This window comes from Dendropsophus ebraccatus, chromosome 7, assembly GCF_027789765.1.
Source record: "Dendropsophus ebraccatus isolate aDenEbr1 chromosome 7, aDenEbr1.pat, whole genome shotgun sequence".
Lineage (NCBI taxonomy): Eukaryota > Metazoa > Chordata > Amphibia > Anura > Hylidae > Dendropsophus > Dendropsophus ebraccatus.
This window is the reverse complement of record NC_091460.1, coordinates 69,943,732-70,070,498: the sequence shown is the minus strand read 5'-3', so window position 1 is coordinate 70,070,498 and position 126,767 is coordinate 69,943,732. Positions and strand designations below refer to the sequence as shown.

Here is a 126,767-nt window from a genome sequence, read left to right as displayed (position 1 = left end):
GTTTACTGTGCAGACAAAACATACATATAAATATAAATAGATATGTATAAACGTACAATATATAATATTCCAGGTGTGAGCCTTTCTTCCTGCAAGCTTAAGGTCATTCAACTGTGCCCAGCCTACTGTGTCTCTCAGAGTCAATGATGACTATTGTATTGATTACTTTATAAGACGCACCTGGCTATAAGACGCAGATGCAGTAAAGGGGGTCAAAGTTTATTGAAATGACAGGGTCATTTTAACACTTTCCATGGGTGCATTATACCCACACATACACAGTTTGCTGCATCATGCACATCCAGCTCTGCTACATAAACATACTCAGACACATACTGCTACTACATCAATATACAGACACGTGTGCTAAAATCACCACACACAAACAGCGCTGCTACATACAGAAACACACACATTTTAATACAGATTGTCCCTACTGTACCTGTATCTACATCTCATATCTGCATTAGGGCAGCAGTCAGGGTGGTCTGACACTTAGGGCCCTATTACACGAAACGATTATCATGCAGAAGATTGTTATATTGTTTGAATTTAAAGGATAATCGTCCAAGGTAATTGCAGGCAAGGATCGAAAAACCGTTTGTGTTTTGTTGATCGTTAATTTAGATCTGACCCTAAACTCATCGTTAACTGTTCACTGTAATTCCCCATTTGTACACTGTAATTAGGCATTCGTTTAGTAATTGTTCAGTGTAATGCTGGGTTTACACGGAACGATTATTGTGCGAATTTGCACAATAACGATCGAATTCGAACGATAATCGTACGTGTTAACGCGGCGAACGATCGATAAAGCGTTCATTTTGATCTTTTAACATGTTCATAAATCGTCGTTCGCAAAAAAATCGCTGATCGTTCCATATAAACAGTCGTTGCGCGATAGTCCGCAAATCTGAGGCTTTCCTTTACGACCTGATCTCTGTTTATAGTCTGTTTCTGGCTTTGGCTTCAAATCTTTGGCAGATAATCTGTCAGATAATCTCTCTGTGTAAATGGACCCTAATTCCAAATCGTTCCTTCTTTTGCTGGGATCAGATGGAGTAAACGATCGTAGTAACAATCATTGTAATGATCTTAACTTAAGGTCCATTTACACAGAAAGATTATCTGCCAAAGATTTGAAGCCAAAGCCAGAAACAAACTATAAACAGAGATCAGGTCATAAAGGAAAGCCTGAGATTTTTCCTCTTTTCAAATCCATTCCTGGCTTTGGCTTAAAAATGTTGGCAGATAATCTGTCAGATAATCTTTCTGTGTAAATGGACCCTAACAACTATGATTCTGTGTAATATAGTGAAGGATTTCAGGTTAACAATAAACAATCTTGTTTATGTTAAATCTTTAAAAATCTTTCGTCTAATAGTACCTTTAAAAAGGAAAACAAATTGTTAGGTCCCACCCCCTCTAAAGAACTTGCAGTTATAGCAGCATTAGACACAATTGATACCAGCAAGTCTACAGTCAAAGATGGAAGAGCTGTCAGGAAAGGGCTCCCTCAATGCCTGCCAAATTTCAATTTGCTGCAATCCATAGGGAGGCCTCTTTATCTATATTTGTTTCAAGTTTTTAATAAGATTTCAGCATCCCTTTAAGGATTTTATAAAATATATAAACACAAGAGAATCTGTGTAAGGCCCCCTTCACAGATCCGGAAAAAGTATGCGGATTTCCTATCAGGACCCATAGACTTTAATTGGTCACGGACACCCTTCTGGATTTTTCCGGAAGGGTGTCCGTTCCGGAAAAAATAGGATATGTCCTATTTTTGTCCGGAATTCCGGCCCGGACGCCCCCATAGTCTATGGGAGCGCCGGAATCACGGGCACTTTCCTGATGTACAGGAATTTGCTCTTAAAGGGACTGTACCAAAGTCGCTCTTAAAGGGAGAGTATAAAGGGTTAAAGTTTCTCTTAAAGGAAAGTCACTGTTAAAGGGGCACTCTTTTCAAGCACTATGTATTTCCCTGGAAATGCAAATCTAGTTCTTATTAATTTCCCTTATTCTGCAAGTAAGATGTTTACTCATATTGATCACACTGCGCATGACCGGATATAATCACATGACTTCATCTATGGAAAATACCTAAAGATTCTGTGTTAATGTTTAATGAAGTGTACACCCCGTGAGGGGTATAAAAGAAGATGACTGTTGCAATAAACATGCTGCTACTCAGAACCGTCTCGAGTTGTCTGCATCCTTCTCGGCCGAGTCGCCCCTCCAATCTGGCTACCATCCAATATACCTGAAGGTCTTACCTGAAGACCAGCCTAACACACCCACCAGGCTTCAAACATTTTCTTTACCTTCAGGTAGGTTCTTTAGACAGTTGTGGCTCTGGACTGCAGAAGAGTGGTCACCACTTTGACAGCATATCAATTTTCATCTTGTTGATGGCAGTCAAGGTTCGGACAAGCCTGCCCTCGAGTTATTAACTGAGGGTATACAGAAGCCTCCAGATTATTCCTATGGAATTAGCATCAGGAGAGAACGCCATGCTTTTAGATAATAAGAGGCCATCATGCAAGATTTTTAGACTCTGCCCACACCTAGCAGGGATGCTGGGAGTAATCTCTGCTACTCTGAGTCAGTAGCTGAGGAGACTGGGGGAGTTCCCAGAAGATTCTTAGGCAGGGGGCTCAACATTGTGAACCATGCCCTCTTGGGTCAATAGGGGCAAATGAGGCTGACCAAGGTCCAATCTTGTCTCAGATTCTGCAAGACTCTGGGCTTTATAGGAGTGAGGAAAAAAGGTTTCCCAATTTGAACCTTCAATAGGAAGAATAGGCTGTCTATCCTCCATGCGATTTTCCAGAAAGCTTCTGGTTCAGAGACCCTTCCTCCGACAGGGTTAAAGCCCAGTATATCTTGTCAGCAAACAAAATGCTTCTGCCTCCAGTAGTAATGCTACTGATTTAGTGCCCCTATAAAGATCGATATGTGCCATACTAGATGCGGTTTTGATCTTATACTGATAGCTTTCCATAGATTGATGTGCTGGAGTGGACTAGTATTCCCTTCATATGTTGGATGCCAGCAACATTTCCGATGGGGATTAAGGCTCCTTCGCTCGTTGCTCCTGCATACAAGCGCCCCACTGTGTGCTTGATACATCAATGGTTTTCTCTACCCACTTCATTGGGAGACTGCTGCCATTGAGCAGGAAAAGCTATCCTTGTCTCTGGGTGTTATTTCCAGTGTAGACAAAAGACCCAAGGGTATCAGATGAAGTGACAGCAACTGGTTAGTACGGAGAACCCCGACTTGTGTCAACTTCTGTAATCTCTCTGGAGGAAGAGAGAATGTCACAGACTGGGTATCTATTCTCCTCCCTAGGAATTGTCCCATGACAGAAACAATGATGAGCTTCAATTTTCTCAAACAGTCAAAGTACAATAGACTTCACCTTGGTGACTGTAGATGGAGCCAAGATGATTCCAAACAGAAGGGCTGTAAATTGAAAAGGATGCCACTTGCCTCATACAAAAGGTCTTAATGTAAAGGAATATTCAGCTTTTGTCTGCAGACAGGTATATGCAGGTACACAGGTACATAATGTCCTTCTTCTAGGAGGGACCTACAGATCATAGATCCCACATACAGCACCTTCCTCAGATTGTGAAATTCAATATGGTAGCCTTTCCTATCCTGGTACATACCTCTCTCATTATGGAAACAAATTGTCAGAAAAGACGTTGTCACAAGTTCTTGTCCCCATCCCCAAGGCCTCCGAGACGTCTGGTCCTTCTTGTGCAGGATTCTTTCCTTTACCTTCCGTACTAGAATTCCTACGGAATGTGGACCAAAGTAGAAGTTCCTTCTCTTCTTATTAGACTGGGACAGATAATGGACCTGATCATAAGAAAAAGGACTTTCATGAGAACGTCCAATACAGATCCAACTATCTTTATTTTGGAGTGAACATCTGCCCCCTTTCAACGAAGGACCTGTCTCCAAACTGTGGGGATCGGGCAGCCAACTATACTGCCCAACTGTAGTAATAGACAATTTATTTTTTTTATCTATTTTTCTTGAAAATTACTAGGAAAAAACTTTGAACAAGGTCTTCGTTCATCTGAAGGAGCCATAACCTCGGACTCCATCCAGTTCAGCCTGTAGATGATCATTCAGATGTAAAATATTAAGTTGTCATTGTCTCTTCTGACAAGTTGCAATCCACAAATGAATTCCCTGCCACCTGAAAGTGGAATCTTGAGCTTTTCCAAAGCTTTCTCCCCTCCAGAAGTTCTGTCAGCAGAATCCTGCTACATCTAAGGATGTAAATTGTGCCAGACTTACCGGCCGACTAACAGACTACTGCATAGTGCCAGGAATCAGACACACAGGTCCACTGTTTACACAACCAGCAATCCTAAGGCAGTGTTCACACATAGCAGCTTCATTGCTTTACTGCATCCTTCAGTAGCAGTACTGGAGCGGCACACAGAAGCTCCATAGGGTCACTGCATCATCTGATAGCAGTATTACAGAGAGTAACTAGACAGCAGGTGTACACAGTATTACAGAGCGTAACTAGACAGCAGGTGTGCACAGTACACATCCAGCATCTCTAAGCATGTAGCCTCATAGGTCACTGCATCATCTGATAACAGTACTAAAGTAATCAAACAGTACACAGATGTACACAGTACACACCTACAATCCTAAGGCCGTGTTCACACACAGTAGCTTTACTGCATTCTTAAATAGCAGCACTGGAGCAGCGCACAAAAGCTCTATAGAACAACTGCACCATCTGATGGCAGTATTAGGGTACAAACACAACGTATACGCTGCGTATTTACTGCTGCGATACGCAGCAGATTAGATCTATATAACTGAACACAGCATCAAATCTGCTGCAGATCTGCTGTGTATACGGTGTGTGTGTTTGTACCCTTAGGGAAAGTAATCAGATAGCAGGTGTACACATCCAGCAGCTCCAAGCATGTGCTCTCACACATAGCTCCATATGGTCACTACAGTATATCATCTGATGGCGGTATTAGGGTACAAACACACACACCATATACGCAGCAGATACGCAGCAAATACGCAGCAGATTTGATGGTACAGATTTGATGCTGTGTTCAGTTATTTCATGTTCATTCTTCAGCGCGGACAGGGCAGGAGCGCGTGCCTCCCATAGACTCCCATTATGAGCGGGAGGCTAACGGCATTCCACGGCGGACAATTCTGTCGCGGAATTCCGCTACCTTTGCTCAGTGGGAACGGGGCCTTACACATATATTTATAGTTTACCATAGATGGGCATTATGCAATAGAACCACACAGGTTCTGTTTATTAGTCACTAGCCTTGGGATTGTTCAATTGATGTATTTACCCAGATTCATGATTCTGCCCTTGTTTCTATTTATGTGTTGCTGCTAATTTATGTTATTAAATTATTACATTCATTGTTTAGTATTGTCATCCCCACATTGTCTTATTGTACCTCGTCTGAGCTTGTTATGTCCCTGATCTCCTCCCTGATGTTTTTAAACCTGTCTGTAGTGTTTATGTTTTTATGGGGTTTTGTCTAAATAAAATGTATGAATTATTCAGGAATATTGTGTTTTGGATATTTGAGATTTAGCATGTAGGATTATTTATGGAAATTGGTTCGGTCCACTGGGTCATTTTGGGCCTAGTCCTCAAAGGGTTAAAGCGTCATGCTCCTTTATTAACACAGCCGTGTTAGTTCATCAGCATAGAAATTTAGCTGTTTCGGAGCTCCCAGCATCATAATAAATGTCAAAAGTTTCCGAAGAGGTCAAGAGTTCAGTCCAAAGTATACAGTCCACTTACGGACTGTATATCACAGACGTGTGCATGCCCCCTTGCTGAAGCTTCAGTGAGAGTCATGGTCATTTGACTATTTCATTGGTAGACTATACTGTACACACCTGTTCAAGCAACAGACTATGTAAAATAGTTGTCAATTGGCGGTTTATTAACTTTACAGAATAGCAAATTACTACAATATAAAATATATATAACAGTTAAAACAAATGGTATGAAGGATATATACATGCACCCTTATAACTGACGGTATTATTGGGTAATGATAAACGATATTATATGAACTTGATGCTCTGATGTGTTTTGTTTTAGAATTTATGATTCTGTGGATAATAAGGTTCCAAACAAAAAAACAGTTCCGTGTGAATGTGTTACATTTACTAACTGTAACAGACATACATCTACAAGCATGTTATAATAGATTTATTAACAATTAGTCAAATCTATCAACCTACCTTGTACAGCAGGTATAAGAAGATATGTTTTAGATGTATGTAACCAAGTAGGGTGAGAAGAACTGTTGTGAAAAAAGGCACTGCATCTCAAAAAGAGCACATTCAGTCTATACCATGCAATGGTCTCTTTCTAGCCATCTCTTTTATCTAGGTTAATAAAAGACTGTAGCTGGCTGTTTACAATATGAAAATGCTGCTCAGCTTTCATAATATTTTCTGCTTCCAGGCACAACGCTGGGAGACTGGACATCCCATACTGGAAAAAAAAAAAAAAAAAAAAAAAAAAAAAAAAGTAGACATAATGTTTAACCAACAAATAGGTTCAACAACAAATTACAACAATAGCAAATGTGCATCTGATAAAGATAGATTCAACTATTACACATAAATTAATTTTTATATTGCTACGTATAGAAGAGTCTGAACACATTATATCATGCATTATATCATACTAGAGGAATGATATTAGCCAACAGTAAATAATAACCGCAGCTATGATTTTACAAGGGATATTTATGTGAATTAAAATTAGCACTTAGATTTATATTTTAGCCAAGTTGGGGGTCCAACTTCTGAGACTTCCACTAATACTAAAACACAGTACACAGCAGGTCTCCATCTAAATGAATGTGTACAGGACACTGTCTGAGGACTTTTGTGTATGACTAACCAAGATTTTGACAAAATACTTACAGTTTCCTTAATGTGGTTTTTTTTAGTCTTGAGTTTCATGTAATTATCCTTAAGATGTGAGAGGTTGTCAAGGAAATTTCTTCCATTCTTCAGGGATTCCTGCTTTTTCTTCAGCTCTGAATATTCTTTTTGTAACGCTTTCAATTTAGGCAGTTTTCTAGAAAAGCAAGGAAGAATCTAAACTGTGCTGTTATTGGCAGGCTAAAGGCCCTATTATACACAGCGATATGAAAAGCAAATGAGCGCTTGCTTGTTTCTCGGTCCCGGTACTATTGCATGCACAGACAGCAAGTGGGGGAAGGGTGGGGCGGTTTAACAGGGAGCTACGCGAAAGATCCAGGTAGTCCATAGCAGATGGTGGTTATCTGCTGCTGTCGCCACAGACTGCACGGACCGATGGCCAGCAGACCGTCACTAGTGACAGGTTCATTTTAAGTTCTCAGACATCAGCAGTGCAAATGTAGGAGGGAGGGAAAATACTGGGCCATCTTAGCCTGCTTGCTATAGAAACTGCAAGCTCCTTACTGTATATGTAAAAAACTTCAGCGACTGGTCCATGCAAATTCCATTCCCCAATAAATTCTTATACATCGCAATTAAAATTACTCACGTTATAACTTCATTTCTCACTTCAAGTAAACGTCTTCTTTTTCTTCCTACTTCTGACTTTATCTGTGAAATAGAATAAGTCTTTTATATAACTACAGTAACTACATTTTCTTAACGGCTCTTGGTTTTTTAAACAAGCACTCATACCCAGTTTAAAACCAAAAACAAAAGGGTCGCCATTTTTGTATTTAAAAGAAAAAGTCACAGAATTTTATTAAAGGGGTATTTCAGGGAAACAAAACCATTACTATTATTTTTTCACATTTCTTCATAACTTCGTAATCTTTCTTCTCATGTTGCCACCTGACCCCATCCCGCATATTTTTCAACAAGTCTTGTTATAATATGCTCATACCATGACTAAGGGCCTGTGAGCCTGAAACATATTGGCCTGAAGATGTTGGAATGTGTGTTTTTATACAATAAAGGAGTATTGGTTAGACGACTAAACAGAGTTGCTGGACATCTCTTCCATTCGTGTTCAAGTTGAGCCGTTCCAGACAGACAGCAGATCCGAGCACAGGTGAATGGTTCCCGGCAGTAGTGGTGAGTGATTAACTTTTCTCATTAGACAAGAACTTGGGCTGCCAAGTCAACTGGTGAGCACCCAGAATTACACCACAGGGGTCCCGACTGCTAAATTGCACCACCAATAACACACCTCAAAACTTTATAGATGCTATGATTGCTATTGATTGTGGCATCTATACAGTTACATGGCCGGCATCAGATGGATCCTGCTGGCAAAACACAGTAATCACTGAACTCAAGGAGAACAGTGAAAAAAAAATCCAATGAAGTACTCAATCAAGAGTCTCCACTGATGTCCCCAAAAATTTAAATATGCAAAACAAGAATCCGTGGAGTCTTGGTTGCGAGTCTCAAAACACGGGATAGCCAGATATCTCTAGCCTGTTGCCACGGGGTGCCTCCATGACGGGGAAACCACCACACCACCCTGATAAATAGCCCCTTAAGTCCGACTCGGTTGCGAGTATTGGAACATAAATAGGGAAATACCAGGGTGGCCCCTTTTTGTCAATGTCTAACTCAAGGTACGAGTATTGCGATCGTGACAAGGGCTTGCCAAGGCAGGCTTCCATCCACAGACAGCCGTTTCGTGGGTATTTGCCCCTAGTCAGTGTGGAGTAGGATTCTGGCTAGTTGGGGCAATGATCCTCATGCTGGTCATTAAAGGCAGGTGTCGGCTGCAGATAGACTGCATCCATGGCAGAGTACATGGCAGGTGCAGGGTAATGCATGTGTAATGTTCACTTTAGTATGTGGTTTCAATACCTTTTTCAACAATTTTTTGTTGCTGTGGATTAGTCTGATTTAGCGGGCTACTGTGTCATTTATTTTCGCAGTTCACAGGAAAATAAATCATGCACACACACTGCAAATAATGGGGACCACAATGCACACGGTTTTCAGCACATATATTGGTTTCTAAAATAAGCCAAAATAGGCGTAGAAAAATGCTGTGTAAAGTTGACATAACAAGTGTGGGGAACTGCCTTTGTGACTTATGAATGTATTTCATTGATACCATATAGTATACTGTTCATAATAAATAATTTACCTTTGCATTTTTCCTTTTGAGATCATTCAGCTTCTGTAGATCTGATATCTGTTAAAGACAGGTTATTTTAGAGTGCTAATATACAAGTACAGTATATTAAGACACAAAGATGAACAAGTCTTAAAAACTAGGACTGGGCATAACACCACCCACAGATGCCACTTGACCGCTTCCACAAGCCACCTGGCAGTACTTCCTTGCTATATAGATACATGACTAAATTTAGTAGCAGTCCTAGCCCAAAGGGTTTTGAGCAGTAAGGGCCTGGGTGTTCAGACCCCTCCTGATTACTAGTATGAGCTGGAAGAGGAGTGGCCCAAACCCTTCATTCCCGTTTGCTGCAGGAGAAAAGTCTCCCTAGACCTACAATGGAAACCATCTCCTGCAAGATAGAAAAAGCAGAAAGGCCCTGGCTCTATCTAACTTTTGACACATCTACAAATTAATCATAACACTTTTACATGTCTTATGTATACCTCCATTTCTGGGCCTATATCCTGACAGAATCCACCCAAATTGAGTGAATGATGCAACTGAATGGAATATTTAAAAAAAGGGAATTGCAGCAAAAGAAATGCTTCTTTTTAGGGTCTGTTCACACCTACCGACTCGCAGCGTAAATCTCGCTGTCACTACATACTTGCAGCGGTCTGAAAGATGTAAGCATGTAATTCTGCCGCCCCCTTAACCCCTTCGGCTCCTGCTCGGCTGTGTCTGTATACATTACCTCTTCCGCTGCACGGGGTCCCAGCGTCCTGCTCTCCCACCCAGCCAGTCAGTGTGTTGCCCAGCCGCAGCCACTGATTGGCCAGGCGGGAGAGCAGGAGGCCGGGACCCTGTGCAGCAAAGAAACAGGTAATGTATACAGACACAGCGGAGTAGGAGCCGAAGGAGTTAAGGCCCTATTCCACATACAGATCTGACGACAGATTATCTGCCAAAGATTTGAAGCCAAACCCAGGAACAGACTATAATCAGAGAACAGGTCATAAAGAAAAGACTGGATTTCTCCTCTTTTCAAATCCACTCCTGAGTTTGGCTTCAAATCTTTGATGTAGGTGGATTTAATCCTATGTAAATTACTGGGCAGAAACATCTATATAGGGCAAACCAGATACTTACTGTTGTGGACAACTCTTCTTTAAAATCATGACAAAAAACATCAAGTGCTTTTTTGCAGACATCTTTTTCAACCCCTTCCCTATAAAGAAACAGATGATTGCTTTTTATTGTGCAAAAACAGGAAGTCAATGCCAATGTCAAGTCCACATCTTCCTAAAGCTCCCCTCCGTTCAGGCAGGATTCTTTAATAGCGGATTATCTTAGGTACATACTGTAGGATGTCTGTAACAAGACCAGTTGTTCCTAATCATGGCATGTTTCTTGAAGTGCTGCTGCGATACAGCCATCATTCATGCAGCTCTCCCCTGCAGGGTTACCAAACTATATAATAAGCTCTTCAAACAAGCAAGATCGATGATCCTTTACAATGTGGAGGAGAAGCAGCAAGTGACATATATGGCTCTGCTTTGGCAGATAATTAGTTACAAATACAAAATGTTATGCCTTCTGTTACATAATATTATCTTCTATGCAAAACTGCAAAAAGGTTACAATATTGAAAAGTGATGGGGGGGGGGGGGATTTTGATATTGTTTTAGGTCCACTTTCAAAAAATATATAGGTATGGAAATATTTTACTTTTTTAGTGTGCATCTAATGTGCTAATTTACAGTGCTTATTGATTTTACTCTATTTAATCATCTGTATTTATAGAGTGTTGCGATAATGGAACCAGTCAGATGTTTCATGCTGCCCAAACCACAAGCAGCATGAAACCACGATCCCTTATTACAACTAGAGATAAGCAACTTTACAGTAGGAACAAGCAAAGCTCTTCATTGCTATCTGCATTCTGCTCATCCGGCTGTGGGCTTTCAAGACTACTCCACTCCCTGAGGCTCCTCCACGGGTTATAAGAAAAGATGGATCCAGTTTCCCAGCACCAGGGGAGGAGAGTATCCATAGTTACCCAAACTTCCAGCAGCTGGAGCAACTACACGCCAATCGAGTGAGGAATAAGAATGACAGGCTCACTTTAACTCTCAACATTTCTTTGCAATTTTAGATAGTGGCCTAAAAGTAGTTTCACTGTAAATGAAACATACCTATAGAGTTCAATAACTTTCCCACATTCAGAGAGCACATCCTCTAGTTCGCTCACACGTCTGACAGACTTGGGCACATTTTCTGGACTCAAGATGCCTCCTGGGGTTGTTTCCATTTTGACTAAAATCAAATATAAAAAGATCATAATGTGGTGATCTACAGACATAGTAGTATTGGCTGCGTGGGCAATAAAAATTGGCAGTATTCTAGCAGCTGCATTCTTGCAGTAGAAGCTAAAACAAGCAAACATTTTACCTGAGGCTTATTGCTGTGTTATCATTTAGTAAAAAGAGGTGAACTCTTAACATGTAAGATTGTGGGAGTCTGTATGTAAGCCTGAAGAAGTGAACATGGTGGCAATAATGCCAAAACAGCATCATCATAAAAAACTACCTATAGTATCTAATGGGGAAGAGGTGCCCTACAAATCATAGTAAACACATCATAGAGCTTAAACTTACCTACAACCACAATAAGTGGTGCTTATTGGCTTTCTACCGGAAACAGCACCACTCTTCCTCAGTATGTGTGTCCGACTGAAGTGAATAGTTGTAATACCACACACAACCTAAGGACTTAGTGGTGCTCATTAAGAAAATTGTTTTTCCAATCCCAGATAACCCCTTTTTATTAGTGATTACTCTGAACTTTTCAGACTATGTAAATATTGTAACTATTCACCTTTTCTTGATTTCTTTTTATCTGAGGTATTCTGATTCTTCTTTCGAGTCTTTGACTTCTCAGCTGATACCTGGTGAACAGCAGCATACTGGTTACTCTCAGGAAGATGATAAACAGATTAACAGGGGTTCTTGCAGATGTCTCAAATGTCAGAGATATAAAAGATAATGCAGCAAATTTATTAAGTTTCAAATTCAGACTATAGGACTAAAAAAGGAAGATCATCTTATTTATTAGATTTATGATCATAGCCCCAAAAAATGGTGGATATCCATGGAGACCGTTCATCAATATAATACACTGCCTGTAAGAACCACCTAATGTTATTGTAAATGCACACCTTTGTAGACACATGTCAGATAGATGTCGAGTCACTTACATGTCTACAGTACCTACTGCTTAAAGGACAACTCCGGCCAAAACTATTTTTTAATCGGTTATTACTTACGGAAAGTTAGGCAAATTTCTAATGTACATTATTTATGGGAAATGCACATATAGGGCTATTTCCCTTAATTTAGTAGATCAGGGAGACTTCAGATTCTCTAAAAAAAAGTAGGGGGTAAGCCAGCTACTACTCCCATCACCTGCTTACACTATTAGCAGGTGATGAGATTTGTAGTTCAGTGTATATACACCAGTCCAGGGCGGTGGCGGCAGATGATGGGAGGAATAGTACTGTGTATATGTGGCGGCGGCAGCAGCACCGAGCAGGGAGGGGGGGGGGGGGGAGTAGATACACCTCTCTCCCTCCCTGCTCGGGGCCCTCCAAACGTGCTGGTTAAATACATTTATGGATTACTTTGGGGAGCAAGGACACTTGCTCCCCAAAGTATTCCATAAATGTATTCAATCAAAAACACTGTATATTACACTTACATACACATCCATTGTAATTCCAATGGAGTGTCCAGCAGGGGCGCACTATATATAGAAGTCAATGGTACTCATTGACTTCTATTTATAGTGCACCCCTGCTGGACAATCCATTGTAATTACACCCCCGTTTCGTGACGTCGCGGTTTTTTTGTCTCACTGATCTACTAAATTTTGTCTCACTGATCTACTAAATTAAGGGAAACAGTCCTATATGTGCATTTCCCATAATTAATGTACAGTACAAATTTGTCTAACTTTCTAACATATTAAAAAATAGTTTTGGCCAGACTTCTCCTTTAAAGGGACTTTCTCCTCCAAAACACCCGCTAAACTTAAGTTATTAGTTGATTATACATCAGTATACAACACTGATTCTATATCTGCAATTTTTTTCTATGTTCTTGCATTCCTTTGCTATAAGCCACAAATAAAAGAGTCCAAGTAGTCCTCTCCATTATATTCTTAAAGGACAACTCCCACAGGACCTGAAAAAAAAAAAAAAAAAAAAAAAAACACAGAAAAAAAAAACACACACACACACACACACACACACACACACCATACTCACCATCCCCCCAGCGAAGATCGCCACTTGAATCTCCTGCTGTCCGTGTCTCAGTCACCGTCCTGTGATCTCCCTCACTTCCAGGTCCATGGGAGAGAATAGGCTGCCAGTGCGCTTGTGCACCGGCAGCCTTTTCATTTGCTGGAGCGCATCACATGGCTTCCAGCAAGCTGAGCCAATCAGGTGCACCAGCAACCTTTTCTCTCCCATTCAATTCACATGAAGACACCGGAGGAGTAAGAAGACTTGGCCCAACCCCCGACTTGGGGGGTTGGGCCGTTATTGTCAAAAGATGGCGCCCGGGAGAAGAGGACGGTGATGATAGTAATTGGTAATGTATACTTTATTTAATTTCCGGGGTGGGGGGGGGGGGGGTATATAACTTTGTAATGTGTGTTAAATAAGCTAAAAAAATAATAATTTGTGGGAGTTGTCCTTTAAGCTAAGTAGTCCTCTCTGTGCATCAACATGCCCAGTTTGTAGGCTTACAACAGGGAAATATAAAGGAGTAGAAAGCTACCGGTTTGGAAACAGCATCTTTTATGCTACTTACAGACTATGTAACTATGTTGCTTGATGACAAAAATATGTATAGCTGCTCAAAAGAGTTACCCACCACATTCCTGTATGAGGGCGTTTTCAAAGCTTGTGAGGAGGGCGATGCTGCATCAGACAGATTTCTGGAAGGCCCATGCTTCTTAGAAGGCCCTGGTTCTGGTACATGTGCCTTCTTCATTGGAGACTGAAGATACATAACATTTAATGTATTATTTTAGCATATTGTTTAGTGTCAGTGAAAGGAATGTAGACAGATCCTCATTCTATCTTCAAACTAACATGGTACCTTGCAGATGTCTTAAACGTAATGGTGTGTTTACACAGAGATTTATCTGAAAGATTTTTAAACCAAAGCCAGACCATAACCAGGGATCAGGTCATAAAGGAAAGACTGAAATATCTCCTCTTGTGAAATTTATTCCTGGCTTTGGCTTCAAAAATCCTTCAGATAAATCTCTGTGTAAACAAACCATTACAGCAATGCTGAAGATATCCGACACTTCAGGGCTAAAGGATGAATATAAAGGTTGGTGCACCCTCATTCATCAGTTTTATTATAGCGGTCAAAATATGGCAACTACCCATGAAGACAAGAAGTTTGCGAGTCTCAGTTAGGCATATCTTTGAATGATACTACCTATTGATATGTTTGGGTAATTTGGTAACAACTAAACTATGAGATGGGCATCACAATTGTTTACTACATACAAAACAACAGAGAAGTTATATAGCAGCTGAGAAAAGTTACCCACCTTTCTTTTATTTGGGGTAATTTTTGGAGCTTGTGATAAGGGTGGTGCTTCTTGTGCCAGATTTCTGGAAGTGCCATGCTTCTTTGTGGACAATAGATCTGGAACTTGGGCTTTATTTTGTGAAGTCTGAAAATATATAACATTTAATATGTTTATTTTTAAGTTGTACATACATCTTATTGTAACATATCTATGTGTAAGTGCATTTCTCCATGTGAAAGCATGGAACACTGACAGGCTTACACAGTACACACAGTGGTAACTTTGGTTAAGAAGGGGGCTCCTAGTTATCAGGGTGATCTGCTGGGAGGTTGACAGCTGAATATAAATACATATGGGATACCTCAAATGCGTATCTTAGAGGTTTATTAACAAGGGATGTGGCTAGAGCAAGAAGGAAGTTCCAAGATCAAGAGGAGGCCTGGAGATACCTGGAGTTACAGACAACGAGTACAGCAGTGGAGGCCCTTAAGGAATACAGACAGATTAAGGTCAATTAGAGTAGGTTTAGAGGGGCACAGTGGTATTCTCAGGGGGGAGGGAAGACCAGGTATACTGGCTAACTTAGTTAAAAGGGAAAGGCCCGCGGAGAGTAATATCTGAGATCAGGGTGGAAAATGGGGTTGTGGTTAGAGAGACCAAAAAATATAGGAAGAGTTTGCTGGCTTTTATGAGAATCTATGACACTAAATTAGATCAGGAGAAATGTGATTCTGACACATATTTGCAGAGCCTGGAGCTCCCCAGACTACTGGATACACAAAGGGAGTGGTTACATTGTCCAATAGAGAGGGAGGAGTTGCTGAATACTCTGAGAGGTATTCCTAAGGAGAAGACACCAGGGCCAGACGGACTGCAGTCAGAAGTATTGATAGATTCACATATAAAGGGATATTTGCCAGACTCAATGTATGAAGCAGAAATTGTGTTGATTCTTAAGGAGGGGAAAGACCCAAGGGACCCAGAATCTTTTAGACCTATTTCCCTGGTTAATTTAGATATGCAATTATTGTCCAAAGTGCAAGCAAATAGGTTGGCTAAAGTAAGGCAGACTTTGATTGGTAAAGATCAGTGTGGGTTCATTTCGGGTCGATCAACCCATGATAATGTAAGATGAGTAGAGGCTAACATCCTGATAGGTAAAGAGGATGGGGGTCACTCCATACTGTCATTAGACGCAGCGAAAGTGTTTGACAGTGTGGAGTGGCCCCATCTATGGAGTGCTCAGAAATTTTGGTTTTGAGAAGCTTTTATTAAGGTGGATGGAATTGATCTATTTGAGGCCGAGGGCTAAAGTGTGAATTAATGGTGCCTCCTCTGAGATCTTTGGGTTGAGGAGGGGCACCAGACATGGTTGTCCTCTCTCCCCCCTGCTCTTTGTTTGGCTATTGAGCCACTTGCTAGGGTTTTGAATAAGAAGAAGATCGAGGGCTTTGGAGCTGGGGGGGACAGAGGAAAAGGAGGCATTGCATGCCGATGATTTGCTCCTGTTTCTGGGAAATACCAGGGTGGGTCTGGTGGAGGTCATGAGATTTGGGTAACACTCTGGGTTGGGTATTAATTGAAACAAATCAGTGATGCCGTTGTTGGATCCAGAGATTGAGGTTGAGTCAGGCCTTGAGTTACAGGTATTAAAACCAGAGGGCTCCTTTAAATATCTGGGAATTATGATTACAGTAGACATACAGAGATTTGAAGAGCTGAATATTTCCCCTAGATTAAATAAAATGAAACAACAAGCCCAGATATGGAATAAGTTGCCCTTATCGAGAGCGGACAGAATTGGGTTAATTGGAATGATATGGTTACTGTACGTACTGGCAGGAGCGTCACTATGGCTGGGTAAACAGGTGTTTCGGACGATAGAAGCTGTATTTAACATGCTTATTTGGAGAGGTAGAAGAACGCGTATTAGAATGAAACACTTAACTCAACCTGAAGAAAACAGAGGGCTAGCTATGCCTGATGTGTTTAGATATTATGTGGCAATGGTACTGACATGGTTGACTAAATGGAAAGAGGTGCAGCTACTGGCAAATTTGGTGGAAGAACAAAAGGGAGCAGCTGGTAATATATTTGGGGTACTGGAAATCAAAGTTCAGTCAGGGTACCCTAAATACTCCATACAGAGGATGCTGTTAAACGCATGGTGTTTTGTGAAAAAAGGAGAGGGGGTGGTTGGGGCTCTTAATTTTACACCTCTGCTTCGAAACAATCACTATCCAGAATTGGAGGGGTTAATAGACCCAGAATATTGGTTACATAGTGGTTTTAGGTATGTGGACCAGTTTTTTTACAGATGAGTCTTGAATAAATATGAAGATCCATGTAAACCCATTGATAAGAAGCTGTGTAAATTAAGATACCTCCAGTTATATTTTTCAGTAAGAATAGTAACAGGTGTACATAAATGGCGGGTGATGAGCTTCAAAGTGTTTACACAAGTCATCCAGATGGATGGTAAGGCTAGAGGGAGAGTCACACAAATGTAGAAAATATTGGGGGCACTAGAAGATGGGAAATTTACAATGAAATAAGAAAAATTGGGAAAAAAACACTAGGTGTTAAAGAGCCGGATTTTTGGGAGGAATGGTATAAATCTGCAAGGGATCATATCACAAATAGTTGTGATAAGGTGAAACAGTTTTTTGTAAATCAGACTATATTATTCATTAAAAGATATTGTGAAGTGGAAAAGAAATAATAGTCAAAAGTGTATAAGATGTGAAGACACAAACACAGATTTAGATCACCACTGGTGGTTTTGTCGAAAGGTGGTAACTTATTGGCACAATATTTTTTTAGTTATGACAAAGATTTTTGAGTTAAAAGGTTGAAAAAGAATATGAGTGTGCAATATTGGGGGTGATGGAGGTGGAACTTACACCTAAAATTAGAAAAGGAATCATTTATAAATTGTTCTTTGCTGCACGGTTAGTGATTTTGAGAAGTCGGATTTCGCCAAAGGCACCAACATTAGCAGAGTGGAAGGAAGTAGCAAGCAATATGTTGGGACATGAGCTGTGGCATCAAAGGGGAAGGCTGGGGTACAATACTGTGAATGTGTACAAGGATGGAAGCAATATTGGAGAAATGATGGTTAGTAAGAGCGTTCTGTGAATGTAGAAAGAGCTATTAATCAGTTGTTGTGTATTTTTTTTTTTCCCCCTTTCTTTCCTCCCGCCATGGTGTCCGAGGGAGTGGGGTATAGTTAACAGAATGGCGCACTCCATAATATACCCGATAATAATTAAAAGATTCTTGTCTAGGTAAGCTCGAATTATGCTCACAGTTAATTCAGTTTCCGCGAATCCCTCACAACGGCACCAAAATGGAGGATGCCCCTCCCCTTCACTGTAGGGACAGGAAGAACAAAGAGGTTAAAAGGCAGCCCCTCCACAACCACCTCAGTGATTTTCCACATTAAAACCAAGGAGATTATTATATAACCGCCACCAATAACGAGAGGGGTATACGGTGGTGCTGTTGTGAGGGATTCGCGGAAACCAAATTAACAGTGAGCATAATTCGAGCTTTCCTCCGCATCCCCCCTCACAACGGCACCAGAATGGAAATATACCAGATAAGTAGATTAGGGTGGAACGACTGCTTGAAGGACTTTACGCCCAAACGAGCAGTCCCTAGCAGCCAGAACATCCAACCGGTAATGTTTAGCAAAGGTATGGATGGAAGACCCTGTTGACCCTGTCTAATGATAGTTAAATTATGACCGGGTACCAATTTCTTTTTGGCAATTGAGGGACCAGGAGAATTAGTCGTCCTTTCTGCTCGCAGTTTCCTTATCGTTGCAGGGATTAGAGGAAAGGGGGAAAATGCATAGCAGAGCATAGATAGAGCGTCTATCTCCACTGCTCTCTCTCTGGGATTCAGGGAAAAAAATCTTGGTACCTTTGTGTTCCCGATTCGCAAAGAGGTCTATGGACGGATAGCCCCATTTCTGAACTATCAGGTAGAAGAATTCCGGGTTTAGTTCCCATTCTTCTGGGTCTATTTGGGTTTGACTTAAAAAGTCAGCTACCTGATTTTCTGTCCCCTTCAGATGTAAGGCTGTGAGGGACATAACAGACCTTCTGCCTACCGGACAATCCTGTGTTTGAGATTCTGAAGATTGGGGTGTCTTGTAACTTCTTGATGTTTCAGCAAGGATACCACTTTCATGTTGTCCGAAAAATATAAGTTACTAACCGGCGTTTCCTTTTCTTTGAGCCCATGACGGCACCCCTGGATAGAACCACCTGCTACTCCTATTGGACAGGAAACAGGACCACTGGACTATAAAAGAAAACGCCCCACCAGCACCAGTTCTCAGCAAGGTACCTAGGAGCTAAGCTTATGAAGACAACAGAAAAAAAAATATATACATATACACACACACACACACACCTTCTTGTAATTATCTGTATATTTTATTTTTATTATTATTTTTTTTTATAGTTATAAATATTTTTATCTTTTTTTTTTTTTTTTTTTTTAACATAATTCAGAATAAAGTTTACCACTGACATCAATACTTAACTTATACTAAGGGTGGGTATTAGGCGGGGTGCCGTCATGGGCTCAAAGAAAAGGAATTATTAGGGTTAGTAATTTATATTTTCTCTTATTGCCCTATGACGGCACCCCTGGAGACTAGAGTAGGAATAACCCACCTGGGGGGGGGGAGACCACCGAATGCAAAAATCTACGGCCGAAGGTGAGATCTTCGGTAGAAGACAGTTACAACCTATAATGCTTGAAGAAGGTATGGGGAGTACTCCATGTGGCAGTTCTGCGAATCTGTTCTATAGGGACAGAAGCTCTCTCAGCCCAGGTAGTGCCTAAGGCCCTAGTGGAATGAGTCCCAAACCAGGCCGGAATGTCTTTCCCACGGATCTTATAGCATTCACCAATAGTGTGCTTAACCCATCTAGCTATTGTCTGGAATGTGGCAGCCTTCCCCTTATTCTTCCCCTAAAAGAAAACGAGAAGACTGTCACTACTTCTCCACTCTTTAGTGAATTCTAGATAGTGGAGGAGGATCTGTCTAACGTCGAGTGTATGGAAAGATGACTATCGTTAGAAGGGTTGTCACAGAAAGAGGGAAGAATCACTTTCTATGATCTATGAAAGTCAGACAACTTTTGGGAGGAAGGCAGGGTCAGGAGAGAGAATGATTCTGTCATCCCTAACAGACAAATAGGGGGAGATGATAGAAAAGGCCCGAATCTCGCTCACCCTCCTGGCTGACGTTACGGCCAATAGAAATGCTAACTTACAAGAGAGGAATTTAATGTGACAACTATCCATAGGTTCAAATGGAGACATGGTAAGGCCAGAGAGTACTATGTTCAGATCCCATGGAGGAAGTCTGGATTTTATGGAAGGACACAGTCTGCCTGAAGCCTTGGTGAACCTCCTGATCCAAGGGTGGTCTGCCAACTTGTAATCGAACAATGCACTCAGAGCGGACATCTGGACCTTAATAGTGCTAGGTCTAAGTCCTTTGTTGAGGCCTTCCTGTAAAAAAATCTAAAGTAAACGGATTAGGAGGGATAAGCACATTAATAGGCTGGCTGACAAATCTAACAAAAGGCCTTCCATGTTCTGAGGTATATGGCTGAAGTTACTCTCTTCCGGCTTGCAAGAAGGGTAGAAATAACGTTTGTGGATAAGCCCCGATCTATCAGAAGCTGCCTTTCACATGCCAAGCTATCAGATGGAGGTTCCCGGCTGTCGGATGGAATATTGGCCCCTGGCTGAGGAGATCCTCCCTCTCTGGGGGAACCAAAGGTTCTGAGATCGACATCCTTCTCAACCAGGAAAACCACACCCTCCTTAGCCAGAAGGGTGCAATCAGAATAAGATGAGCTCTGTCCTCTCTGATCTTTCGAATCACCCGAGGCAACATCCTGATTGGGGGGGAAAGGCATAAAGGAGACCCCCTCCCCATTTCTGGGCTAAGGCGTCTAGGGCTGCTGGATTGTCCGCTGGGCACAGAGAAAAGAATCTTTGGACCTTTCTGTTTGTCCGGGTCGCAAAAGGTCCATTGTGGGGTAACCCCAAAGCCTGCAGATCTGAAGGAAAACTTCTTGCGACAGTTCCCATTCTCCCTGATTGAGTTGATTGCGACTAAGGTAGCCTGCTCTGTAATTGTTTATCCCATTTAGATGGAGTGCTGTGAGGGACAAAAAGTGAGGCCCTGCTAGTCGGAAGATGTGATGTGATATTCTTATTAGTTCTGGTGATCTTGAGCCCCCTTGATGAATGATGTAAGCGACTGCTGAGGTGTTGTCTGTCATCACTCTTAAATTTCTGCCCTGCAGATGGGGGAAGGGCCTGGGCTAAAGATAGAAAAATGGCTCTTAATTCTCATATGTTTTGAGAGTCCTTTGTCTCCTCTGGATTCCACACTCCTTGCAGTAAGAGGGAGCCCAAGTGACTCCTGCAGATTCCAGGGGAGACCCCTGTTGACGTGTTCTTCCACTGTCCACCAGGAAAGGGATCTTAGGCTCTAGAGAGAGGGGAAGAAAAAAAAAAAAAAAAAAAAAAAGAAAAAAAAAAGAAAAAAGGGGAATCTAGGGAATCCACAAGTCCATCCCATTCAGATAAAATCTGAGCCTAAAATTGTCTAGAATGATACTGAGCCCATGGTACAGCCTGTATAGAGGAAGTGAATAACCCTAAAAGGGACATGGCAGATCTAAAGGTAGTGAGAGGCTGAGTGGTCATTTCCTGAGTCTTAGCAATAATTTGGGAGTTTATATAAATCAGGTAGATAGGACCGTTGAGAGAGGGAATCCAAGCAGATACCTAGGAATTTACCCAGAAATTTTCAAACCAGATTTTATTTTCTCCAAAACAAAACGTGCTACCAGAAATGTTACACCATTAAGAGAAGTCATAGGACAAACGACCCCCCACCGGGACCTCACGTCATTGCGAAGGTTATTTGGTTTCGGTGCTAGGAAAAAGGAAACTGTTCCCTTTTTTTTTTTTTTTTTTTTTTTTTTATAGTAGGCCTCCAATCCCTCCTAGAGGTAGAGGTTCCCCCTCTGGTCTTCCTACCTTTGCCCCTGAAAGATCTATTAGGCTGTTGTTGCGGAATGAGGGGGAAACCTTTCTTTCTGTCTGAGGCTTTTTCCAAGACAGCATCCATAGCCGAGCAGAAGTGGAATTTTTCCTCACAAGGTACTCCGCACAGCTTTGCCTTGGATGTTACGTCCCCTTTCCATTCTTTAAGCCACAAGGTTCTTCTGGCGGAATTTGATAGGGCCGCGGAATGGGCTGATAGCCTTAGAGCGTCCGCAATAAATTATACTGCATTTTCAATTGTACTAAATGCTGAGGAGAAATCCTGTTCAGGGATACCCTCATAGACTTTGTCCTTAAGTTCCGTCATCAAAATCTGTAAGGACCTGGCCACAGAGGTGGTAGCTATGAGAGGTTTAAAGGTTGAGGTAGAAGCCTCCCAGTTTTTTCTTAAGTAGACCTCCGCTCTCTTGTCCATAGGGTCTTTCATGACATTTTTGCCACCGGTGGGTCAATATATATATATATATATATATATATATACTGTATGTGTGTGTATGTATGTATATATATATATATATATATATATATATATATATATATATACATACATACACACACATACAGTAACTAATAAGGTTATAATTAAAAACCACCAGGAGTTAAGAAAACCAGACTTATAGCTTGAGGTACGAAAAATTTACAGTCTGGCTTGGACCATTCATGGCTTATGAGTGTCTTAATGCTTTGGTGCACTGGAAAAAGAGGTTGTTTCTTAGGAGCTAGGCCCTCAAACATAAGGTCTTGCACCGACTTAGGCTGGGGGGTATCCTCTATCTCCATAGTACCGCGTACAGCTCATCAAGGACCAATAATTGCTCCTGATTCTCCTAAATGGATGGGGAGGAGGGAGCCGGTCTACTGGGTCCCGGCAATTCAACAGAAGGGGCCCAGTAGGAGCTGCTGGGGCAGAGCCACCGGAGCGGGAGGGTTAACAGCCTCAGCGGTTGAAGGTCGGGAGGGCAACGAGTTCTGGAAGAAGATATGGAGGAAAAAAAATTCGTACTATAACAAAGACACATAAAACACAAGAAGGCCGGTAAAAAATTCTAAGCACATACCTTGATTTTGTGTCTAATCATGTCCCCATTTCTCATAAAAGAAGGACCCTGATCTTCAAGTACACGATTCATACATCTGCCACATAGGGCAATCTCTATTTTTCGGTTTCTCTTTTTCTTTTCTAGCAGTTTCCTCCTGCTGGTATCATACAAAAAAATGCATTTTTAATATATAATGAAGCAAAATCTTTAGGGGAAGCCCCTCTTACCCCACCGTACCACAGTAGATTCAGTCTGTTGGGCTCCTTCAGAGTCAGCGCCTTGGGCTTCAATCCTGGCTCAGAGAATGGAAGCTGCCAGCGGCAGCAGCCAGCAGTACAAAAATTTTCCTGGAAGCAGCACACACTGGCACCACCAGACAGGAACACTACTAGCTGATTAGTGCAGAGCACACTTCCTGGTGCTCTGCATCTTTTTGAATCTGGCGGCGAAAACGCGGGAGACCGGCTGGCTCCGACCCTCCGCCGCGGCGCTGATGCGGCACACCCTTCCACTGACTGGACGTAGTCCCCGACAGGCCGGGGCCCGGACGCTGTCGAACACGGCCCGCAGCTTAGTCCCGCCTCCGGAGACACCCCGGCCACGTCGTCAACCCGCACCCCTCCCCGCCAGAGCGCACGCTACGGCCAGGGAGAGCGGGAAGAGGACCATGTAGCCGGAACCCTGAGAGGCCAGGGGAGCAGGGAGGACCCTCTCCAGGAGGTGCCAGGGCGGAAACCAGACTGGACTGCAGCTCAAGATGCCTTACGCAGTCCGGGAAGCTGGTGAGAGTTTCTGCACCGGGGATCCCCAGTCCCAATCTTCTAGGTTCATGAGGAATCCTGAGTATTCCTGCTCCTATGGGACAGGAAACAGTAGCTGGTGCTGGTGGGGCGTTTTGCTTCTTTTATGGTCCAGTTTCATGTCCTATCCAGAGGTGGTCCTATCCAGAGGTGCAGTCATAGGGCGATAAGAGAAAAATCCTTATGGTGATTGTTCGACAGGTGACACTCTAGGGACTTGATTGCTTCCCATACAGCCTGAAGCTCCCTGAAGTTGGAGGATTTTGATTTTATCTGTGGGTGCTAGGTCCCCTGACACATGTGTCCTGGGATATGAGCACCCCTCCAGACTGGCGTCCGAGGTCAGACACAGGATTGGGTCCTGAATCTACTTTACACCCCTTGAGAGATTTGCAGGATTTATTCACCACGCTAGGGACCTCTTCACCTGCAATGCAATCAACAGAATCTTGTCCAGGGAAAGGGGAGTTCTGTTACATGATGCAAGGGTCAGACTTTGTAACTTTTGGGTATGTGCCCGACTCCAGGCCACAGCCTGAATACAAGAGGTCATCAGGCCTAGTACTTCCATGCACTCTCGAACTGAAGATGTTTCTCTCTGTGAAATCCTTGAATTTCTTTATCAGATTTCTCTTCTTCTGATCTGGAAGAAGAGAAATCTGTAGATAGGAATCTAATATGATTCCTAGAAAGATCTTTTGAGGGGATGGAGCAAGAGCTGACTTTTTGAATAATAATAATAATAATAATAATAATTTTATTTGTACAGCCCACACAGATTCCGCAGCACTTCACATAGTTTTTGCCAATTATTGCTCCCTGTCCCCAATAGGGCTCTAAATCTAAATTCTGTATGTTTTTGGGTGTGGGAAGAAACTAAAATACCCAGAGGAAACCCACGCAAACACGGCGAGAGCATACAAACTCAGTGCTCACAACTGAGCCATCGTGCTGCCCAATTCTTGGAATAGGCCCTAGACTAAGGAGAGATGATCCTGACACGATTGGATGAAGTTTGCTACAATGAGAAAATTGTCCAGGTAGGGAAATATCACTATTCCTCTTCTCCTTAGGTAGGCCACCATCTCTATGACTACTTTTGAGAATACCCTTGGGGCCGAAGAGATCCTGAAGGGTAGACATTGAAACTGATAATGTGTCACAACGTCCTCCATCTCCACCGCAAACCTCAGGATACCACTGATGGATTGGCACATGGTAGTATGCGTCCTTGAGGTCGATGGAGCACATCAAGGAGTCTTGATGAATTAGGGGAACTATAGTTTTTATAGATTCCATCTTAAATCTCCTGTACAGGATCCATTGGTTCAGGAAATTCAGATTTATAAATGGTCCTGTGGGATCAGTTTTTTTTTTTTTTTACGAGAAACAAGGTAGAGTAAAGTCCCAATCCCCTCTGAGGAGGGGGAACCGGAATTAGCACTCCCCGAGAAATGAGCTCTCAAACTCCCTGCTGAATTAGAATTAAATCCGAGGGGGAGGAGGGCCTCGGGACCAGGAATTTGTCGGTAGGAAGACTCCTGAATTCTATTTTGTATCCAGTCTCCAAAATCTGGAGAACCCAGGGATTTAATATTATGGACCCCCAGGCCCCATGGAAATTCAGGAGTCTTCCTCCGACCAGCCCGTCATTTTTTGTCGGAGGTGGATGTGGTGTTAGAGCTGTAATTGGAGTTAAGGATAAATCCTTTCCCCTTACCGCCTTTGGGGTAGCATCAACTCTCCCTCCTTTACCCTTCATTTGGAATCTTTGTTTCTGGTGGTCTTACAAAATGGTTGACTCTTCTTAGGGTTTCTTTCAAATGGAAAATCTTTTTTCTTATCTGCAGCATATTCTAAGATCTTGTCCAGTTCAGAAGACATGGTCACAATGCAATTTTATGGAAAATATTTATTTTTAGACAAAGTGTTACCAGACCATAGTTTCATCCAAAGTGCTCTTCTAACAGAGTTACTTCGTTTTTTGCTGCAAATTTGACAGACTACACAGAGGTGTTTGCCAGAAACCCTGTGGCCATTTTTAACAAAGGAAAGGTTTGAAGTATTTTTGCTCTTTTTTTCTCCCTTTTTGAGATGCTCTTCAACCTGTTGCAACCACTTAAAAAGGGCTCTTGCTACTGACATAGTGGCAATATTAGCAGAAATGGTGTTTGCTGAGGCTTCCCATACTTTCTTGAGGAGGCCCTCAGCCTTACGGTCCATTGGATCCTGACGCTGTGTTGCATCCATAAAGGGAACAGATGTACATTTTACTACCTTTGCCACCTGGATGTCAACTAGAGGGACCTCATTCCATAATTTAGAATCCTCCTCCTCAAAAGGCAGTCTTTTCCTGAATTCTCTTGGAATAGACAGCCTTTTTTCAGCTTCCTTCCATTCATCTAAGATCATTTCCTTTATAATTGGATTTACTGGAAAGACCTAGCGTTTTTTGGCACATAAGCCCCCAAACAATTCATCCTGGACGGTTTTTGCCTGTTTGACTTCTTCAATGTCAAGGGTATCATAGATTGCCATTAACAAGGTGTCAGTATCACCTGAATCAAAGTAGTATTTCCTTTCCAGTACTTCATCAATTACATCAAGTATTTCACCTTCTTCTAATTCTGCATCAGAGATAGCTGCAGTGGAGAAAAAGCTATCTGAGTCAGATGATGATCTCTCTAGTTGTCTGGCTCTTTTACGCGGGGGGAGAACCCGTCGGTAATCTATTAGCCAGGGAGGAATTAACTTAATCTTTAATCATAATTTATCAGAAATGGTGGATGAGACCCTTCCAGGAGCTTAGTAGACTGTATGGAGCATAAGTGGTCTGCCTGAGTGGGCTTGCCCGTGTTCCAGAAGGGAATGGCTGGTTGGGTAGGGTTCGCTGAATGGATGGAATTACCAGGAGGATAAAGAACAAAAGTAAATCTCTGTAACTTGTAAATTTAATTTTTTCCTTTTGTTTGTTTTTTTTTGCTTCTTCTGGGGGTGAAATGTACGCAAGGGGAGCGGAGATCTGCTGAGGGACAACCGAGACTGCTGGCTAAGAGTTAATGTTATAAGTTTTAAATTAAGCTAGTTTGTTGTGCTCTCCTGGCGGTGTCTGGATTCTGCAGTTAGTATAGTAAGATATAGTGGTGGTGTTAGTAAACTGTGATACAGTGATGGTAAGGGGAAGATTTTAGATGTTTAAAAATTGCATAGTACCTGGTAAAGGGATGGATTGAGCCCCCTGGTGAAATCCCCTCCGGAGAATAATGTTGTTTGGTTATGTTTTATAATGGATGGTAAGGAGCCAGGTATATTTAGCAAATGGAGATTGCATGGGGTAGGATGTGGATAATTGAAGGTTTTAAAGGACAACTCCGGCGACAATTTTTTTGGCTTATTTAACACACATTACAAACCTATATAACTTTGTAATGTGGTTAAATACCCGGTCTGGCCCCCTTCCCCCACTTTCCGACCCCCGACCCCCCACCCCGGAAGTTAAAGAATGTATACATTACCTATTACGGTCGTCCCGGTCCTCTTCTCCCGGGCGGCATCTGGTGACGGGTGACGTCAGAGCTGGGGGCGGTCCGGGTCTTCTTCCTCTTCGGCGTCTTCATTGAGAGTGAATGGGAGAGAAAAGGCTGCTGGTGCACATGCGCACCAGCAGCCTTTTCATTGGCTGGAGCGCATCACATGGCTTCCAGCTTGCTCAGCCCTGATTGGCTGAGCTTGCTGGAAGCCATGTGATGCGCTCCAGCCAATGAAAAGGCTGCCGGTGCGCAAGCGCACTGGCAGCCTTTTCTCTCTCATGGACCCGGAAGCAAGAGACTTCGCTGGACGGCGGACGCAGGTGACGGTGAGGTGGACGGCGGGCAAATGGAGTAGCGATCGTCACAGGAGGGATGGTGAGTATGGTGTCTGTGTGTGTCTGTGATTTTTTTTTTGGGGGGGGGGGGGGGGGGGGGTCCCGCCGGAGTTGTCCTTCATTTATTTTCCATAATACAAAATAATGTTAACCCTTTGAGGACCAGGCCCAAAATGACCCAGTGGGCCGCGCAAATTTTGATCTTAGTGTTTCCGTTTTTCCCTCCTCCCCTTCTAAGAGCTCTAGCACTTTCAGTTTTTTATCTACAAGGCCATGTAATGGCTTATTTGTTACAGGAATAGTTGTACTGTGTAATGGCGTCATTCATTTTACCATAACATGTATGACGGAATTCCAAATATATTATTTATGAAGATATAAATTGGTGAAATCGCAAAAAAGAATGCAATATGGTAACGTTTGGGGGGTTCCTGTGTCTACGTAATGCACTATATGGTAAAAGCGACATGATACTATTACTCTATAGGTCAGTCCGAACACAACCATATGCAGGTTACACAGATTCTCTAATGTTATATATTTTTTTTAAATGAAATCCTTTTTTTTGGCAATTAATTATAAATAAAATGGGACTATTGTGACGCTTATAACGGTTTTATTTTTTCACCTACGGGGCTGTATGGGGTGTCATTTTTTCCACCATGATCTCTAGTTTTTATTAATACCATATTTGTGAAGATCGGACGTTTTGATCACTTTTTATAAATATTTTTTTATATATAATGTAACATAAAATCGGTAATCCACGCACTTTTTTCCCTCTTTTCGTGCACGCCGTTTACCGTTCGCAATGACGCTTGTTATATTTTAATAGATCGGACAATTACGCACGCTACGGTATATTATATGTTTATTTGTTTTTATATGTTTTATTTATATAATGGGAAAGGGGGGTGATTTCAACTTTTATTGGGGGAGGGGTTTTGGGGTTGTGTGTTAGTGTTTTTAACTTTTTTTTTTTTTTACACATTTGAAGTCCCTTTGGGGGACTTTTACATCCAGTACTTGGATTTCTACACTGATGAACGCTATGCCATAGGCATAGCATTGATCAGTGTTATCGGCGATCTGCTCATTGAGCCTGCCTGTGCAGGCTCAGTGTAGCAGATCGCCGATCAGACCGCACGGAGGCAGGTGAGAGACCTCCGGCGGCCCGTTTTACCGATCGGGACACCCGCAGTCACACTGCGGGGGTCCCGATCGGTAAGTGACAGGGGACTCCCCCTGTCACTTACACTTAAACGCCGCGGCGCTTAAGGTCGCGGCGTTTAAGGAGTTAATGACACGCGGCAGCGCGATCGCTGCAGCGTGTCATTGCCGGTGAGGTCCCGGCTGCTGATTGCAGCCGGCCCCCACCTGCTATGAAGCGCGCTCCGCTCCGGAGCACTCTTCATAGCCGGAGAAACACCCAGGGTGTACAGTTACGCCCTAGGTCGTCTGGGGACAGACTTCCATGGCGTAACTATACGCCCTGGGTCGTCTAGGGGTTAAAGAAAAAAAAAAAAAAACACAACAAAAAAAACCATGTTGCTTGACAACAAAAATATGTATAGCTGCTCAAAAGAGTTACCCACCACATTCCTATATGAGGTCGTTTTCAAAGCTTGTGAGAAGGGCGATGCTGCATCAGACAGATTTCTGGAAGGCCCATGCTTCTTAGAAGGCCCTGGTTCTGGAACATGTGCCTTCTTTCGTGGAGACTGAAGATACATAACATTTTAACGTATTATTTTAGCATATTGTTTTCTATCCTCAAACTAACATGGTATCTTGCAGAGGTCATAAAAGTAGTGGTGTGTTCACACAGATTTATCTGACAGATTTTTAAACCAAAGCCGGACTATAACCAGGGAACGGGTCATAAAGGAAAGAATGAAATATCTCCTCTTCTAAAATCCCTTCCTGGCTTTGGCTTCAAAAATCTGTCAGATAAAACTCCATGTCAACAAACCATTACAGCAATGCTGAAGATATCTGACACTTCAGGACTAAAGGATGAATATAAATGATGGTGCAGCTTCATTCATCAGTCTTATTATAGAGGTCAGAAATAATGGCAATTATCCATGAAGACAAGAAGTTTGTGAGTCTCAGTTAGGCATATCTTTGAATGATACTATGAGATGAGGCATCACAATTGTTTACTACATACAAAACAACAGAGAAGTTATATAGCAGCTGAGAAAAGTTGCCCACCTTTCTTTTATTTGGGGTAATTTTTGGAGCTTGTGATGAGGGTGGTGCTCCTTGTGCCAGATTTCTGGAGGTGCCATGCTTCTTTGAGGACAATAGATCTGGAACTTGTGCTTTCTTTTGTGAAGTCTGAAAAAGTTGTACATGCATCTTATTGTAACATATCTATGTGCAAGTGCATTTCCCCATGTGTAAGCTACTAGTTTCATGCTGCCTAAACAGTTGTCAGCATGGAACACTGACAGGCTTACACAGTACACATAGTGGTAACTTTGGTTAAGGAGGAATCTCCTAGTCATCTGCTGGGAGGCTGACAGCTGAATAAAAATACATATTGGATACCTCAAATGCGTATCTTAGAGGTTTATTAACAAGGGATGTGGCTAGAGCATGAAGGAAGTTTCAAGAGTAAGAGGAGGCCTTGAGAAGAGAGGCGAGGGGGACAGAAAAAAGATACCTGGAGTTACAGACAACTGAGGCAAAGAAAGAACGGAGTACAGCAGTGGAGGCCCTTAAGGAATACAGACAGATTAAGGTACTGAATTAGGATAGGTTTAGAGGGGCACAGTGGTATTCTCAGGGGGGAAGACCAGGTAGACTACTGGCTAATTTAGTTAAAGGGAAAGGTCTGAGATTAGGGCGGAAAACGGGATGGTAGTAAGGGTCCTATTCCACCGGACGATTATCGTTCAGATTATCGTTAAATCGTTCGGTTGAAATGCAGTTAAGGATTATCGACCGAACGAGAAATCGTTGATCGCTTTATAAGACCTGGACCTATTTTTATCATTGCTCGTTCACAAAACGTTCGCATTGAATAAGACATCGTTCGGTCGTTCGCAATAGATACGAACGCAATAGCGAATAAATAGCGAAGAAAAACGAACGCAATTACGATCATAAGTAACGGTTATCGTTCCATGAAAATGAGTGAACGTTTTCATGTCTTTCGCAATAGCGGTCGATCAACCCATGATAATGTAAGATGAGTAGAGGTTAAAATCCTGATAGGTAAAGAGGATGGGGGTTACTCCATACTGTCATTAGTTGCAACAAAAGCATTTGACAGTGTGGAGTGGCCCTATCTATGGAGTGTGCTCAGGAATTTTTGTTTTGGGAAGGTTGTTTTTTTTTTTTTAAGTGACTGGCCCAGGCTGAAGCAATGGAGGCGGGCCGACCCACCCTTAGTGGGAGGAAACCCTAGCCCCTCTATGATAGGGTTCCATTGATTCTAATGGAGTCACATCATGGAGGGGCTGGAGTTTCTTCCCACTAAGGGTGGGTCGGCCCTGGCTATTGAGCCACTTGCTAGAGCTTTGAATTAGAATAAGAAGATCGAGGGCTTTGGACAGAGGACAAGGTGGCATTGTATGCCGATGATTTGCTCCTGTTTCTGGGAAATACCGGGGTGGGTCTGGAGGAGGCAATGAGGGAGGTCTTCAGATTTGGGGAATACTCTGGGTTGGTTATTAAATGGAACAAATCAGTGCTGCTGGTGGATCCAGAGATTGAGGTTGAGCCAGGCCTTGAGTTACAGGTATTAAAACTGGAGGGCTCATTTAAATATCTGGAAATTATGATGACGGCAGACATACGGAGATTTGAAGAGCTGAATATTTCCCCTAGATAACCGCCTAGATGACCCTGGGTGTACAGGTACGTCCTGGGTCGCCTAGGGGAGTTCAGAGTTCTGAACCGCCGCGGTCCCAGGTGCTGTATGTAGCCCGGGACCGCTGGTCTGATCGCCGTGACCGCTAATAAAGTAATCAGATGCAGCTGTCAAAGTTGACAGCTGCATCCGATTACAGTATGCAGCCGTTCCCTGGTGTCTAGTGGCGGAGATCGCCCCCCGGGACGTTGTCCCAGAGGAGCGATCTCAGTGACTGATGCCGGCCGGGGTCTCCGCCAAGATGGCACTGATCCCGGCTCGGCACTCTTTGTTTTCGGCTGCAGCAGCCGAAAGCAAACGAGTGCCGATTTCATTGATCTATGCTGAATATCTATGCAGCATAGTTCTAAATGAGAGATCAGAGTGTATATACTAGAAGTCCCCCACATAAAGTGTTGTTTTCAATAAAAAGCCCCCTCACCTAATAAAAGTCTGAATCACCCCCCTTTTCCCAGGTTATAAATAAAAATAAACAAACAAGTTTGCTATCGCCGCGTGCGCAATCGCCCAAACTATTAATTTATAACATTCCTGATCTCGCACGGTAGTGCCCAAAGTGCAAAATTGCGCATTTTTGGTTGCATCAAATCCAGAAAAATTGTAATAAAAAGCGATCAAAAAGTTGCATATGCGCAATCAAGGTACCGATAGAAAGTAAACATCATGCAAAAAAATGACACCTCACACAGCCCCATAGACCAAAGGATAAAAGCGTTATAAGCCTGGGAATAGAGCGATTTTAAGGAACATATATTTGTTAACAATGGTTTGAATTTTTTACATGCCATCAGATAAAGAAAAGTTATACATGTTACATATCGTTTTAATCTTAACGACTTGAGGAACATGCATAACAAGTCAGTTTTACCCCAGGGCGAATGGTGTAAAAACAAATACCCCCCAAATAAACAAAATGCGTTTTTTTTTTTTCAATTTCACAACACATTTTTTTTTCTGGTTTTGCAGTGTACTTTATGAAAAAATTCAGCCTGTCATTGCAAAGTACAATTAGTGGCGCAAAAAAATAAGGGCTCATTTGGGTTTCTAGGTGGAAAAATGTTAAGTGCTATGGCCTTTTAAGCACAAGGAGGTAAAAACGAAAACGCAAAAATCGAAAATGGCTCTGTCCTTAAGGGGTTAATGTATTATTTTAGCATATTGTTTAGTGTCAGTAAAAAAAAAAAAAAATGTAAAAATATAAAGGTTGGTGCATCTTCATTCATCAGTTTTATTGTAGTGGTCAGAAATAATGGCAATTATCCATGAAGACAAGAAGTTTGTGAGTCTCAGTTAGGCATATCTTTGAATGATACTATGAGATGAGGCATCACAATTGTTTACTACATACAAAACAACAGAGAAGTTATACAGCAGTTGAGAAAAGTTACCCACCTTGCTTTTATTTGGAGTAATTTTTGGAACTTGTGATGAGGGTGGTGCTTCTTGTGCCAGATTTCTGGAAGTGCCATGCTTCTTTGAGGACAATAGATCTGGAACTAGTGCTTTCTTTTGTGAAGTCTGAAAATATATAAGATTTAATATGTTTATTTTAAGTTGTACATACATCTTATTGTAACATATCTATGTGTAAGTGCATTTCTCCATGTGAGAGCTACTAGTTTCATGCTGCCTAAACAGTTGGAAGCATGGAACGCTGACTTACACAGTACAAACAGTGGTAACTTTGGGTAACAAGGGGGTTCCTAGTTATCAGGGTGATCTGCTGGGAGGCTGACAGATCAGGGGGGAGATTTGTCAATGATGTCTCTCAGAGACCCGTGCCTTTCAAAACTAATAATTATTATGGTCACAGTCATTTAGAATGAACCCTTTATTACTGTGATAAGGGAGCCTACCAGTGGTTTATACTATCCACAGCTCAAGAAACTAGATATTTTATATTAAATGACCTCATAAATGGCTAATCACTGGTTAATCCGTTATAGGTGGATTTTGAGTTAGTACAGCCGCACGGCTCTGTCATTACACAAGTGCAAACTTTTAAACTGTTTAAGAGTTCCCATCATCATAAATAATCATGATGCTAGGAGCATCTAGGTCCAGTCTGCAGAACACCTTTGGTGTCCTTGTACGGACGGAATTCTATGGATGTGTGAACGACCCCTAAGCCGTACACTTCATAGTGTTTTGGAAAAGTGGCCAGAAAAAATTGTTTATTTATGGCCAAAAATAAAGAGGCTCATATGAGATTGCCAAAAAGCATGTGGGGGACACCCCAAATGTATGGAGGAAGGTGCTATGCTCAGGTGAGACCAAAATTTAACTTTTCGGCCACAAAGGAAAACACTATGGCTGGTGCAAAACTAACATATCTCATTACTCCGAGAGCACCATCCCAAAAGTAAAACACGGTGGTGGCAGCATCATGCTGTGGGGATATTTTACAGCAGCAGGGAAGAGAAAACTGGTTGGAGACAAGGGGAACATGGATGGTGCTAAATACTGGGATACTCTTGAGCAAAACCTGTTTGGGTCTGTCAGTGATTTGAGACTGGAATGGAGGTTCACCTTCCAACAGAATGATTGAGTACTGCTAAGGCAATACTAAAGTGGTTCAAGGGGAAAGGTGTAAATGTATTTAATGGCTTAGTCAAAGCCTAGACCTAGACCGTACCACCCTGTCCGCCGCACAGTTCTCTGGGTAATTGCGCCTGCGCCACCTCCTGACCCCACCCTGGCGCAATGATGTAGCGATGTCCCCGCCCAGTCACACACGAACGATCCCGCTCAGGCGCAATGACGCACCAGGATAGTGGGAGAAAGTCGGTCGCGTCACTGCGCAGCTGATTCCTGGATCCGTGTCGGCGCTACGTCATTGCATCGGCGCCGGAGGGGGGGGGGGGGTTGGTAAGGAGGTGGCACAGGCGCAATTACACAGTACTGTGCGGTGGACAGAGGGCGGTACGAGAGGCAGGGAGAGGCTGAACACTACCAAAAAGGCAGCGCTGGCCTTGGGCACGAGCACTCTAGGGCACAGCTGCACCTCAACTAAAGTCTTATTTTCTCCCTCAGGAAAGAACAAGCGTGGACAAAGACACTATCTGAAAGAACTGAAAGAGTTGCTTTAAACAATTAGTTAATAGCCTGCAGACTGAAAACCAAATAACACAATTTCCACTAATTTTATGCTGTAGAAAAGCTGCAAATAGCGCTACATGCCACTTTCATAATAGCACAGATCTACACCTGCTCATAGCAGGTGCAGATTTAATTTTCGGTTCGTAGGAAGGTACAAAATGCCACCAAAAGGATCTATGTGAATTGAGGGTCATCTTTCTATTACTTAAAGGAGTACTCTGGTGGACTGATTAAAAAAAAAAAAAAATACAGACACGCACAGCTTATACTTACCATTCCTTCGGTGCCGATCACCAATTGAATCTCTCACGCCGGCCACGTCCCACCATATCTGGCCTCAGTCCTCAGATCTCCCTCCCTTCCGGGTTGCGGAGCAGTGAATGGGAGTGTAAAGGCTGCTGATGCGCATGCATACCAGCAGCTAGGGATGGTCCGAACCTGCCGAGGTTCGGGTTCGTACAAACCCGGACTCTCGGCAATGATTCCCGCTGTCTTAAACCTCCGTGGAGAGGGTGGATAAAGCGGGAAGACCGCCTGGAAAACTGGAATACAGCCTATGGCTGTGGCTGTATTCCAGTTTTTGAGGCTGTCCTCCCGCTGTATCCACCCTCTGCACGGAGGTTTAAGACAGCGGGAATCATTGCCAAGAGTCCAGGTTTGTACGAACCCGAACCTCGTCAGGTTCGGACCATCCCTACCAGCAGCCTTTTCATTGGCTGGAGTGCATCACATGGCTTGCTCAGCCAATCAGGGCTAGATAGCTTATTGACGCACATTAAATAGTTATGTAATGTGTGTTAATTAAGCAAAAAAAGTAAATTGGCGGAGTACTCCTTTAAATTTACAAATTACCATTTGGTACATCTATACTGTTTTACTATTCACCAAATAATATTTTAAAACTTTTGGGAGTTCATGGTTCTTGTCGCTTATGTTTAGAGGGGAAGTGCAGGAAAAATAATTTTAAGATACGTTATTGTCCAACAAAAGTCATGAAAATTACTAACAAACACTTAAGGGAGATGCATCTATAGTGCATAGTGTGTTCAGGTCTCTGTAAAGTTGGTGATGTCACATCACAAACTGCCGACACCTGCTCAGCAGTGGGACAGACTGGAGTAGCAGGAGTCTGTAGTTTATGTGACGTGACATCACCAACTTTACAGAGACCTGAACAGGCCATGCTGTAGTAAGTGCAGGGAAAATGCACTATAGGTGCTTTCCAAAAATAAGTGTCTATTAGTAATTTTCATAACTTTTGTTGCGCAATAACGTATCTTAAAATTATTTTGCCCGGGCTTCCCCTTTAAGAAATTGCTTACTTGTGCAAAAACTTGTAACCTTTCCTGTGCATTCTACAATTTTTACACAAATTGTTCCTGGTGAAAGCACTGATGCCCCCCTTTAATTTTATTTGTATTGTGTTAGGAACACACAATGGACTCACTAAACTCTCTCCTGTGATTTAAAAGGGTTTTATATCAAAGACCCCCCCCCCCAAATATATTTCACCATGTTAATATATCACCTTCAGGGGCAAGGAAAATGCCAGCAGAAACATTGTGGATCTTCTCCGATACACACTGAACCCCTGCTGGGATTTAAAGGGGTTATCCAGCACTACAAAAACATGGCCACTTTCCCTCTACTGTTGTCTCCAATTTGGGTGGGGTTTTGAAACTCATTTGTTTCATTGAAGTAAATGGCGCTTAATTGCAAACCGCACCTGAACTGGAGACAACAGTAGGGGGAAACGTGGCCATGTTTTTGTAGCGCTGGATAACCCCTTTAACCCCTTAAGGACAGAGCCTGAAATGGCCTTAATGACAGAGACAAATTTTATGAATATGACCAGTGTCACTTTATTCATTAATAACTTCGGGATGCTTTTACCTATCCGGCTGATTCTGAGATTGTTTTCTCGTGACATATTGTACTTTACATTTCTGGTAAATTGGAGTCGATACTCATAACAAATCTTTATGAAAAAAAACCAAATAATGTGAAAAAATGCATTTTTCCAACTTTGAAACTTTTTTACGTATACAGAAAGTGGTTATACCACATAAATTATATATTAAATAGCATTAGCAACATGTCTACTTTATGTTGGCGGCATTTATTAAACTATCTTTCATTTTTTTTAGACGATAGGAAGCTTAAAACATTAGCAGCAAATTTCCAAATTTTCAGTAAAATTTCAAAATCAGATATTTTTAGGGACCTGTTCAGGTTTAAAGTGTATTTGAGGGGCCTGTATGTTAGAAAGCCCCACAAAGCACCCCATTTCAGAAACTGCACCCCCCAAACTCTGCAAAAGCACATCCAGAAAGTGTTTTAACCCTTTAGGGGAGTCACAGAAATAAAAGCTAAGTGTGTAAGGAATTTGAAAATTTTAATTTTCTGTGCAGAGATTTTATTGTAATCCAATATTTTTCATAATTATAAACCTATTACCAGAGAAATGTACCCCAATATTGATTGCCCCGTTTCTGCAGTTTATAGAAATACCCCATATGTGGCCCTATTGCGCTATTTGACGCAACCACAAGCCTCAGATATAAAGGAGCGCCTAGTGAATTTGAACGCCTCCGTTATATTTGGTCATTTTTGACTGTACCACTTCAGGTTGGCAGAGGCTCTGGGGTGCCAAAACCTAAAAAACACCCCTAAAGGGACACCATTTAGAAAACTACACCCCTCAAGGAATGTAACAAGGGGTGCGGTGAGCATCTGGACCCCACAGGTGCTTCACAGATTTTCCAAACAATATGGCGTGAAAAAAGAAAAATTTATTTTTTACACTAAAACGTTGTTCTAGCCTTCAATTTTTCATTTTCTTAAAGGGATAAGAGGCAAAAAAAGACAAAAAATGTGTAGCGCAGTTTCTCCCGAGTACGGAAATACCCCACATGTGGCGATAGAGTGCCAAGGGGGCGCAGGACGAGCCTCCAAAGGGAAGGAGCGCCAATTGGCTTTTGGAAGCTGAATTTCACTGAAAAGGATTTCAAGGGCCATGTCGCATTTACAGAGCCCTCGTGCTGCCAAGACACTGGAAACCCCCCACAAGTGACTCCATTCTGGAAACTACACCCCTCAATGAATCTAACAAGGGGTGCAGTGAGCATATGGACCCCACTGGTGACGAGCACAAATGTGGAACAATGTGACGTGAAAGGGAAAAATTTCATTTTTTCACTTTCATGGCACAAATGTGCCCGTCATCAAGGGGTCCATATCCTCACTGCACCCCTTGTTAGATTCCTTGAGGGGTGCAGTTTCCAGAATGGGGTCACTTGTGGGGGGTTTCCAGTGTTTTGGCAGCACGAGGGCTCTGTAAATGCGACATGGCGTTCATCATCCATTCTAGCCAAATCCAACCTCCAAAATCCAAATGGCGCTCCTTCCCTTCGGAGGCTTGCCCTGCGCCCACATGGCGCTTTATGTCCACATGTGGGGTAATTACGGACTCGGGGGAAATTGCTCTACACATTTTGTTTTTTTTTCCTCTTTTAACCCCTTGTGAAAATGATAAATTCAAGGCTAAACCAACATTATAGTGTAAAAAATGTAATATTTCATTTTCACGCCACATTGTTCCACATTTGTGCCCGTCACCAGTGGGGTCCATATGCTCACTACACCCCTTGTTACATTCCTTGAGGGGTGCAGTTTCCATAATGGGGTCACTTGTGGGGGGTTTCAACTGTCTTGGCAACACAGGGGCCTTTTGAATGCAACATGGCCCCTCGAAATCCATTCCATCCAAATCCAGCCTTCAAAAACCAAATGGCGCTCCTTCCCTTCGGAGGCTTACCCTGCACCCGCATGGCGCTTTATGTCCACATGTGGGGTATTTCCGTACTCAGGGGAAATTGCTCTACACATTAAATGTTTTTTTTTTATCTTTTAACCCCTTGTGAAAATGAAAAAATCATGACAAGATTAATGATTTAGAGTAAAAATTTTAAAAAAATTACACTAAATGTTGGTCTAGCCTTGATTTTTTCCCATTTCCACAAGGGGTTAAAAAAGAAAGTGAACACAAAACGTGTAGGGTAGTGTCCCCTGAGTACGAAAATACCCCACATGTGGGCATAATGTGCCATATGGGCACAGGGCAAGTCACCAAAGGGACAGAGCGCCATTTAGAGGCTGGAATGGAGGATGGAGGCCATGTCGCAATTACAAAGCTCCTGTGCTGCCAGGACAGTAGATACCCCCGACAAGTGACCCCATTCTGGAAACTACACCCCATAAGGAATCTAACAAGGGGTGCAGTGAGCATATGGACCCCACTGGTGACGGGCACTTACGTAGAACATGTGCCGAGAAAATAAAAAATACAATTTTTTTCATTTTCACGTCCCAAATGTGGCCGTCACCAGGGGGCCATATCCCCGCTGCCCCACTTGTTAGATTCCTTATGGGGTGTAGTTTCCAGAATGGGGTCACTTGTGGGGGGTTTCTACTGTCCTGGCCGCACAGAGGCTTTGTAATTGCATCATGGCATCCTCTAATGGGAATGGCGGCCATACCTACTTAGCTGGGGAAAAGGGACAATTCTAATTTATTTGGGGGTATTAGGCCAATTATTAGTTTATAAGGTTGAAAATGACAGGTGTCCATCAAATTCAACCTGTGTTGATCCAGAGGAAGGCAAAAAACCCTCGTAAGGCAGACGACAGTAGCCTCATCACAGGGGAAAAATTCCTTCCTGACTCCATAATGGCGATCAGAATAATCCCTGGACCAACGTGACCCCTGAAATAGGAATAAGGGACAGAATTTAGATAATGTAGAACCCCAGTGACGTGTGGTGCGCCTTGGAGCGATCCAGTATGCAGAGGCCAGGGTGATCAGGACAGGCGTCACACTGGAAAATGGTGTCCTTCCTGATCCCCCTGTTAAGCCACACTCTGCACTTCTTCTGGGGTCTCCTGTTTTCCAGTGTGGGGGTTGTCACCTGGAAAATGTTGTCCTGGTGCGATACGGGGTCCTTCATATCCAGAAGCGCTGGGTCCGCTCCATGGCTGCTAAATATTAGGGCTCTATTACTGCTTCTGATATTTTTGGATCGTGCCGCAAGCTACAGTAGCTCGGGCAGCGAGAGACCAGAGGAGGGGGTGCTGGTATAAAAGTTATCCCCGTACAGGTGGTGACCTTTATCCAGCAGTGGGAAGATCAGTTCCCGGACGATCTTCCCACTAACTCCGAGGATGGGGTGAGGGGGCATCTGGGGGCTGCATTCGGGTGTCCCTTCCTACATACACTCTAAGGGTACGTGCACACTGCGGAATCGCGACAGATAACCCTTTGTGCATTCCACAGCTGGCACCCACCGGCGGACTGATGCAGGCGCACATCTCTACACGTGTCATAGACTCCATTCTATGCACGGGCGGATTCCGCTCTCCGTCCAACGTGTTCATTCTTTGGATGGACGACGGATTCCGCCCGTGCATAGAATGGAGTCTATGACACGGGTAGAGACATGCGCCCGCATCAGTCCGCCGGCGGGTGCCAGCTGCGGAATGCACAAAGGGTTATCCTTCGCCATTCCGCAGTGTGCACGTACCCTAAATCTGTAAGAGTACCCAGAGGTACGCTCACAGAGTGTGTAGAATTTCACTCCATACCGTAATCTCTTATTGGGACGGTACTGGCGGAAAAGACGTGTCTGGGGGGCAGCGTACGCTATGCTACCCCCAGACACGTCACTGGATGATGAGGATGATGAGGATGAATGGAGGAAAGAAGGATCCCCCCCATTCATCCTCACTGGCTGTTTCGGTGTCAGAGGCAATAACGTATGCGTCCGACACCGAAAACACTCTGGGGGCCATCTTTATACGGGGATTGGTATATTGGGTATGTAGTGGTGTAGTGTCAAACTTTATTCAATGTAGTGTGGTGTAATGTGGTGTAATGTAGTGTTTTTTACGTGTTTTTTTACAGTAAGTATAAAAAAAAAACCTACGCCAACAAAGGAGTTGCTGATAAATGCCGCACTTATGTGCGGCACTTATTAGCAGACTGTGGCAGTAGAATATAGAAAAAAAAAACACCCTACGCCAAAAAGGAGGAGTTGCTGATTAGCAGCGCACTTTCGTGCGATGCTGATCAACACTCAGCGGCGATAGGGTGCGGAAAATAGAAAAAAAAAAAATTTGAAAAAAAAAAACATTTTCTACATTCTGAACATCCCTGTAGCTGCTGATATGTGTATTACACTTATCAGCAGCTACAGGGCAGCAGAGCGCAAAATACGGAAAAAGCCGACGCTGGAGCCGAAAATAGCCGAGAGAAGCCGAACGTGACGTCACGGAAGAAGCCGAAGACCCGAACGAAGACGAGGACGCCGCGAACCCGGAAGACGCCGATCAGGAGCCCGGGACAGGTGAGTAATGTACAAATACCTGCTCTGGACCCCTCGGCTACTTAGCTGAGGGGTCCAGGGCAGGTATTTACTATTTTGTGGGACTCTGATCGCCGTGCCACCGGCCCGATCGCCGTGAACGGCCGTTCACGGCGATCGGGCCGGTGGCACTCGATCACCATTACTTTTTACAGTAATGGCGGTCGGTGCCGTCCTCGGACAGCACCGACCGCCATTTTTTTCCGGGTCATCGGGTCAAGGTTCCGATCGCCGCTATTGGCTGATCTGAATTGATCAGCCTATAGCGGCGATCGTAAGCACGGGGGGTGTTAACCACCCCCCGTGCCGAGAAGCTAAGATGGCCTGCTATGATTTATAGCAGGCCATCTTCCCCGGTCGCTGTGTGCGAACACGCAGCGATCGGGGAAACATCGGGCGTAAATTTACGCCCTGATGCGCCAAGTACCAGGGCGCGAGGGCGTAAGTTTACGCCCGATGTCGTTAAGGGGTTAAAAGGGAACCAATCAACAGAAAATCATGTCGGCAGCTCTACATACAGTTCTATATACCCTGTAGTAATGTTCTGAACCATATAAGTAATCGCTATGAGCGTTACTGTGACCTCCGAAAAAACACTTTATAAATGACACTTATGTAGACACTGCGGCGGTCCTCAGTGGGTAAATAGTCCTGGCTGGTGGTAAACATCCGGTGTAATTCTTAGCATAGAAGCTGGCAGTGTCGCAGAGAGCCAAAACATCCAGAAAGGCGAAACAAGACAGGATGTTTCCTGCCAGCCCTGACTAGTTACTCAATAAGGACCACCCCCATGCCTACATAGATAGTTTTCGGGGGGAAATAGCAGTAACGGTCATAGCAAATACTATATGGTTGGGAACAGTGCTACAGGCTATATAGCACATTTGCGAGCATGATTTTCAGGTGATTGGTTCACTTTAAAACTTTAATAGGGAACCAATCAGCCCAATTGGGCAGATTCAATTCCCTGCCACACTGTACAACACTCCTGTGCAACTTGCGGCGCACCGGCCACAACTGAAACTTTATACCGAAGAAAATTATGTTTAATCCCCTGACAGGCAGCAGATAGTCATTGGGGCAGCTACCCGCCCATGTCTAGTCACCGTTCTCTCTTTGTCAGTGTGCTTGGCGGGGTTGATCGACAGGGAGAGGTGTCAGTAACGGGCCAGTATCAGTAACACTCTGCCTGTCACTCATCCTGAGCGTGCTGACAGGGAGACAGCAGAGACTGAACACGGGCGGGGAGGCGCCCCGATGACTACCTGCTGCGCACTGGGGTATTAAACTTTTCATTTTCTACAGTATAAAGCTGCTGCTGAAGCCCTAACGTGCCGCGAGCTGCACAGGAGCTTTAGGGTAGCATCACACATACCGGATCCGCAGTGGATTTCACGCTGCGAGTTTGCAGCGAAATCAGCTGCGGATCCTGGTAGTGTGAATTTTAACTGATTTTCATTCCGCTGCCTGTATGTGACCCAGCCCCTTTAACCCCCCCCGCAGCATACATTAACTGCTCAGCGCCGCGGCTGTGTCAGGCTCCCGGCTGCCCTCGCTCTCCATCAGCCAATCAGTGCACGGCAGCACTGATTGGCTGATGAATAGCGACGGAAGCTGGGAGCCTCATACAGTCGCGGCACCTAGAAGGTAAATGTATGCTCCGGGCCAGGGGGCAGCCCTGGAGCATACATCACCTGCTCCAGGGTCCTGCTTGCTTCTGAGCCTCCCGGTATCTCCTGGCGGTCAGCCAATCAGTGCGCTGCGGCGGGGAAGCGCACTGATTGGCCGACCGCCGGGAGAAACCGGGAGGCCCCTAAGCAAGCAGGAGCAGGTGATGTATGCTCGAGGCCAGGGGTGCGGGGGTTAAAGGGACCGGGTTACATATTTGCAGTGGAATGAAAACTTGCAGCGAGTAATCCGCTGCGGATCCGGTACGCGTGAAGGCACCCTTATACAGTGCAGCAGAGAACCAAATGAGCCCAATTGGGCTGACTGGTTCCCTTTAATTCTGCAGGACAATATAAAACATTCTAAACGTATTAATATATTATCAGCTCTATTTAAATTTGCAGCATTTTATTCCAATGCACTTCAGTTTGAGACTGGCCTATGAAATGCCAAACCTGATAAATCTCCCCAAGTGTAATTTTTTTTTCTACTGAGCAAAACAAACAAAACAGATTTACTCTTTCACTTTTAGTCTTGTGAAATCTTACATTATTAGGTATCAGGATACATATAAATAAAGTTAAAAGCTTCTTTAAAAACATTAATTAACACAAAAATATAAAAAATATAATAAAAGGGGGGAAAAAAAAAGTCACACACCCTCATTGGTTTGGCAATGTCAGACCGGGGGGCACCGTGATCTGTATTGGCTGCAGGCTGGATCTTTGACTTCTTGCTGTTAGACAATAGAGAATAAATAGTATTGATTACATACAGATCAACACAAACAATGTTATGGCCCTCCCTGTGTAACGTTTGTCACATCCAAACATTCACAAACGTTCTCTGTAGGTAATCCACTGCCAAACTACTCCGGCGCAGGCTTATCTCTCTGAGAACAAAGGGGTAATGACTTTGAATCAATTTAGAATAAAGCCTATGAGGGCCTTTATACAGGCAGTTGAACCTGTAAAGGTTTACTGGGGACTTAAGGCATTAATGTTATCTGCAGTTAATTTTACCAATCTTACTCCCGAGACCTACTGCAATACCAAAAAACAGGTGGAAGGAGTGCAGAGCAGTGCACTTCTGTCAATCAAATTAAACTGGTTCCCTTCATTACAATGTATGGAGTAAAAGAGTTGGATGTTCTGCAGCCGGGGAATGGGGCGCACTGCCACACATTCCCTGCACTGTATTTCAGGACTGCAATGGGTCTGAGGAGTGACGTCAAAAGCTACTGTAAAAGTAACAAATATAAAGAGAACTCCGGTGAAAAAAGAAAAAGTACAGTGTGGGCAGGGGATGAGGGTGAGATAATAAAGAATATATACTTCCCGTTCCCTGAGCACTCACAGCGCCGCATATCCCTGCTCCTGCACCCCTACGACCCTGATGATAGATGCCCCAATCAGCCAGTCAGTGACTAGGGTGAGACACCGCTGCAGTCACTGATTGGCTGGGCCGATACTTTTCCCTGGGTAAGGGCTGTGGAGTCGGTAAGCTGACTCAGACTACAGCTCCTTCCTCAATGGCCAGACATCAGGATGGTTATTTATCAAACTAGTGTAAAGTAGATCTGGCTCAGCAGCTTCTTCCTAATGTCCTACATGATCCTGGGGTGACTTCTGAAAGAATAAAGCAAAGATAAGATATAAAGCAGATTTTCCTTGATGTGTGTGCGGTGGATGCAGCTAGTCTCCAGCCATGTCCTGGTGGTGATAGAACATAGAATATATTGATGAGGAACATGTATAAAACTCCAACTCCAGCCAAAACTAGATCCAACTCCACAGCCCTAGTTGTGACCTACCAGGAAGCTGGGAGAAAATTATATCAGGCAGGGGTTTGAAGCCTGTTGACTTGGCACTGTGGGGGCATGGGGACTGGTAAGTACACATTCTTTATTATGTTCCCTCCACCCACTGCCTGCACGTTTTTGTTTTTTTTGACAGATCTCTTTCAAGGCCAGGTTCTTTTTTAGCATTGTGATAATTCATTGAGAGGGGACTCAAGTCTTATATCATGTTAGTAATTATTTGTTTTTGTTGGCCCTATGTATAGGCTGTAGGTTGCTCTTTACACATTTCAGCAGTTCTAGTGTTATAAAAGCAGCAAATTAAAAAAACAGGTTAAAACAAAGGTGTCTGGTTGATCATGCACAGTGAAACTATGATCAAATTGGTTAGCTGCAACAACAGCCATCATGTACAGCATTATGTGTATTTATCATTGAGTCAACTAACATTCTATGATGCCATTTCAGTCAATTCTACCAATTCTACCTTTTCTCCTGGATTACAGGTAAACTAGGAGTAACAAGCTTTGCTGGACCAATACAAGGATTTTCATTAGTCTGCAGGAGCTCATCATCATCAGTATAGACTGCTGTACTGTGCAAGGGAGGATCTACAAAAACAACAACAAAATATAGATCACCATCTAATAATTTGTGCATATTTAATCAATCATTATCTTTTTAAGGAAACATGAGATACTATACAGGGATGAGATACTCTATTACACCCTTATCAGCCAAAACAGGAAGATATCACCATGTGTAATAGGGCCAGCGATCAGCTTGTCTGTTCACCTAATTCGGACATGTTTCAAAATCACTGGCTGACGCCCATATGTCTCCCTGTGTAGAAGGGGATGTGTGCCAGGCAACTGTTTAAAAGCACTGGGTACATGATTATCGAGCTGTGAGATAGGCTCAAGCAGGGTTGGATGGCAGGGTACGCCCTCTCTTTTTGTAAGTTAAAAGCTTTTTGAAAAAAGAACTTCAATAAAAAGCAGTTGATACAAGAGGAAAAAAAATAAAAAAACACAAGCTGATTGCTGAATGTTGGATCGCCAGGACTTCCACCAATCCCAAACGCGGGGATGCAATAGCCCCACAATGGATGGAGCTCTCAGTGCCCTTTAATCTAAATCATGGTCACTCACTAAATGAGTCTTCCCCAACATCTTCTTGCAGTGCATCTCCTGGCTCCTTCAAGATGCTGGAGATGTCAGCATGAGCCAAGATTTCTTTCAGTAAGGGAGACTTTACTTTCCTGTTCATTAGCTCCTTCACCTTATCTCCATTTCCCTACAAGAGAAAGTACAAGAACACTCACAGCTGACATATCAATATGGGCCTGACTGCAATCAGGAAACAACGAATACACAGAAAAAAATACTCCAGAAACTCACATGACTCCACAGAGACTTCGGACACAGCAAAAAGCATGAAATGGCGAAGAGGATACAGGCAGGAGACATAGCTTCATCCTCAGGGCCCAGATCAGCAGAGCTTCAGGGATCCCCGGCACAGTCAGTGTATGTCACACTGCCTGCGCCAGGAACGGACCAGGAGGCGTGCAGAGGCCGGGAACGGGCCCCAGGTGAGTTAACAGTGGGGATGCGGCCATTTTTGAGCTCCCCCTATATATGCGGCGACCATACCCGGCATATAAGACAACCCCCGACTTCTAAGAAGATTTTTTTGAGGATAAAAAGTCGTCTTATACGCCAGAAAATACGATATATTTTTTTTTATTTTAATGATATTTTACAGGGTTTTTTTTCACTTTTGTCCCACTAGTGTACATTAATCAGTGATGTGCTGATCACAATACATATACACAACACAATACAATACACTGCACTACTACTGTAATATACATGTCAGCATTATGCTGACAGGCAATCTATACAGGATGGCTGTGTAAAGGCATATATGTATGGCAGGCCTGGGGGCCTTCAGAAAGACCCTGGGATTGCCGTGGAAACCGATGTTAGTCCAAACCTTACGGCTGGACTTCTGATGGTGTCACACTTGCCCATCAAAACCCATTAAATGCTGCTGTCATGATTTGACAGCAGCAAGTAACAGGGTAAACTAACTGGAGGATAGGATTTCTCACTCCAAATGTTAAGACTGCTGTAAGGGCAGGCAGGCACATGAGAGATTTATTGTGCGGTCTTATAGTAAGATTCTCTCTGTTGCCTACAGCAATCTATCACAGCTCAGCTTTCATGTCTCATATTGCTCTGGTAAACGCCGAGCTGTGATTGGTTGTTCCATGGGCAACAATGAAAATCTTACTACAAGGAAGCTTGAGAAACGCCACATGGTACCTTTCATGTATCTTTCCGCGCTTCCATTGTCAGCAGTAAGGAACGGAATTGCAGACGACGAGATTATGTTCACATGAAGGTACAGCATACTATATGACCGAACTCTCCGATGTGACACAAAAATATAAATCCTGTGTGTTTCAAGTGAAAGAATACAAGAGAATGGCAGGGAAACTTACTTGTCTGGTGACGCCTCTGTTTCTAATATTTTGACTTCTGGGGCTTCTTGTTCTACAAAATACCAATAAAATCCCAATGAGTGAAAAGGGTGAAAATATATATGGGAATATGTAGGACTAATAACATGTAAGACCAGGCAGGAGAATGGGGTCTCTATAGGCCACACAGCAGCCTATTCTTAAAGAGAACCAATCATGGGCGGAAATTAAAAATTTTTTTTTCGATAATTAGATTAAAATTGTTATTTTATTAATATTTGTATTTTAAATTAATTACTTTTAGGGCCGCGTTTTCGCAATATACCTATTTTCTTTTCGTGTCTCGCGCCGGCTCTTTTGAAAAGAGCCGGCGCGCGACAGGAAGCTCCCGGCATGCCGAGCGGAGGAAGGGCTCCCATGAGCCTTTGCCACCGCTCTGTAAGTACACAGTGATCCCGCGCTATACAGCGCGAGATCGCTGTGTATAAATATCCTAACTGGGCCTATTAGTCTATTCCTGAAGATACAGACTGCCTGTGCAGTCTGTATCTTATTCTCTTACCTATAGCTGTATAGCGGAACGGAGCAGTAAGGCGGGGGCGGCCATCTTGATGACGTCAGCGGTGCGTTCCAGCGCTGGAACGCAAGGGACGTAATCAAGATGGCGCCCGGCTTTACTGCACCGCTACAGAGGAGTGGGTAAAGTATAAGATACAGACTGCAAAGGCAGTCTGTATCTTCATGAAGTTTATTTCTGAAGATACAGACTGCCTGTGCAGTCTGTATCTTATACTTTACCCACTCCTCTGTAGCGGTGCAGTAAAGCCGGGCGCCATCTTGATGACGTCCCTTGCGTTCCAGCGTTGGAACGCACCACTGTGACGTCATCAAGATGGCCGCCCCCGTCCTTACTGCTCCGCTTTACAGGATTAGGTAAAAGCATAAGATACAGACTGCACAGGCAGTCTGTATCTTCAGGAATAGACTTAGGGACAGAGAATCTTTTATTATAGGGACAGTTAATTTCAGGTGATTGGTTCTCTTTAAGGGTGCTAACACACACGACCGATGCGCAGCAGATCTGCAGCAGATTTGATGCTGTGTTCAGTTATTTACATCAAATCTGCTGCGTATCCGCAGCAGAAAATTCACTGCGATATGGTGTGTGTGTGTGTGAAGCTACCCTAAGGGTAGCTTCACACACACCGTATCCGCAGCTGATTTGATCTAAATAACTGAACACAGCATCAAATCTGCACCATCAAATCTGCTGCGGATCCGGTATGAGTAAAGGCACCCTAAGGCTACAAACACACTTGGCGTATGTGGATCCCGGCCCTATGCTGTCAATGGCAGATAAACTCGCAGCAGGGATGTACATCCCTGCTGCGAGTTTGTCCACAGCCCGCCCTGTCAAAGTACCGGCTCGGCTGCAGTGAGGCTCCCGGGAGCCTCACTGCAGCCGAGCAGGTACTTATGCGGCGGGTACTCGGCGGCGGGCTGCTGGATGCGGCCGGAGATGGGCTAATGCAGCGGCGGGGCTGCGGACAGCGAGGGGTTAAAGCACATATTAACAGCGGCATTCGCTTCAATCGCAGAAGTGAGACCCGCTGTGGATCCGGTAGGTTCGAAGGCACCCTAAGGGCAGGTTCACACTACGGAATTCTCGCGGACAATGTCATGTTACTTCTTTCAGCGGATCGCGGAATACGCCGGCCCATAGAATGGTGTCTATGGGGCCGGCGGAAAGGCACCCAGATGTGCGGGCGGACAGCTGACGGAATTCCGCGGACATTGTCCGCGAGAATTCCGTAGTGTGAACCCGCCCTAAGAGTATAAACCCACACACCGTATACGCAGCAAATACGCAGCAGATGTGATGGTGAAGATTTGATGCTGTTTTCAGTTATTTAGATCTAATTTGCTGCGTATTTGCTGAGTATCACAGTAATAAATACGCTGCATATGCGGTGTGTGGGTTTATACCCTAAGGGTACAAACACACACACCGTATACACAGCGTATTTACTGCTGCGATACGCAGCAGATTAGATCTAAATAACTGAACACACCATCAAATCTGCTGCAGATCTGTTGCGTATACGGTGTGTGTGTTTGTACCCTTAGGGTAGCTTCACACGTACCGTATCGCTGTGTTTTTATCACTGCGTTTTTGGTGCGATTTTTACATGTGTGTTTTAATTTTTACGTGAAAATCAAAACACGCATGTAAAAACGCAGCGTTACGGTAAGTGTGAAGGCACCCTTAGGGTGTGTTCACACCTACAGGATCCGCAGCAGATTTGATGCTGTGTTCAGTTAATTAAATGAAATCTGCTGCGGGTCTGCAGCAGAAAATAGGCTGCGGATCCGGTAAGTGTGAACGTACCTAGGGTACGTTCCCACTTACCGAAAATCTGCTGCAGATCCGCAGCAGATTTCATTTAAATAACCGAACACAGCATCAAATCTGCAGCGGATCCTGTAGGTGTGAACGCACCCTTAGGCTACAAACACACTTGGAGTATCCGCAGCTAGACTCGCTGCGTATCCCGGCCCTATGCTGTCAATGGCAGACAAACTCGCCATGTTAACCCCCCAGTCACCGGAGACTATATGTCACCTGATCCCGGGCTTCGCTGATTCCCGGCACGTCTCACTTGTCCAATCAGTGCGCTGCCCGCCGCAGCGCACAGATTGGCTGAGCGGGCCGTGAAGACTTTGGAAGCCCCGAAGGAAGCCGGAGCCGGGATCAGGTAACGCAGCAGCGCACTGATTGGCCGGGCGGGCAATGAAGACACCGGGAGCCCCGAAGCAAGCAGGAACGGGAACCAGGTAATGTATAATGTCCGGCGGCTAGGGGGTTAATGGGGAGGGCTGCAGACAATTAAAGTATAGGGCTGGGATCTGCAGCGAGTCTCTCTGCAAAAACGCAGCAAGGAGACTCGCTGCAGATCCGGCAAGTGGGTTTGAACCCTTAGGGTGCCTTCACACCTACCGTATCGCAGCAGATTTAACTAAATGAATGTACACAGCATCAAATCCGCACTTAGAAATCTGCTGCGGATCCGCAGCGGATTTGACAGTGCGTATTTAATGCTGTATTCATTCATTTAGTTAAATCAGCTGCGGATTTTCTGCTGCGATACGGTAGGTGTGAAGGCACCCGAAGATTTCCTTGCGGAATGAGACTGTTGGAGACAGAATATAGCACTGGGCTATCAATGTCATAGAGAGTGAACGGTGGGGTGGTCACTTCATTCACACAGAGCAGCATGAAGTGTGCATTTACTAATACAGACAGGGATACCTCTACTGCCCACACAGCACCCCAGCTACATGTGCGCAGTGTCTATAACTCAGTGTAGCTGTAGCACTCCACCAGATCTGGTCACCGGACGTAACGTACGAAGTGACACGGGCGCCCTCCAGTGTCAGATTGTAGGTATAGCAGGCGTCAATGATGGAACTATGAGGGGGACTTGTACTAAGTATCTTGGACACTAGAGAAGACCTGCTGGGACTCGTGGCTCACCACCAGCCCGGGGGACATGGACCACCACTCTTCTAATGTTTTCCTCACCTTCGTGTACACATTAAAAAACAAGTTATACACGATTACTGTATGGACACATAAGCGCTCATGCAGATGGCGGAGGTCTAGGACAAACACTGGAATCTATATAACATGCTCCTCATTACCTGTCCCGATCCATGAAAACGCCACTTTGAATATCACGTCAACCATTGGTTTCCGTCCATTTTTACGTCATCAAACAGCGTTTCGGCGCCAAACAGAAAGGGAGGCTTGGAACGCAAACAAAGTACGTATTTCCGCTGTTGATTACGCCAGTTGAAGAACTTCCTGCTCCGTGGATCTACATAGATGTAATGTATTCCAATGAGGATCCATCTGAAGTGTCGTATCGCTGTGGCTGCCTGATGTAGGACGTACAGTGACTGCACAATCCTAGTATTTATAGATGTGAAATCAACAAGAGTCTACTGCGCATGTCTTATCTGCTCTGGCAGGTAAACAGTGACATCATTGTACCATAGCCTGTGGGGGCCTGACAAAGGATCCCAGGTCTGCCCCGTATTGCCTGACAGAATAACGCAAATTATTTTCCTGACACAATTATTGCAATCAGAAGATAGTAGCTCTATGCTCATGTGGAATGATTTTTATATAATATTATATTATTTTTATAGTAAGAAAACAAGTCTCATCTCAATTTTTTTTTTTTTTTGAACTTTTTCCCCCTAACTTAAAATACTTTAACCCTTTAAGAATGCACAGTTTTTGCATTTTTTTTCCTTCTTCTGGCTTAGTTTTTTTTTTTACATTGATAGAGCACACTTTCATTAGAAATAAAGGCAGGACATACAAATCCTTATTGCAAAATTCTTTCTTAGTAGAATAAAATAATCAAATAGTTTTATTACGAATGTACATAAAACATCACCACAGTGCATAGGACGACAGGATCTGGTCTTCACGCCGCAGTCCTCCCCAGGTCTACATGTCCATGGAGAAGGACTTAAAAGCATGAACAAAAAGTATTAAGAAAAAGAATGAACATTATTTCCAATGGGGAAACATGTAAAACCAATTAAAACTTTATTTTACATGTTTCCCCATTAGAAATAATGTTCCTGCTTTTTAGTATGTCCCCCATGGTGACATCAGGCGCTATGTTTCAGGGTCCTCCCCTTTCTCATGCGCTACTGAAGTGTGCACCCTACACCATATTTAAACCATTAGGTAACCATGACAATATCACAATAAAGACATAAATAAACATATATAGGAAGATTACACAGAAAGATCACCTGAAATGGTTAATATTGGAGGAGATTATTGGAACAAAATGTTGGGGAAATAAAAAGGTTATTGCTGAAAGAAACCTATTGGATTCATTGTTTGCACTGCATGGACCCCAAAGGGTTAAAGGGGTTATCCAGCGCTACAAAAACATGGCCACTTTATTCCAGAGATAACATGACTCTTGTCTCCAGTTCAGGTGCGGTTTGCAATTAGGCTCCATTCACTTCAATGTAACCAAGTGGCAAACCCCACCCAAACTGGAGACAAGAGTGGTGCTGTCTCTGGAAGAAAGTGGCCATGTTTTTGTAGCGCTGGATAACCCCTTTAAATTAGTTGTGTAATTTTGCTCCATTTTTGTAAAATAAGGGTCGTATATAACATCTTGCGATTTATTGTGATGTTTGTAACAATGTTTTTATGCAGTTTATGCTAGTAACAATGACTTTTATTGTTACAAGTGTGATCTTCCTATATACATTTATTTATGTCTTTATAGTGATATGTCGTCATGGTTACCTAATGGTTTAAATATGGTTGGGGGTGCACACTTCAGTAGCAACTGAGAAAGGGGAAGACCCCAAAATATAGTGTCTGACGTCACTGACCTGTTTCTCCGGGAGTTTCCATGGACATGTGGACCTGAGGAGCACTGCAGCCATGACATGAAGACCAGATCCTATTGTCCTGTGCACTATGGTGAGGTTTTATGTACATTTGTGATGGAGTTGTCTATATGATTATTCTATTCTACTAAGAAACTATTTTGCAATAAGGATTAGTGTGTCCTGCATGGGACTAGAGACTTGGTTTGCTGGACATAGCGCGACAGCTGGCACAATGGCTGCATGTAGTTGGAGAACACCCTTCATTATAGCACAATTTACTTCTGGGGATCAGTACAATTACTGTGATGTTCAATTACTTGTTTTTTGTTGTGTTTTACTACTGTTAAAAAAGAAACACTACCCCTATGATTTTTTTTCCATCTACCAGGCTTTGTGAAGGGTCTTGTCCTCTGCAATGTCAAGATCAAGTGACAAGATGGATATAGGACCTTGCACATTATACCACTTGTGGTCTCCTCCTGATCATCATAAGTTCCACTATTCTATGTATTCAGTGGGTGAGGCCTTGTGGTAGGAGGTGTGGCCTCTCATATCCTAATACATTTACTATATTACCAGACACTGGTGTAAAGTGTTACTCCACAGGGGTTGGTACTAAAGCCATCAGTGCACCGATCTGCCTCACTGGAGGCCTCCTCATGAATATTAAGGTGGCACTATGCAGTAACATCACTTATCACTGCAGAGCACCAGATGAGGAGGGGCTAGCGGGTGAGTGAGATCGGTGCACTGACAGTGGTAGTCCCGCCCCCCCCCCAGGGCACCAAACTGCCTAATTTACATACTAATTAATCTGAAGATTTAAAGAATAAGGCACTGAGGATAAAGTAAGTAAACAACCTTTTTCCTCAGCATCCCCAGCTCTATGGGAAGATAACAGCAGGGTAAGAGACATTTTAGATCCTGGTTAAGCAGCAAGATTTATTCATTTGTCCTATTTACAAACTGAGATGGATGAGCGTAGCAGGCTCTCATTTCTGGAGCAACATGCCAGTACCTTCTAGATTGGCCTTTTTTTGTTGGTTTTTTAAAGTGTCACCATCATTTTCATGTAAAAAAACAAAACAAGCTTTCTTACCTATTAGCTCACCCCCTGTAGAGTTTACGCTTCACATTTGGCGCCATTCTGCCGTTTCTAAGTCAAGATATAGCCCAGTTTTTGCTACTTATTGATGTGCAGTTTGTTGTTCTGGAGGAGGCGTGCTTGCCCTCTGAAGACGTCACCTGTCGGCTGATGCTGAACAGGAGACTCTGGTTCCCGGGAGAGTGCATGGCCAGCCAGCCCCAAGTATACGCTCTTATAAGGTTCTTTAGCCAATAAGCTGTCAGCAATGCTGTAGAACCTTCCCCTGCTTTTGCACGTGATTTTTACATCGGGACCGCAGTGCTGCTGAATGTTCTTACACCTGCCCCTGCATCCCACCATACCCAATCAGTCGCTGTACTCTGTCTCTGGCCGCCTACTATCTCCCTCCGTCCCCTGTCCATGTCCGCTTGATGTTTCCCCCCCCCCCCCCCCCCCCCCCCCCCGTTTCTGCACTTGATGCCTCCCTCCCTGTGCTCTGTCCAGGGCTGTGGAGTCGGAGCTAGTTTTGGCTGAAGTCAGAAAAAAATGTACCGACTCAGACTTAAAAAAAATCTTTAAAAAATTTAGAATTGAATTTTGATATGAATTTTACAAGTTTTGCTCATGAATATATATTATAAGCAATATTCTAATAGGACAGTGGCCCTATTACATAAGGGTGGTGATGGAAAAAAATGTCGGTCACTATTTGGCAGCTTGTTTCTGAGCTAGAGTCCATTGTGTGGGGGGAGATCTGTGCTGTTCTCTTCCTGAATGCCTGTATATGAGCAGCATTGTAATGTGAAGATATACTGTGTAATATAGGAGGCGGAGAAGACATAAGTAGTGTAACAGTAACCTCTGTCCTCAGTGTGGTGTTTTCTCTCTGGGAGAAGATTGTGTGTTTTTCTTCAGTGTTCTATGGCTGCAGCTGTATGTGCATGCGTGCTATGGCTGCAGTAGGCTGTGTGTGTGTTATGGCAGCAGCAGGCTGTGTGTGTGTGTGTGTGTGTGTGTGCGCACGCGCGCTATGGCTGCAGCAGGCTGTATGTGTACTATGGCTGCAGCAAGCTGTGTGTGTGTGCACTATGGCTGCAGCAGGCTGTGTGGGTGTGTGTGCGCATGCTATGGCTGCAGCAGGCTGTGTGGGTGTGCCCCCACAGTGACCTTCTATATCACTGTAGAACGTCTATTTCACCATGTGTGACCCCCTCTATATCACTATGGCTGACCTCTATATTACAGCTATCTGGCATTGTTAGCAGTGTTTATGTGTATGGTGAATATTTAGTTAGAAACATAGACTGTCAGCAGGAAAAGACTATCTGCCCCATCTAGTCTAGTTGTGAGTAGTTCAGGACATGGAGACTGGCTGCATCCACTGCACAAACAGAAGCTGCTTTATATACAGTATTCCTTTATTCACTCAGAAGTCGCCCCAGGATCATGTAGGACATTAGGGAGAAGCTGCTGAGCCAGTGTGATAAATAACTTCCCTGGTATATGACCAGCCATTTATAAAGGAGCAGGAGTGGGAGTGGGGATTCGGTCCTGATAAAATTCAGGAGTCGGCGTTTGAGTCGAAACTGCGGCTTACCGACTCCACAGCCCTGGCTCTGTCTGCGTCCTCCTAACTCCCTCCCTCCCTGCACTCTGTCTCTACTATCTCCCTCCGTTCCCGGTCCACTTGATGTCCCCCCTCCGTTTCTGCACTTGATGCCTCCCTCCCTGTGCTCTGTCTGCGTCCTAACTCCCTGCGTCTTTAATTAGTTTTTACCCTTCATAGGTCAGGTGCAGAGCACCCAGGCCACAGAGTGTAGAGACTAGCAGTAAGTAGCATCACTTACTGTAAAGGAGCAGGGATTCTCTGCTTCTTTACAATGAGTTCCCCACAGTTTAGGCAGAGAGAGAGGGAGGGGAGTGGGCAGCTATTTAAACTTGCCCTGCCGTCCTTGCTTCTCCCTGCTGTGTTAAACAGCTCCTCCAGTACATGGATCCTTCTAAAGGCCTGTCCATCCAACCCTCGCTAGCCCGGCAGCTGTCGCCAGAACATACACTGCCCGTAGCTGCCGCTTCTCCCCGACAGGGCTCACCCTCGTCGGCCTTCCCAACCTCCTGAGACCTGTTACCAGGCCCAGGTATTACTGTACAGCTATAATTTTGAGTTAAAATTACTTAGATGGGGCAGATAACTGTAGTGGTACCAGGCTGAATCATAGCTGATAGCAGTTACCTAGCAGTGGTAGGGCACCTATCAACACTACAGGGATACCAAGGGTGGCAAACTCCAAAAGAAGCAATTTTTTTTAATGCAAAGCATTTGCAAAATTGCTTTGTTTTGCATTCCTGGTCACCTAACAAAATGTAGGCGACTGAAATACCCCTTTAAATTGTCATAAAACCAGAAAATACATGTAAAATACCTGTAAAAGACATGACTAACAGACATGACTAAACTTTTTCATTATAGGATTTACCTCTTTAGCCCAGTGTTCTTTCCATTCTACAGCAGAGTTTTAGTTCACTCACCCCCCTTTTTGAGCACTTTGTGTTGGCATGCTGCTCACGGCTGGTGCTGGCTCCTGAGGACAGTGCTGAGATCAGGGTCAGGGAGGTCAAAATAAAAACGTCTGCACGTGAAATAGAGAAACAGCAGATTCCATTCCACAGTTTTCACCCTGGCAGCTGCTAAAGGTTGTCTTTAACCTTCACTCCTACAGATTGTCATTGTTAGTGCAAATGTCAAATTCTAGGTTATTTACCAGTGAAGCCAAATTAAGCCAATGTTTCCTATGGAGCTCTGTGAATTGCACAGAGGGCATAATGTGCAGCACAGTATGTATGCTCAGAGTACCTGTATAGGGTAACTATCACCTCTCCTGATATGTTGTTAAATGTGCGTGTAAAAGTACACTTATACATGGATTTACTGACAGATTTTTGAACCCAAAGCCAGGAATGGATTTGAAAAGGAGAAACCTCAGCCATTCCGCAGTGTGCATGCACCCTTACTTTTGCACTGCAGCATGAGTAATTTACCTGTGTATCACCAATATGCTGAAGTACATGAATGGTTAAACCGCAGTTTTCCCTTCGGTTCCTGCTCTGATGGATTCTAGGTCCCGCCATGAACATTTTCGTACTTGCTGGTGAGAACGGAGGCTGCGCAGCAGTGCATTGATAACTTCTGCATTTGCTCCCCACAAGTGGGGAAATGTGCGAGACGGGACCACAAGTCATCAGAGCAAACCGAGAAAACAGTGCAGTTTAACTCCTCTAACTCCTGTAAGTGATTTGCAGCAGCAGATGGGGTACAACACGAGGAGGAGAACTTCTAATGAGCCATACGTCAGTTGAGTTGGTGTAGCCAAGCCTGTCTTACTTAGCTTATCTTATGTAAAGCTGTACAGGTCTGGGTATCTAAGCATATAATGTATGAATCTATTTGCTGAGCCAGTGTATCTAAGCTTTTAATGTTTGATACAGTCTGCAGAGCTGGTGTATCAAATAGAGATGAGCAAAGCAAATTGCTTCATTAGCTCAGCGGTCAGCTCATCAGCCAGCTGCCTTTGAAGTCAGTGCCGCTCCTCCCCAGGTGCTGGGAAAAGCTGGATCCAGTCCCAGTCTCAGAACTGGATCTAGCTTTTCTTAGCACCCGCAGTGGAGCAGCACTGACTTCAATAGGCAGCTGGCTGATAAGCCAACTGTCAAGCTAATTAAGCGATTCACCTTTATTCAAGATAATCTTTACTTGTATAATGTCTTGTGAAGTTACTTTATTTTTCCTCTTGGGAATATATGAATTAAAGTCCTCAACATCTTAGACAAAATAGATATTTCCTCTTGGGAATATATGAATTAAAGTCCTCAACATCTTAGACAAAATAGATAAAGTATGAATAATCATTTATTTTGGTTTCCTTCATTTTTGGAAGGGTTTGAAAAGGGAACTGGAACAGACACATTTTGGTTCCTACAAGATCAAAAACCTTTAAGCAAACATTTAAATTCAGTTTAACAAGTCACATTTGGATAAAAATTATTTTTTACCATTTATATATCATATTGTTTCATCAAGCAGCTATAAATGATCTCAGCCTAGAATACAGTGCATCATCGTAGATCACGGTCTTTACATAGTGCAAACCATTTTTGTGCTTGTTATATACAACTCCCTTGTGCCAAAAAATAAAATAAAAATAAGATACTGTACACCTAAAAAGGCTTAAAATGTGTGGTTCTGACAATATTCCTTTTACCCTCCCTCCCAAAAAGTAGACATGCCCTTCATGACTTAAAATCCCATCCCTTCCACAGATCTCTGCATTAATTGCACTTTAAGTTCCTATAGGACCGTTAGACAAGAAAAAAGAAAAAAAAAAAGAGCAAAAAAAAACAACAAAAAACACACATGTATCCCAGGCCTCTAGCAGCTTTCTGACAACATTGACACACTCCTTCAGAATAAAGGAGCAATTCCTTTAAGAGGTGGTATATACAGTGCATAATCAAGTCTCATTTACATTTAGAAAAACATGGTAAAATATTACAGGTCACCACATTAAAACACTCCTAATCGGACTTGTATACATTCCATAACATGTTACAATGATAAATCTCTGTGCATTGTGTTTTAGGTATAAGAGGTTAGAAAAGTGATCTGATTTGGCAAGCAAGAAGCTGTGGTTTTGGAGTTGAAGTGTAAAACGTCCTGTGGAAGAAAAATCCAAATTGACTTGATCCAGAAGTTGTAGAGGTTGCCATTCGTAGTAGGGATGTCCAAATTCTTCACAATTATAAGGCTTAATTTGGAGATTATAAGTCACAGTACAAAAAACAACAATACAGGAGACCTGTAAGGCATTGTATTGAGGTCGTCATTGTTATTCCTATGACCAGTCATTGTTTTCTTGGTGGTTGTGTATAGATGACTATGAAGGTGGACCTCTTATACTTTGTTATTCGCATAAAGTTCTTCAATTTGGGCTTGGAAAAATTTTCTCAGTTCTGGTCTCTTTGCTTTCAATGTGGGAGTGAGCAGACCATTCTGAATAGAAAACATTTCTGGGTACAGAACAATGTCTTTTACCTGCAAGACAGTCCAAATCCACAACATAAGAGGGAACCAAACAGAACCCCCCAAAGCACAGGAAACCATTTACCCCCTGCCCCTTAGCAAAAGATGTTTGGTAAATAGTGCTTAGTACTTGTTCACACTGGGATATAAATACTGCCCAAAGTGCAGATGTACTTGTTTTATACTGCATTAGCACTTTATGAAGCACACACCAGCTATTACCTACTATACATAATATAATTTGTTCACATTCCTTCTTGTATATTTTCATCCATTAATTGTTATTGAATGGTGGACTAAGACCTTTTAGACTTTAGTTGCATATTATTTAAAGGGAACCAATCACCATCAGCCATGGGGGTATGCTCTGCAAGCTGCACAGTAGATCTCTACAATTGCTGCTGGGAACCATATCAGCACAATAGTGCTGGTTGGTTAACTTTAAAGGGGTACTACAGGGGATAAAATGTTTTTAAGTTAACTGGTATCAGAAAGTTATACAGATTTGTAAATGACTAATTAAAAATCTAAAGCCTTCCAGAACTTATCAGCTAGTGTATGTCCTGCAGAAAGTGGTGTACTCTGTCCATGGCCAGACCCTGTCCAGTTGGCTGCAATTTCCATTACTGGTGGATGGCCAAGACCACTGATTTATGGTAAGACCCAGAAGAAGCCACAGCATGAAGGTTTTCTCATGATTAATGTGAGTCCCAGAGAATATACTCCCACCAAAGTCATGGCATATCTAGGTGATACGCCATTACTTTATGAGATAGGAACACCCTCTTTTAAAGTTATTTTAAAGGGAAAAAACAGGTGACCACAGCAGCAATTGTTTGCATCAATGACACCATGTAAAGAAACAATATTCTTACTTGTTCAAAAGTTTTCAAACCAGATTCTTTCCCCAGTCTTATTAAATCTTCCAGAATTGCATTTTTAAAGTCCTGTGAACAGAAAAAAAATAAAGAGATGCATGAATTAACAAATGCAGAAGTACATGTTCTGGGGTTGACATATCTGAAAGTTGTGAGGAATTTCAAGTGCCCTTCATATCTTTACTCAGCAATGAAAACTGAAATCCACATAAGTGTTCAGTCCTAATAACTTTCTCCCCCCCCCCTCCCCCATATCAGTAACATAAAAAAAACAACAAAGCAGATATTTATTTTTAAAGGTTTCCACTAAAATAAATGTAACCACAGGCGGTTCTGCTCCTTGAGACCCAGACTATTGATTGGAGGGGTGCCAACACCCAGCACCCACACTACACAGTGAACAGGGCCAGAAGCAGTTGTCTGAGTAATAGCGTTGACATGTATCTGCAGCTAAGCTCCAATGCAAAGAAACAGCAGATTAATTTTAGAGAAACTGGGTTCAGCAACTACAGTCAATGAAGCTAACCTCTTCTGGACCAGAACAGAGTCACTAGGTCAAAAGCAGCCCTGGTCTAAGCGGAGAGATTTTGATAATGATTCTGACAAGCTGCGAGACTGAAGGAGGTGGATTACATTAAAGAGGACCTGTCACCCCCCGTGCCGGGGTGACAGGCTCCCGACCCCCCGTTACAGCCCCCTATACTCACCTGATCCCGCCGGGCCCCGCTTTTGGATCCGGTCGGGTCACGGAGATATCAGCTCCCGAAGCGCGCGCTGACAGGAGAGTCTGGCGCTCATAGAGAATGAATGGGGAGTCTGATGCTTCACCATTCTCTATGGGCATCGGATACTCCTGTGAGCACGCGCGCCGGGCTTCGGGAGCTGATAGCTCCGTGAACGGATCCAAAAGCGGGACCCGGCGGGATCAGGTGAGTATAGGGGGCTGTAATGGGGGGTCAGGAGCCTGTCACCCCGGCACGGGGAGTGACAGGTCTCCTTTAAGGAGGTGGCACTATGTAAAGTAGTAGGAACACAAGTAGTTTGTCAAGGGACAGCTGTCCAGAGCTTTATGGGTGAGAGAGAGAGAGAAAATAAAAGGACTGCTTGATTTCACAGTATGGACCGTAATGTGGCCGAAACCTTGTCTCATTTCTTCACTAACAGACTCATGATGTAGCTTGGATTACTGGGAACATTACGCAGCTTTTGATAAATAAATGGGAGTGTGGTTTTGCCTGGAAACCTAACAGTGTCACAATGCTCAAAGATATGGGTAACTCCATTTTGTTAGGCAGACTTTTCGAATTTTTAAAACCCCCTTAAAGCAGTACTGCCAAACTAACTTTTGACAAGTTGTCAGTCATATCTAAAGTTAGACATCACATCGGGTCTTGCTTTCGAGATCAACGTTTCAACATTCACGAGATAAGGCCGTGTAAAGAGTGTGTCAACATGCATTGCTTTCGATCTGGCTGCAAGATACAACTTTATTTGCTTCATAGACTATAATGGAGCAAAAAGAGTACTGATTGCAATGGGTCACAGAAGTGAGAACCAGAGTAATCTTTAACTTCTGATGTCGGATGACTAATGCCAAAAGTTAACTTATTGGACAGGGGCACTTTTGAAAAAAGGACCACAATCTACCTTATTCTTGCAGAGATCCTCATAAGTACCATCAAAATTCTTCTTTTTTGCCCAGTTGAGTACATTATCAGGATCTGGAACCACAATTCCCACAAGGAAGGCCTGTAGAGAGTAGAAATATTAACATGTATACAGTTTCCAGTCAACAATCCATCATGCTCTTCAGGTAGTTCCAGTTACCTGTAAACTCTCTCCATGTACAAAGATCTGCACCACTGCTTCACTTCTTGTGTAAATGTTCTCAATTTTCTCTGGTGCGATGTATTCACCCTGGGCTAATTTAAATATATGTTTTTTCCGATCTATGATCTTTAAAGTACCATTCTAGGAAAGAAAAAAAAAAAAAAAAAAAAGTCAAGTTACATTTAACTAGCACTAAGTCCACTTTGAATATGCATACTACATATGGCACAAGTTTTCCCCTGTGGGTATCACCACATATTTGTCAAAATTCTACAGCAAAATCTGAATGGGTTTGATACCTTGTTGTTGATTTCCAAGTACACCATATCTAAACTCATCTTTGGGTTTGAAAGAAAAGAATGTAAACAATTTAATACAGACTTGGCCTCAGAGTCAAAAAGTTTTGATGGTTTAGATGTAAACATCTGGAAAATGACCCTTCTACCCAGGCTACTCCACTTGTTGCAGACCATACCTGTCCACATCCCTATTTCCTTTTGGAAACGACTACAACATACCTTTAGCTTCTTTGTCTGGTCCTTCGGGTACCCGAGAATCAGATGGGAAGTACTCTTATGTTTGAAAGATGTGGGCGGGGTTGGTCTGCCTGATGGACGCCTATACTAATACCTGAGTACTGGATATGTTCCATCAATTTTGCACAGGCCATTTTTCCTAGGCCTTTTACCAGCCTCCTGTGGACATGGTCCCCTTCATTACAGGATCTCACCCCTTTGTCCTTTAACATATGACATTGGCATCTGCACATCTAGCGGGGAGATAGGCTTGGACCCCTGACAATCCAGTTTTCCCTCCAGGGACTTTCCCTTCTTTCCTTGAGACACCTAAGGAGCAGCCACTTTGATTCTATCAAACAGTCAAACAAGACAAGCTGTTGCCTCTTTCAACCATTTTACATTCTACGCCCCAAACCGCTAAGCATACATTCAAATACGCCCAATTACAACACTATCATCTCACATTCTCACGTACGCAAATTACACCATTGTCTGATTTTGAACTGTATGTAAGGTCGTCCTGCCCCCGCTTCATTGCCATCATTTACCAAACACTACTCTCCCTCTGGTCCCAGCAACTGCCTCCTTTTTGTGCTGCATGGGAGGTGGAATTGGGAAAACAGTTTATACCACTGCAATGGGCAAAAAACTCTCTCTCACATAAGGCTGCAGTAGCCTGCAAGGCTCAGGAAACGAGTGGTACCCCACAGTCCTAGAAGAGTGTTGGTGGTGTGGGGGAGCAGCAGGAACTATGGACATATCTGGTGGGGATGCCCACTTCTGCTGAATTTCTGGAAGACAATCCTGCGTTCTTATTCAAGAGATAACAGGAATTACAATACCCCAGAAGCCATACTTCTTTTCTTGTCCCTTATGTCTCAATTCTATTTTTAAAAAAATGTAGTGTAGATGCTGCCTTCTCTCCCTCCCCATTTTTCCTTTTTACAACAGATCTGTGACCATACTTTGTACTATTATGGGTCATGCTTTTTCAGTATGTAATTTCCGTTTACACTTTCATTTGTTCCCTCCTACTGGAGAACAGAACTATATATTATAAAGGCCAGAAACACTATTATAACAGAGGATAATTACTGAAATTGTTCACTCCCTTCTACAGAAGTTGCCCCAACTGTTATATTTATAATTTGTATCAAACAACTGTAGGTGGTGGAATGTTAGTGCCCTTAGGGGCTTTGCTTAAGGGTGTCTTCACACGTAACGGATCTGCAGGGGATTTCACGCTGCTGATTCGCAGCGAAATCCGCTGCGGATCCAGAGCCATTCATGCCTATGAGAGCACATACTCGCAGTGGGATTGACACCTGTTATCTAAATAGACAGATTAGCAAGAGAGGTTATTGTTACCTTTCTCCTATACTGCTCAGGAGGCTGTCACTGTTCTATTGTTTCCCTGACCCTTGGCCAGGTGCTCACTGATTGGTTTGAGGTCAGTGGCAGGCGGGGTTGCATCTGCAGGTGTTCAATCAGATTAGGTTCTTACACCACCAAAATATAACAACATACTGTTCTTGAGGGGAGGGAGTAATTATACACATATAGTATAATATATAGAATAATATAATTCTATATAGTATAATATAATTATATAGTATATTTAGTTCTCGACAATCCCTGGCTCCAGCATAAGAAAAAGCACAGCTACTTTCTTGAAAAATCAGCACCACCCTTAGCCTTAGGTTTAGAGATGAGCGAACCGGGTTCGGGTTAGATTCCAGCCGAACCCAAACAATCGGCATTTGATTAGCGGTGGCTGCTGAACTTAGATAAAGCTCTAAGGTTGTCTGGAAAATATGGATACAGCCAATGACTATATCCACGTTTTCTACATAGCCTTAGGGCTTTATCCAAGTTCAGCAGCCACCGCTAATCGAATGCCGATCGTTCGGGTTCACCTGGACTCAAACCCAGAACCCGGTGTGCTCATCTCTACTTAGGTTGTGTGTGGTATTACAGTTCTGCTCCATTCACTTCAATGGAATTTGGCTACAAAACCACACCCAAAAAGTTGTGCTGTTTCTGGAAGAAAGCAGACATGTTTTTTGCGCCTGGACCCCTTTAAAAGGTTATGACCATCATTAACAAATGGGACAATTCAGTCTTACAATGATGCTGCACTCTTAGATATGAAATACATTGCATTTTTACTTACAGGCAACCATTTCCCAATATCCCCTGTATGCAGCCAGCCATCCTTGTCCAAAGCCTCAGCAGTTTTCTCATCATCCTTCAAGTACCCTTGAAAAACATTTGACCCTCTCACACAAACCTGTTAAAACAAATATTGATGTTACACTTCTTGCTGAAGCTCTAAAGACTTTAATGATCAACATAGTTTAAAAAAAAGGGACTTACCTCACCCTCTCCCTTTGCTGCAAAATAGTTCATTTCTTCCACATCCACCAACTTTATATAATTGCAGGGCATAGGTGCCCCAACGTGACCTAGCATGGTGATACACAATAAGCATCAGGGACAACTTATAAATTAGATCTCCCCATAACACTTAATTTTTAAATCAGATTTTTATTGAAAATATTTTATTTGTACAAACAATAAAACATTCCCCCCCCCTCCCACTCAGAGATCCCATATTCACACCGAATACATTACAAGGCACTTGTAGAACATGCAGTGTAAAAAATATATTCTAGGAAATAAGCCAAATAGCAAAATAAATATATATATATATATATATATATATATATATATATATATATATATATATATAAATTCACCATAACTCATTTCACGGCCTTCCTCTCATAGCTGCCCTATTACAATCAGCCAACAGTAGAAACGCCTCCATTGGGTTGCGTTTGAGAAATCGAGGCGGCAGTCCTGGGGTATCTACCCATGGACCCCAAATAGCTTCATACTTCATTGCTTTCCTCTTTTTGTATACACCCTTTTCTAATCTAATAATAGCACTCAGCTTGTTTGTTAACTCAGCCAGCATGAGAGGCTCATCTTGTATCAATTGCAGAGCAATTAAAGCGACCCTGTACCCATAATCTGACCCCCGCCAAACCGCTTGTACCGTCAGATAGCGGCTTTTAATCCAAGATCTGTCCTGTGGTCCGTTCGGCAGGTGATGCAGTTATTGTCCAAAAAAAAAACAACTTTTAAGCTTGCAGCCCTGCGTCAAATTGGCGTGGCCTAGTTTCTGTGCATTAGACTTGCACCACCCCTCTGTCCCTCTTCCCCGCCTTCTTCAACATTAGCAATGCCCCAGGTAGGATTTCTTCTAATCATCACCTGTCTGAACACTGCACAGGTGCCTTAACAATCCAGCTCATGTGCAGTGTTTACACAGGTCAGGAATAGGAAAAATCCTGCACAGGGCATTCCTAATGAGGAGGAAGGGAAGGAGGGACATAGGCGGTGCAAACTAGGGCATAGATACGCTCAGCCATGCCAATTCGACACAGGGCTGCAAGTTTAAATGTTGTTTTTTAGGACAATAACTACATCACCTGCCGAACGGACCCCAGGACAGATCTTTGATTAAAAGCAGCTATTCGAAGGTACAAGTGGATGGGGGGACAAATTGTGGGTACAGAATCACTTTAATTTATGGGCTTGATATAGAATCCCACACTTTGCAAATTCCACCCCTGTAGGACCCGGCAAACTAACCACCAGACCCAATACACACTTAAGTGGCTCCCCCCTCCAGTATTCTTCCAGGTCTGGACAGCTCCCCATAACATGTATAATATGAGCATCATTCATATGACACTGTATTCATATGACCACTGTATATAGAGAGGCGATCACATCAAGTATAGGCCAATATATCAAGTACCTATATTATCTGCATTACATATAAATGTTCTTTGTATTCTGCAGAGCTGTCCAATAAGCACTAGCTACTAGGATCTACTAGATGGAGATTAGACTCCTTTTCAGGTCCACCAGAAGGGCTAATCGGAGGACATTTGAAGGTACTTTTGTTAAGTTTTTTTGGCCCCACCTATTTTTAAAGGCTCTTACTACTTTCCCCTAAATGTACTCCTTGGAGGAAATGTACTCCTTTTTCAAAAGATTTGACCATAATGATGAACGTGGGTTTCCAATTTCTCCTCTTTTTAGCATTTTTTTTTTGGGTACACTCTTCCTGGGTAAAGAGAGACCATCAGGGTCGCAGTTGCATTGCAGTTTATAACTGCAATATGTCCAGTTTCCAACAGTAAAGTGATAAAAACTGCAATGCAATGCACACTTATTGCCGGTCTTCACCCTTAGTTCTGTATGGGGTATTCACTTCTCTGTATACTGCATGGGGTATTCACTTCTCTGTATACTGCATTTCCTACCTGCTGTCCAGTCCCCAGGAATTGTTAATGAACAACCAGCAGTACATTCAGTCTGTCCATAACCTTCATAGAACTGATAAGGAAAGAAAATCAGATATTTTATATTGTCATGGTACAATGAATACAAGACCGAATATCTGTATAGACAGAACATAAGATACAGTAGGAGTGTAAATCGAAGCTATAGACAGATGATAATATATTGTCCAAATACCAAAGTTCTAGGGAACCTGTCATACAGTGACTCATGAGTGACTGGGGCAGTCCTCGGCAGCTTCTCTTGTCCCTCCGGCCTTGATTGATAAATACTTCCCTATTCTCAAACAAGGAGATATCTATCATTCAAAGATGAGGCGGGGAAAATTTTCTGGGAACTGCCCAGATGAATCCACTGCTGATTAAAAACACAATATGCCAAAAATCACTGTGTATGAAACCTATGTCTAGGAGAGAAAAAAGCCAGCTTTTCTACACAGAAACAGGACTAGGCTGTGTTGCATACTGCAGCCGAGCCATGTCGTCACATACAAACCATGGAATGGACAAGAGTGATGCTGGGGGGGGGGGTGTCATGAAGAAAATGTGGACTATTTTAGTAATCCTGGACAACACCTTTAAGTAATTTCTATTTTTTGAATAGGGTCAACATATACATTACAGCTTTGAGGACAACCCTCAAAGTGCTCTACAAAAGCTGTATGTACCCACCTGACAGCCAAGGGCCGCCCTTAAGAACGTTAGTACAGTAGGGGAAACTGGCGCCGCACCAGTAACCATTAGTCGTACTCTTCCCCCAAGACTCGCCTATAATCAAAGGGGAAATAAAATATGGTTAGTGTGCAGGAATATACAGGTGCTGACAACACCTTTTGAAATACTGTATGTAAAGGGGTTATCCAGCACTATAAAAACATGGCCACTTTCTTCCAGAAACTGCTCCACTCCTATATCTAGTTTGAATGGGGTTTTACAACTTATGGTCCTTTTACACGGAACGATTATCATTCGAATTTGCACGATAACAATCACATTTGAGCGATTATCGTTAGGTGTAAACACAGCGAACGATCAAGCAGCAAGCAAGAAATCGTTCATTTTGATCTTTCAACAAGTTCTCAAATCATCGTTGGTCGTTCGCAAAAAATTTGCTAATCGTTCCGTGTAAACAGTTTTTCACCGATTTAAGCTATGTTTATCACTCCGTGTAAAAAGTAGCATTAGTTCCATTGAAGTGAATGGCGCTTAATTGCAAACCCCACCTGAACTGGAGATAAAAAAAGAGTTGTGTTGTCTATGGAAGAAAGTGGCTATGTTTTTGCAGCGCTGGATAACCCCTTTAATTATAAAAGTAGTAATCCAAATATTGCTAAAGGAAAGGAACGGCTCTCTTTTATCATGAGCCAAGAACAACACAATGAAGACAAACAAAGTATAGAAGCCATAAAAATATGTAAGATTGTGTAACAACTGATCCATGTATGCATGCAAGTCACATTTTCTGTCTGCATTAGTCCTTTCAATATGTAAATTCAGTCATTATGTTTATGTTCTGTGTATCGGAGAGCATTGCAAGTCGTTATAGTATTTGTACACTTTCACTTTGTTTGGTTAGTTAAAGGTTTTACTACCCTAGCTAGACTATGCCCACCATATAGAATTGTGTGAAAAAAAAATAAAGAAAAGAAATATAGGCTACACTCAATCCTTAAAGAGGTTTTCACACAAAACAGATTGATAGCCTTTCCTCAGGAAGACCATCAATAGCTGACTGGTAAGGTGCCGACGCCCATCAGCTGTCTGGGAGAGACTGGGCGCCTGCATGTAATCATAGTGTACAGAATTGAGGCTTCTGGTGCCATACACTGTGCTTAAACTGGCAGCTTAGCCAAGCAGCTGATTTGAGAGGGGGATGCGCTGTAGATATAGCTGGGAGAAGTGCACACTAAGAAAATTTTTCCCAGTTCTGTTTGCACAGACATGTCTCTATGTCTATGGGGCCGATCTCCTGCCGCACCCACAGAGCCGTGAGAAGCAGTGCTCATACCCTATACAGATTATTAAGTGGGGGCCTGAACACGCAAATCCCACTGGTAAAAGCATCTGACATGAAGTTATTTTTACAGTTACAGGTAAATTAAAGAACTGAAGACACCTGAAGTCTCAGCTTTTGCTTATGTCTACTACCTTTTGTTGGGATGCTGTCCAAGTTTTCTGTGTGGTACACATCTTTATATTTGCAAGTGTATTATAAAACCCTAAAACACACATGCCTCACCCTGCAGTAAAATACCTGATCCTGACATCTCAAGGTCCAGTAAGACATCTTACAAAAGAAAAAAATAAAATAAAATTGTGTCCCTACCTGAACTTTTTTAAATATAAGCTTGTCCCAAACACTATCCTGTCGGATAATTCCACTACGGAGTTCTGCTTCTTTTCTTTTGGAAGCAAATTCCAACAGCCAGCGTTTTAAAGTAGTGTTTGCTTGTCCAAAGATCTGGATACCAAGGGGGGGGGGGGAAGAAGATTAATGTTATAAACCAAAGTGGGAAGGAAAAAAAAAATAAAGTGGTGTAACAATATTTACCCGGTCAAACATCCTATTTAACAGACGGGGAACAACTGGGAAAATAGTGGGTTGCAAAACTTTTAAGTCATCCATTAACAATCGAATGTCTCCTTGGAAGAAGCCAATTCTTGCTCCATGGCAAAGTATTACACACTGAAAAGGGAAGATTTATGGTTCAAGAAATATTAGTAATCACAATTCTCCATGTAAAAAAAAGGCTTGTGCTATACCAAATATTCTATTAGGAAATAGTCTTTATGTGAAAGTTTATTTTTTAATGAGGAATCCATATAGCTGTCCCTAAAGGCAGCCCTGATAATGCATCCAGGAGGACAAAGTGAAGTAGCACTGGGGACAGACAGTATGCTACATAGGGAAAAGTATTTACACACATACAGGAACTTTTCATTCTAAATCCATTGGCATTAATATACAGCTGGTCTCCCCTCTGCAGTTATAACCGCTTTCAATAACCTGGGAAGACTTTCTACGTTTCAGAGTGAATACAGAAAGGTTTGCCTATTCATAATGGAAGAGCACTTATAATTTAAGCAACGAAAAAAGGGCCTGACTCGCAGTCTCCATTCTAGTTTTTTCCAAATGTGTTGGATGGGGTTACAGCAGCGGTGGGGAACCTCTGGCCTGCGGGCCGCATTAGGCCCCTGAGACCTCCCGATGTGGCCCGCAGCTCCCTTGAAGTGCGCCGCTCTGGTGGGGCAGAAGACGGCATACACAGCATCTTCCTGTGTCTGTGGCGGCTGCCAGACACAGGAGGATGCTGTGAGTGCCGGCTCCTTCCCCACCAGAGCGGCGCACGTCTGTTCACCTGCGGGGGTTAACTAGGCTACCAGGGAAATCACTGGGGGGATAACTAGACTACAAGGGGCATCATTGGGGGTTAACTACAATAGCAGGGGCATTAGAATACTTTGCCTTGCCCCGGGTGCTGCAAACCCACGCTACTAACTGCTGCGCCCAGTATGTGGCCCTCGAATGATTTTATTAATGCCCGATGTGGAAAAGGTTCCCCACCCCTGGGTTAAAGGTTCTGTAAGAACCATACAAGTTTTTCTACACCATACTGCTGAAAAAAAAAAAAAAAAAAAAATACTGACCCCAAACAACATATAACTGTACAAAATGTATGTTTAGGCAGTGGCGTAGCCACCATGGTCGCGGGGGTCGCCGCCGCGACCAGGCCCGCCACAAAGGGCCCTCCCTTTCAATCACTCTTGTGACCGCAAGCATTGTTTTGCTTGCGGTCACAAGAGTCCGACTCTGTCTTCCCCCGGCTGCTGCGCAGCTGCCGGGGATGTCGCGTCTTATCCCCGGCAGCGCACGCATCCCAGAGCTCCCTGCGTGCCTTGGGCCCTGACTTCCGGTTCTGGCGCGCAGGGAGCTCTGGGATGCGCGCGCTGCCGGGGATAAGACGCGACACCCCCAGCAGCCGCGCAGCAGCCGGGGACAGACCGAAGGAGTGAGGATCAACGTGGGAGCGCGTTGTCAGGTGAGTTAAGTTTTGTTTTTTATCAGCCTGTACGGGTGGGGGGAAAGAGGGGGGCATCTATAAGGAAGGAGGGGGGGGGTGAAGGGGACCATCTATAAGGGAGGAGGGGGGGGTGAAGGGGACCATCTATAAGGGAGGAGGGGGGGGGGGTGAAGGGGACCATCTATAAGGGAGGGGGGGTAAAGGGGGCCAAGGGGACCATCTATAAGGGAGGGGGGGGGGTGAAGGGGACCATCTATAAGGGAGGGGGGGGAGAGGGGGCCATCTATAAGGGAGGGGGGGGGGTGAAGGGGACCATCTATAAGGGAGGGGGGGGAGAGGGGGCCATCTATAAGGGAGGGGGGGGTGAAGGGGACCATCTATAAGGGAGGGGGTAAAGGGGGGCATCTATATGGAGGGGGGAGAGGAGGCCATCTATATGGAGGGGGGAGAGGAGGCCATCTATAAGGGAGGGTGGGGGGAGAGGGGGCCATCTATAAGGAGGGCAACATGGGGGGAGAGGGGCCATCTATTTGGGGGGGCAACATAGGGGGAGAGGGAATACACAGAGGGGGGCATATATTATTAGGGGGTCACAGAGTCAGGGCTACCCACTAAAGGAGTGTGTAAAGGGGACAATACAGATGTGCAGTGTGTATATAGATGAGGATGGTGCCAGAGTGAGGAGACTAATATGTCTGTCTGGCAGATTCTGTGGATTCGTGGCTCGGAGAAGTTCTTATAACGGCCCAGGGCAAATGGAGAAGAAGATGAAAAGTGAAGAACTCCGATCAGAGAAGACGTCCCCCTGTGAGTCACCTGATATATCTGCACTGTAATGTATATGGTGTATAGAGCCTGTGTAGAGCTGGGGCCACCTCTATATGACTGGATGAGGTGATTTAGTATACTGGATTTGGTCAGTAACAATATGGTGGTGATGGTAGTGGTTGTGGTGTGGCAGTAATGTTTCCTTCCTATATACTGGTATTACTGGTAATATAGGTCTCAGTATACAGGATTTGGTCGGTAACAGTATGGCGGTAATATGTACGGTGATAATACTTTCTCTTCCAATATGCTGGTGTTAGTGGTAATATCTGTCTTGGTGTGTGTGTGTGTGTGTGTGTATATATTATATATATATATATGTATATATATAATATATACACACACACACACACACATACACACACCAATAGCATCACTTGGTCGTGAAAGGAGGGGGGGGGGCCCCAAGTTGGCCTCTCGCACCAGGGCCCAGGAGACATTAGCTACGCCCCTGTGTTTAGGCATTAAGATTTCTCTTCAGTAAAACTAAGGAACCTAGGTAAACCCCTGAGGAACACCATAGCATTAAATACACCATAAACCTAACTATATTTGCAATATGTTCCAAGTTATCTGCATGCAAAGTCAGTCAGTCTTAGGATGAGTCCCCTGTGAGTTGTCTTTGTGTGGAGCTGCCTATGTAATAAATATTTTGAGAAGTACAATTTTATCTTTCTATGTGTATGGGTGGGAGTATGAATAGGCAATACTTCCTGGAACAAGATACGCAGGAATTATATTAAAGTGGATTTCCCTACACAATTTAAAACTCACTATATTTAAGGAAATGAGAAGTCTGAATATGAAACTAAGTTTGGTGACTAGCACTCATTTGCATATGTTGCAAGCGCCACTCTAAGCTGTTTTTTTTATTTGTAGTATCAGATGAAGCATAGGTAAATAGTGTCTGACCACTGTTCTCCACATCTATAAGGCCATCGCTGGTGGTGGTGGTATTGGTGGTGGTGGGCTGCTTTGAAATGAATGGGAGCTGAGCTGCAGTAACATATACATATTATATATATACATACATACATACATACATACATACATACATACATACACACCAGTGTTGTGGCTCCCCCGAGCAGCTGATCACTGTTGGATATCAAACATTAATGGCTTGGGGCTCGACAATTACTCTATATCAGGTACATTGTTTTTTTTATTTTTACATTAGCCAATCGGTGACTGTGCCGGGATCCCAGTGTTTTTTTTTTGTTTTGTTTTTTTAAATTCTGGTTCCAGTGTTTGGCGCCATTCTTTTGCCAGGCACCAGCCCAGCTCTATGCACTTGAGGGCCCGCTCCCCCCAGTGTCACGATATCCCCTCCCGACGCAACTCCATTGATTCTATTTTAGCCATGTCACAAAGAGAAGGGGATATCACCACACTTGGGGGAAGTGGCATGGGGCACGGCTCTAGTGAATCGAGCCGGGCTGGGGCACGGCAAAAGAACACTGAGCGCAGAAACCAAGCCACCCTGATCCCTGCACCATACATTTACTTTAAATACTGACCTTTTCTTCATATTTTATTGGGGGTGGGCAGACTGCATACACAATATGCCTGGTTATACAATAAAAGGGGATAAACGGTGGGGGGGGGGGACCCACAAATCTGACCTACACAACAAAATATTAATGGCTTATCATAATCATAAGACTAAGCTATAAAAAAAAAAAAAACACTACAAAAGTAGAGGATTTATGAAAGGTCTTTATATGCTTTACAAAATGTATTTGTTTCTTTAGTAAAAGAAAGTCAAAAGGTTGCACTATGAGCTCACTAGTTTGCCTTTTTCTTCTTTAGATAGACAGAACTTTCATAAATGTCCACCGTTTTCACACATTGCTACTCACATATACTATGGAATCTACTTACGACCTACCTTCTATCTAGGTCTAGGCTACCGGAACATCCGCAAAGAAACTATATGTGATCTTACCTCTACCAGTCTTTCGAACATGTGCGCCAGAGGCAAATAGGAAATGTGTGTATCACTGGCGTTGAGTGTAAGCAAGCTCTGGAAAATATGACAAAAAAGTTCTGAGCACATAGAACATACGCCCTGCTTTGTGCCTACCTCCACAACTCTCTCAAACATATGCGCCAGCGGCAAGAAAGAGATGAGAACATCTTGCGTAGAAGGAAACGCCAATTCCTGGACACCGAAAGAGACGGCACAGCACAAAAGATGGTTTTCAATTAAAAGTTAATTATATCATATAGATTAGTAAGAGGATTAGTCTATTGGCATGCACCATTCCCAAGGGAAAAAAACAACTAGTTTTGCAGCAGCCCAAGTTAACTAAATGAAATGGGGGATACACTACCAATACTGCTCTGTTTATAGTTGCCTTTAAAGGGAATGTCAGAAAAGTCAATTTACATCAAGGCATGTACAGGACAGTAATTGAGTGCTATATAACCTCTAAATATTTCCCAGAAGGCTGAAGTACAAAATAAGAAATTACACACTGTATTACAAGGTGTTCAGTGGATGCTACTGGATTTGTAATATGTGTCTTACTTTACAAAAAAAAAATGCATAACAAAATTCCTAGCTAATAAAGGGTTAAATTAAAGTCTAGAATGGTTATTTGCATGAAAACAAACAAAACATACAATGTCGGTAAAAACTTGGCTTTTTATCTTTACGTTTTCCTAATGACCATAAATGGCACTGGTGATTCATTCACTTTCTGGGTCATTGGGGTGCAGGTTACCATAAACCAAATACTGGCATTACTGTATTAGTTTATGCAAACCCTAGGTATGACTACAAGCATGACAAGCTTGTTTAATGTAGATCATGAGATACTAACTGTAATATAAATGTGTCAACAGGTTAACTCTGCAGCAGGTTATCTGGGAATACGCTATAGCTTTGGTTTCCGACACAAATGTTTTTGGAAAAAAGCTGTGGCAGGTTGATGCAGTTTGAGCCAGAAGTGAACATAGGAAGTAGTCACATATGTCCTTCTTTTATATTTTTCTCTCTTTTTGAGCCAAAGCCAGTATTTGATTCAAAAGTCAGAAAGAAAAATCTACAATAACTGTATGTTCTTAGGATAAGGGCTGGAATACCCTGCCTTGTAGTGCTTGGACCATGCTGCAAATATTGAAGCTGTGTCACACAATATGCATGCAAAAGGTGTTCATAGTCCTTAAAGGGGTTGGCCACTTTACAGCTGTTTTAAAGGGGTTATCAAGGCAAAAACACAGCTGCTTTCTTCTAGAAACCACACAAATCTTTCTCAGTTTGGGAGTCAGTTGAACTGAAGTGCATTTTTCCCCCAATCCTGGATAACCCCTATAATTCTATTACCACTGATAATATTACACTTACTCATGATAGATCGATAGATAGATAGATAAAGAATTAGCGGCACTTCCATGCAGTGAAAAATCAGCAAGTGCAACGTTTCGGTCTCATCACGAGACCTTTCTCGCTTGAGAAAAAAAAAGTCTCGTGATGAGACAAATGTTGAACTTGCTGATTGATGAAATGAAATAAACACTACGATTTTTTTAACCATATGGAAGTGCCGCAAATTCTTGGATTTATTTAGTTGGAGATGTTAATCCAATCTCCGTTGCTTGGCATTTCAACACTGGAACTGGGAGTGCGCTCCATTGCAAAGATTAGATAGATAGATAGATCCAGCACTGCTATGCTGCATAATGTCCCCCTCATCCCCTATCCCCAGCTAACAGCTGAACGGCTCCTCCATCCATAAGATGCCTTCCAATAACAGAACATGTGACCAGTACTTTATACTGCGTCCAGGAAGCAATTGTATTGGAGGACTCAGAGTGATGTATAATTGTCACATGCCCCTTCATTGGAAGCTACCTTATAAAATGGAGAAGCAATCTAGTTAGCTGAGCGGGACAAGTGTGCTGAACTAACAGCTCTATATTAGGAGTAAAGCGCAATGGTATCAGAAGCACCTAATTAAACAGCTGTAAAGTAACCAAAGTAAAGTAGCTGTAAAGTAAGTAAGATGAATATTGCTCTTTTTAAAGAGAACCTGTCACACTGAATGTGCGTTATCTCCAGGGAGCAGGCTATGGAGTAGGAGTAGCTTGGCAGAGTGATGTATAGTTTTATGAAAAAAAGATTTCATATAACTTATTCCTTTAAGTTAAGCATCATCAATTGATGCTTAGGTGTCCAGTAGGCAGACCTCCTCTGACTGACAGATACCTGTGTGTAACTTTATATGTGATCAAGCTGTCAATCATTTGTGAGGACTGCCCACTGGGTTCCTTAAATTATAGTAATGGGGATCCAACTAAATAAATGACAAGTTGTACTGAATCTTTTCTTAAAAATCTATACATAAATCTACCTAGGTCCTACTACTTTCTAACATGCTGCTCTTAAAGATTAGCATTTTAAAAGGTCACAGGTTCACTTTAAAGTTGACAGAAGACACAATTTAAATGCATGCAAGTTAGTAAAGCAGTAGTAGACACATGCACACATGGTTCAGCCAAACAATGCTGAACAACAGAAAGCCCTGGAAAAAAATTACCTCTGTTACTTTAAGAAAAGCAGCACTGTTGCTCACAATATTCTTGTGAGAAAGCATTGCACCCTTTGGATTTCCTATTCAGGGGATAAAATAAACTAATTATCGTTGTATACAAAACCACACATTTCCTGTATACTGGTCTAACAATATTACAAGTTGCATGCATCACATAAGATCTAAGAGACACAGAATGAATTTTACACCTACCTTATGCACAGTGGAATATATTGGTGCTATATAACATTCATTACTTTGTCTAATAAATAATCAGATAAGCTTAGGTTTCCTCATGATTTGTCACTTGGCATGCATAGTGACCACCATAGCCACCTACACGGAACAGTCTTTACTCTTCATGTTCCTTGTTCCCCCCACTAGCCACCAAGCTGTGCAAATATTTTCACAGAGTATTTAGTATCTGTGCTATTAAACACAGACACTAAGCTTATTGCTAAGAAACTCAATTGACAACTGGCTTTAGTCTTCTGAAGTTATGTTATAATCATGTTTTTTTTTTTTTTTTTTACGATGCTGGAATGGAGGGGTGAGGGTCAGGAAAGAGTCACCTGTTGTTCCACTTGTGAAGCAAACTACTGCAAGGTCTTCTGGCTGTGGTGGCTACAAGAAATGGAAGCACATTTAGTATACAGATTCCAAAACTATTTAAGTCTTGAAAGAATTGCCTGGGAAATACACTTTTACAATTAAATTGGCCAGGGTAGGGTAAAAAGAAATGCTCCTTTTCTACACTGCTTTAATAGAGCCTGGCTGCTCAGAACTTCCTGGTGACCCACCTTACCTAATGATTGGCTGTATGATTTGTGCACAGACAAGGAAGTACTGCAACGCTAGATCGGGCTATATCTGAATAGCAGTAGCACGGGTAGGAGAGTACACATTTTTGCAATTACCTCATCAAAGCTGGGTTATTACACAGACAAACCTTAACCAATCCAGGGGGCCGATGCTCCCACAGTCCTGTGAAAGTCTGCCACAGTGCTGGTGTCACATACCTGCAGGTTGCCACAACGGTGATGCCTTGTTTGCACTGCTACAGTAAATGATTGGCTGCAGGTCAAGTGTCAGTATTTCACATTATAGCTGTTAAAGTGAAAGACCTCTGGGGGACCACTGATGCACTAAAGGGGCTGGTAATTTAACAAAGTACTATATGCTATTTTGTTAACTCCCTTTAAAGGAAAATTGATGCTATGCACAATTACACACTCTCCCTTTAAAGATGATTAATTTAAGACATCATATTTACTTGGAAACTAAATGCATCTTTTTGCTACGATTAAAACAGATAAATAATAATGCATTTATACTATATTATATATAGTATAAATATATATTATATTTATTTATAATATATATGTACATCCCTCTACTGACCTTAGGTTTCTGATGATGATTCCGTCCTTCTTCCTGGATTGGAGAACAAACAGCATTAAAAATAATGAATGCCTTCTGAAAGGCGTTCAGCATGTAGCACACATTAATAATGTAATTTAGTCTGCCCAAAAGGATACCAGTTGTTTAAAACTAAAATTACTTCTGTCCTATAGAACAGTGCTAAGACATGGGCAATATAGGGAAAAATAACTCCTCCATGATCGGAAAAAGTCATAATCCAATGCAGATGATTACTTGGAATACGTTTGCCTGTTCTATATATCTATTCTGGAATTATGTTTGTTTAGTTTTTTTTTCCAAAACAATAACATACAAATCAGACAGTATTTTAGAATTAGGTTTTTGAGTAGATTTAGGGGACCACTGTTAGTTATAAGGGAACCTCAAGGACAAACTCTATTCACTAATTTCTGTGTATACATATTGAAGTAACTAGATGTTAAATCTATATGCTCATAAAATGGTCCGTTCCCAACTACAATCTCAAGCCCAGCTATCAGTGACTAATGAGCAGATGCTCATTTTTGGTCAACCACATATTGTGTGGGCATAACATATCTCTGTCTTGCTGCCAACCATTATGGCCACACAAACGATTAAGCAATTGTTCATTTCTGACAATTGGCCCCATGGTAAATGGTCCTTTGAATAAGTGCTAATCTACTTGTATATTGCCAATCAATGCACATTAAAGGGGTATTCCATAACTAGTGTAAACGCCGATATGCTTCTGGGGTATGTAATGTAATGAACACTGACCTCAATGTCTCTCAGGCTGACTACTTCAACACCGCACTTCTTGCCTCTCTCCACAAGCTCCTCATCAAAGGGATCCATCAGAACCACTGTACGAAGGCCTGGGGTGTCTCCATTTTCCACATTGTCCAGTAGTAACTTTGCTTTTTCAGTATTGTCACAGAACACCAGAGAAATATCAGCTGGAAGAAGTAACATGCGCTCTAAACAACTTCACCATTGTCTACCGTAGTACAACACTTAATATGGTTTTAGAACACCCAGCCAAAAAAATGCAAAGAAGAATTTTAAGTATTCTCCCAGAAGCCACAGCAATGAGGTAATTCAAAAAGTATTTAATCAAAGGAAAGGGGGGGGGGGGGGAGCCATCACATAGCACCGGAACAGATCGCATTACAACAACCATATTCTAATACAATGAAGCCTCAATTAGAAAATCAGAATGGCTCTGCATGTAGAAACATAAGCCAGAAAGTCAGGTACCTTTGTTAATAATGTAGGTAATCGCCTCAGCTCCGAGGGTATCATACAGAGGCACAGCCACCATGGAGTAGGTGTAGCAGCCCAGTTCTGTGATTATCCACTGTAAACAGAGGATTTATGGATTAATTCTTCACTTCATTGTTCCTAATGCTGGCAAGATACAACTTGATAGACCTTTTAATGCAATAATAAAACATTGGAACGCACCAGCGTTTCTCAACTTCAGCCCTCAGGTTCCCCCCAATGGGTCATTTTTTAAGGATTTACTTAGTATATAACAGGTGATACAATTATAGTTTGTGCATTAGGTATCACCACTAGGGTACTTTGTATAGGATATCCTCAAATCACGACCTTCTGGGGGTACTTGAGGACTGGAGTTGAGAAACACTGGAATACACTAGAGGGCACACTATATTATACATTTTAATATATTTTCAGTGATCAATATAGCCTAAAAATGTGATGTAGACAGGGCTGTAATTCTTTGATCGGATCGAGGGTCTGACATCCGGCAGCTTCACTGGATCAGTTGTTTGAAGAGGTGCAGTGCCAGATTTTTGTGTACTTTTAGTGCTGGTGGTACAGGGTACTGCTGCATTGACCCATTCAGTTAAACTGAGGTATCTTGCACTGCTGCTACTGAAAGTACAGTAATTTAGGTAGAAGAAGCATGTCACAGCTGATCCACTGGAGTGTCAGGCGTTTGACCCCCACCTATCTAATAAAAGATAGTAAGTTATTAAGACTGAGGGATAGATTTTTCAAACATGGTGTAAAGTAGAATTGTCTTAGTTGCCCCTGGCAACCAGATTCCACCTTTCATTTCCCAAATCTGTGAGGAATGAAAAACGGAATCTGATTGGTTGCTAGGGGCAACTGTGCCAGTGCTACTTTACGCCAGTTTGATAATCTCCCCCTGAATCTTTACTAGGCAAAAAAAGGGGGGGTTAAAAGGTGTATTTTTCCTTGTTTTAGATGCAAACTACCCCTCTAGATAGCCTGTATAATGCAATTCTAGTGTGTTTTTTGCGCAGAAAAAAAAAAGTCACAAAAAACAGGCAACATTGTTCAGTGTTAACTACGATGCATATTACAATCAACATTGAAAATCATGTTGTAAACATTTATAAGACTCATTTTCCTGTGCAAAAAGTAAAAAAAGGTGACACGTGAGAATAGCCCAAAAAAAAAAAAAATAAAATAAAATAAAATACTGTAAGTTGTGTGTGACTTTGTAACCATACTACATCAGATTTATTGCCCCATGGGAATCCCCAGTTAGAACAGTTCCAAACCAGACCTCACAGGACAGCAAATAGGAGCGAAAATCTCTCACCTCTGGCCTGTTTTGTGCAAAAATGCCAATGAACTGTTCCGAGCTTGGCTTACAGCCCCTGTGCAGCAAGGCAGATCCAAGATACTCTGCCCTATCTGACGCCTTTGAGGGAAAGGGGGGAAAAAAAATTACAATTGCACACAATACAACAGGGTGTTTATCATATAGCCATTTTAAATACAGTTTAAATTCAAAGTAATTTATTAAACTGAAAACTGCAGTAAAGTGATATACACAAGATAAGTGTGAGGGTCTTATAGTGTCTGCATGAGATGAAAATCTGAGAAAAACGTTATGCATTACCTCTTTATAGGATATCCACTGATAGGGCTGATTAGGTTTCCGATGTCCCAAACAAGGTCCATTATCTAAAAAATGCAAATAACAAATGCTACAATCCAAAGTATCTTCATCCAGCATGTAAAGTAACAAACCGGTAAACACACGTAGATTTACTTAAGTGGTGTTGTAATGCACACAGAGAGGGGACAAATAAAGATCATCAAATATTAAAATAGTCGTTTCAAACTTTGCTCACATTCATAGTCTAAGACAAGAGCGTCAAACTCAAATACACAGCCGTAGGCAGACTAATATTTATTGAAGCACGTATGCAGCGTTTCTGCCACTGTCACAGCAGCACGCATCTCCCAGCATTTTGCACTATGATAAATTGCTATAGCATGTCAAGTATAGGATAGAAGGTGGATGCTCCCCCATTTCATGTATACAATTAAATGGGTTATCTGGAGTTTATAAAACTTTTGATCCTGCAGTTATAAAGATAATAAACTTTTCTCACCTTTTTAGGCCCCATTCACACGTCCATGTCAGTTTTTACTGTCAGGAAATCCTGATCAGGAGACCTCAAATGTCATCAGGAAAGTATCAGGATTTCCTGACAGTAATCCGTTTTTACCATCAGGAAAAACCCTCAGGATTTCCTGATGAGAAAAAAAAAAAAATGGTCTAGTATGCCAACACACAGCCCCTAGTGTACCTGGATGGCCACAGGCTGCAGAACTACAACTCCCATCATAACCTGTCAGCAAGGCATGATGGGAGTTGTACTTCTGCAACCTGGATGGCCACAGGCTGCAGAACTACAACTCCCATCATGGCCTGTCAGCAGGGCATGATGGGAGTCATACTTCTGCAGCCTGTGGCCATCCAGGTTGCAGGGCATGATGGGAGTTGTAGTTCTGTAACGTGGGTGGCCACAGACTGCAGAAGTTCAACTTCGATCATGGTCTGTCAGCAGGGCATGATGGGAGTTGTACTTCTGCAGTCTGGCCATCCTGGTTGCGGGTGGTGGGGATGTGCCGCGGGGGGAGGGGGGGGGGGACAAGTGCCGCGGGCGGAGGGGGTTCGAGGGTCTCTCGGGGTGCTGTGGCGCTGCTCAGGTCCAAGAGGGGAGAAGGCAGTGGAACTCCGGACGCTTTCCTGATGTGCATCAGGAAAGCGTCCGGGGCTCGGGCGCTCCCATAGACTTCTATGGGGGCGTCCGGGACGGAATTCCGGATGAAGATAGGACCGGTTGTAAATAATCTGGTCCTGTTTTCCGGAACGGACACCCTTCCGGAAAAATCCGGAAGGGTGTCCGTGTGTAATGAAAGTCAATGCGTCTGGAAATCCGTGTGGTTTTTCCGGACGTGTGAAGGGGGCCTTACACTGCCCTGGTGTCCTCCTTAGGTAAAAAGGTTGCTTTAATATTTTCCTTATAACTGCGGCACATCATCAAAAGTTTTTAAGCACCAAATAACCCCTTTAACCTCATTACCCCCACATCTGAAATTAAGCCCTTGCATCCCTGTCTGCAACTAACCATATCTGCTATTAACCCCCACCACCCGCTAACATCTGCTATTAACTCTTTGCTTCCCACTTCTAATAACCCCCTTCGCCCTTCCAAGTCTGCTATTTGCCAGCCCGTTCTTCTTCAAAGCATAAAAGTGAAAAAGTGTGCGCTTTGACTGGCCAGGGAAGTAAGGGAAAATAAGTCCCTTGTGTGTACTACTAGCAAACAACCTTGCACTACTGCCCCCCCCTGGAGGGGGCTCTACAAAAAAGAGTGAGAGCACTAAAATCACTAAAAAATTAAAAACTATACAAATGTTGTGCAACGTAGTCTGACGCCATTATAATCTTTGAAAACGTTATTGTTATGTGAAACAATTGTTGTATGTAAAATTAGTAGGAAGTGGGAATTATTAGGTGACAGGTAAGGTACAGTGTAAAAAAAAAAAAAAACCTAGGTTGGGCAGGGTCGTGTTAGTTGAGTGTTGTAGGGTCAGTGGTATTTTTCAAAATGCATCATATCCTGGGTACAGCATATTCCAGTAGTATTCTCTGTAGGATTTTAAAATGCTAAAATTAATATGCTCCAAAAACTAAAAGAAAAAGGACTATAAAATGCTTTAGATTTACCAAGCTGACAAAAAATCTCAAATGGTTACCCTTTTGAAGCCCCGAGAAAGCAGGGGGTCCTAGCTAAGTCTGCAAACCTAGTGGTGCTTCTGTGCCCTAGTGAAAGGGTATTCAACCTGCCAAGACAGTTATATACTTGTATGATACCTTTTTATATGCTGTCAGAGCACAACATACCTCAGGCCTTGCCTCTCTGACACTTCAGGCTAGGTGAGATATGCACTTAAATAAATCCATAGTGGGGAATTTACTTGTATCTGCAGGATAGGGGATAACTAGATGATTGGTAGGGGGTCTGACTGTTGGAACCCTGATGATCACAAGAATGCAGGGAAACAGTCCCCTGTAATGAAGAGTGCATGCATTGCCAGTGCTTTATTCATTCTCTTTTGTGCTTCTGAATATTACCAAGCACCAGGGATACAAAATACATTTCCTTTCCTTACATTACAGATAAAGTGGCAATTGTGCAAGTACACATCTCACAGTCTCTCCTCAAATATATTTCCGGGAACCTGTGTGGGTGGCCACTGGCTAAAATGGTTCCCCATGCAGCTGATGGGAAAAAGCAAAGCAGAACAGAGAACCAGAATCAAGAAAAGGCAAAGTTCTAGTAAGTGTAATCCACAGTGTATGATGAAACAAACTTTAATTTAGAGCAGAGGGGAAGAAGGAAAAAAAAAAGAAAAAAAAAAAAAAGACAACCCTGATCAATTTCAAATGCAGGAAAAACCATGGTCACAATTTAATAGAGAAGTAGTTGTAAGAAAAGTGCTCCATCCATGTCACCATCTCTATCATTGTCAAGTCTTCGTAAATATCTTAGGGTCCTATTACATGGAGCGATTTTTAAGGACTAACTATAAACGATCGCAAACCAGATTGTTTATGGTTAACCTGAAATCGTTCACCATTTTTTTTTTTAAACTGAGTTTTATTGAAAGTTGCACATAAGATGATACACAGAATATCAGCAGTTAAATAGCAGGAGAGGAGAACATTCAGACAAAGATTACTACAGAGTATAAGCTCAGATGCATGCCTTGTACAACATACCTTGTACAACATATTTTAAAATAGTGATAAATAGGTCCAAACCCTGGGCTAACGGAACATAACTTGCATCCTCTATATCCTGTCCAACAAGTGCAATGCATGCCTCCACCTGTCACCATACAATGTAGTCATGATAGACGATTACAGTGTATATTAGACTAATCGCGCCCTCAAGTTGTCCCGCTGACTAGTGTAATGCGCCGGTGAATCGCACCATGTTCCCCAGACTTTGCGAAATTTAGAGGGGGCACCCCCTATGTTTAAACACAATATTTTCATAAGAAATTGCCGTGTTTACCAGAATCAACCATTAGGGGATTGTTGGAGACCTTGAGTCCATCCATCGAAGTGCGATGGCCTTACGGGCAAGGAACATAGTTTCTCTGATAAATATCATCTGATGATGAGTCCATGCGTCCTCATCCAATATACCCAGTAGACCGCATTTAGGTGAACGGTCAATAGGTCTCGGCAGATGTTTATCCATTATTTCCCACACTTGCAGCCAAAAAGCATTAAATCAGGGAGTAGTCCCAGATCATATGAATAAAGTCAGATCTAGGATGCTTCCATCTATGGCACTTCGTGGTGGGGCATGAAATCGTTCACCATATTACACAGAACGATAACAGTTATTGCGATCGTTTATTCCTTCTGATCTCAGGATAACAATGGGCAATGTGCTATCATACTGAACGATTAGTGAAAAAATGCGGAACTTGAGCGAATGTGGAATTATAGCGAACAATTAACGATAATTTTAGGTTCAGATCTAAATTAACGATTAATGACATACGAACGATTTTTCGATCGTTGCCTGCAGTTACACAGAACGATTATTGTTTAAATTCAAACGATATAATGATTTTTCACACGATAATCGTCCCGTGTAATAAGGCCCTAAGTCTGATAGGGCCAGAAAGTCTCAAATCAGACTGTCCACAGATGTAAAATTACTATTAGTTGAGGCACCAGAGTATAATACATAAGGAATTAAGCATTCAGGAGCATACAGACAATGAGACAGGCTTCTTACTTGACACTTTCAATCCTCTTTGAAACACTTCATATATTGTTCTGACATCATCATAGTAGTATGTGATGATCTCATCACTATCCAGCAGAGTGGATCTCCGAGCGTTTTCATGTCCCTAAATAAGGAAACAGAAAATCATTAGATTAGCAAATTATGCTGGAAAAATTTATTGACAACTTCAGTATGGAAGACTCTGAACTGTTCAGAGAGTTCACTGCACTCTAAAGCAGTTGCAGGCAAACATTGAGGTACATCGGGTTTCAGTCTATGTTTACACTCCGTAAAATAAAAGTAATATACAGCCGTATGTTGAAGGTAATAATGTTCTCCATTGAAGCCAATGGGAAATTGTCTGGCAGTGCCCACACCATGTAGAATGGCGTCCATAATTGATTGCAACCATCCAAATAATGAATGTGCTCATTATTTACACCTGCTTTTGCAAAAAAAATTTTTTAATCCTTTCACGCATTATATGGCTAGCTTTCAGCCTTTGATGTTTTTTTCTGGAGACTATTCTATTTATTACATTAGATGCCAGTTTTGAACCCATTCAAGGGACTAAGGGGGAGATTTATCAAACTGGTGTAACGTAGAATTGTCCTAGTTTCCCCTAGCAACCAATCAGATTTCACCTTTCATTTTTCAAAGAATCTGTGAGGAATGAAAGGTAGAATCTGATTGGTTGCTAGGGGCAACTGAGAGTTTTATTTTACACCAGTTTGATAAATCTCTCCCTAAGGGTAGCTTCACACACACCGTATCGCAGCGGACTTTATGCTGCAGATCCGATGCTGCTGTGGATCCTGTACCTGTGAATGCACCCCAAGTCTTTCGTTTGACCAAACTCACAAAGCACCATGCGCCAAGTGCTGTTCACCCAAGATCTCTCCCCTTCTCCAAACCAAGTTAGTCATACACATAAAATAGCTGTCAGCCATCTCATCCTATTGCCCTATACACAAGCAAACTCTTCTAAGACTCCAGTAGCAGCAGCTGCTGTCTCAGATTCTGAGGAGACAGTCCCGGCAAAACCATGTCCTGAGAAGCCCCCCCCCCCCAGGGGCAGGAGGATGAAGGGGGTAGTAGTATGATGATGGAAGGGCAGGAGGATGAAGGGGGTAGTAATATGATATGTGGTGCAGCTGCATCATATGAGTCTCTGCCTGCTCTGGGTGGGGTGTGTAATATACTGGGGACCTAATACTGGGGTGTGTAATGCTCCTTTTGTGTTGTTATGACTAAGTTCTAACTAGAAAATTTTAAACCCACACCCATGATAGGCCACACCACACCAAGACCACACCCACAATAAGCCACACCCGTTTTTAACGCTAAAATGTCCCTGTGCACTTGAAATTCTGCACAAATTCTTTAGTGTAAATGGGCCCTAAGGAAATATTGACCTGTCCCTCAAAATAAGAATCAAAAACTCAAAAAGCACATAATAGCCTCTACAGAACATTGTTCATGTGAACATTAGATATACAGTATATAATAATCAAAATGATATGACTGTCTGCTGATCTAAAAATCATACAATTTGCCAAGGACACCCCAGTATTAACATGCAAATCGAGTGAGGGGCCCACTGGTTAGAATGCACCATTCTTGCCAAGCACGACACCAACCATTGTCACCCAATAAAGAGGCATCGCTTTCTGAGTGCATCCAATTTATTTAGCTCTGAAATAAAAGTACCAGGTCACTTATCTGTGGGTTTCCACATGGAAGAGCTTTACACTTTTCATTCTATTAACATAAACAATGCCGTGCATTGTAAACTTTAATCCTCCAAGTCATGTACATAGGGCTGGGCAATTTGGGCAAAAAAAAAAAAAAAAAAAAATCTTGATTTTCTTGAATCTCCCTGTAGGTCAGCAAAAGAGAAAAAAAAAAAAAAAAAAAGAGAAGAAAAATTATTGGCCAGTGCTATGGTGCGTTTACAAGTAATGATTATCGTGCGAATGAGCGATCATATGTGTAATTGCAGCGAACGATCAAACGATGAGCGAGAAATTGTTCATTTTGATCTTTAAACAAGTTCTCAACTCATCGTTGGTTGATCGAGCCGGCGCAGGGAGCTGTAGGATGCGGGGCCGGGCTGCGGAGGAGCGGGGGCCGGGCGGGCTTTCGGCTGGCTTAAATGATCTTAAAACTATCGCAAAACGAATTTCCGTACGATATATCGTACCGTCTAAACGCTGATCGTTATGAAAACAAAACGTTACTCCGACATAGTTAATCGTATGATCGGGCGAATTATCGTTCCGTGTAAACATAGCATTACTTCGAACAATCTTTGAACAGCAAGTATTGCCTAGATTTTCTACTAATTAGAACCAGATACTGAAACAAGTTCCTAGAGTGGTAGCTGTGGGCAAACTGCTAAGATTTTGCAATGCATTTTTGGTTGCACAGCTTTAAACAGGTGAAACAAATGCTCTTACTTCCACCTGCACAAGCTGGGCCAGCTCAAAAACTACATTAGGCTGCTCTTACACAGTGCAGTACTGCATCAAAAGGCACAGTACAGCTAATTCAATACATGCTTCACTTAGGTAAATTCCCTTTTTTGAATAAGTTCTAATGCACACATCTGCAGAATTCCGCCAGTGCACTGGACCTTGGAGCTCCCAGTGATTAATTAGGATGTTGGGAGCTCAGATACTGTTTAAAAGTTTGCGGCCGTGTCAGTACACTAGTAAAAACTTTCAAACAGTATCGGAGCTCCCATCATCATAATTAATCATGATACTGGGAGTTCCGAGGTCCAGGCTGCAGAACACAGTCTGTGCACGGACGGGTTTCTGCAGATGTGTGCATTAGCCCTAAGGGTGCTCCTCCAGTGTGTAGTTTTTAGGTGTGGATAATAAAGAAATAAAGATTATATAAAAAGAACAAATTATTTTTCTACTCTTTTTCCTCTTAGTTTCGTATATGGGATTTGTGTTTTGCCAATAATTGTAGTATGTACTGGACTAGCTGTTAGCTGTGTAATGGAAAACAATGCATTTTCGATGCAGTACTGTACTGTGTAAGAACAGTCGTAGGCCGCATGCACGCATCCCATATATTACAGGCCATAGATCTGTGCAGGTGGCATCCTAGAAGGTTTCCTCGGCTGGCATAATGTATCAATATCATGGCGGCGAAAATCTTTGATATGTCACGGCACTGTAATGAGAGTATTGATACATCATGCCGCCCAAGGGAAACATTCCTGGATGGCACCTGCATGGATCTATGCGGCCTTAGGCTTCTGTTACACTACAGTTGTGTTGAAGTTTTGCTCAGTTATTTTAATTTTTGTGATGCAACTTTGAAGCCAGAACCAGGTGTGGATCATATGATCCAGATAATAAAGATAATCTAAGATTAGATAATATAAAAGTACCAGTTTTTAATAACTAGTCAGTCAATCTATAAACCATGCTGTTTGCCAAATTCTAGGTACTTTTAGAGGGCATCTAAAATTGCTGGAAAACTAAGGTATCAATGTTTTCTTCCACCCATATTACCCTGCAGGTGTTCAATCGGATTAAGTTCTGGGCCCGGAGCCATACTGCCCCATCACTTACTGAAGGGTAATAGTCTCCAGAACAGGTTTTATCAAATTAAAAAGAAATTAAGACCTCTCTACAAGTAATTCACCTAGCGTCTGTCTTTGCAGCCTCGTATCCACAAGCAAAGGTGTTATGTATTGGAAACTTTAATCTAACAATCAACCCCCACTTAGATAGACATAGCATGGCTGGCATGGGAGGAGATGGGAGCTCGGAGGGATCCCCCTTAGGAATGCTACTGAAAGAACTAGGATGGGTGGATATCTTTAGACATTATCACCCCACTGCAAGGATATATTCTTGTCATGCTCTGGGGAGACAATCTTTGTCCAGAATAGACCATGCTATAGGAACTCCTGGTGTGGTGTCAATGGTATCTGCTATTACTTATACCCCTAGAGGGATATCGGACCACGCAGCCCTAATAATAACTATCTTTACTACAGGGACTCCCAGGGCACGTAATCACAGGCAACATCCATTCTGGCTCACCCTCATTGGACCTCACAATAGGATACCTGATCAGCTTCATCAGTTCACGCAAGTTAATGACCCCCATGAAAACAAATGCATATTATGGGAAAGTTTTAAAGCATATCCGAACTAAATGCATACCTGGACGAGATCTCCTTCCAGAGATTATAGCCAGATAATATAGACATACTTGAGGCTGAATTTACTACAGAGGAGTTGTTGGATGATATTGGTTGTAGCAGATATAAAACCCGGAAAAGCCTGGGATCCCTATAGAAGAAGTATTTAAAAGATACCTTGACCAGATGACCCCCACCTTCTCCATATGCTTAAATATGCTTTCCAGACTAATGCACTTCCAGATTTGATGAATGATGCTACCATTATAGTCCTATTAAAACAGGATAAGGATCCTTTAGATTGCAGATTATATAGACCAATCTCTTTACTTGACCTTGATTATAAAATAACTAAAATTACAGCAAATAGGTTAAGGTTAAATAGGGCGATTACTGATATTCATTCTGATCAGTCGGATTTTATACCTGGTCGCTCAACTTCCAACAATATTCACAGAGTCCAATCGCTGGTCCAGGTGGGCGGAGTTAGAAAACAGGATTGGGCCTCGGCTTCGCTGGACGCAGCCAAGGTCTTCGATTCTGTGCTGTGGAGTGGGGATATCTTTTGGAAGCGCTACGGAGATTTGGGTTCGGCCCAAATTTTATTAAATGGGTCTCCCTCATGTACCAGGAGCAAGACTCTAATTTTCCCTTATCCCGAGGCACGCTACAGGGGTGTCCCTTATCCCCCCTCTTGTTCGCCTTAACAATAGAACCATTGGCCCTTAAAATTAGAACCTACCCATTATATAAAGGAATAATCAATGGAATAAGGGTAGATAGAGTAGGTCTATATGCAGATGACACTATCCTATTTATGTCTTCCCCACATGAGACATAGCCGGTGGCCATCTCCATGATAAACAACTTTGGTAGACTATCAGGCCTATATATAAACTGGTTAAAATCAGTATTCATGCCATTATTAACCTCAGGGTGGCAAGATAATGTTCAGGGATTGCCAGAAGTGTCTTTCTTTAAATATTTGGGAGTGGTGATTTGTAGGGAATATTCTCAGGATCTGTGGATGAATGTGTTCCCACTTTTGGTTGACCCTGCCATTGGCAGTACCAGGTCGCATCAACCTTATAAAGATGGTTATTTTACCAAAATGCCTGTACTTGCTCGAGCACGCCTCGGCACCCATCCCATTCAGTTTTTTTTTTTTTAGAAAATTACACTGTTTCCTTCCTTCATATAGGGAGCATCCCGCTCTAAACTCAATTCACAAACCCTTCAGAGACCAAAGTTGCATGGGGGTATGTCGCTTCCAGACATTTACTTGTACTCTCTCCCTGGACAGCTCAGATACTTGATAAAATGGGTGGAAGCTGGGATATTTCCAAACAGGGTACACCATTTAGCTCACTTTTTGGAATTAAAACACCTACGGCCGATTCTGGAAGGGGAATATGTTTCTAAATTCTAAACTACTACCTCTTTATAGACTGGCCCATTAGGTGTGGGCAGTTGTGAAAAAACTAATATACAAATGTCATGTTGGAAACGCCTTTATGGCACCATCTGCATCTACCACACTTTTCCGACCAATTAGAATCACAATTTTGGATACAACATGGTATATGGGATGTATGTAAAGACCAGGTGTTCTGTACATTTCAACATATGCAAGATTCAACTACCAAGAGGTTCCATGTATTTCCAGGACCAAACCTACCATTTTCTAACTACCCCCTTATGGTAGTATTAAGTCTTAGGGCCCCAGGGGGGCTTATATCAGCCCTGTATGCATTTTTAATCCAAAATAAAATCACCACCACCCACTCAGGGTGGAGGATAGATGGAGACAAGATTTAGGAGATTTGGAGGAAAAGGAGTGGTCCGACGCCCTTTCATCCCATCTATATTTGTCGCCTTTTGCAAATAACCGTATGACTCAATTATTCATTTCACATCAAAGTTATCCCACACCGGTGCGTATGCACAGATTGGGTTGGTACCAATCGGAGGAGTGCCACAGATTTAGACACCCCAGATCCGACTTTTAGCACATGATATGGGCTTGTCCGGTGATTGCAAATTATTGGTCCGAGGTTACCAACCAATTATCCCAGATGATAGGAAAACGGTCTTTAATTTTTATTGTATTTGTATGATTTCTATTACACCCTCATGATGTGTACTATGTTGAAAAGCAGACAACTTTAGATAAATGTAATATGTTGTCTATGAACATGTTATACAATGGCAAGAGACGTGCTGTTATGTTTATTTAAAAGGTACCTTTTTATATGTATCCTACCCATTGTCTGTATCAATGCATATCCTTAAATATAAGGAGTTAAAAAAAAAAGAAATTAAGAGAACCGGTCGCATATGCTGGCCTGTCCATTTCAGTAAATAATTGTATTCCCCGAGAAACAATGATTCTGAAACATCTTATTTTCTATAGCTCTGTGTTGTACCATTCGATAACCAATTAGGCGTTACCAGTTGGAACATGTCCCAACAGTCTGGTACTGTACGGTAGGGACACACTCTCAATTGGTAACACCCAGTTGGTTATTCAATCATATACATTTCTAGTAAGAATAACAGAGGAACAGCACAACAGAGCTATAAAAATAGGCGATCCATAATAATTTAATGGGCATTACATGTATTTGCTAAAATAGGCCAGGAGTGGAGAGACAGCTCCTCTTAATACATATAAAATAAAACGTACCCAACTCATACCTACAGTAAATGCTCCAAGTAGTTTGCTTTACTATAACCACTGTCTGTAACCTAAGTATCCTGGGTGGCAATGATTGTAAAAGCTACAAGAGCAGCCGTATGTGGGAGCCACCAGATATAACGGAGTAACATTTGATCTTGAACTTGACAAAAGAACCTACTATATATTTAAAAAGTCTACCTTATAGTAGTGGGGAACATTACTTAAAGGGGTAGTGCAGCGCTAAAGATTTATTCACAAAATAACACACATTACAAAGTTATAAAACTTTGTAATGTGTGTTATGTGAATGGCCCCCTTCCCAGTGTTTCCCCCCACCCACGCTAGACCCAGAAGTGTGGGGCATTATACTTACCGCATTCGTATCGACCCCCGTCCACCATCTTGTGACAATGACGTTGTCTTTGGGAGACCGGCCGAACTGCTCCATCCGTCCCCCCCCTATGCCGCATCACCAGCTGCTCAGCCACAATTATAATGCACCAACACTTCCGGGTCTAGCGTGGGTGGGGGGGGGGGGGAACACGGGGAAAGGGGGCCATTCACATACATAACATACATTACAAAGTTGTATAACTTTGTAATGTGTGTTATTTTGTAAATAAATGTTTAGCGCCGCACTACCCCTTTAAAGTAAATGGGTCTCACACATTCGGATAGATTCCAATTGATGCATTATGTAAAATTATAAAGATTTCAACTGTACAAGCATTTCTAAAAAAAAAAAAAAAAAAAAAAAAAAATGTACTGTCAGAAATATATGCCTACTAATTCCCTGTGTGCCTGCTTTGTTTAGGCCTTGATTACGATCACCTTATGCTATTCATTAAAGGGGTTGTCCAGCGAAAATCTTATTTCAAATCAACTGGTGTCAGAAAGTTATATAGATTTGTAATTTACATATTAGCTGCTGTGTGTCCTGCAGGAAATGTTTTATTTTCAGTCTGACACTCTGCTGACATCTCTGGCCCAGACAGGAACTCTCCAGAGTAGGAGAGGTTTTCTATGGGAATCCCATTAGTATCTTTGGGATCTTTTAATCTTGGGATCTGCTACATTGTACACGCGTTAGCTCTGCTACATCATCAGCTAGTATGAAATACACACTGGGGTGACGTGATGCAAAATCAAAGGGGAAAAATAAATAAAATAAATAAATAAACAGTCCTGTGTTTACTGTGCAATAGTCATGACAGCAGTGGGCAGGAAAGAAAGGTAAAGAGGCAGGTGTATGATGGGAAATGTAGCTTCCTGGCCGGTGCCATCTTGGGTATAGACAAGCTTTTAGAAACACAGGAATGACAGTAGCTAGAAATAGGCAGGAAATTGCTCAAAATACTCAAGGGGACTTTGTGAGTAAGAGCAGCTCGATTTGGGAGCATTTATTTTTTTAGCTCTTAGGTGGATAACCCCTTTAAGAGTAATGATTACTTGCAAACTCAAGACCCATCCACCATAGGTGGAGTGAATGATTTACAAAAGCAATGGATTTATCAGGATAGAAGGTATGTGTTGATCACATTAGTTTCTTATTAACCAGGGCACAACAAAACACTATACTTTGGAAAGTATTAGAAATATGAAGCCAGCTACATTCCAGTTACCATGAACTAAAGCGATTAAAGCATCAAGTCTAGAGTACAAAATCTAAATTCCCTTAATAGGATTTTAAAGTAATTTACACCAACCGCCATTTATAGTACACAGGAAATTCACTACTGTCAGGTTATACAGACTGGTGAGCTATAACATGTTCAGAGAAGAGCCGGAGGCCAGGGACTGTTTACATAAGCTCCCAATATAACGTTATTACACAATAGCCAGGTGCTTTCTTTCCCTGTGGAACAGGTTGATAAAATATACCCTCCCAGAATGAGCTCGCATCGTAAGTACAATGCTTCCTTGTATGTGTGTATTCTAGAACAATCATATGTCTCATATCTCTATATAAACATTCTCTCTGTGTTGTTGCTTCTCATATTATGCCCTGTTCTAACCAGCACACCACTGCAAATAACACAATCCAGATCTTCTACAGCCAGAACTTAGGGTCCTTTTAAACAAACAGATTTCTCAGCAACATTTCTCTAACAAACAAAAAATGAGCAGATGGTCTGCATAAACGATCCTTGTATTGTTGATGCAGCCCAAGAAACCAACAGCACAGATATGTATATATCCATGCTGTCAGTTTCCAGATCACAAGCAGACAATACTTCACAGCCATGCTGCTTGTGATCCAGTTTCTGGTTTTCGCACTGGCTGTACCTTTAGGCCCCGCCTCCTCTAATCATTCCAAAGACGGTCACAGCATCATTAAAAGGCCTAGAGAACCAGATACCCGAGCACAAGCAGCATGGCTCTAAGTATTGACCGTGTGTGATCTGAAAAACTGACAACACGGTTATATACACATGCGTGCTGTCAGTTTATCTTTTTCAAACAATGTGTACATACAAAGATTTGCGAACGATTATCAACAATTTTATGGTCAGCTGATACAATGCGTTCAACGCCGCACAAACAAATTTTCATTAGTTGTTTGATTGTTGGCAGCATACACTGACAGATTATCACTTATATTCAAACCATATAACAAGTTTTCGCACAATCTTTCCATGTTATTTTCGTGTTTTCCGCTTAACGATCTCTTGAGAAATCGATCACATTACACAAAATGATAGATTTAATCATCACTACCTCAGGACAACCCACAAAACATGTTTAGGGCCAGTTAACACTATGGAAGAGGCGCCGAAATTCCGAGCGGAACCCCCACATGCAGACTCTGCGCCAAATCCTGCCTGCTATCTGTTTGCATGGGAGGGCTCACGCTCATCTGCTCTCCGCTCGAAGACTTAACATTCAAACAGATAGCAGGTAGGATTCTGAGTCAGCATGTGGGGGTTCCCCATGGAATTTCGGCACAGATTGCGTAGTGTGAACGGGCCCTTAATCTAACAACGACTTACTAAATGAACAGACCAACCATGATTTTTTGGTAAGTTGAAAGACAACGATGAACGACTTATCATACATTTGATTGCCAAGTGCTATAATCACTCCATGTAATAGGGCCCTTACGCTTTAGTCTAGCCCAGACTCCCTAGAAGGCTGCTAGCTAAAGTCAAACACCAGGAAGAGATGGACCACCCTTTTAACTGTGGTGCCAGATGTGTGCAAGATTTCAAGGCTGAAAAAGTCCCACAGACTGTCCAATCCATATATAGTTTATTGCCCATTCCATTCATTTGGAATTAAGTTCTGGTCTCAATGGACCTTGTTAATCTTTGCAGAAAAACAAATGTAATATTTAATGAGGTAATCTGCACAAATGTCTTGGGGTTGTGGCAGGAAACCCCCAAGCACCTTGTGCTGATTACTCTACAATCCTCCCTCTGAAAGCATATGCAACTGTTTCTATCACAGGCTCCAGTGCAAACTACTGACTTATTAGTACTACTTAGTACCATGGCATTTGTGAAACTATTGGGTTTAAGCAGTACATTAGATTAGAAAAAAAAAATATATAAACAACTATTACTTTTGCTTTTTTGTGCAGTAACATTTCCCTCTAAATAAAAGAAAGAGAATACAAATGTATTTTTTTTCTGCATACTTTTCGGTGCAATGATACAACAAACCTCTAAATATTCCATCGACAGATGCCAAACAGGGATACATTTACCTTATAGAGGCAGCATTTCTGACACACACAGTGGACAGCCCTAGGAAATAGTGCAAGGGTGGCCTTGCAAGGGTGGCCTCACACACACTTTTCAAAAAATAAAAAAACCACCACCAGAAAACACATCAATGCAGTGCATGTTTTTTTCTGGCATTTTTTACATTATGTGTGAATGATCTTGTGGTTTAGGAGCTTTTGTTTGCTGAACTTTTTTCCCTCTGCCATCACATGACCTAGCTGCTGGACTACAAAAGGTGACAAAAAGCCATACCCACAGCAATGGCGTTTTTGAGATAACCAAAAAAGGCCCTATTAAAGTCTATAGAAGAAAACGCTGCACCCCCAGCCAAAGAGTCCCAAAGACGCCAGAAAGGAGAGAAAAACGCAATCCCCCCAAAAAATGCCATGTGTATAATACAGATCATAAACTTTCACTCACCTCCAGCTAACATCTGACCGCTGGCATTTTTGCAGACAAAAAAATAAAATGGCATTTTTATTGCTGTTTTTCCAGGATTTTAAGGCAGTGTGAAGTCAGCCTTAAAGTGGGGACAGTGTGTTGTATAAGTAGAATTCCCAAGTTAAAATACAATGTAATATCTGCAAGATGCTTTAAGAATCAAAAGATGTTAAGGGTGGTCAACTTGTTTATATAAAACTGATCCTATTGTGTGGGACTGATGTGATGGGTTACAGTCTGTGTACAGCGCTGCAGTATATGGTGGTAACATACAAGCAATGGGAAATAAATATTACATTACAAGCAGCAATAGAGCAGGTACTAATGTGAATGAATAACCTCTGCAGCATCCTGTCCATTATAGTAGTAAATAATGCAGAAGAGATAACAAGCAGACCTCCACCTCAGGCTCATTTCTTGTTTTGCAGCATTGGATGGGATGGTACAGGCTGTGCAAAGGTCTTTAGAAAAAAAAAAATACACATACGTCATACACATAAGCACTGAAGAAAAGGTCGTTTAGGGAAATGAATGGTGCCCAGACACAATGTTGTACACAAATAGGTGGGTACCACCTGCCCTTATGTGCTGATCCACATGAAAAATGTCAAAGCAGTCCAAAAAAAGCACCAGACTGCACATCCTGAATATCAAGGATACAACAATACTTATTAATTCCCAGAAACCATCTATATCATAAAAATCAAAGTCTGTCTGTCTGTCTGTCCTCTATAGACTTCCAAACGTCTGAACCGTTTGACCCCAAATTTGGCACACAGATACATTGGGTGCCCGGGAAGGTTATTGCGAAGGTTCCGTCCCCGCCAGATGTACAGGAGGGGAGGGGGAGGGGGAAGAGCGGCGCCTCATAGAGATGAATGGGAAAATCTCCTCACTGCAAACACAGGTGATATAATTAGCTGCAGCAGACACGGCAGCTGGAGCCTTAGCAACCAATAGGATTACTGCTTTCATTTTCACAGGGAGCAATGGTTGCTAGGGCAGCTGCCTCACAACATCCACAGTAATAACTGGTAGACCCCCTACTCCATCTATACAGTACATATATATACAGGACCCCCTACTCCATCTATACAGTACATATATATATACAGGGCCCCCTACTCCATCTATACAGTACATATATATATACAGGGCCCCCTACTCCATCTATACAGTACATATATATACAGGACCCCCTACTCCATCTATACAGTACATGTATATACAGGGCCCCCTACTCCATCTATACAGTACATGTATATACAGGACCCCCTACTCCATCTATACAGTACATGTATATACAGGACCCCATACTCCATCTATACAGTACATGTATATACAGGACCCCCTACTCCATCTATACAGTACATGTATATACAGGGCCCCCTACTCCATCTATACAGTACATATATATACAGAACCCCCTACTCCATCTATACAGTACATGTATATACAGGACCCCCTACTCCATCTATACAGTACATGTATATACAGGACCCCCTACTCCATCTATACAGTACATGTATATACAGGGCCCCCTACTCCATCTATACAGTACATTTATATACAGGACCCCCTACTCCATCTATACAGTACATGTATATACAGGGCCCCCTACTGCATCTATACAGTACATTTATATACAGGGTACAACAGGTATACCAAACTGACTGGGTAACACTGCTACACCAGACCTGACCAATACCGCCATACTGTGCTGGATAACACTGTCATACCAGACCTGACCAATACCGCCATACTGTGACTGGATAACACTGTCATACCAGACCTGACCAATACCGCCATACTGTGACTGGATAACACTGCCAGACCTGACCAATACCGCCATACTGTGACTGGATAACACCTCCATACCAGACCAATACCGCCATACTGTGACTGGATAACACCTCCATACCAGACCTGACCAATACCGCCATACTGTGACTGGATAACACTGCCACACCAGACCTCACCAATACCGCCATACTGTGACTGGATAACACTGCCACACCAGACCTGACCAATACCGCCATACTGTGACTGGATAACACTGTCATACCAGACCTGACCAATACCGCCATACTGTGACTGGATAACACTGTCATATAAGACCTGACCAATACCGCCATACTGTGAATGGATAACACCGCCACACCAGACCTGACCAATACCGCTATACTGTGCTGGATAACACTGTCATACCAGACCTGACCAATACCGCCATACTGTGACTGGATAACACTGCCATACCAGACCGGACCAATACCGCCATACTGTGCTGGATAACACTGTCATACCAGACCTGACCAATACCGCCATACTGTGACTGAATAACACTGCCATACCAGACCTGACCAATACCGGCAAACTGTGACTGGGTAACACCGCCACACCAGTCCTGACCAATACCACCATACTGTGACTGGATAACACCATCATATCAGACCTGACCAATACTGCCATACTGTGACTGGATAACACCGCTATACCAGACCTGACCAATACCACCATACCTTGACTGGATAACACCGCCACACCAGACCTGACCAATACCGCCATACTGTGACTGGATAACACCCCCATACCAGACATGACCAATACCGACACACTGTGACTGAATAACACTGCCATACGAGTAAATACAACCCTGCAGGTATACAGGACACTACAGGTATACAGGACCCCAAAACTATACACTACAAGTGCACGGGACCTCCACAAAACTTTATATTACAGGTATACAGGACCCCAAACTATACACTACAGGTATACAGGACCCCACAACTATACACTACAGGTATACAGGAACTCCACCAACTATATACTACAGGTATATAGGACCCCAAACTATACACTACAGGTATACAGGACCTCAAAACCATACACTACAGGTACCAACTGTACACTGCAGGTATACAGGACCTCCCTCAACTATACACTATAGGTATACAGCCCCCCCAACTATGCACAACAGATATGCGAGACCTCTAAAAACTATACATTGTGGGTATACAGAGCCCCTCCAACTATGCACTACAGGTATACACTAATTCCACTGATTAACTCAGATGAAACAATACCTTTAGCTTGGCCTCCTGGGCACCTTAGAACAAATCTAATTAACACACTGACACTTTATAACCGGGCAGCGCCGGGTACATTTTCTAGTAATATATAAAATGCAAATAGTAACTGGTACCTGCAACAAGTATACTGATTACATAACCGGATAGTTATTGGTACCAGACAGATAATATCTGTATTTTTTTTTATAGTCTCTTGGAATTGAAGTATTGTTGTATATTTTCTAAAAATATTTGGTATGTGTGAACTGCTAATACATGGAGTTTTTTTCCCTGACTGCATCTATTGTCACCAGAGAGACAAAGACTCAATATATTGGGTGCAACCCTAAATATAGCCATCTAGGTAAATTCATACACAAGGTCATGCTTTATTTTTATAGTTGGCAAAATCTGCTCACAAAACTTGCATAATATGTACAGATCAAGAAGTATATTCTGGCTTGATCAGAAATTGAGAAAATGAATGAAACATGCACCTATGGATATACATACTCCATGTGTGATTGCCTAAAGAAAACTGATGAGGAAATGTCTTTCTGTACATCAGGGTTAGTAACGCATTACAATGTTATTGATGGTGCTTGAGAGCTTGTATCTTAATATTTTATTTCTATAAATTTAACATTACAGTATTTGAGTATCAAATAAAGCACATATGGGGTTAAATCATAAAAGCAGAAGTGGTATACTAGCCTTGTATAGTGCTAAGTATAGGCTCTGCGCAGGTCTAGATCAGTGGTCACCATGCCTTTAGCTGTTGTGTAACTACAACTCTCAGCAACCACACAATTACTACACAAGTATAATAGTCTTCAATAGCACAAAAGATATGCCATCAGCAGCGATCCTGGATGAGAAGTGATGATGCATAGGTATACCTACCTAGTAGCCATACATCAACAAACTAGTTTTAGAAGTTAATGTAAGAGCAGGGATTATACAATGCTGTAGGTACGGAACATACAATAGATTAGACAGGTGCTGTACACAACAGGTGCAGCAGCTTTAAGAGACAAAGACAAGAGAGACTTTACCTTTACTTCCACAGACTGCATGGCCAGGTCACAGGGGGGTTTCAGAGCTTTAGGTCTTGTGGCGTACCAGTAGGTTGTCAGAGCTGCAAAGGCACCAAAACCCATCAAGGTGTTAGTGGGAAGGGCGCGAACATACTGACGAACATCCCCCAGCTCTGGGATCCGGATACTCTTGAATATTTCGTGTGCTTGCATTGTTACAGGCGTTCTCTAAACCTGTGGGCGGAGAGGAGACGGGAGGGGTAATATATAAGGTAGCAGAACAACCGTGACCACACACTTCCAGAAAGAGCAAATCTACTACAGTCTGCAGCAAATTCTGAAGCCATAAAATCAAGTTCATAATCACTGTTCACATGCCCCTGTATGCAGAATGCTAGCTTTTCTATTCTTACCATTCAGTAAGCAGAACGCAGGCAGGTAAAAGGAGCATGTCACATATTTACATAGTACACACAGATATTTCACATATACATACTAAAGACTTCAGTACTGGAGCTTCACCACTGTCATAGCAAAAACACTGCAGTTTTGAGGGTTTTTTTTAGTCAAAACCATCACTGAATTCAATAAAAAAAAAAAAAAAAAAAAGAATATACTTATACTTCTCCTTCCTACAAAATCCACTTCTGCCTTAAGCTTGAATAGCCGTTCTGATATGATTTCTTATTTATTATGCTTTTAACGCTTGTCTGTCCCATAGATCTTCTTACATTACAGTATGCTTTTCTAAAGCAATTGAAAACCATTACGTGGACTCATTTTATAAAATTGAAACGACTCTTCAAAGATATGAACTAAACTTAAAATTTTAGGGATGGACAATACGCTCAACTTCAGAAGCCAGTCTGACCACTTCAAGAGCCAAAGTGACTTAGTGGTTAGCAGACCACAATATTATAGGATTAGAATTCTGACACCATGCCAAGAAGTGAAAACATAAGATGATAACATGTATACATGATGTGTAGATACTGCCCCCTTCTGGACAAGCTCAGGAACTGCTGAAAGGATCAGGGCTGAGCAATGTTTAGGTGACAAGGTACAACTGATCTGGATGGAAGAGCGAATGCTGTCATACAGATTTACCTAGATTGCCTATGAACAGTAAAAACACACACTGTCCAAACTATAGAAATGTCAAAAGGGAAACAGAACAATAAGAAAGGGAACAGAACAATAAATTTTCAGGGACGTCAGCTGTAGTTATGGTCAGAACTTTGTAACCTCAGTTTGTGCTGCTGAAGCCCTGGACACAGTGACAGCACCAGCTATGTCAGTCTTATACAGGCATCATCCTCAACAAAACTATATTTAAGAAAATACACACATAACAGAATCTATGCATTTGGCCCCACACATGCTATGAAAAATGATTAAAAACACACAGGATCAGATATAATACATTACTGCGAAGAAAAGATCAAAGGGGGGGGGGGGGGGGGAACAAAAAACACAAAGTGGATAAATGCTGAAGCCCCATCTAAGGACATGACAAACAAGCCTCCACTACAATGACATGACAACTGTCCTGAATTATTCATAGACAATAAAGGGCTCACCTTCCTGTGCTCCGCTCAGCCTTCACAAGTGCAACCTGCTGCAGGGGAACTTGTCATCTGCCGCCCCAGCTACAGGCAAGGACTCTTAGGACAGAAGTCACATGCAAGGATCTGCTACTTAATGCCTAGTAGGCAAAAGGTAACAGGAGGGTAGGAGCCAATGACAGTGTAATCTGCAGAGAGTCACCCCACATGCAGAGGGTGGCATCCCGGACACAATAGCATGAATATTGCTCATAGAAACAAAAAGGACAACTGGCAGGGAGAGACAGACACTCATTCAGGAACCCTGGCTGGCAGAGATTGTTAACCCTTTCTTATAACAGCTGTACTGCAGGAGGGAGAACTCAGGGACACATGATGGCAACCAGCAGGCTCAGAGGGTTTCATATGTTAGGTCTAATAGAAATAAAAGCCCACAAATCAAGCCCACGAGTTATGATCCGTAACTTTGATAGAGACTCAAGGCTGGGAACACACAGACACATGTACATTTGTCACCCTAACCCCTCCATTATGACCAACACTCTGTAGTGAATAGTTTGACAGGTGAGAGATGGTTCACATCATGAAATGAATGAAACGTGTGAAGAGTAAAGTTATGCAACAGAGCAACCATTTCCACATAGCTTACTCCAGGCTACAATGTTATCTGTGCTGCACACGTGAAGGTCACACAGTGGGAATAACCTGGCCTGTCACTTATCTCATTCATTCTCAAGATTAACACACAGGAATGTGAAAAGTTCTCCCAAGAAGACAGACTATTAAGGCTATATTCACACACTGTCAAAATGATGTCTGTTTTTATTGGACAGCTGTCATTTAATGACAAATAATGGCTGTTTTATAACAACAGACAACTTTATACAAATAATGGCCGTTGTTATAAAATAAAGGTCATTTATAAAAATGGCCATCATTTTGACAGTTTGTGAATATAGCCTAAGGGTATACTGACATACTGTAACATATCTGCTGCGATTTTGATGATGCCCACTACACACACACACACAGCAGACACATTCAATGTGAATATACATTAAAAGGGGCATTCCATAAGTTAGAAAAAGTACATTTTTACACCTTTCCAGAGTTCGTAAAAAGGCAGCAATTTTCAGAAGAGAGAGAGAGCGAGAGAGCGATCACTGCCAGTCACTATGTGACGGGCAGGGAAGCCTATTCCCGAGGAGTGCGGCAAACTATTGTGAGGTTTAGGTTATAAGGGTATGTGCACACTACAGAATCTGTGCTAATAAATTCCAGCGGATTCTGCTGCTCACCCCCTGCACTTCCATAGGCTTCATTCTATGCTCAAGCATATTCTGTCGTCCACCCAAAGAATTAACATGTCACATCTGCGCAGATTCCATAGTAAGCACATACCGTAAATCACAAATGAGTTTGTTTGGTGAAGTCAAATTACTATTAGGTCTGCTCTCCACATTACCCATTTTTATAACGCTTACTGGCACATATCTAGTCTACAGCTTACCTCTTAGGTTTACATCTGGCAATTTGGCATAGCTCCGTCAGATTAAGGGTATGTTCAGACTAAGGAATCCACGCGGAGAAGTTCCGGTGGATTCCGTCCCTTGCCACCGCACACGGCTGTGTTCATCTCCACCCGTGCCATAGACTATTCTATGGTCAGGCGGAATCCACCGTCCGTCCAAACGGTGAACAGGTTCATTATTTAGACGGACCATGGAAACCGCTTGACCATAAAACGGAGTCCATGGCACGGGTGGAATTGCACACAGGCGTGTGCGGTGGCAAGTGACGGAATTTACCGGAACTTCTCAGTGCGGATTTCTCAGTCTGAACGTACCCCAAGACCGCTGACTGCAGGGTTTCTTAACCAGGGTGCCAGGTACAACACATCCAGCATGCCCATCTAGGGTGGCTCTGGTTCACCCGACACATGTGAATGAAGTGTTACCGAGTGTCTGGTTTTTACTGACGTTCTGGCATTCTACTCATAAACCAAGAACTTAAGACTACCAGCAGTTCAGGTCTTAGTGTGTAGTGAATGGAAGGCTATGTTTTCAATAAATCATTAAAGGGGTTGGCCACTTTATAGTAAAATTGTTTAGGTGTACAGTAGTAGTAAGTGTACTCACTGTATATACTGACAGCAGCTCCCTGTGTACCTCACAGAGCTAAAATGGAGGCTCTCCTGCTCTGTGGTGTTTCTGTACATATGATGGCTAACATGAAGGGGCCCCACCCCCAGTGTCCTCCATAGACACATACAGGCTCAGTGATGGACACAGGGGGCAGGGCATGGTTATGGGCATGACGGCCATCTTATGGACAGAAACACCACAGAGCAGGGCAGCCCAGTCTTGAGGAGGGGAGTCTGATATTAGCTCTATGTCTGCTGTCAGTATATATAGTGTGTACACTTACTAATACTGTACACTGAACTATTTTACTATAAAGTGGCCAACCCCTTTAATATCATAAGTAAATCTGCATCTGTAAGTGCAGTCAATCAAGAGATGCAAATAGCAAGATGTTACAAAAAGAAATGCCCTTCAATAGCCCTTAGCGTTACTTTATGAATAATTAGCCGACCCGACATGCTAATGAGTTGTGAATAGTAGACAATGGTACCACGTTGGCAGCTTATCCCATATTGTGTTGTCACAGGAAGCCTATATGTCTATAGCGTAGGGGTGATTCAATTAACAACACGCAGCAAGAACAACTCCCATCTCCTGATCAAGCTGCACTCACCCCACAGGGCAAAGAACAAGAGATTATATTGTGAGCTGTGCACACTTCACTAAATAAGCCATTTGTTCCAGCTATCTGGAGAGCTGACACTAAATGGAAAAGGGACACTGGCCACTTATTCATCTACCCCTCCTACAAGTGCGCACACACGCCAGGAGTGCATTAGATTCACACACCCCACATCAGGAATAGTTCACAAGTCTGCACCCACTTGGCACTGGGCACATTTATTTAACAAATAAAGAATTTAAATGGCTAAGTGACAAGGCAATATGACAGAGATGCAAGACATGATGAATTTTACTGATGTACATGAGGCATAAAGTCTAACCCCAGAATGTGGACTGCAATAATGCTGCGTTTACACGGAATGATTATCGTGCGAATTCGCATGATAACGATCAAATTCGAACGATAATAGTTCCGTGTAAACGCAGCGAACAAGAAATCGTTCATTTTGATGTTACAACATGTTCTTAAATCGTCGCTCGCAAAAAATTCGCCGATCGTTCCTTTAAACAGTCGTCTCACGAAAGTCCGGCCGCCCGCAGCCCGGCCCCCCGCTCATCCGCAGCCCCCTGCGCCGCCCCGATTGCCGCCCCCTGCGCCGCCCCGATTGCCACCCCCACCGCTCCGATCACCACCCCCGCTCCGATCAACGTTACAACTCCGACATCGTTAATCGTACGATCGGGCCAATTATCGTTTCGTGTAAACGCAGCATAAGAGTTGACAATATAGGCCAATACCTGAGACTGTGTGCCACTTGGTGAAGCTTTAGTGCAACTCTAAAATACAATCACCAGGTGTTTTTAAAGAGAATGAGACCTGTTCCCTGAGTGCAAGAACCCATAGAGGCAGTCAGCCCTGCTTACAAAAAGCTAAGTCTCATGGTGCGTTTACACCATTACATCATACAGATTTTTGAAGCCAAAGCCAGGAACAGACTATAAACAGAACAGGTCATGAAGGAAAGATTGATTTCTCCCATTTTCAAATCCATTCCTGGATTTGGCTTCAAAAATCAGTCAGATAAATCTGTCTGTGTAAACACACCATAAGGGTGTGTTCCCACTACAGAATATGCAGTGGAAGTATAAAGGACAACGTCGACGCTAACAAAAAAAAAATTGAACTGAAGCTCCAGTTGGTGTCTTCATTTTTTCTTCACTTCCTGGTTTGGGCTTTCCTACGATGCAGTGTCTCCTGTGATGTCTAACTGGCTCTGTAAAACTGTTAGATGGCTTATAGCTTTCTGAGCAATCTGACTAAGGGAGGCTGGCTTAACAGGGCTTAAACCCGCCTCCCTCTTGATGATGTTATTGTCACAAAATGGCTGCCGCAGAAAAAGCCTGGGGTCAACAGTCATTAGGTAAGAATTAGTTTACTTCACTTCCTGGTGGGGGTTGAGGGGGAAAAAAGGGAAGGGGGGCAGATAGGTGATTGAAGCATATTACAAAGTTATATAAACTTTGTAATGTGTTTAAATTACTGGGAAAAAGATTTTCACTTGAGTACCCCTTTAAGCAAAGGCCGCATACTAAGCTACTGAGAGATAACAGTGTTTCTGACCTGTCTGACAAAGCGCCACTGCGGTGCATAGTGAGAGAACAGAGAGTTAAGCAGTAAAATAAGCAAATGGTTAATGGTGTGTTGTGCAAGTATAAGATCTGACCAGAGAGACTGGTTTGGGCTGTGCAGAGAAGTGTGCCACCCAGTACCCATCAGGCAACAGTAAGGCTCTGTTCACAAGGAGTAAATCTGGCGGAAATCCGTGGCCATTACGCCAGCCTCCCTGTCATAAAGACAGTCTATTGGAGACTCGCGTGCCTCCTCTCTCCACGCTGAAGAATGGACATGTTCATTCCTCAGCGCAGAGAGAGAAGGCACGCGAGCCTCCCATAGACTTTCATTATGACAGGAAGGCTGACGGGATTCCTCCAGTTTTTCTCCAAGTGAACGGAGCCTAAATGGATGATGCAACCTTAAATGGGTGAGGGCAACCAGGGAGACAGCTGAGGCCTGGGGTCTGTCTTAGACTCCATTGCAGAGACGAATACTAATGCCACATTCCTATGGAGACAAGCGAATGCGTTGAGGTATACCCTTGGGGCAAGGGCCCAGTACAGAGCCATTGTGTCTTTTGCGCAAGGGTCAGACATACAGACAATACCGCTGTGCCTTATGCTCAGGGGCCAGAGAGCAATTAGTTACAGATGTTGTCAAAAGAGAACTTCAAGCATGTGCCTACCTATGAGACTTCTATGGGCGCTACACGGATCCAGAATACAGTCATGTCCATGTCTCTTATAGGGCCCATCTATAGGACTACACCCAGGCCCGCTCCTGCCATGAGGCGGACTGAGGCTTCTGCCTCAGGCGGCAGCTCCTGTGATCCTGCAGGGGGCGGCACAATCTTCCCTGACACTGTCATTTTAGTGAAGTGTAACTTCACTAAAATTACAGCAGCCCCCGATCTCCTAGCAGTGCTCAGTCCCTGGCCGGCCCCCTGCCACCCTCCCCAGGAACTGCCGGGCTACGTCTCTGTTATGTGTGACGTCACCCGGCAGTCTTCCTGAGGATTGGGTACATGCCTGCTCGGCCGGCCACAGCGGCTCCACACTTGATCCCTCCTCCTCCCCAGTACTAGTAAGTATGTATAACAGGGCTGAGGGGGGAGGCTGGTGGCTGAGGGTGATAATTGTTTGTAGGTCAGGGGCGGGGGTCAGGTCTCAGAGCCCGTGAGGGAGCCAGGAGGTGGTAGCCGGAGCAAGGTCTGTAGTCACTGTGCCAGAGCCCATACAGGCAGTGCAGTGTGCTTCTAGGAGAGTGTGCACACCGGAGAGCACATCATCCGTCTTTGTAACAGCTGCAGACTGATAACAGCAGCAGACAACAGCAGCAGACATAAGAGCAAACTCCTCCAGCACCAGAGCCATGTTGTATCCTGTCAGTCTGTGCTGCTCCTCCTGCCTGTGCTGGACTCCAGCCCCCTCCTCCACTACTTTACCCCAGTTTATACCATAGTCTCTGGGATATAGTGGAGGTGGTGGTATATAGCAGCACATGTGGATATATGTATACTGGGGCATGGTGGAGGAGGTGGTGGTATATAGCAGCACATGTGGATATATGTATACTGGGATATAGTGGAGGAGGTGGTATATAGCAGCACATGTGGATATATATGTATGCTGGGGCATAGTGGAGGAGGTGGTGGTATATAGCAGCACATGTGGATATATGTATACTGGGGCATAGTGGAGGAGGTGGTGGTATATAGCAGCACATGTGGATATATGTATACTGGGGCATAGTGGAGGAGGTGGTATATAGCAGCACATGTGGATATATGTATACTGGGGTATAGTGGAGGAAGTGGTATATAGCAGCACATGTGGATATATACTGGGGCATAGTGGAGGAGGTGGTATATAGCAGCACATGTGGATATATGTATACTAGGGTATAGTGGAGGAAGTGGTATATAGCAGCACATGTGGATATATGTATACTGAGGTATAGTGGAGGAAGTGGTGGTATATAGCAGCACATGTGGATATATGTATACTGGGGCATAGTGGAGGAGGTGGTGGTATATAGCAGCACATGTGGATATATGTATACTGGGGCATGGTGGAGGAGGTGGTATATAGCAGCACATGTGGATATTTGTATACTGGGGCATAGTGGAGGAGGTGGTGGTATATAGCAGCACATGTGGATATATGTATACTGGGGCATGGTGGAGGAGGTGGTATATAGCAGCACATGTGGATATTTGTATACTGGGGCATAGTGGAGGAGGTGGTATATAGCAACACATGTGGATATATTTATACTGGGGCATAGTGGAGGGGTGGTATATATAGCAGCACATGTGAAATAGTTGCTACACAATTGATTCTAGAATGGGGGGGGGGGGGGGCGCCATTTTAATTTTCGCCTCAGGCAGCAGAAAAGCTAGAATCGGCCCTGACTACACCAGTGGGTACACAGGAAACCTGCTGTACATCACAGTCACTGCTGTTTGGACTTGGCTGGAAAGCACATTTTGGAGGGAAGCTCTATCAGTCATTGACCCTCCTGAAATCAGTTAGGCTGGATTCACACTACATTTCTGCAAAAAACACAGATGCAATTGTGTGCAATCCGTTTCTTCCCATTGACTTCTAATATTATATATATATGTTTTGTTGCATACAGACTGAAAAAATGCAGTGTGAACCCAGCCTTAAAAGGAGAAGTCCGGCAAGATTTTTTATAAAACTATTGTATTGCCCCCCCCCCCCCCCCCCCCCCCAAAAGATACAAATCCCCAACACTTATTTACGGGAAAAGCTCATAAAGAGCTTTTTTTCCCTGCACTTACTACTGCATCAAGGCTTCACTTCCTGGATAACATGGTGATGTCACGACCCGACTCCCAGAGCTGTGCGGGCTGTGGCTGCTGGAGAGGATGATGGCAGGGGGACACAGGTCACTGGAGGGACACTACGCATCCTTCTGCAATCATCCTCTCCAGCAGCTACAGCCCGCACAACTCTATCGGGACGTGACATCACCATCCAAGAATTGAAGCCTTGATCCAGTAGTAAGTGCAGGGAAAAGCACTTTATGAGCATTTCCTGTAATAAAGTGTATACTGGTGATTTGTATAACTTTTGGGGAGCAATACAATACTTAATAAAAAAAATTTGCTGGACTTCTCCTTTAATAAAGCTACAGCCTGGATTTTAATGGTATTCTCAGCAGGCTATGTGTAAAGATGGCTGCCATCTAGACTTTCGTAGAAATCTATGTCCAGAACCAGTGCTGGATCACTGGGCAGTTTCCTAAGGTCTCAAAAAAATAAAGTAAAAGACTTCCAACGCTAAATGAAAGAAAATCTTGTGCCAGCGGGTTGCAGAGTCCCAGCCGGACTGCATTCTCTGCCCTGTCGACTTGGGATTTGGTCTGAGGACTGCTGAGAGGCAGGGGGCAGAGCTTCCCAGAAGACACTGAAAGCAATGTAGGGTCTTTATATATCCTGCCAGTGTCTCCAATGACCTCTGAAGTTGGCAGTCATGATTTTAGATAAAAGATACTTCCTTACACTGTCAGGATATATTACTATATCACTGGATATAACAAACAAAAAAAAAAAAAAAAGAAGAGGAATCACAGGATGGTCTTAGTGTTCTTGTCTGCTGCAGTAAATTGACTGCAATTTCATTACCTATAATTTCTACAACATTTATGCCAATTGTCCCCAGCACTTCAGATGATGCTAAACTACAACTCCCATCATTCTGGGAGTTATAGCCCACAACAGCCGTGGACCCAACTTATCATAGATGTTTAACTATTAATGTACAGGGCAAGAACCAGCATAGACCTTGTGATCGAAAAGATTTCGGTTTTAGTATGAATGTCAGCATGATTTGCCTAAAAAACAGTCCCAATTTATACATTTCCTTCAAAAGAAAGGGATCTCTAGACTGGACAGGTGGTAAAAGCTTTATAATGCCAGTTAAGCTGTAAGAGCCTGATATATCCTACTGAGGGCAGAGCGAGGAGATAATCGCTTGTTGTCTTGGATATTCTCAGTAATTAGCAGCTCTGCCAGACAAGGACTTCACATGCCATTTGTAAAGAGCCTATTCTGCTGTGAATATTATGGCCTTCTTGACACAATAGTACTAACAGCAAAAAGTGGCACATACTGCATTTTGGATAGTTTTGGATAGTTAAAAAAAAAAAAAAAAAAAAGCCGTTTTTGTACGTAGGTAAGATCACACTGACAGTACGGCATGTTGAGATACTGTATGAGTTACGGTATGTTGAGATACTGACAAAGTAGTGTGCCAACCTACACTGCGGGACTGAATGTATTCTGCTGACCAAACAGTCAGCAGTAAACCATGTTCTGTCCATTACCGGGGTACTACGGTGAATAGCTTTTTTTCTTCAAATCAACTGATTTCAGAAAGTTATATAGATCTGTGATTTACTTCTATTTAAAAATCTCAACTCTTCCCATACTTGTCAGCTGCTGTGTGTTCTGCAGGAAGTAGTGTTTTCTTTCCAGTCTGACACAGTGCTCTCTGCTGCCACCCCTGTCCATGTCAGGAACTGTTCAGAGCAGGAGAGGTTTTCTATGGGGATTTGCCACTGCTCTGAACAGTTCCTGACACGGACATAGGTGGCGGCAGAGAGCACTGAGTCAGACTGGAAAGAAACCACCATGCAGGACATACAGCAGCTGATAAGTAGTGGGAGACTTGAGATTCTTTTTAAATAGAATTTAGAAATCTATATAACTTTCTGAAACCAGTTGATTTGAAAGAAAAAGATTTTTGTCAAAGTACCCTTTAACCCTTAGGCGACCCTGGACGTACCCGTACGTCCAGGGCCGCCTCCCTGCGTTCAGAGCGGGGCCGTGCGGCGGCCAAGTTCTGAACTGCCGAGATCCTGGGTGCCGCATGTAGCCCGGGATCACGGCTATTAGCGGGCACGGTGGGATCGCAGTTCTCGCAAATCAGGTAATCGGAGGCAGCTGTCAAAGATGACAGCTGCCTCCGATTACCGGCTGCAGATGATCGGTGGTGGTATAGTGGGGAGATCGCTCCTCCGGGACGTTGTCCCGGAGGAGCGATCTCTGTACCTGATGCCGGCCGGGGACTGCTCCAAGATGGCGCCGTCCCCGACTCGGCACTCGTTTGTTTTCGGCTGCAGCAGCCGAAAGCAAACGAGTGCCGATCTCATTGACCTTTGCTGTATAACTATACAGCAAAGATCTCAATGAGAGATCTGAGTGCATATACTAGAAGTCCCCCAGGGGGGCTTCTAGTATATGTGTAAAAGTAAAAATAAAAGTGATGTTATAAGTAAAAAGCCCCCTCCTCTAATAAAAGTCAGAATCAGCCCCCTTTTCCCAGGTTATAAATAAAAATAAACAAATAAATAAACATGTTTGTTATCGCCACGTGCGTAATCACCCGAAATAATTTATCCCATTCCTGATCTCGCACGGTAAATGGCGTAAGCGCCAAAAAATCCCAAAGTGCAAAATAGCGCATTTTTGGTTGCATCAAATCCAGAAAAATTGTAATAAAAAACGATCAAAAATTCACATATGCACAATCAAGGTACAGATAGAGTAAACATTATGGCGCAAAAAATGACACCTGACACAGCCCAATAGACCAAAGGATAAAAGCGCTATAAGCCTGGGAATGGAGCGATTTTAAGGAACGTATATTTGTTAACAATGGTTTGAATTTTTTACAGGCCATCAGATATATAACATGTATAACTTTTATTCAATCGTTTTAATCGTAACGACTTGAGGAACATATATAACAAGTCAGTTTTACCCCAGGGCGAACGGCGTTAAAACACAACCCCCCCCAAATAAAAGAAATGCGTTTTTTTTTCAATTACACCACACATTGAATTTTTTTCTGGTTTCGTAGTGTACTTTATGCAAAAATTCAGTCTGTCATTGCAAAGTACAATTAGTGGCGCAAAAAATAAGGGCTCATGTTGGTTTCTAGGTGAAAAAATGCAAGTGCTATGGCCTTTCGAACACAAGGAGGAAAAAACGAAAATGATAAAATTTAAATTGGCCGGGTCCTCTAAGGGTTAAGCTGTTGGAGATTTGACTTTCGCCAACACCACAGTCAGATTTGACTTCGCCATAGTGCCTGAAGTAAAAAAATAAACTATTAAGTCATGCATATTTTTGTAATAGGCATTCTTTTACATGCAATGCAAATTTATATTGTGCAGAAGTATGCCATACATTTACATCAGTCTTCTAAAAAGGGCACTGTGGTATTTGAGTTAGGACCTTAAAGGGAACCAATCACCACAATTGTGCTGATATGGTTATCAGCAGCACAGTATAGATCTAGTGTGCAGCTCACAGAGCATACCAGCCGCGGCTGTGGTGGTAGCTTTACATCAGATAAGATGTATTATTACGCCGCGCAAGGACCGCAGTTATTCAGCTAGGTAGGGAGAGGCCTGTGACTAGTCACAGCCTGTCAGCACACAGTGCGGGAATGATTGACAGGCTGCGAGACCCACAGGTAGCCTCTCTGCCTGTCAATTATCCCAGCTCCCTAAAACATATTTTTTCCCTTTGTAAAGCTACTGCTGTGGCTGGTGTGCTCTGCAAGCTGCACAGTAGATCTATACTATGCTGCTGGGAGCCATATTAGCACAATCGTGCATATTGGTTCCCTTTAAAGGGAATGAGTAATCAGAAAATTATTTATTGTTTAAATAATTTTTTTTTGTTAGACATTTTTTTCTGAATTGTTGGCGATTTTGTTCTATTTTTCCATTTTACTACCAGCAGATGTGGTTGGTAAATCTACAATAACTGAATGTAAGCCTGCCTGGGATAAGCATATATCTATCCTAAAATAAATAAGTAATTACTAAAAGGGCAGACTAGATGGTCCAGGTGGTCTTTTTCTGCCGATAATCTTCTATGTTTCTATATTATAAAATAATCTTAAAATCTTGCAGTTTTCATTCTCACCACTAGGGCTAAATGTAAGCTGAAACTTCCTGTTCTATCTGTGGTGATAGAAGGAGGCTGTTGTAAAATGATCTGTACAGCATTGCAGCGACTGTGTCTCTGGTCAAACTACCTGTCCTTTTATACTCTAAACCCCGCCCCCTTTAACACCTAGCTCAGCTCACTACCTCCCCCAGGTATTCCCTCCGCATACTAATGTCCCCTTTGTCTCTACACAAAGGCCATACCTGTTCCCCCCTCCCCCACCCTCTGACGGGGGCCATCTTGACTAGCATGAAACCACCTACCACCACTATTACAATTGGGCACGAACTACTACCCCACTAAGAACCCCCACTAACTGTCGTGGCCGCAGAGACCCCCCTTATGGCTCCTCGTCGGGAGGCCCCTTTTATCCCCCACTCGTCACACTATAGTAGCTCTCTATAGAATGACCTCCTTAAAGGTCACAGAGCACGCTCAGTAATGTTTCATCTCAAGGGGACATTTACCAAGGAGTGTAATGTGTGCGACTATTCTAACGTAGGTTGGTGTTTATTTTGTTCCAATATATTGAGTGACAAAAAAAAGTTGCAAACAAATTCCCCCGGTACTGGCCAGACATAGGCCTGCAATAGTTTTTTGACTTTTTAAAAAGTTTCAAACGATAAATTGGCCGCAAATTCTGGATTATGCAAATTTGAGTAAATTAATAAAAAGGCAGATTAAAAAAAAACAAAGTCAGATCTAAAAAATATGGCCCTGTCGAATATTGGTCCATAAATTGAACTTAAAGGGGTTATCCAGTGCTACAAAAACATGGCCACTTTCTTTCAGAGACAACACGACTCTTGTCTCCAGTTCAGGTGCGGTCTGCAATTAAGCTCCATTCACTTCAATGGAACTGAGCAGCAAAACCCCGCCGAAGCTGGAGACAAGAGTTGGGCTGTCTGTGGAAGAAAGTGGCCATGTTTTTGTAGCGCTCGATAACCCCTTTAAACCAAAATGGGTGAAAAATCAAATCATTCACCTAAAAATAGGCGCAAAGTGCTTGATAAGTTTTCTTCTATGTCTATTGTCATTTATGTCCATGAGTCTTGCTGTAAAGCATGTCACTAAATGCTGTTAAAAAAAAAAAAAAAAAAAAAAAAAAAAAACCAGCTCAGGCAAGGTGGCAGCCCCTATAATGCACAAAAAGTGAAAAAATAAATAAATTAGAAAATGGAAACAGATTAGAATAAACTTTAAGGCTGCATGCACACATCTGCAATTTTGCAGACCTTACGGATGGGGAGGGCAAGAAATGGATTCGTTACCCACCCGGCATGAAGAGTCAATATCAGTGGCTCAACGATTCAAAGAGTTTCCCTGCTGCCGGTATGATATTGACACTTCATGCCGGGTGGGTAACGAATCCATTTCTTACCTTTCCCATCCGTAAGGACCACAAAATTGCGGATGTGTACATGCAGCCATAAGGCCCTAATTCACAGGCTGACTGAAATGCTAATAGCGCTCGTTTGCTCCTTGTTCCCCACCCGCTGTCGCCGCTATTCCTCCCGGCAGCAGCTAGCAGGTGAGTCTGGGGGGGCCACTGGGAGGCTGCCCGGGTGATCACTAGATTGTCCGGGCAGCCCATAGCATACAACAGCGGTCTGCTGGCACCGCTCCTATTCCACGGAGCGACGGCAGCAGATCGTTTGTCTTTCAACATGTTTGAAAGACAAACAACGCAACGATCAGCCAACGTGAATGATGTCAGCTAATTGTTGCCTTCTATTCCACGGGACGTTTATCGTCCGTAACAGTAGTTATCGTCCGATAATGGTTCAGCGGAATAGGGCTTTTAGTATCTGACTAATCAGAAGAAAATCTAGGCGATACATGCCCTTTAAACAATGCAATGAGCATAGCAATCTTTACACATAGCCATACGCTAGTGCTTTTAGATAGCTGCATAATTAATGACTTGTTAATAGTACCTAAAACTTGTTCAGACAAACTCCATATATCACATTGTACATTACACCAGGAGTTTACTAATTAAAAGTTTGCCTGTCTGATCACTCTTGTGGCAGTCTTCCTAAATGTAATGCTGATGTACTGGTCATTATATATTGTTTTATTATTTCTTTGATGTCATATTCCCATCTTTTATAGTTGTGTTTCCTCTTGGATTTATGTTCTTGTTCTGACAAAATAAATACTTAAGTGGCTGTGCCCAATGAACCTGCTCATATGACCCAGAAGCTCTTTAGCTGATGACTGCAGGGCTGTAAATCATTTTTCTCTTCTCCCCCGCATTCTGGAGATAGTGCCTAATTGCCCCTATGCTAATCAGGGAGTTAGGACCTGACGGTCCAGAGCAACGCCCCTCAGCCCGCCCAGCATGGCCCCTCCCATGCCGCCCATTATGCATATACATATATGCATAGTTAATGACACGGGAGGGGGCAGGCTGGACGGGCCGAGCTTGTGCTCCTGGCCGTCGGGTGACGGCCCAAATGCTCCTAAGCCCCTGATTAGCACAGGGGCTATCTCCAGAATGCAGGGGAGAAGAAGAGGAAAATTATTCACAGCCCTGCAGTCATCAGCTAAATAGCTTCTGGGGCATAATCAGCAAGTTCGTTCGCTTTAATTTGAAAATTAAATAAACTGACTGCAGATCATTCACTGCTTTAGGCTATGTTCCCACACAGTATTTGCTTAGTATTTTGCAACTAAAACCAGGAGAGGATAGAAAAATCACATCAAGGATATGTTCCCACACTGCTGAAATTAAGTGGATGGCCGCCATTTAGTGGCAAATAATTGCCGCCGTTATTTTAAAGCAATGGCCGTTGTTTTAAATAATCCCAAAAACTACCCCTAACATACAAAATATCATATGAACCTTTCCACAGATATCTAGATCAGTATCTTCCATGCTCTTCTGCATTGCAAAAAGGCACCAACAGTCTTTACCAGATAACCTGAAGCGGTCTTCATAAATATAACCCATACATCCCAACCAGGGTGCCGTGGCACACTGGGGTGCCCGGAGAACCCGCCAGGGGTGGCGCGGTATCCCGGTGGGAATAGAGACACTGTCACTTCAATATCCCTAGAAGCTGCGGCCGCACAGCTTCTAAGGATATACGGATCGGTTTGATGTTCCACCCGCTCACACAGTGAGCAGGTAGAACATTCAATTGAGCAGAATGTAGGAGCAGGTCCTGTCAGCATCCTGCTCCTACATTCAACCCCATAGGCCGCCGGCACTTCATGCTAGCAGCCTATGGGACGCCGGGACGTGACCACTCCGGCAGGCGTGATGATGTGACGTCATCATGCCTGCCGGAGGTCCCGTCCGCGCGCCTCGCAAGATGGAGCCCGAAGAGTGAGGAGAGCTGCTCCCTGCAGCCACACAGCACGGATTAGGGGGGTAGAATTTTCTTTTTTTTTTTGGTGCACAGCAGGTGGGGGCACAGCATGGGGGACATTATCACCAGAGGCAGGCAGGGGGCATTTATACTGAGGGGGGCAGCATGGAGGACATTTATACTGAGGGGGACATTATTACTAGAGGCAGAGCAGGGAGGGGGGCATTTATGCTGAGGGGAAAAGCATAAGGGGCATTATTATAATGAAAGGCACACAGGGGTATATTATTACTATATGAAGGGCACAACAGTTAGCATTATTACTATGTGGGGGCACAGCATGGGGCATTATTAAATGTGCGGTGCCTAAGATGTCTGTCTGGCAGGTTCTGAAGAGATCAATTGTAGCTGGAAGAAATCGTCACAGTGGTCTGGACCGGATGGAGAGGAAAAGGGAAAGTAACGTGTCGGATCAAAGAAGACGTCACATGTGAGTCACTAAATGGTGGTTTTTATATTGTGTAAAACATTAATTTAGTAGGGGTGCCCCGAGCTAATTTATTTTTTTTTAAGGGGTGCCCCGAGGTGCAAAAGGTTGGGAGGCACTGCCATACATGTTGGTGTTTATAATAAGAACAGTGCTAGGCAGTGTGCAAATCCCTACGCACACACCATATACCTTCACAGGTATAAAGTTTACCTTATGGCCCCAGAAGTGCATGCAGATCGTAATATTTGCGCCAGCTTAGCAGTCACAGATCACATTATATATTACTACAGAAGAGATAAAATACATAGGACTTTGTAACAAAGCTCAAAGTGCTAGCATCTCACTCTATGAGGCTTCTAAACACATGATCAGGAAGGAAAGGTACTATGGGACCAATGAACAGTTTGAGTGTAGATTTTTCATGCAATAGGGTAAAAACAAAATCCTATTTTTTTAAAATTTACTACCATTTGTGGCATAATAAACATGCCGCAAAATACAAAGTGTGAATGGGTCCTCAGGCCTTATATACAGACACAACTGACCCAACATGCTTTGGAACCACAATAACCTGTCCATAGACTGTTGTGGGCCTATATTATATCCATGTGCTACAGTTCTGCAAAGAAATACAAAAGTTTCAACAGTTTCTTTAATACAGTTTTTGTGAGGAAAAGAAATTGCATCACTTTCAGCATTCATGTTTATGCTCATGTACTGAGCCCCAGTGAAATGATGTGAGAAGTATCATACTGACCAAAGATCTGTATGTGACCGATAAAGCATTTTTGTTTTAAAATACTGGATCCAATGCGGTAAACATTGGTTTAAGAAGTAAGAGGAGTTTTCGTATACTCTATACACGTGTACTACTGAATGATGACCCATCATATATGTTACTGTACTCCTGTCTATGTTGATAAGGAGGGCCCTGCTGGGATATGATCTGTACAGAACTGTCAGTTTTAAAGCGAATGTACCACTAGGTACATTGTTTGGTTTTTTTTTTTTTTTACATTAACATACCGAGTCTGGTGATGGTGCTTAGTGGTACATTCGCTTTAATTCAAATTCCCACATGCAAAGGAAGGCATGTGGCCCAAACAATATCCCCGTTTTTTCGACTGTAGCCACACAACGTAGTCGGGATTGTCAGCAACAGCTCGCGGCTACTGTGAACACATATAGGCATGGATTCAGCCACATGCCGTGATAAGTGTGGGAACGTGGCCTTAGGCCACAGTTTCACACATAACTGATCCACAGCGGATTGCACGCTGCAAAATCTGCTGTGGACCCCTTGCCTGTCATTTTCAATGAGCTTCCATACTCCCAGCAAGATTGACATCGCACTGTATGTAAGTGACAGCCTCCTTAACCCCCCACCGGCTGCAGCATGCATTACCTGCTCCGGCTTGCTTCAGGGGCTCTTGGCATCTGGATGTCTCGCTCAGCCAACAAGTGCACTGCAGCGGGGCAGCAGACTGATTGACTAAGCGGGACATTCAGCCGGGAACCGCCGGAGCGTGGAACAGGTAATGTATGTAATGGCCAGCGGGGGGGTTAATGGGGCTGTCACTTACATACTCACACATACTGCGAGTATGTCTTCTTAATGAAAATGACAGGCAAGGGATCTGCAGCGGATTTCGTTGCAAATTTGCAACGTGAAATCCGCTGCAGATCCGTTACGTGTGAAACTGGCCTTACCTTTGTTTTAGGCTTAGTGGCCAGAATTTAAAAACTGCTAGATCTCAGGACTATTTAAGGGTGCGTTCACACGTACAGGATCCACAGCAGATTTGCTATCCTAAAGCTGTAAAATCTAAAAAATGAAAAATTAGAAACAGTCATTTCTTGATGACACATTCCCTTTAAAAGATCATGCTCACCCAGGAGGCATAGCTTAGATGTCCAAAAATGTACTATTTTATGTAAAACTAAACCAGATAATAGATGGTGCAAATTTGGACTAGACAGTCTTTACGACTTGGGCTGATATGGTTCTCTGGAGCAATGTATAAAGCTCCTGCAGCAGCCGCGGCACGTACCGGCTGAGGCTGCAGTAGGAGCTTTATACCGGGGAAATATGACTTTTATTCCCCCGTCTCGTGACAGACACAAACAGGGAAGTAGTCATCTCGGCGGCTCACCACCTGTGTCTAGTCACCGCGCTCTGCCTGTCAGCGTGCTCGGCGGGATGATTGACAGGCAGAGAGGCCAGTAACAGACCTCTCTGCCTGTCAATCATTCCCGCAGAGCACACAGACAGGCAAAGCGCGGTGACTAGACACAGGTGGGGAGCCGCCCAGATGACTACTTCCCGTCTGTGTGTCACGAGCCGGGGGATAAAAGTCATATTTCCCCCGGTATAAAGCTTCTGCTGCAGCTGGTATGTGCCGCAAGCTGCACAGTATACAGTGCTCCAGGGAACGATATTAGCCCATATGGGCTGATTGGTTCCCTTTAAATCAGTGGCGATTTTCCTCTAACCTTCTGTATTGGACAGAAAAAGCCTTAAAACGTTTTGAAAAGCACAAGGAGTGCCCCATTTCATGCGTATGTTAAAGATGAAAGCCGCTTTATATTATTTCTTGCAGAAGTCATCTGTGTCTATGGTGACGGTAATGGTTATTAACAAGAGCGTACACTACTAACTACAATCACTGAATTCACCAAGACAAGCAGACGCTTCCACAACAAAGCACAGAGCAGTATGGCAGAGCTGGGAGCAGGCAGCTAGATGGCACTGCTGCTGTGTTGGCTGCATTGCCACATTGTCGCCTGCAGCTTGCAGAGTAAGTGAGCAAATATAACACATTTACATTATTATTATTATTGCCTCTTCTACTGAGACAATGCAGAACAGCGTCCCCATGGTGGATGTATACACCCTGATCAGATAAATGGCTGGCCGATAGTTTATAAAAATCCCCTTAAATTCTGAAATGCAGAAGCTCAGAGAGGTCTGATGATTTGTACAATGCTGCAACAGGAAGCCATCTGCACAGAAGAGGCTGGGAGCCACACTCCTTCACACCAATCTCTGACCATAGGGATCCCCACAACAGACCTGTGTGACCAATACATTAGAGCAGCAGACAGGAAGGACAGAATGCAGCAGGCGCCCCTCACCAAGCTGCTTATAGGGGTGTCCCAGCACTGGGGACAGGTTTTTAGGGGTTCTTCAGTTATAATGCTGGGAAATGCTTCTTATAGGAAGAAAACGACTGCCCCATAGGGTCACAGCATGCGGCAGATGGAATCCATATAGTCTCTTCTGATCAGGAGCTGAGGGGTTAAGTCACCAAGAGGAAATAGTAATGTGAGATAACAAAGCGTCACGAGATGACCAGAGCCCTTCATGCCACAGTCACAGGACCTTATAATAACCCCAGGTCAGGGCAGAGCTGGGGGCAGTCAGCGGGCAGGGTGGATGCACTCGGCTCTGCACACACCACACATGCTTATGGCGCCATTTACCCATGATAGCCAGCACTACCCAGCAGCTGCCATAGCTAGTGACCGGCAGAGGCCTGACACATGGGCGCCCGGCACACACCCTACAGCCCCGGCGGGGGGCAGAAGATAACTCATCAGCCCCATAGGGAGGGCAGATAACAGGACTGCACTGTGATAGGTAATAGACAGCTCCTCTGGCTGCAGGCGGTGGTCACTTACCTCCCCAAGGCTACAGGACAACGTGCATGCCGGGCCGGGCTATTTATATAGATGAGGAGAGCTCAGGGCCGTGGTGTGTGCAGGCTGAATGCGCCGCCCATGCTGCACTCCCCGGCTGCCCGGATCTGCATATACACGTCCTCCCCCCGGGCTGCCTGCCTCCTCCCGGGCTCTGCCCCTGTCTGCACAGGCTCGGCCTCCTCCCGGGCTCTGCTCCTGCCCACTGCTTCTGCCCCTGCTCCTGCCCACTGCTTCTGCCCATTGCCCACTGCCATGCTGCTAGAAAATCTCCAGATAAGTAGGAGAAAGGCGCATCCGGCATGGTGGAGCAAACGCAGAATGTGCACGGGAACGATGGCTGAGCCCAGTCCCTTATAGTAATTAAAGGAATTGTCCAGCCCTCAGAGAGAAGCTTTTCTCTACCGATAGTAGTGTTTACCAATTTGTGACTCTCCAGCTGTTTCAAACTACAAATTCCAGCATGCCCTGGGAGTCCTAGGCTGTCATAGCATGCTAGGCACTGTAGTAATGCAATGGCTGGTGGAGCACTGGCTTATAGGCACTAGTGGTCCTGAGATAGCACAGATCACAGCTCCTCTTTACTCACTTACAGTAGTATTTCTCAGCAGTAAGCAGGTTGACTCCTCAAGATACCTTTTGCTTATATGACCTTGATAGGTCATATTGCCATCATACAGGGGAGAAGTGTACCCTGCCAGATTGCTGTGGTCTTAAGAGCTAATCACCATGGCAGCTGTCTGATTAAAGGGGTTGTCTGTAATGAGACAACTCCTTACAGGGTATGTCCACTTTTGTAACCTTTGTATTTTATTGCTCCTCTACAACGTTACAGTTGTTCTTGGACTGTTTGTGTGCGCTGGGTGTGCTGATAGCATTTTGTGTCTTACATGGTGCAAACAAGGCTGCTGTTAATGTTATTAAACAGGACAGGAAGTGGGGGGAAGACATCTTTCATCTGTCACATGACTTTTTTGTCACATTCTTCTCGCCCTGCAGAAGTATATGTCCAACATCCTCTCTCCAGCTTGTGCAGGTCAGTGCTGCTGCTGTCTATTGGTGAATGGCAGCCGGGAGCTTTATTTCCATCATTGCCAGGAAACAGTGGTTTTACAAACATGAAGGCTTCTATTACACAAAGTGAATATTGACTGAACAGCCCAAAATTGTCCTGTGTAAGAAGGCAAAATGCTCATTCGTCAGTTGCCAACCAAACATAAGACAAGAGCCAAACAAATGATCCAGTACCGGGCAGTCTCCCCAGCATGCTGGTTGAATCTTTTAGTAGGCTCAGTATGCAAGCGCCTATCTATCTACGAGATCAGGATCAGTGCACATCAGTGCATGTAACAGGGCCAGTATCCCCTTTGTGTCCACACACAGAAGTACTGCAGTTAAAATGCTCCTCGTACACACAGTGACCCCTTCTTGCCCCAAACATACACAGTGCCACACATACAAAGGAGGACATTTACTAAGATGTGCCCCAGGTGTACACCACAAAAAAGTGCAGATTCGCCTCTTCTACATGGGCCTATGCCAGCCATATTCCCAGCTCTCCTCATGGGCAACCAGTCCTTCCAGTGCTTCTACTATACTAGGGGCGTAGCTAGGATTCACGGGGCCCCATAGCAAATAATTGTAAGGGGCACCCTTCCCTACACACAACACAAAGCACTGTGCATGCATATATATATATATATATATATATATATATATATATATATATATACTAGAAAATGTACCCGGCGCTGCCCGGGTATAAAGTGTCAGTGTGTTAATTAGATTTGTTCTAAGGTGCCCAGGAGGCCAAGCTAAAGGTATTGTTTCATCTGAGTTAATCAGTGGAATTAGTGTATACCTGTAGTGCATAGTTGGAGGGGTTCTGTATACCCACAATGTATAGTTTTTAGGGGTCTCGCATATCTGTAGTGCATAGTTGGGGGGGCTGTATACCTATAGTGTATAGTTGAGGGAGGTCCTGTATACCTGCAGTGTACAGTTGGTGAAGGTCCTGTATACCTGTACTGTATAGTTCGGGGGTCCTGTATACCTGTAGTATATAGTTGGTGCTGTATACCTGTAATATATAGTTGGTGGAGGTCTTGTATACCTGTAGTTTATAGTTTGGGGGTCCTGGATACCTGTAGTGTATAATTGGTGGAGGTCTTGTATACCTGTAGTATATAGTTCGGGGGGTCCTGTATACCTGTAGTAAATAGTTTGAGGGTCCTGTATAACTATAGTATAGAGTTGGTGGAGGTCCTGTATACCTGAAGTGTATAGTTTGGGGTCCTATATACCTGTAGTATATAGCTGGTGGAGTTCCTGTATACCTGTAGTATATTTGGGGTCCTGTATACTTGTAGTACAGAGTTGGTGAAGGTGCTGTATACCTGTATTATAGAGTTGGTGTAGGTCCTGTATACCTGTAGTGTATGGTTTTGAGGTCCTGTATACCTGTAGTGTATAGTTTGGGGTCCTATATACCTGTAGTATATAGTTGGTGGAGTTCCTGTATACCTGTATTGTATAGTTTTGGGGTCCTGTATACCTGTAGTGTATAGTTTGGGGTCCTGTATACCTGTAGTATATAGTTGGTGGAGGTCCTGTATACCTGAAGTATATAGTTGGTGGAGGTGGTCCTGTATACCTGTAGTATATAGTTTTGGGGTCCTGTATACCTGTAGTGTAAAGTTTGGGGTCCTGTATACCTGTAGTATATAGTTTTGTGGAGGTCCCGTGCACTTGTAGTGTATAGTTTTGGGGTCCTGTATACCTGTAGTGTCCTGTATACCTGCAGGGTTGTATTTACCCGTATGGCAGTGTTATTCAGTCACAGTGTATCGGTATTGGTCATGTCTGGTATGGGGGTGTTATCCAGTCACAGTATGGCGGTATTGGTCAGGTCTGGTGTGGCGGTGTTATCCAGTCACGGTATGGTGGTATTGGTCAGGTCTGGTATAGCGGTGTTATCCAGTCACAGTATGTCGGTATTGGTCAGGTCTGATATGATGGTGTTATCCAGTCACAGTATGGTGGTATTGGTCAGGACTGGTGTGGCGGTGTTACCCAGTCACAGTTTGCCGGTATTGGTCAGGTCTGGTATGGCAGTGTTATCCAGTCACAGTATGGCGGTATTGGTCAGGTCTGGTATGACAGTGTTATCCAGCACAGTATGGCGGTATTGGTCAGGTCTGGTATGGCAGTGTTATCCAGTCACAGTATGGCGGTATTGGTCAGGTCTGGTATGGCAGTGTTATCCAGCACAGTATAGCGGTATTGGTCAGGTCTGGTGTGGTGTGGCGGTGTTATCCATTCACAGTATGGCGGTATTGGTCAGGTCTTATATGACAGTGTTATCCAGTCACAGTATGGCGGTATTGGTCAGGTCTGGTATGACAGTGTTATCCAGTCACAGTATGGCGGTATTGGTCAGGTCTGGTGTGGCAGTGTTATCCAGTCACAGTATGGCGGTATTGGTCAGGTCTGGTGTGGCAGTGTTATCCAGTCACAGTATCCGTTTTACCATAGGGCTAATGGCGTAAAAACAAAACCCCCCCAAAATGAAAATAAATTCCTCTTTTTTTTTTCAATTTCACAGCATGAATAATTTTTTTCAGGTTTCACAGAATATTGTAGGGAAAGATTAAGTCTGCCATTGCAAAGTACAGTTGGTGGCGCAAAAAATAAGGGCTCATGTGGGTCTGTAGGTGAAAAAATTAAAGAGCGATGGCCTTTCGAACACAAGGAGGAAAAAACTAAAATAGAAAAAAATGAAAATTTGTCCAGTTCTGAAGGGGTTAAACCTGCTGAAAGACAATAATCAGCCAAAATAAAAGATGTAAAAAAAAACACAATGACTTTTTATATTCTTCTCAATTTCATACACAAATTATAAACATGACATAAAATGTAAATGAAAATTTTATTAAAAAATTATTTAAAAAATATTATACCTTTCACATCATCAGATACTAAAATAAAGTAAAACTATGGCCGATCATTAAAAGCGGAATTGCCCTTTTTAAACTTCTCCCAACTGAACAGGGTCTAAGATGACTGTTGGAACCCTTGTGTCAATAAACTTTAGAAAGGAAGTCAAGCAAATAGTAACTAGTAACGATGAATATAAATGGTAACAAAAAGAAAAAGAACATCACTCAATGGTAAGCAATCAACATCAACTCTCAAATATTAGATTGGTAATACAAAGAAGCTGAAATATGAGCTCACCACTGCCCATACTATACAATACACCGAGATAACTAGTAAGGAAATGAAAGCCTACAAACAAATGTTGGGAATCATGTTTGGTGGTTTGTAGTTCAACATTGTCTCTGTCCACGTGGAGAACACTACCTGAACAGAATCTGAGTAGAATGCATTGCCTCTGGGAGGTTTTCCTCCTTTTTAGAGACTGTCTGAGAAGATTAGGCCTTATTCACACATCCCACAAAACTGCCCGCGATTGCCGATCCACGACCACGGACAGTGTTAGGGGACATTGAATCCTATATATCTATTTACACGATCTGTGCTGCGATCAGCTCTGCAAATCGCACTGCAAAATGCGCTACCAGACCACCTGGTCTATGCATATTAAACACTGCTGTCAGACTTCAGGGGGTGGTGATGCACTGTCAGGTTAAGGGGAGGGAAGGGGGCACAGACACAGAGATAAAAACAGATGCAAATGTGGATGATTTTCCACGGATTAAAAATAGCAGGAGGTTTTGCAGCCCTGAAAAATCACTAAACATGTGAATGATGCCTTAGGGAGCATGGTCTTTTCTATGACAACCTTACTTCCTATATAATTTCCATTACATTATTATTTCTTTCTCTTATGTTAATTAGTGAATGCTAGTTCTATTTTTTTTTAAGCTCTTACTTATCTTTGCTACTTTTCCCTAAGCTTCCCTTTTCTTCTTTGATCACACACATACAGTACTTACCAAAATCACTTATGGCCCTATTCCATGGGCCGACTGAGAGGAGCAAACAAGCGCTATTACACGCGGCAGCAGCAAGCGGGTTTGTGCGTGTGTGTGTGGGAGGGGGGGGCGTAGAAAGGTGGGGGGCGCGGGGGGGCTGACTGGGTGATCGCTAGATCGTCCGGGCAGCCCATAGCATACAGCAGCGGTCTGCTTTCAACATGTATCAAAGACAAACGACGAATGATGTCGGCTGATCGTTGCCTTCTATTCCACTGGATGATTAGAATAGGGCCTTTACCAGTCATTTTGACCTTTTGTTTTGTCTAGTTGGAATAAGAAAGCCAAGAACACTGTACACAAAGTACCCTGAAGTCAGAATGGGAAAATGTTGCCCCTACAGGCCAATCAGATTTTTATAGTTTAGATTAAAGAAAAATTAATACAGCTATATGAGTGGTTGCTGAGGACAGTTGTGTACATTAAGTTGTACTGGGTTACTGCAGCTTAGCTCCCTTTCCCTAAAATAGTGAGTGATCTGCACTAATGCAGCACAGCCACTACACAATGTATGGAACTGCCTGCAGATGCTGCAGCTCTGGCAAATAGCTGATTGGATCCTAGAAAACAAAACCATTCCTCAGTTATGACATTGGTGTGTTGCCAATATTTAATCTATAATGCAGATTTTATTGCACTTATAAAACACACTGCAACTACTGCCCCCACATAGGGCCAGGTAAAAACTTTAAATTTCCTGCTAACTACTTTCTCCTGTCATACATAATAGGATTTGCTCACAAAACATTTCCTTTGTACAAACTAAAGTGTGCATCATGTGTTTGAGGTCATCTCTTTTTATTAAGTTAATTTCCAGTAGTGGCATAACTAGATTACACAATGCAACACCTACAATTGGGCCCGAGAGAGTCCAGGGCATGTTGCTGCACGCATACCTTCTCACTCCAGGCAGAAAACAAAGGTGCAACCTGGGCTCTCCACTTTCCAACAAAATTAAGTTGACTGTTCGCAACAGTAAAAATAATTTACATACATTCATCTGTTTTACTTATACTCATCTCCTTCCTACTTGCCTTGAATAGTGGTAGTCATTGTGTATATAAAGTCATCAACATATTTGGGGATTTAGATTTAGGGCCCTATTCCACCGGACGATTATCGTTTGCATAATCGTTAACGATTAACGATCTAAAACGACCGCTATTGCGAAAGACCTGAAAACGGTCACTCATTTCCATGGAACGATAATCGTTACTTATGATCGTAATTGCGATAGTTTTTCTTCGCTATTTATTCGCTATTGCGTTCGTATCTATTGCGAACGACTGAACGATGTCTTATTCAATGCGAACGATTTGCGAACGTTTTGCGAACGAGCAACAATAAAAATAGGTCCAGGTCTTATAAAGCAAATCAACGATTTCTCATTCGGTCGTTAATCGTTAACTGCATTTCAACCGAACGATTATCGTTTAGATTCGAACGATTTAACGATAATCTGAACGATAATCGTCCAGTGGAATAGGGCCCTTAGGCTACAAACACACACGCCAGATCTGCTGCGGAATTCACACTGCGCATTCGCAGCAAAATCCGCTGCGGATCTATGCTCGGTCATTCTCAATGAAAATACATACTCGCAGTGGGATGTCAAAGTATGTAAGGAGACTGCCCCATTAACCCCCCCGCTGGCCAGAGCATACTGTACCTGCTCCATGATCCGTCTCGCTTCGGGGGTTACTGGCTGAACGTCCCTCTCAGCCAATCAGTGCACTGCCCCGCCGCAGCACACTGATTGGCTGATCGGGACGTCCAGATGCCGGAAACCCCCATAGCTAGCCGAAGCGTGGAGCAGGTACAGCATTCTCTGGCCGGCCGGGGGTTAACAAGATTAGATAAGATGTATGGTTTGTGTTAAAAGGGAACATGTTTACACAACAACATATCCTATACAAACACACACACCGTATACGAAGCGTATTTACTGCTGCGATACGCAGCAGATACGCAGCAGATTAGATCTAAATAACTAAACACAGCATCAAGTCTTCACCATCAAATCTGCTGCAGATCTGCTGCGTATCTGCTGCGTATTTGCTGCGTATCTGCTGCATATACGGTGTGTGTGTTTGTACCCTTAAGGACAACTCTGGTGGGATAAAAAAAAAAACACAGACACACACACTTCATACTCACCATCCCGCTGGTGACAATCACTGATTGAATGTCACGCCCACCGTGTCCCCGTCAGCTCTGGCCGTTCTCGGAACTCCCTCACTTCCGGGTTCCAGTG

The 126,767-nt window shown here is 43.1% G+C and overlaps 2 protein-coding genes and 1 long non-coding RNA gene across 6 annotated transcripts; 1 reads left to right on the top strand and 2 right to left on the bottom strand.

Moving 5' to 3' along the window:
• Window positions 1-5,954: 5,954 nt before the first annotated feature.
• Window positions 5,955-50,876, bottom strand: CENPU (centromere protein U). Of its 2 annotated transcripts, none has more exons than XM_069977743.1 (17): window positions 50,615-50,876; window positions 46,934-46,985; window positions 45,579-45,723; window positions 44,915-45,038; window positions 43,290-43,365; window positions 32,837-32,962; window positions 29,779-29,904; window positions 29,157-29,282; window positions 14,765-14,890; window positions 14,071-14,196; window positions 12,011-12,080; window positions 11,329-11,449; window positions 10,283-10,361; window positions 9,161-9,208; window positions 7,580-7,641; window positions 6,970-7,126; window positions 5,955-6,532 (listed from the first exon to the last, which is right to left on the bottom strand). In XM_069977743.1, the coding sequence occupies exons 1-17, from the start codon at window positions 50,626-50,628 to the stop codon at window positions 6,407-6,409; spliced, it is 1,704 nt and encodes a 567-aa protein (XP_069833844.1). In that variant the 5' UTR covers window positions 50,629-50,876; the 3' UTR covers window positions 5,955-6,406. The 2 variants fall into 2 exon arrangements, with proteins under 2 accessions (XP_069833844.1, XP_069833845.1); XM_069977744.1 differs by lacking the exon at window positions 50,615-50,876 and adding an exon at window positions 50,223-50,313.
• On the top strand, window positions 50,316-73,549 carry LOC138797501 (uncharacterized). The gene is made up of 2 exons (XR_011363941.1): window positions 50,316-50,944; window positions 72,864-73,549. It is a non-coding gene; the product is annotated as an uncharacterized lncRNA (long non-coding RNA).
• On the bottom strand, window positions 57,322-119,612 carry ACSL1 (acyl-CoA synthetase long chain family member 1). 3 transcript variants are annotated; one of them, XM_069977742.1, is made up of 21 exons: window positions 119,499-119,612; window positions 99,150-99,365; window positions 84,019-84,133; window positions 79,803-79,867; window positions 79,500-79,601; window positions 78,161-78,260; window positions 77,681-77,859; window positions 76,901-76,933; window positions 76,072-76,123; window positions 75,506-75,579; window positions 73,048-73,125; window positions 68,663-68,797; window positions 68,438-68,572; window positions 66,784-66,879; window positions 66,076-66,148; window positions 64,112-64,200; window positions 63,909-64,025; window positions 61,215-61,358; window positions 61,035-61,136; window positions 59,385-59,456; window positions 57,322-58,521 (listed from the first exon to the last, which is right to left on the bottom strand). In XM_069977742.1, the coding sequence occupies exons 2-21, from the start codon at window positions 99,342-99,344 to the stop codon at window positions 58,381-58,383; spliced, it is 2,097 nt and encodes a 698-aa protein (XP_069833843.1). In that variant the 5' UTR covers window positions 99,345-99,365; window positions 119,499-119,612; the 3' UTR covers window positions 57,322-58,380. The 3 variants fall into 3 exon arrangements, with proteins under 3 accessions (XP_069833843.1, XP_069833840.1, XP_069833842.1); XM_069977739.1 differs by lacking the exon at window positions 73,048-73,125 and adding an exon at window positions 72,910-72,987; XM_069977741.1 differs by lacking the exons at window positions 73,048-73,125; window positions 119,499-119,612 and adding exons at window positions 72,910-72,987; window positions 100,712-100,779.
• Between the last annotated feature and the right edge of the window lie 7,155 nt (window positions 119,613-126,767).

Bases quoted from the DNA above. Each gene is read 5' to 3' on its own strand.
- CENPU (XM_069977743.1), bottom strand. The intron at 32,963-43,289 runs GTGTGTGACTTT...ATATATTTTCAG, and splicing joins ACATTGCCAAACCAATGAGG to ACTTCACAAAAGAAAGCACT. The intron at 14,197-14,764 runs GTGGGTAACTTT...ATGTATCTTCAG, and splicing joins TTACCCCAAATAAAAGAAAG to TCTCCAATGAAGAAGGCACA.
- ACSL1 (XM_069977742.1), bottom strand. From the start codon at position 99,344: ATGCAAGCACACGAAATATTCAAGAGTATCCGGATCCCAGAGCTGGGG. The intron at 68,798-73,047 runs GTAGGCACAAAG...TTCCCTTTTCAG, and splicing joins TGTTTGAGAGAGTTGTGGAG to TGTGTAATACTTTGCCATGG. The intron at 58,522-59,384 runs GTAAGAATATTG...ACTGTCTTGCAG, and splicing joins GTTTGAAAACTTTTGAACAA to GTAAAAGACATTGTTCTGTA.